Source organism: Choristoneura fumiferana, chromosome 16 (genome assembly GCF_025370935.1).
Source record: "Choristoneura fumiferana chromosome 16, NRCan_CFum_1, whole genome shotgun sequence".
In the NCBI taxonomy this organism is placed as follows: Eukaryota; Metazoa; Arthropoda; class Insecta; order Lepidoptera; family Tortricidae; genus Choristoneura; species Choristoneura fumiferana.
Genome location: NC_133487.1, coordinates 10957962 through 11079857, shown reverse-complemented (window position 1 = coordinate 11079857; position 121896 = coordinate 10957962). Strand labels below are relative to the sequence as shown.

General features: G+C 37.6%; 11 protein-coding genes across 16 annotated transcripts; 6 read left to right on the top strand and 5 right to left on the bottom strand.

Moving 5' to 3' along the window:
• Positions 1-274: 274 nt before the first annotated feature.
• Positions 275-4378, top strand: CCT8 (chaperonin containing TCP1 subunit 8). Its single transcript, XM_074099445.1, has 6 exons — positions 275-484; positions 1137-1694; positions 2052-2426; positions 2721-2947; positions 3063-3258; positions 3833-4378. The coding sequence occupies exons 1-6, from the start codon at positions 425-427 to the stop codon at positions 4052-4054; spliced, it is 1638 nt and encodes a 545-aa protein (XP_073955546.1). The 5' UTR covers positions 275-424; the 3' UTR covers positions 4055-4378.
• Positions 4379-6163: 1785 nt separating this feature from the next.
• LOC141436151 (c-Myc-binding protein-like) lies at positions 6164-7090 on the top strand. Its single transcript, XM_074099032.1, has 2 exons — positions 6164-6403; positions 6648-7090. The coding sequence occupies exons 1-2, from the start codon at positions 6389-6391 to the stop codon at positions 6894-6896; spliced, it is 264 nt and encodes an 87-aa protein (XP_073955133.1). The 5' UTR covers positions 6164-6388; the 3' UTR covers positions 6897-7090.
• Positions 7091-8533: 1443 nt separating this feature from the next.
• On the bottom strand, positions 8534-10264 carry LOC141436390 (ATP synthase subunit O, mitochondrial-like). The gene is made up of 4 exons (XM_074099342.1): positions 10115-10264; positions 9776-10030; positions 9342-9533; positions 8534-8761 (listed from the first exon to the last, which is right to left on the bottom strand). The coding sequence occupies exons 1-4, from the start codon at positions 10139-10141 to the stop codon at positions 8606-8608; spliced, it is 630 nt and encodes a 209-aa protein (XP_073955443.1). The 5' UTR covers positions 10142-10264; the 3' UTR covers positions 8534-8605.
• Positions 10265-10632: 368 nt separating this feature from the next.
• Positions 10633-14471, top strand: LOC141436388 (8-oxo-dGDP phosphatase NUDT18). The gene has a single exon (XM_074099340.1). It carries the CDS (start codon positions 10846-10848, stop codon positions 11845-11847), a length of 1002 nt encoding a protein of 333 aa, XP_073955441.1. The 5' UTR covers positions 10633-10845; the 3' UTR covers positions 11848-14471.
• Positions 14472-15079: 608 nt separating this feature from the next.
• On the bottom strand, positions 15080-18806 carry LOC141436386 (peroxisomal N(1)-acetyl-spermine/spermidine oxidase). 2 transcript variants are annotated; one of them, XM_074099338.1, is made up of 4 exons: positions 18579-18668; positions 17336-18390; positions 17129-17249; positions 15080-16864 (listed from the first exon to the last, which is right to left on the bottom strand). In XM_074099338.1, exons 1-4 carry the CDS (start codon positions 18594-18596, stop codon positions 16676-16678), a joined length of 1383 nt encoding a protein of 460 aa, XP_073955439.1. In that variant the 5' UTR covers positions 18597-18668; the 3' UTR covers positions 15080-16675. The 2 variants fall into 2 exon arrangements, with proteins under 2 accessions (XP_073955439.1, XP_073955437.1); XM_074099336.1 differs by having other exon boundaries at positions 17336-18806.
• Positions 18807-19163: 357 nt separating this feature from the next.
• On the top strand, positions 19164-28331 carry REPTOR (repressed by TOR). Its single transcript, XM_074099339.1, has 6 exons — positions 19164-20382; positions 21706-21892; positions 23117-23321; positions 23577-23827; positions 24193-24309; positions 24399-28331. The coding sequence occupies exons 1-6, from the start codon at positions 19654-19656 to the stop codon at positions 24491-24493; spliced, it is 1584 nt and encodes a 527-aa protein (XP_073955440.1). The 5' UTR covers positions 19164-19653; the 3' UTR covers positions 24494-28331.
• An 888-nt stretch (positions 28332-29219) lies between these two features.
• PSMG1 (Proteasome assembly chaperone 1) lies at positions 29220-30684 on the bottom strand. The gene is made up of 3 exons (XM_074099341.1): positions 30462-30684; positions 29940-30358; positions 29220-29399 (listed from the first exon to the last, which is right to left on the bottom strand). The coding sequence occupies exons 1-3, from the start codon at positions 30542-30544 to the stop codon at positions 29227-29229; spliced, it is 675 nt and encodes a 224-aa protein (XP_073955442.1). The 5' UTR covers positions 30545-30684; the 3' UTR covers positions 29220-29226.
• A 709-nt stretch (positions 30685-31393) lies between these two features.
• Positions 31394-35608, top strand: Cul5 (cullin 5). Its single transcript, XM_074099639.1, has 4 exons — positions 31394-31497; positions 31582-32143; positions 32870-34500; positions 35419-35608. The coding sequence occupies exons 1-4, from the start codon at positions 31489-31491 to the stop codon at positions 35554-35556; spliced, it is 2340 nt and encodes a 779-aa protein (XP_073955740.1). The 5' UTR covers positions 31394-31488; the 3' UTR covers positions 35557-35608.
• LOC141436640 (eukaryotic translation initiation factor 2 subunit 3-like) lies at positions 35597-46405 on the bottom strand. Of its 3 annotated transcripts, XM_074099643.1 has the most exons (9): positions 46136-46382; positions 45583-45757; positions 41945-42181; positions 41357-41574; positions 40523-40708; positions 39681-39863; positions 37184-37321; positions 36183-36331; positions 35597-35787 (listed from the first exon to the last, which is right to left on the bottom strand). In XM_074099643.1, exons 1-9 carry the CDS (start codon positions 46196-46198, stop codon positions 35727-35729), a joined length of 1410 nt encoding a protein of 469 aa, XP_073955744.1. In that variant the 5' UTR covers positions 46199-46382; the 3' UTR covers positions 35597-35726. The 3 variants fall into 3 exon arrangements, with proteins under 3 accessions (XP_073955744.1, XP_073955743.1, XP_073955741.1); XM_074099642.1 differs by lacking the exons at positions 35597-35787; positions 36183-36331; positions 37184-37321; ... (2 more) ...; positions 41357-41574; positions 41945-42181 and adding an exon at positions 43496-45245 and having other exon boundaries at positions 46136-46241; positions 46318-46405; XM_074099640.1 differs by lacking the exons at positions 35597-35787; positions 36183-36331; positions 37184-37321; ... (2 more) ...; positions 41357-41574; positions 41945-42181 and adding an exon at positions 43496-45245 and having other exon boundaries at positions 46136-46398.
• A 1014-nt stretch (positions 46406-47419) lies between these two features.
• On the top strand, positions 47420-56564 carry LOC141436472 (protein TAPT1 homolog). 2 transcript variants are annotated; one of them, XM_074099470.1, is made up of 10 exons: positions 47420-47711; positions 47795-48056; positions 48134-48447; positions 48842-48939; positions 50921-51159; positions 52493-52684; positions 53059-53208; positions 55116-55239; positions 55960-56103; positions 56243-56564. In XM_074099470.1, exons 1-10 carry the CDS (start codon positions 47600-47602, stop codon positions 56408-56410), a joined length of 1803 nt encoding a protein of 600 aa, XP_073955571.1. In that variant the 5' UTR covers positions 47420-47599; the 3' UTR covers positions 56411-56564. The 2 variants fall into 2 exon arrangements, with proteins under 2 accessions (XP_073955571.1, XP_073955572.1); XM_074099471.1 differs by having other exon boundaries at positions 47421-47711; positions 52496-52684.
• Positions 56565-64438: 7874 nt separating this feature from the next.
• Positions 64439-109937, bottom strand: LOC141436471 (uncharacterized). Of its 2 annotated transcripts, none has more exons than XM_074099466.1 (2): positions 109074-109937; positions 64439-67830 (listed from the first exon to the last, which is right to left on the bottom strand). In XM_074099466.1, exons 1-2 carry the CDS (start codon positions 109327-109329, stop codon positions 66935-66937), a joined length of 1152 nt encoding a protein of 383 aa, XP_073955567.1. In that variant the 5' UTR covers positions 109330-109937; the 3' UTR covers positions 64439-66934. The 2 variants fall into 2 exon arrangements, with proteins under 2 accessions (XP_073955567.1, XP_073955568.1); XM_074099467.1 differs by lacking the exon at positions 109074-109937 and adding an exon at positions 69864-70191.
• Between the last annotated feature and the right edge of the window lie 11959 nt (positions 109938-121896).

Below are 121896 nucleotides of genomic sequence, written 5' to 3'. Positions count from 1 at the left end.
CATATTTACTAAAAAAAAATCAGACACCTGCTATTTTAGCGCCACTCTGGCTGGAGGAATTTGGAACTGTTATTTGCTGCTAAAAATAAAAAAAAATAACAAAAAAATGGAACCGACTACAAAACCCTTAAAAAATATTTTTCTAGGTACGTACTAGCTATTAACTTCCACTTCACCAAATTTTATTTAACGACTTAGCTGTGTAGGTAAGTTCCTTTGCCTTTTCTAAGCAAAAAAATACTACCTCCTATTGTTTAGTCTGTGACTGTGGCTCGCACCGCACACATATTGAATACTATATTAGTAATCTGTGTTCATGTCGGCTGTCGTGTGATTCAGTTGATTAGTTTATTCTCTTTTTCTTCCAGAATTCAGATAAAATAACTAATTTTCAATTCAAAAATATCCCAATTAATCCATAAAGATGGCTTTACACGTACCAAGAGCACCAGGTATTCCCCAGATGATGAAAGATGGAGCACGGGTAAGATAACCCTACTTCTTGTCATGTGTACTGAAAATTATGGTTTAATTATTTGATATATTTCCTCAATTGTACATCTTATGTAGCATGTATTTGTGTATAATAATAAACATAGTTAAAAATTTGTAAGAACAAAATTCTATATAAAGGCTACGTTGCTAATTGATGAAATAATTTCATCTTTATACGGCTACTTAACAATTCTTTGTTAGTAACTCATTCCCTTTTCATTTATAATTAAAAATAGCAGCCTTTTGTATCATTTATAAAAAAAACTGTACTTATCAAAACCTGGCTTGAACTTTTTCAGTCACTTATTATACCTTAATTAAATGGTCTTGAGTCCTGAGGCGTATGTTCTAACGTTTGTCTAGCGATTGTATCCAACATCTTGTTATTTCCTGATCGAATATCATATGACAAAATTAATTAGTTAAAATTATTGATAATTGTGAATCCAAGTGAGTTAGACAATAACCCATCTGGTTGTAATGAAGACCTAGGTTGCTATAGTAAAAGCAACTATAAAAACCTAGTTCTTTTATATTTCTTATTAGAAATAATATTAATATTTATTTTTACATACTGATGTACATTCTTAGTCACACACTATAGTAGCACACAGCACACTACATTGCCATAATGTTTGCAGATGTTCTCTGGCTTAGAAGAGGCAGTATACCGCAACATCACTGCTTGCAAACAATTTGCACACAGCGTACGTTCAGCCTATGGACCCAATGGAATGAACAAGATGATCATAAATCATATTGACAAACAATTTGTTACAAGTGATGCTGGCACCATCATTAGAGAGTTGGATGTGGAGCACCCTGCAGCCAAATTGATGGTACTAGGAAGCCAAATGCAGGATGCTGAAGTAGGAGATGGAACCAACTTTGTTATTGTTCTATCAGGGGCATTGTTGGAGGCTGCAGAGGAACTACTCCGTTTAGGAGTAACAACCAGTGAGATTGCTGAAGGTTATGAAAATGCTCTTGAGAAATGCCTTGAAATTTTACCTGAACTTGTATGCCATGAAATAAAGGACATCAAGAATATTGATGAAGTTGTGAAAAGCATCAGACCGGCAATTATGTCTAAGCAATATGGAAGTGAAGATTTTATTGCTGGACTTGTTGCTAAGGCTTGTGTTGCTATCCTCCCTGAGAAAACCACATTCAATGTGGATAATGTCAGAATTTGCAAGGTAAATTAGTTATAAGTAGTATTAAATGCTTTTTGTAGACTAAAAATTATTCACTTCTGAATTTAGGCACTCAGTTGTTTTATGTGATAAATGCTGCGTTAAATGCAATGCAACAGATGATCTAATTACCAAACATTGTCTTACGCGGCTGATACGAAATTGATGTACATCAAATGCATTGCATTTAATGCAGCATTTATTGCATAAAGCAACCAATCTAAAGAGATTCAAAAGAGAGCCAACAAGATGCATCATTGGTTTGATGTCTTAAATTGTGTAATACTGCAGACATAAAAATATGTTTAATCATACAAAATTTACAAGTCGACTTTTAGTACATTTCTTATTTCTTATCAGATTCTAGGAGCTGGCCTCTTACAATCGGATGTACTCTCAGGGATGATATTCAAGCGTGAAGTTGAAGGAGACATAACTTCGGCACAAAAAGCCAAAATAGCAATATACTCCTGCCCCATAGATATCACTCAGACTGAGACCAAGGGAACTGTTCTCATCAAGTCAGCAGATGAGCTTCTTGACTTCAGCAGGGGGGAGGAATCGCTGTTGGAGAAACAGATCAAAGACATAGCATCCACTGGAGTCAAGGTGATTGTTGCTGGAGCTAAGTTTGGTGACATGGCACTGCATTTCCTGAACAAATATGAAATCATGGCTGTACGTCTGAACTCAAAATTCGACCTTCGGCGTGTTGCCAAGACTGTGAATGGTACAGTAAGTATATTTCACTGTCACTGTTTGTCATTATTAAGTTTCTTAACAAAAGTAGTCACAAGCCTATGTGTGTTATGTTTATTTTGGCAACTCAATTGAAATTAAGTTATAGGAGGTACAGAATTAGACTGGAATTAAATAATTTAAGCTTGAAGCCTCTCTTTCTTAAGATTAAAGAATAACACCACAAATCAGTACAATGAGTGCAGTGCACACCCACCTGGCTGCCATATGTGCACTTAAATTAAACTTCATTCCTGAGCTTAATACGTGCATCTGTGTCTTTTCCAACAGGTTTTGCCTAGATTGACTACTCCAACTGCTGAAGAACTTGGATACTGTGATCTTGTATCTGTGGACGAAGTAGGAGACACGCGTGTGATTAAATTCTACATGGAGAGCACCGAGTCGCGCATCTCCACAGTTGTGATAAGAGGCTCAACTGACAACTATATGGATGATATTGAGAGAGCCATTGACGATGGTGTCAATACTTTTAAGAACAGTGCTAGGGATGGCAGGTGCAAAATGAATTAAATATTAACTCTGGGCGATTTCATTAATTAGACTATCATTCCAATTTACAAGTTAATACAGCTAAAGCAGAAATCTAGCATTGTGAAATGATATTTTCAGATTTATTCCTGGTGCTGGTGCAACGGAAATTGAGTTGGCGCAGCGGCTACTTCAGTACGCTGACACACTACCAGGCTTAGAGCAGTATGCTGTGAGGAAGTTTGCAGTCGCCCTCGAGAGCATCCCTCGAGCTCTAGCTGAGAACACGGGCTCCAATGCCACTGAAGTTGTGAACAACATTTACAAAGCGCACAAAGTATGTTATTTAGCAAAATGAGTAAAGGTGGAAACATACTATTAAAACGCGACGCCACAACACGTCGTCCAACGCATGTTTCTATCTGCACCAGACCATAATAAATAAATATGAGGCTGATTACTACCGACACGCTTTGGAGGGCGTGTGCGTGGGCGTCGGGTTCTAAATAGCGTGTCGGCCTTAATTCCCAAAAAAAAAATACTACCAGGGCCCAATGCCATAATAAAGTACAAGCTAACTAATATTCATCAAGTATTAGTGAATATCAATACAAAATCGCTAATACTATTAGCTTGTACTGTTATGCAATTGGGCCCAGCTTAAAATAACTAAACTAAAACTGCAAGTAATCGCGCAACTTCTTGCTCTGTCACTTCAGTGGTCGTATTACAATTTTTAGGGTCCTTTCCATGACTCAATTTAGGATTGAGAATTTGAGTTGAGTATCCACCAGATGTACAATACCAATGTTTAGAGGATTCAATTTATTCAACTGCTATATGAAATTTGTCTTAGTCTAACCAATGACCAATGTTTCAAGATGTTAATAAAATTATTATCTCATTCACAGGAAGGAAACAAGAATGCTGGATATGACATTGAATCCGAAAATAATGGTGTATGTGACGCGAAAGAGAAAGGTATCTTTGACGCCTTCGTACTCAAGCAATGGGGTCTCAAATACGCCGTAGGAGCTGCGGCTACCATCCTTAAGGTTGACCAAATCATTATGGCGAAGCGAGCGGGTGGGCCCAAACCTCGACAAAACGCAGGCAGTGATGATGAATCTTAATTATACTCTTCTGTGTCACACTATTAAAAGTTTTTCCTTTAGCATTATAATAATGCATTTTACGTTTTAACAGAATGTATTCTATTTTTTGCGTATGTCACTAGCTTCTTGATGTAGCAATTATATTGGTAAATGGGATTGCCAATTTGTTAATACCAGCTCTCGAGATTAATTTCTATCAATGCTACTGCAATTGTTATTGATAAGTTATGATACCGAACTAATAATTTAACTTTTCACATAGCTTGAAAATAATATGTATTGATATTTTTGTCACAAAGTTTTTCTTGTGCTACCTACACGAATAAACTTTTACTGAAGTAAGCGATTAGTTTCCTTTTCATTATTTAGTCCTAAAGTAGGTATACCCTAAAACAGGAGGAGGCGTGTCTTGTTGTTGGAGGAGTCGATGAATGTGAATTCCCTATAATTTCCTAATCTGTAAAGACCTCTCGTGAATGTAAACAAGACGCGCAATACCTTTGCTAGGTAAAGTGATATGTAACGTTATTATCAGCTGCTTGCTCTCAACGTTAGTTGCATCCTCGTCACATCAGTCAATGAGTCTCTGTGAAGCCGTTAGCGGGCTGCATTAAAAAAATAATAAAATTCCCACAACCATTCGAGCCTTTGAACAATCGCGTTTGTATCGATACAAGGGCGCGTCGACGGCGCGTTTAAAAAACGTGGTGTGCATAGGCCCTAGCCGTCGACAGTCAATAGTAGATTGTACAACAAGAGCATAAAACGAGCCATTTTACTCGAGATGTTTATATAGCCACCCAAGCCGGTACGGATGATCCTCCGCTTGAGAGGCCACAGGTCAAACCATTAGGCCACCACGGCTATTTTAGGTCTTTTATTTATTATTATTTAGTTTTTTTTATTTGTGAACATAAATTAGAAATTATTAATAAAAAGTATAAACTTTTTGTTTGTAGGTGCTTTCCGCATCCAACGCGATCCCGCGATCCAGTATACCTACCTAATACCTACTTTACGAGGTACTGGCTCAAAGGTGCGGACTTAATAATATAAATAACTAGCTGTTGCCCGCGGCTTCGCCCCCGTTGTAATTTCTCCAAATTTTCTTTCATAAAAACCTTCTTCTGGCAATAACAAACACAACAAAAAAGAATTACTTAGCGAAATCGGTCCAGCCGTTGCCGAGTTCTGCGCTTAGCAACACATTTTACGATTAATTTTTATTTATTTAGATTTCAGATATGTACTAAGGTATGTAAAACCCAACGCCACGCCACGCTTACACATGCCATCCAAAGCGTGTCAGTATTAGATATACTAATTAATTACTGATTGCCAAAGGAAACTTTCCAAAATTGCGGATTTTTTCAAATTATAAAAATTTCGGAAACTTCTCACAATTTTGTATGGAATTCCAAAAATTTCCGAGAACTGAACTTTTCCAACTTTTTGGAAACTCCGCAAGTTGCACATCTATCTGTAGTACTAACTAATGGCCCTATTTTAATACGAGTGAAAAGGAACTGTATGATACGAACTTCGATTTTCGAATTTCGTAGTAGCCCTGCAGTAGGGCTACTACGAAATTCGAAGTTCATATCGTACCGTCCCGCTGACGCTAATATTATTAACTACGTCGGACGACGTGGCATGGCGTCGTGTTTTAATCAAGGATGTTTTAAAAGTATGTTTCTGCCCTTAGACTATCTATATTATCGGGCAGTCTTGTTTATGTCCTTTCAATGGTTCAAAGGTTAACCTGGAAGAGATCCCTTTAAGGGATAAGTTCGCCTATGTACATCTTTTTCTCTTCTAATAACTGTTATTTTCATATGTTTTATGTACAACAATAAAGAGTTATACAATACAAAGTAAAGCCTTTCAAATCATACGCACGCATCCACTTCAGTTTTTTTACGATAGTGCGGTAATCAAATCATTAATAATTTTGTGATATGGAGTTATATTTGTGTACCACGTGATAATTAATTCGTAATCTAGTCTAATCAGCAGAGAAAAAAATAAAAACATTTAAAAATAAGAAAATGTTGTTGTGTCGGTTCAAATTTTTCAGCTTCCGCCAGTCATTTGACCGGAAACTGTAGTTGTCATAGACAATATGTCACTCTAGTCTGCCTGCCGCGCGAGAGACATTTCTTTCTCTCCATCCATGGTATTGACTATTTGTTGATTTTATTGTTGTGTGTGTAGGTTCTGATCTCAGCCATCTGCATCGGTTCGCAGATTTTACTTAAGTTCGTATTTAAAAAGCTAACATACACAGATCAGCTCGAGTTACCTTATCATCTTTAGCGAGTCTCCAATATCACGCAGCTGTAAAATACAACAATGTCTTCGTATAAGGTGCGCTTCCTATTTAAATTGAACCAGTTAGTAGATAGTTGCGGTTAGAAGATTTGTTACCATGAATCTGTCAAATACTGACACGCTGATTAGATTCCACTGTTTGATTTGATATCACCGATTCAGTGTTATATTTTTGTAAAACAAATGAAATATGTTTGAAACTACCTTCTTTCTACTTCTTCAAAAAATGTTTTTCGCTTCATACATTTCACTTTCATTTAGCGTGTTTGTTTGATTGTAGCCGATTGATTCAAAACGAGAAGAATTCAGAAGATATTTGGAAAGAGCAGGTGTGATGGATGCTCTCACCAAAGTCCTTGTAAGTCTCTATGAAGAGCCAGACAAACCTGAAGATGCCTTGGAGTATATGCGTAAACACCTGGGCCAGGACGGAGGTGAAGACGAGCTGGAGGCTGCTAGAGCTCGCATAGCCGAACTTGAAGCTGAAAATGCCTTGCTTAAAGGAGAATCAGCCCCAGCGGAAGGTTAATTTAGTATTAGTTGAATAATTCAATAACAATGATCTCGCAAACCTGACTGTACAATGATCTCAGATAAAGATATCCTTGTTGATTCTGAAGAAATATAACTTGTGTTATGAGAGTATTATTTTTGTCACTTATGATTTAAGAACTTTTTGTTGTGAAGTGCAAGAAGCACAATAAAATTTTGGTTTCTTTTGTACTGGGTGATTTTATTTCAGTTTTACCTAAATGTCTGTAGAATTGGGTAGTTATAAAAGGTAACATGATCAAAAATAATAGGTATTGTCCCATATAAATTTTAGTCAATAATACTGAACTCCTTGTCTATTGTTGCTAGATGTTAAGTACTTTATGTAATCTACTAAAATCTGTCAACTCAAAGCTTCTTTGTTTGAAAACAGCTTTTCTACTTTAACTAAGATAGATAAGATTCTGACATCACTACAACTTTGATATAGTCACCTGCATTAATAACTGTCACAGCAGTGTGCAAAAATATGACATAATCCTACCGGCACTAGAAATACACTCCAATTAGACATTTATGTCAGATATGTGCTGCTGGTGACTTACTAGTGAAGAAGGGTAAGCTATACTTAGCTAATAATAATCCTTATTGGTTGAAATCTTTGGTGGTGGTGGACAAGCAACCAATAGGATGTTATCCATATTAATTTGTAAAGCCCAAAACTGCAAAGTAACTACTTATGTCTGCAACTAAATTGCTGAACTCTTCAACAAAATTTAGCAAGGGGGTATTTAAAGTTCTCTTCTCAAAAAAATTTTTTTGAACTGTATTACAATAGGTGAAGGTATACCATAGGCAACAGGCTAGCAACCTGTCACTATTGTACCTTTTTTTTTGTCAAACTTTAAACCTAAAATTGCTAAAAGTGGCTCCGAAGCGGTAGCATTTTCGTGTGCTCAGCCTACCCCATTTGGGAATACAGGTGTGATGTTTGTGTGTGTGTGTGTTTATTACAAAGAAAGTGCATTACAGTATTAACACCATAGATACGTAATAGTTAGTAATCTTTATTATTTAAGAAGACTATTGTAACTAAGGAGTGTAGAGGGGGCCCCTATAATCAGAATATGATACTACTTAATTATTTACTTTATTTTATGCACTGATGTGCATAAGATACAGCAAATATTATAGTTATGTTTAACTAAACTGGGTACTTTGCACAAAAATGCTCAAGGTTCTGCAATCTATGCAGGGTGCCCCAGTTTCTGCAAGATTTTTGAAACTGATGACATTGGACAATTTTAATATCACCCTCACTGCCCTTAAAAGTACTCAGGACAACCAACAGCTCAGACCAGTATGTGAGATTAGTTATAATGCGCAGCCTGAACCATGAGCGGCCAGAAAGTATGGTAGAGGAATATGCATGAGAGCTTACATCTATCAAGAGGTAAATATTTAATTTTTGTGCAGTCAAGGTTCGCACTCAAGAATATCTGGGCTGAGATAAAAACAGTACATAACATATCTCAAATAAAACAGCACATTTTCCCCCCAGGGGGTCGCGACCCACAGGTTGAAAAACACTGCTATATTGCAACGTTAAAAACCATTTTAGCTAAAGTAATTTAAGGAATTCATTTTCTTATCATTAAATCAATAAAAAAATAATGATTTCTGATCAATTTAATTTAGAGTAAACATCACTAGGTTATTATAACTTGACAGCTATTGTTTCAAAATTTAAACAGGAGTGCTAATGAGTTCTGTGTACTTCTTGACTTTGCTGGCAACACTCATGTCTACATATCTGTCGGCGATTGAGACTACCATGCCTCCAACCAGGGCAGGGTCAACCTTGGCCGTGAGGTGAAGTGTTTCGTTGCTCTTCAGGAATTTCTGTGGAGAATAAACACATTCTACAGCTGCCGCCTGCCATCAAATATTTTGCAGTAAAAAATTAAGTGTGTTATTTTTCTTTTATTCATGTCCAAAAACGATAAACGGATTTAACTTAAAATAGATATATTCAGAGATATCAATTATTTTTCAATTATTAATGTTGTTGATTTAAATATTAAAAAGATAAAACCAAGTTTACTATGTAAAAGGACCTAAGAGGTTAGGTTAAAGTTCTTAACTTTATTTTGATAAGGTAATTGATAAATTTAGCTAATTCTAGTCTAAATTAAACATATCCCTAATAGTATTAATAGTCACAATAGTTTGTTAATGCATTCTGTGTGCATATTTGTCATTTTTTTCATACAAAAAATAGTAATGGATTTTGATGAAATTTTGCACACAGTTCATTACTTGAATTTATAAAATTGCATAGTTCCTATTATTGGCCAGCAATTAACAAATTCTTTGCAGCATAAAGTCATGGGCTCGTAAGCTAATTAAATTTATAAAGCAATCTTAATCTCCAATTAGTAAGTCACATTATTAGTGATCTGTCAGAGCAAGTAGTCAATACCTTCAAAGCAGCTTCCAAAGCTTGTCTCTGAGCTTGATCCAAGGGCTTAGCAGTAACAACCTCGCAAGTCACCTCTCCACGGTGAGCAGCCATTATTGTTTTGAAGGCATTGATGACAGCATCCAACTTGCCAAGACGCCCATTTTCAGCCAGAAGGCACAACAAGTTGCCTGTGTTGGGGGACAGGTTTATCTATCAAGGAAAAATATATCAAATGAAAATCTATTTATTGAAACTGATGTATGGAAAAATACTGTTTCTTTAGCAATGACTGATTTTTATTTACAAACCTATACTTTGCTCAGAAAATGTCTATGGTTGTATTTACATGATCACATTATATGCTTGAATTCCCAATGAGAAAACTCAATACTGAAACTGTTTCTCATATATCTCAATAAATACTATCATAAGTATCTATCCATTGTACATACCTTGGCAGCAACATGTTTCAAACCATCGGATTTAAGGTTTCTCTTCATAGATGGGTTAATGATGAACTCCTTCAATTTAGCGTCAGTTTTCATCGATTGCTGGAACGAGGAAAGTTCCTTCTCAACGACGTCCAAGGACTTGCTCTTGGTGGCTGCCGAGTATAGTGCTGACGCATATCGACCCTCCAAACCAAAAACTTGTACAGGAGGCTTAACGAGCTGGGCAGCAGTGGATGAGGTGCTCAGGCTTCGCACCTAGAAACATTACGTAATTTTATCGGTGTCATAAAGGTTATAAACATATTTTACTTTTACTTTCAAGAATAACTAAAAACATACCAGCATATTTGTCTTCATCATGGCCATTGTTTTTAGGAAGAATTTGGTAGAATTTTATTGATAAATTCACCAAAAGCACGGTAAGCAAGTTGGTGGGCCGAATAAGTTCGATCCGTCCACTTCCACTGGCTGTCAGAATTTTTTGACAGTTTTCGATAAACTCGGTTTAAGACGTGAGTTATCCTCTATAATATAATTTAATATGAGTTTTCGATCGTTTTGCTTACACACGCACGCATGAAAAAAGCTCGATTTTTTATCAGTGACTGAAATAGTTCGACAATAAGTATTTTTTTTTATATAATACCTGCAGGGCTACTACGAAACTCGCAACTCGAAGTTCGTGTCGTGCCGTCCCTCTGACACTTACCTTATACTATTTAATACGAGAGCGAGAGGGACGGTACGACACGAACTCGAGTTTCGTAGTAGCCCTGCTGTGTCTGTGTGGGTCTCGATGGTAAATTTGCTTAGCTTAGCGACGAGTTTCTAGGAGTTGGCAACATTGCATACAATAAGTCATAAGTCATAAGTCATAACTAACTTGTCGTTTCTACTGACGTAAATCTAATAGTGTGCGAAATATTTCCATTTAAAAATTATTAGTGCACAGTATTCAAATAATACATATAAAACCTGCGCATCCCGTTTAACCAAATCACTTGTGTTGAGTTTTATAGACTTTGTGCAAATAAGTAGTGGTATCGTGGTTGAATCTAAAGTAGGTAAATATGTCGCGCCAAGTAGATTCAAATGTTGCTCGACTACTCGATGGTTTAGGCCTGGAAGGTGAACAAAACGACTTTTGTGACTTCACTATTGCTGATCAAAATTCTGTTGCGGAATCCCAAGGAATTACACCTACGACACCCTCTGACTTTAAACCGGTACTTGGAGAAAACGTTACATACGTCGTTGCTTGTGTTATGATTAACGACCGGAATGAAATATTAATGATGCAGGAAGCGAAAGAAAGCTGTGCTGGTAAGTGGTACTTGCCTGCCGGTCGCATGGAGAAAGGTGAAACCATTGTACAAGCCACTATCCGAGAAGTGCTTGAAGAAACTGGCTTACATTGCAACCCAACAACGCTATTGGTCGTCGAGACGGCCGGTGGTTTGTGGTACCGGTTCGTGTTGACTGGACAGGTGACAGGCGGAGAGCTCAAAACACCAGCCAAAGCAGATAAGGAATCTTTACAAGCAAAATGGATATCAAATCTACAAGAGATAACTTTGAGATCTAATGATATACTACATCTTATTGAAAAAGCTCAGCTATACAAAGAAAATTATACTAAAAATGCATGGCACAGAAATATCTTGCCTGCTGCCATTCCCCATGTCAAAGACTTGCTAAGATTGATAGTCGTTATTAAAAGGAGAAGTACAAATAGGCTGCATGTGTTGTTGAGTGAAAAATCTGCCATTCATTTTCCTGTGTGCGAGATAAATCCAGCAAAAAGTGTCCACTCAACTTTGAGGAGGTTTATGGTAGAGATGTTTGGGGCTGATGTGGGCCAGCATCGCCCACTGGGCTTGCTCAATGTGGAGGCAGATCCTTCCTGCGATGGATGCTGTCTCACCCTTCTGGTAGCTTTCAGGCCACCTTTAGAGGAAGTGCCACTCATTGGGAAGTGTGCCTGGCATGAGCTGCCACAGGAGTCAGAAAACCAATTGCTCTCTATGATAACTACAAAGAATTCAACCATTGAATTGCGTGTTGTCCGCTGATGTTAAAATGAATAAATGCTTTTAAGTTACATCTCAAGAATACTCAGTTTATTTTACTGTTTAGATCTTTTGTTTTCAACAGTATATTTAAAAAGACTAACATAACTATTAAGACATTTAAATAAAGTTAGAATGCGGGTGGCCTTTTGTGATTTGAATGCAACTATTGTCCAAAAATCGTGCTCAAATGTTATATGGAACAAGCTGCAAATATGTATGATGTACAGTCAGTCAACCAATTTGGCTCCTGAGTCCTGGGCCACCATAAACATTTATTGTAGTAAATAATTTAGTTTTTCTGTGAAAATACTTGTCGAATCATATAAATCTTATAATGATAATGTTTTATAGTAGCCTAGCTTAGGTATTAAATTGTTTGACTGCACTTATGCATTATTAATGGATCATTGACAAAGAATGTACTAATGTTAATAACTGTTACTGATACATTCCAGTTTAATTTGTAATATAGGTTATACATAATCTAAATTGGTATGAAGGGAAATGACTCAACTATCCCTTACACCATTTAGGCAATTATGGTTCACAATATATTGGCACTTTGTAAAAGATCTGAAGTGTTATATGAGTATTTCTCATAAAGTTGTCCCGTCAGGAAATTGACAAGAAATCTTTTTGTCAAGAAATTATTAACACTAAGGATGAGATCATAAAACATAAACACAACATTACTTATTTTTTGTGTTGAAATAGCATCAGGAACTATATATTTTTCTTAATTAGTGGACAACTGGAAATGGACATCTTTTCGAGAAATAGTCATATTATAATTGGTGCAGAATTATTATAGCAAGTTATTACATATTTAAGGCACTGTGGAAAAGATCTGACTATTTTTAATTGGCATTTATGAATAAATATTAAGGTCAGGCTTTTCAATTTTTTAACTATGATGAAAACATAAAATGTAGCTTCCAGCAGTAATGGGACTTGAACATAATTTTTATTATTTTACACAAGCAATGTTTTAATATTTTTACAGTTATTGAGGTACCTGACAAATATTATAGGTATATGTTGAAAATGATGTATTATTGTTTTAATTCATCTTGAGCTACTGTAATTTTATTGACATCCCATTTACCTACCAGCTGTAAGATTATAATATTTAATGAAATTTAAAAATCCTGACATCACAAACATCTGTTGCTTTAAACTGTAACCAATAGTATTTATTATTTTAGTATAGATGTAATCTTTTTTTTTAACCTGGGGTACTTGTTATTCTTATACACTTTTATATTTTACATGGTAATAAAATGTTGGAGATCTCTTGTTTTTTTTATTGCACTTTTATTGTAAGTTATCTACACATTTATCATTCAGAGGAAAGTAGGTATTACAAGCCAATGAACATGAAAAAATTAGAAGATTAAAAGTAATATATATATGGTTTATAAAATTAAACAAGTTTCATGTCTAACTGATTTATTAAAGCGATACAAAAACTTTTCACTGACTAGAAAATTGAATATACACCTATCTGATCAAAATGCATAACACAAAATTTGTTTACAAGACCTATGTTTACATTTAAAAACAAAAATCATCCTTTCATAGCATCTTGGAATTGATGTTTCAAAATGTATGACTACTTGATCTTACCTAGTTCATGAAAATAGATTTTGAATTAATAAATCGGACAAACTCATAAATATTTTAATAACCAATAATATAGATAATTTGATTCAAAACCTTGAATCAGTCAAAGCTTTTGGGTAATGTAATTGTAATCAACTCATAAAATTGAGTATTATTGTATGTAATACTATGTTTGAAGACAAAATGACCAAGTCAGCTAACAGTAATTTTATCACAAACAAAACATAGCAAATAAACTTGTGCTTATATTTTTTTAAAGCGGTAGCATAATTTGTGTGTATGTCCAATTCATATACAAAAATTATATTAATACATGCATACATTTTTTAAATGTACACAAAACCACAACTTCTCAAAACTTCTCATAACTTCTCAAAGCTGTATGGAAGGAATATATAAATATGGATTTTTAATTAAGTTTAGTGCCTATTTTATGTGAGGTTGTACTAAACGTTAAAGGCCACTCCACTTGCTGGGGAAAAAATCTAGAATCAGTGTTAAGCTCGGTTTAATAGTGTCAAAATGTATGAAACTGTCAAGCTAAAACCAAGTTAAATTACTAAATCTAGATATTTTTTCAAAGTGGGTAGATTTAGATTTATTTTTTTGCTGCACGACAACCTTAGACAATCAGCACAAAAAAAACATTCATAATTGTATTCACAAAGTAGGTATCATTTCTGGTGGATATTTTTTTACTGTACTTAACCAGCGGCGGCGGCGTCTACGGCAACCATCAAAATAGGCACTTAGCGGAAACCACGCGGCAGCGGTACGGTCCTCACATAGTTTTGTATGAAAAGTGTACTTACATCAGAGAACATGGATATTGTACATTATAGCTTTTTATTGTTTAATTTTCGTTACCTCTGTCCATCGTATAGTTAGCAGCGGAAGTTCAGGACTTGTGTGTGGTGCTCTGAGCACCATGCTCAAAATGATCTAAACACTGTTAGTACAGTCACCAGCATTAATATCTGCCACAGCGGAGCGTGCAAAAATATCTGACACGTCCTTCCGGCCCTAGAAATAGAGTCGTATCAGATATTTATGCACGCTTGTTGTGTCAGATATTGGTGCTGGTGACTGTACCAGCGTTCCTGTACTTTGGCAGTAGACTCGTGTGTAGATCATTTCGAGCATCGTAACAGGTCATTCACTTCTGCTGCTGGTTGTACATGCGGTAAGTATTATTATGATTACTTTATTGATATTCTTAATGAAGGAAAAAGGATTCTTGACTCATACTTCAACTCTAAGCAGTAGGTAATTACTTACTTTTATTGTAGATTTTTGTATCAGTTCGCGACAGTAGATAGAGATAAAGATTCAAGCGTTGTGATGATCGTTCCGCCTTAAGATAAAGTCGTCTCGTTCTACCACCGATTGTAGCTAGGTATGTGCGCCATTTTCTAACAGGGCCCAATTGCATAATAAAGTACAAGCTAATAGTATTAGTGAATTTCAATACAAAATCGCTAATAATATTAGCTTGTACTTTGTTATGCAATCGGGCCCAGATAAGTTTGAAAGAAACACCTTTCACGGCTTTAGTTAGACACGAACGGACTATTTAGAGAGTAAGAGAGAGCAAATTAATAAAGTCTAATTATTTTTTAAACAGACTATTTTATTCTACAGCAATACTATACTGAAATGATGGCAATACTAAAAAAAATGTGAGCCAGTATGGATCTTTGGATCAAGGAATAAATTATACATATCTATCTAATGATTGAAATATTACATTCAAATGTGCATCCATCCATATTAGGTACAAATGCGAAAGTAACTATTCACGCTTAAACCGCTGACCGGATTTAGATGAAGACCGGATTTGAGACACATGGAAAGAAACTAATAGGTTAATTTTTATCCAGGAAAAATGCATATTTGCCGCATGAGGAGGATAGCGACAAACGATACTTTGAATGAATTTATTAAGTAATAGTTCTTCCCGACGGAGCCACTGAAATTTCCTTTTAAAAGAAAGTTGTGCCTGTATGATAAAATACATGTTAAGGTGAAGTTATAAATTAGTTTAATTTCATTTATTTACCTTTCACAAGGTAAATAAAGATAATTTAAGCATTTTTTAAGCTAAGGTGCTCTCACTTTAACAATAGGAAAGTGTTAGGTGATATTGCAAATTACCTTTAAATTCAATGAGACAAGTAATTTTAAAACATTTGATAACCAAACATAATATACCTAGATTATATAGAGTAAAAATAGGACACATTGTTCTATAATCCATGGAGCCACACTAGTAAAAAGTAATATCCAATAATAGTTAAAAATATTTTTCAAAGTCAAAGTTAACTATTAAGAATTAAATGTACCTACTTTTTATTGCTATCTAAAAAGAGCTAAGTAATGTGTATTATTTTAACACTATCTATTAGGTGTTCAAATCAATGAAAAAAAAATAGTCTAGATTATTCAAAATATTTCCATATCCACTATATGCTCTTTACTTTTGCAATATTTTATGGATTCATAACATAGCAATAAAAATAATACTCAACTTTGATATTACTTTGAAAAAAAAAAAGGTAACAAATAAATAGCAACCATGGATTATACAACCATGCAATATGTTACCTAATAAATAGTCTAACACTAGTTACTGGTAAATAGTGTTGCAATTTCTTTGCTACTTATTTCTACAAAATCACAATTAAAATAAATACGCTATATAACTAACTTTCTTTCAATCACATTTTCATAATAATCAATTCATGTTATAATATATTTCCCTTTAATTTTGTAATTGCATTTAAATTTCATAAGCATAAGATATCATATTTTTGTATTAAATTTAAAGCATTATTGTAAGTAATAACCGGAAATATACTTTATTGCGTTTAAGGATGTTTTAAGTATCTCAAAAGTATCCTAAACAATTCATTAAATTTTTTGATTCGGTATATAATTCAATGTAGAGTAGAGCCAGATATGCCATGTAATTTTATAATTGGAAATAAGTTAAAGGAAGCTGTTAGCTATGTCTTAAAGAAGTAAAGGATAACTTTACAGTCTTCACCATTACTAGGCATAACAATATACACAAATTGTGTAAACAATTAGAACAAAATAAATCCTACTGGTACTAAATAAATAGGCACCTTAGCCTTTGTCATTTAAAAATCAGAAAACTTTACAATGTGGTATATATTACAATTAGTTTGTTGATTCACTTTTGTTACCCTTCTAACTGTATCCCTTGTATCCAGGAGGTGAGATCAGCTGAGCCAGGGCATTCGAGGAAGTTTTCTTCAGGTTCTGATGGTGTCAATAGGCGTTTGGCAGCCGTTTGACCGGACAAGTAAGCTCCGTGAACAGTGGAATAGTAGCTGCTGTGTGTATGCTCACCAGCAAAAAGCAATGCAGGCTGAAATTGAAAAAAAAAAGCATAATAAGTAAAGCTACTAAATACCATAAAACATAATCAGTAGGTTGTAAACATTGATTGATTAGTTAGCAGAGATAAAATCAAACAATATATTCAAGGCCACAATATCAATATTGCCTATATGAAAATCTTATTTTATTATCACATATGAAATAAAATATTATTGCATTTTGAGGCAGGTAGTTAAAAAATATGAGGTTTAAGTACCTATATTTATTGTTTTTAAATAAACAATATAATTACCTTTTTATCATGAACATTTCTAAATAAAGGTTGTGCTAAACTCTCAATATCACTCTGACTGGATCCTACAGCTAGAGCTGTATATGAACCTCTGGTGTAAGGCTGCTTATTCCAGCTGGTGCTGAAACAAAACATAAATTATAAATAATGAGCCACATAATTTATACATTTAGGTAAAATAATGTTTAAAAAATACTCCATACTAACCATACACATTTTTGTGGCTCTGGTACAAAAGGATCATTTAGAAACTTCCTTAAAATATTTGTGCAAGTAACACCAACAACATCCATGGATAATGTCTCCAAGTACTCGGCCTCTTTCCCTGACACCCATCCCAACAACAGGGTTTCTGTTACTTTGCTAAATGAATAAATCTTTTTGTACCAAGAATCCGCCATATCTTCTGGTGTAGTTGTGTTCTCCCAAAGTAACATTATTTCTGTAACATCGGGATTCAAGAAGGGCCGATCATATTCCAGAAAGATTTTATTTACAGTGCCAAATAACAGCCTCTCTATAGATTCCATTTTGTATTGAGGCAGCTCGGGCTGGAACAGGTCCTTGGCTTGCTCTTTGAGCACACCGAGGGGTATTGTACAAATCACATGATTAGCATAAAAAGTCTCTCCATTCTCACAAACAACTTCAACATAGTTTCCATTTTTTTTCTTTGGTTTGTGTGCACTTTCTGCCAGCAAGCTTCCTTCACTCGGGTTCACATTATCTGAGGTAGAGGTCTTAGATATATCTTCTATCACAGTTTGATCAGAGTCTTCAGATTCTTCTCCACCATCTTCAAGAGATTTACAGGAGCCATGCTGCCCCGAATCCCAAGTTATTTTTGTTACAGGATGAGCAGACAATATTTTTTCAGGTGGGATATCTTTTAACAATGGTTGTAATATTGAGCTGTAGCCCTTAGGAATCATGATATTACCTCCTTGAAGTTCTGTGTAGCTGCCTAATTCTAGGAGATCAATTTCGTCCATGCTGTTGCAGCCAGAGATGCATGTCTCTCGTTTGAGGAGGCAGTCAAAGATGAGTCGGCGGAGTTTCTTCTCCTCAGAGGAAGGCAAGCGCTCGAGGTAGATGGTGGCTTCGAGGTTGATGTGCTCGCCCACGCTGAGCACGTCCGGCGGCGGCAGGTACTGGCACAGGAAGTACTCCTCGCAGCGCCGCAGGAACACCACGTAGGCCTCGTGGATCTCCTGCAACACACCGAATGGCACCTGCTTCCCGTCCTCCGTCGCCGCTATCACCTTGTGAGGCTTAGGTATATTAATTATGTTTACTAGACCGTTCGCCATCGCTATCTCGAATATTGGATTGCTCAGAATACCATGAATCCAGTTGGCTCCCAATTCCACATCGTGATTTTTCAGAGGAATAGAGACAATCCTACCACCAAGACGTTTTCTCGCTTCTAATATTCTAAAGTTGTACATACCATTTTTGATAAGTTCATTGGCGGCGGCCAGACCGGCCATGCCACCGCCAATGATTAATACGTTACACTTATTTGTATCACATTGTTTACTGGAATTTAAATTGTCGTCACCCATAATAATATTAGAATAAAATATTATTTGTCAGTGCTTTTGACGTTCAGCTGGTTGGTTACGACATCTATGAACTATGAAAATATTTTTTAATTTTGATTGAACAATTTTAACCTAGTTCTACAATATGATTTGGACACAGTGAGTCTGTTGTTATTTTCAATGCGATAAAATTTTACTTCTTTCTAAAAATTTATTGATGTTATTTATTAACATAATTTTAAACTATTCATTAACTTTTCAGTTTGTGAAATCACTATTTTTTCAAAATGTTTACTTACACAGTGTAGAAATAGCTTTATAAATACCGGAAATAACGTCATCGCACTTATGCACATTTATATATCACATCATTCCCCCCCCCCACTATTCTTAGGCTATCTCTTTTTTACCAAACGGTTGTTACTATGTGCTGTCACTCTTTAATGACCTTTGGTTGGGTATGCTAAATATATACTTATAGATAGGTACTTTGTTTACTTACTACTCCTTGTCGACTGCATGGGACGGGCGAGTGTTTTTGTTATTGTGCGATAAAAATATTTTCATTCGAAGTGAATCCCAGTTCTAGTTAGAATTATCTTGTTCCTCCTCGGCTCTTGTATCAGATTTCGCACATTTAGGTGCGTTTATAGTTGCAAGTGATTGTGAAACTATTATTTTACCCCATTACAAATTCGATATCAAGTCATTGTGAATAATCACGTCTATGGAATAAAGTGCTACGAATTAATGTGCTCTGAAACCGTTATGTAACTGATGAATATAATGTTAAATTCCAAAAAATATCAAGAAACAGTGCTCATTGTAAATATAGCTTCCGGATAAACAGTTTGATGGAATAAATAAACACAAACAGGGACACGTGGGTCTCGCTGCGAACCGATCGATAAAGACGGAAGCGCGCGCCAGTCTATCAACGAGACGATTTTAAGTCAAGGTCGCTCAACACAAACACGTGCCATGTCGGATTCTATTTACACACATGACTTTCTAGTAGAGCCAGGGTTGGAAATCAAGCAGGAGTCGCTGTTTGAGTTGGGCAGCGTCTCGGCCTCAGTGCCGATCCCGCAACGCCGCATCGACCTCGCTGACTTTGGCACAGACCTCGATCTGTGTTTACAGGACAGCCTCTCTAACTCCTTTGCACCGACTATGCAGTACAGTAAAACGGCGTTTGATACAGACAACACTACTAAAACTGAGACTTTTAAAATGGATGATGACGATATCTTCCAGGTAGACAAAGCTGACTTAATATTAGGGCCAACTCTTGCCGAATTAAATGCCAACCCAGATTCATTACTAGATGACCTTAATTTTGATGATTTGCTTTTGCCAGAGGAGAATGGGTATTGTATACAGATTGGAGGCGCTATGAGCGGCTCGCGAAGAGGTGCCCAGGGCTTACAAACATCCAGTATGCTAGCTTCGGAGAGTCCTTGTAGTCCTTATAGTCGGACTCAACTTGCATTTTCTCCATCTAGTCAACATAGTTCAGCATCATCTAGTTTGGCCCAGCCTATGAATCAGTTGCCTGAATTGTTGTTACGTCTGGATGGCTACAGTGGGGAGATAGCTTTAGGGCAGTCAGTGCCGGCTTCTACGGTGCTGCCACCGTTTCCAGCCGGTCTTAAAACCCAGCAAACTCAACTCTCCTCATCAGCACCAACTCATCTTACTATGGAACAGGTCTGATATTTGAATTTTTTTTTAACAGTTCAGTACCTAGGTATTTTTATATTTGCATGAGTTCAAGGATGTAGGTATAAAGTAAACAAACAAGTTGTGTCTTATGCATCATAACTATTTTTCCATTGTTTGTAAACAGCCTCATAATGGACTATTATCTATTCTGTGATCATGATAAAAACATGTTTTGTTAATTTATCATTAATGGTTTTTTTCTTATTTTGATTCAAAAAATAGTATCAATTGTTAAAGTATATTATTTAATAACAATTCAATTTCATTATTAGATGACTAAGGTAAACCCGGATTTTTATTCCCACAGAAAAAATAAGAAACAAAGGTGTTGCTGTTATAGAAAAACATTTGCAGAATTCTTATTTATTCTTTCCACGTTCGTCAGAAATCGACTTCCCATTAAAAACTGTATTTCATAATCAAGATAATATATTTTAATCTTGATTTTAGCATCTACACTGATATATTAATTTACAAAGAGAAGACTTATTGCCCTGGTATTACACCTGGGTTTTTAAGCTTGTTTTTCATTGTTTTATGAAAGGATGGACTCTGTTCCTAGTAGGTACCTACTTCTCAGTCAAAAGGCGACTTATAAATTCTCCTGTAAAAAAGGGTCTTTTATCGGAAATAGAAAAAAACATGGTATGGTAACAAACAACAGAACTTTATAGTATAACATTCTAGCTGCCCCATACCTTGAGATCTTCTGAAATGTCACTGACAATGTCAAAACTTTGTTTACATTTTTTGCATTTTTTCCATGAGATTAAAAATCCGGGTTTAGGTGAGTGATGTTACACAATATTTTGCTGAAATTTGTTTTGTGACTCAATTACTTTTAATAGACTACACTAACTTTTTTTGAGATTAGGATTGTTCTCGAATTGTTATTACTTTATTTGTTTGGGATTCTCCTATTGGGTTGCCATTGTAATAATTTGTCAATTATTTAATTTCTAGCCTGTTACCAGTGACTCCGTCCGTGTAGAATTAGTTTATTGCTATCCTGTGGGAACTATTCCATTTCCTGGGATAAAAACTATTCTATATTCTTTCCTGGAACTGAATCATCCCGTAATTGAATCAATTACTATCACATAACAACCTTAAAATAAATAGTAGTGCCATTCCTATTTATATAATTTAGGTACACAAGTACATAATAAAATTAACCTTTGAGCAAGTATAACATGAAATTTCTCCTTGTTAACTTGAATGATGTTGAATTTTCAAATTAAAATAGTTATTTTTAGGGCTTCCCAGCTATTTAACAATTAAAAACTGACTTATGGTAACTTTTATTAGATTTGGCAAAGGCGAGAGCCTCGCAAGCACCTACTGTCAACTAGTTCACTTGCTGAAGCAGGATCAGTATCTTCGCTATCAGGTGGCCTCCTGAGTCCTGGGACAGCAGACTTCTCACAAGACGAGGATGACAGGGATAATGAAACCGATGAAGATAGTGATAGATATGAAGATTTATCCTCTGATGGTTTGTATTTAACATTCAATTTAATTCATTATAATACTTCAACTTTTTTGTTTTTGGCAACCAGTCACTAATTCATTTCATTATATATTTTTCTACATTACAAATATTTGTTATTTGCATCATTTTATTTGGACTTCATGCAAAATATTTTATTATTGCCTCAGTATTAAGTAAACGAAGGATAGATTTGTTGTATTATTGTTTTTGTGCTATACAGTTTGAATACTATAAACATATATTTCTCTACAAGTTTAAAGTATGGATGGATCTGTTATGTTTTTAACCGACTTCAAAAAAAGGAGGTTATCAATTTGGTTGTATTTTTTTTATATTTGTAACCTCAGAACTCCTTTATTTATGGACTGATTTGAAAAAGGTATGAGGGAACTCTTGAAATATTGTAGGGACACCTATAGTAACTTCGATATATTTAGTAGCAATTTGTGTATTTGCTCTTGAAAATCATCATTTGGTGATGTGGAATTGATGATGAAGATCACATTTGACCAACAGAGCTACTACTCAATAACAAGTACCTCACGGGTTGAATTTCAATTACTTTAACACAGTTGCTAAGCAGTTTATGCTCATCGTCATACATATAGTGAAATGGAACGGGTGGTGAAGCACCAGGACTCCTCAATAATGAACGTCTCTCCTCCAGAAAAAGCAATCTTTCGTAAAAGGTTATGAGCAGTTGACATTAAGCTATTGTACCTATCTTGGATATTTTACACTAAAAAGCGTAAAAAAAAAATATAACAAAAAATTGAACAGACTACAAAAAACCATGAAAATAATTTTCTACCAGTATGAAGTCGGTGCCTCAGCACGAGCCATACTGGTAGAAAAATATTTTCATGGTTTTTTGTAGTCAGTTAAATTTTTTGTTGTAATTATTTTTTCTGAGGCCAATTTTTCCCCAAGGTTTAAACTTCTATAGTATAGGTAGAGTCATTCATGATGACGCGTGCCCTGGTTCTTATTACAATGTCATTTATGTCTAATTTTGACAAAATCACGCGTCTTCGTGCATGGCACTAGGTATAGTTTGCTAAGCAATCCTCATTACATGAAGCAAAATGGTTACAATTATACTATACGTACATTAACCCATACTAACTAATTTTAAAAACATGTACAACAAAATAGTTCTGTAAATGAGATTAATTAGATTATTGTGTTGGACTGTTGATTGTAAATTTGCAATTTATTTTATTTTAGAATCCAATGACGAGTGCTCTGAGAGTAAACAAGCTCGACAGAATGCTAAGAAAGAGAGATATTTTTGGCAGTACAATGTCCAAGCCAAAGGACCTAAGGGTCAACGCCTTGTCTTGAAAAAGAAATCTGAGGATCCTCATGTTTTGAATAATGTCACTGACCCAGTATTTAGTCCTCAATGCAGTGTTCGAGGAATTAAACACAGGTAATTTATATTTCTTCCTCTTTTTCCTGATACATACTTAGTTCAGCTATTCTTAAAATGTGCTCTGCGCAGAGCCACAGGACACAACAAAAATACTGACCATACATAATTAAAATAAATAATTTTGATGTACTGGAAGGTTGCAGAGTATAACCCTTCCATTAAATTAGCTGTTTTTGATTATTTTTATTTAAGGTTTAGTCCGTCAGTGAGTTAAATGATATTGTACTAATTTTTTCTTTGATTCATTTTTAGTGGAAAAGCAAGAAAAGGTGATGGAAATGATTTGACACCAAATCCAAGGAAATTATTTTTAATAGGCAAAGAATTGGACAATTTGGGCAAAGTTATTAATGACATGATACCAGTTAGTGAGCTACCATTTAACATCAGACCTAAAACGAGAAAAGAGAAAAACAAACTGGCTTCTCGGGCTTGTCGCCTGAAGAAAAAGGCACAGCATGAGGCAAATAAACTGAAATTGTATGGTTTACAGCAAGAACACAGTAAGTAAAGCCATTAGTACATTCTAATTGATTGAGTTAGAAATCAACTTGACAACCGGACAGCTAAGTGGTTGATGACCTGACTATGAAGCTTGAGCTCCCGCCCGGTTTTGATTCCTGGTTAGGGCATATATTTGTATGAATAATAAAAGTGTTTGTTCTGGAGTCTTGGGTGTTTAACATGTATTTAAGTATGTATTTATTTATATTAGTATATTTACCCGTTGCCTAGTACCCATAGTACATGCTTTGCTTAGTTTGAGACTAGGACCATTAGTGTCAAGTGTCTCATGATATTTATTTTATTTTGACTGACATTGTTAATACAAAAATGGCAAGTAAAAAATTAATTTTGTTATTTCCAGGACGTTTGCTGAATGGTATTAGCCAAATAAAGCAAGTTTTAGTGAATAGGATGACAAATTCCCAGAGCAATGTGGATTGGAATTCCCATGTTAAGAATTTAGTTAACACTGCAACAGGTATTTTTTCCTCTCATCATGTGTGTGTATTGCTCTTTTCTTTGAGACATTTTTTATTTTTATTTCTAATTATCTTCTTTCTTTTACAGAGATTAAAATAGCTGGTAAAACATCAGAATATGTAAACAAAATATTGGACAATGTCAGGGCTGGGCAGAATAATGGTGGATTGAAAGACATTTAAGGTAAAAATCTTGTGTGAATTGTTAAACGAAAGGCTGTCTATCGTACCTCCAAAGTTAATTTAGCAAAGAGAAGTTATCTACATATGTCATGTAAAAGCTTAATTGTCCAAGACAATTTTATTTTTGTATAGTAACAGGATTATAGAAATATAGTCATTAGAAGCTTTTGAAGGCAACTAAGAAGTAAATGTTATTTTGAATAATTCATGTCTATTAGTAATGTTATGCCATAACGTAGGTGTCATGTTGGAATAATTGTAAGTCTGAATTGTAGCTTCGAATACTACATTTCCAAGAAAGAAAATTATTATTTTGTAAAGTTGTTGATGCAGCCGTAAAAACCTATAAGGCTAATACTTCATTTTATTTTTCTCAACTTGACAAAAGAAATTTATATCATAATAATATTTGGGCAAAAATTGTCTAGATATTGTATATTTTTGAAAATAATGAAATTTTTAAAACCTAATGAAAATGATTTAAATCTAGATGAGGTAGTGTAAAATATGTGCTGAAGTGCTGCTGAACCTACAAATGATCTGGCATCTTTTTTATTATTTGCCAGTAGTTTGGCCAAATATTTCATAGCAATCCCATTCTGTAAATAAATTGTGATTTTGGCGTGACATAATCGCGTTACAACGCTTGTATAATTATAATTATGGTGGCAGTTTAATAAAGTCTGGATAAAGAATATGATATAATGATATATGATAATAATTTGCGTAAAAATCTAGTATTCGAGTCCAACAATCTTATATTTACATAAATGGTTAGGTATTTTATTAAGGAGTCAAACAATTTATATATATTTAATTTGCATAAATCATCAAATCAAGTATGCATTTTAAATTTATGGCTATTTTTATATTAGATTTACAGTAAAACTGAAAGTGATATAATTTTAGAAATTGTTTCCGTTTATTTAGATTTTTAAACTAGTTATTTTAAATTTGTTTTAAGATAAAACAAATATTAAAGCAATGTTTTTTTATATATTTATTGGTGATACTCACATACACAATTGACTCGATTCAATTGCATTTCTAACTTGTAATAGCACTAGCAAAATTTAATTCAATTAAATTACTGTAACACTCAAATGATTGCAATGAATGTTGTTTATCTGTATATACATTTGTATAAATTCAGCACATGCTAAAATTATGAAAGTTATTGATAGCATCCAAAAGAATACAAACATTTATATTTTAATGAAGGTTGACACAACCCTGTAGAATAGATGTTAGTGATTTAAGCACGTAAAATATTTTAAAATCAATATAAGATCATAGAGTATTAAGATAGGGTGTAAGATATGCATAGGTATATTAATAAGTCACTTCCATACAACGACCGAATCGATTTGTATGTTTGTCTTCCTCCAGCAAAATTTGATCTTGTCATAGACATATTTAAGAGCGTTAACATGAAATTGACGTTTATTCCTTTGTTTTTATCAAAAACGTGTATAGAGCCATGTTATTTTGTTATGACGATTAAAGTTTCTATCTATCTAGCTATCTATCTAAATACCTAAAAGCTTGAAATTGTAATTGTAATAGCAATAAGCAAATTAATAGCGATTTTTAGCGAATTAGTTTTAATATCGATGGTGAGCATGTATGGAAGTGCTTTTGTTAGTTATTAAGTACTTTTAATACCTTATTATATTACAAAGATAATAATACACCTTAGAACTGATCTGCGATGTTATTTTTTATTATTAATAATATGTCTAAGGAACCAGTTTGCATGCGCCCGTAGTTATACCTATTTCATGTATAATTCAGTGACAGTTGGTATTGGTTTCAAAGCAAAGTCATCATAGTTCTTTTGTTAACAATGTCGCACCTAAACAAGAAGTCAATATTTGATTTTCCACAAGTTTCGATCGAGTATCTTTAACTCCATTATGACGAATATTTTTATCTTTGAACTACCTATAACAATTGCCCATAACTATCACGCTTTTATGTTGTGATATTTTGTTGTAACCTAATTAGATGTTCCTAATAATATTTTTGTTTCGGGTCATTCAGTATCAGTATATAAATGCTTTATTGCAAAATGATATTTTCCAAAATTTTAATCGTCATTTTGATACCTAAAGAAATTATTTATATTTTTTAAGCATCGCGATTTTTACTAGTAAGCAAATTACTTGTACACCCTAATCGGAAAGACGGCTGTTTGACGTAAAATTTTAAATTAATGTAGATATTATAAATACTTAGTCAACATACACACATTTGAATGAGAAAACAATTAGCGAGCTATCTTTACTCGATCGCGAAACCAAAGGAAGGGCAGTGTCTTTCAAATTAATACAAATAAATAATCCTATTTAGTTTTCCTTTTTTTTAGTAAATCGAAAATAATAATAATTGATTTGTAATGAATATTTATATTTACAAAGATGTTGCTTGTTAAATGTTTATTGGATTCAAAATATTCAGTAAGTTTACCATGACTAAAGGTGGCCAACTCTAAAATGAATTGTAATGCGTTGTTGTTTTAATTATTTACTGTGGCTTTAGATCAAAATTGGCAATGTTTTTTATTATTATTATCAATATTACAGAATTGTTGAGTATCGAAATTAAACTTCTCATCTCAGTTCAAGTGAGAGTTTGGCCGGGAATATACAAGCCTATGGCTCGTACGTTTTCGTGCAAGTAGCTTGCTCACTTGTGTCATATTTGTGTGAAGATTGAAGCACACGTTGCCAGCTACTCTTCCGAAAATATGCGAGCTACAGGCATGTGTATTTCCAGCCTTTGGCAACTAACTAGGCGTAATGTTGCTAAGTTGATTTTTTGCACTTTCTGTCATACCTACATGTTAAATGTGTTAAAAATGATCTAAAATTATGACTTAAAAATAAATTTCATTTATAATTTACACGCATAATATTCCATGCTAGCTTACTGTGACAAAGTTGTATTATCAGTAAAAAACATTGATCAAAATGAAATGAATTGTTTTGGAACTAAGATCAATTTAAATTGTATTGTCGTGAATGAAGATATTACATTTTTCTACCTTCTTACTGCAATAAGTAGTAAAGAAAAATCTAGTTTTAAAATTAATTTGATTTTCATCTATAAACTAAAGATTAAAGCAAAACTTGATAGTTTTTTTGTCTGCAAATTCAGGGATAAGCTAGAAAGATCTAGGCAACAACTTTACAGTTATCTGTAAGACTTGTATCTTTTAGTGATCATCATCATCATCATGTCAGCCGAATGACGTCCACTGCTGGACATAGGCCTCCCCAAGGCTCTCCACTCAGACTGGTCTTGTGCTTTCCGCATCCACCGCGATCTTAACCAAGTCGTCGTTCCATCTTGTTGGAGGTGTACCGACAGCTCGTCTCCCGGTCCGCGGACGCCATTCGAGAACCTTCTGATTCTGACCCCATCGGCCATCAGTCCTGGGAGCAATGTGCCCCGCCCACTGCCATTTTAGCATGAGAAAACTCAGTCACTCAGAGGGCTATGGAGAGGGCTATGCTCGGGGTTTCTCTGCGGAATAGAATTAGAAATGATAATATCAGCAGTAGAACTAAGGTTACCAACATAGCCCGAAGAATTGCGATCTTTTAGTGATGCCAACTACATTATGTACCTTTATCCATAGTCTTGAAATTTTTGTTTAATTTATGAATGGCCCTAAAACCAAACTCAAAACTGGTCTGCGATTCAATAGGCTGTGCTTATTCATATAGGATTCTGTTATTTTATTTTCTATAATAATTGTAATATTTTGTATCATTGTAATATAATTGTAATTGTTTTGTTTAATTGAATGTCTAATAAATCTATGAAAGGTCAATTTAAATGGTTTTATATATGATAATTCCCATTACTTGCACCTCCTGAGTTTTTCGGACTTTGTTTGTTTGTTGGAAATTACATTTGAAATATACATACCATGAGCTTTGTGGCGAAGTAAAACATCATGAGGAAACCTACACTTGTGAAGAAATTCAATGGTATTTGTGATGTTCCATATGCGGCAGTACATATCTAATCGCATAATTTTTAAAAGTCATAATGTAATGCTACCCAAAAAAATTTTTCCTGTTGAAACCAATAATTATTACAGTAAATTTTAATAAATGGTCACCTGTACAACTGTAGGTTAAGTTAGGTTTCTTTTATTGAATTCAGAGAAAAACCCTGACTTTGTCACTTCAAAGTTCAATATCTCAAAAACGGCTAAACCGATTTTGATGAAACATGTCTAAGACCCATCGCTAGAAAACCTGATTACAAATAAAAAAAACCGCATTCAAACCTGTCCACCCGTTTAAGAGCTACAGTGCCACAGACAGATGCACATCAGTCAAACTTATAACACCCCTTTTTCGTGCGTGGGGGTAAAAAAAAGTTATGGTAAACTAAACAATACATTATGATGACAGACATTATATTATGACTTTCAACAATTATGAGAGCCTATATGGACCCCCACATTGGGCCCAAGTGGTGTGGGAACTACGACTACAGTCCTGTTATTCTGCGAGGTATAGGTAGTGCCACAAGAGTTGAAGTGATTGAGTAAATGTCAAAATTGTGCTGTCATTACACAACATGTACTTGTGTGCGTGACCTCAACTCAGGTGGCACTACCTATTAGTCTGCCATGCAGTGGAATCTGCATTGGCCGACATGACACACAGAACAAGATTACAGTACAGTACATACAAAAAAAAAATAATTGTTTTCTAAATGTATAAATTGGAATTTAATGCGCCACTGGGTTGTGAATTAACATTTTGGGATAGGTTAAATTTCTCAAAAAGTTCTTGAATCTTGTTTATCTGGTAGTCTCCAGGATGCTCAATGTAACACACTATTGCAGTGCCACTCAGGTTGATATGTTCTCTCCAACAAATTACTGCAAAGAAAAAGGGATTAAAATAGCAAACATGAACTTGAAGGTAGTCATCAAGTATCAAGCACTAAGTAACCCATTTATTGCCGAGCGCCAGGTTACGTACTATGCTGCGATGCTGGCGCTACTGCGGAGCAGACGCCCATCAGCGTCAGCGGCGTTACATGAGGGTCCACTAAGGCGCCGATGGGCTTCAACGGCACTGAATGGGTTAAAGTGTGACAAAGGTCTTATGAATGTTGCTCTTTGTATCTTTTGTTGGTCAAGTGGTTTTTAGTTTGTATTTTAAGATTAAAGCACTAATAACATTATAATAACAGAATTAATTTAATAATGCAAATGTTCATTAAGATATTTGTCACATTGTATGTGAAGTTCCCTTTACAAAATGAGGATAATCAGAAACACATTTAATGATAAGTATAAGGGAAATTTTAGAGTACTTTCAGGTGTGTGGGTGTTGTTCTGGATTCTAATAAGCTTGAACTTTGAAGAACACTAACTGTCTTATTTGTTTCTAGCATCAAAACATAAAAATAATACCTCCTGCTGATACTCCAGATATGATGTTTGGCTGTTCTAACTTAGGATATATAAATTCTGGTTTTGATGACAGCTTAGTTGTAGCAACTGTTCTGATTATGCAGTCTTGAGCCGGCGTCATGGTATGGTATTCAGGTAACGGTTTAGTTTGTACAGCTATCACTTCCTTGCTAATAAGTAGGTAGTCTTTTAGCAACTCAATTATTTTGCTGCTCTGAACTACATTGTAGTCTCTTATAGTGCAAATGTATCTGTTAAAAGTGTTTACTTTATACAATTGCATAGCAATCTCAGAAACCGAGTTCAAAAGTTCAAGATTATGGCTTTGGCTTTTAATATAGTCCGACATATATTTCCCTTCAAATATTGTAATACATTCCACTTCCTGTGGGACTTCAATCTTCTTTATCCATTTTAATCTGCAATAAAACATAAAATACAAAATTACTTACTATCTTAAAATACCGTCAAGTATTCGTCAAGTCATAATGAACGAAAACAAGAAGTTTTAACTTTACTTACTTCACAAGATCATGTCTGGAATCATCCCAGTCTTCCCAAAGATTACGACTAACGGGTTCTACTATTTCTCCAAATGTGCTCATTATTATGATAAATCTTGATATTAAAATTAAAGCAGCTTTTACAAAAATAATTGGTGTTGAGTGAAACTTGAAAGAAATGAGTCGCTGAAATATCGTTTTTGATTTTGACGTTTACTTTTTTTTTAATTCAGTGTGTTGGACTTGGATAAGAGCGCGGCCACATGCAAGTCGCTCGACGCTCGTTTCCAGCAAAGAGTATATAATCACTGCGTTCCAGTGTCAAATTTGGTCACGTGAGAAATTGTGATAAAGCTGAAAATTTTAAGTTTTATCGCTGGAAAAAAAACTTCGATTTCAGCACACATTTTTTTTTCTTTCACTTCAATTTCTTTTATTTGTACTACTGCCACGACTGCTACTAAATGAGATAAAGGATCAGCTTAGACCAAGATCATTCCTGCAAGCAGCTATCTTGACGCTGCTGCTCAATGCGGCGACTTGACGCTACTTTGTTGAGTCGCGGGAAATAAAAATCACATTTAAAATGGGGCCACTTGACACAGATTTATCGCTGCAAACGAGCGATGAGCGCCAGCACGTGGCCGCACCTTAATTGAGTTGTAGTGGTGAAATTACTGGCACTTGAGAGTTGAGGTATCCCATCTTAGGCCTCTAGGTTGGCAACGCATCTGCAATACCCCTGGTGTTGCAGATGTTTATGGGCGGTGGTGATCTCTTACCATCAGGAGACCCACTTGCTCGTTTGCCATCCAGTCGAATAAAAAAATGATCATTTACTTATATGAAATTAAAATTTGACTTTTATTTGAATGGCTGTGTTTCTTTTGTCCTTCTGGAGGGTTACATTAAAAAAAAAAAAAAAAGTGTCTGTTTGTGTAGTAATACGAACCTTTGCCCATGAAATTCACGGTCATTTTTCTTCGATTAAAAAAAATGAACCATCTCTCGTTAGGAAAATAAAGAAGTTTTAATTAAAAATAATCATGTTAAAGGTGAGTTATGTACATCCAACTTGTTCTTATGAAATAGATTTATCAAGTGTATCAATAATCCATGTAAATTTCCACATTTTGTAGGATAAAGGGCAAGTCACCTTCGAGGATAAATGGATTACTATGCGTCCTACAGTTTTGAAGCTATTAAAACAGGAACCGGTGACCCAGTCTGAATGGCAAGACCTTTTCGGGGCTGTTCACGCGGTTTGCTTGTGGGATGATAGAGGGCCATACAAGTTAAGAGATGCATTACAACAAGACATAATGATGTACATCAAGCAAGCTCAAGCGCGGGTGCTAGCTCAGAGGGAAGATCAAGCGCTTTTGAAGGCTTACATAGCAGAATGGGGCAAGTTTTTTACGCAGTGCAACTATCTACCCACTCCATTTAGGCAACTGGAGAATACAATCAATAACATGAGTAAAATGTCAACTTCCAACACATCAAATTCACAGAAAAAAAATAACAACAATAACAATGAGGACAGCCTTGTGAGAAAGTTGATGCTTGATTCATGGAATCAGAGCATTTTTGTAGACATTAAACAGCGGTTGCAGGATTCTGCAATGAAGCTAGTCCAAGCTGAAAGGAATGGTGAATCTTTTGACTCGCAGCTAGTTATAGGAGTAAGAGAATCTTATGGTAAGTACAGTATACTCAATTTTCTATTGATATTGCAACTATTTATATACCATGTTATTTTTGATTTCTGATAACTTTAAGGGGTCAATCTACAGGTCAAATGAAGCTAAATTCTCTAAGACCGTGGCATAACCCTTACTGTTAATTATTAGCAGTGAAACAGGGTAATGGTCCAATTTATGATGTTTTTCAAAGTCCATAACTAATCCATTTTTAATTCACACATATTTAGCAAAAGAACATGTAGATTTTTTTGATGTGTCCCTTGTACCACTGAAGCTATTATATTTATGGAAAAATATTTTTATTCTGGAAAAAAAAATGTTTCTTTTTTCAATTTTACAAATGAATAAGCCGTCTGCCATTAACAGAAATATAAAAAAACATGGTTTATTGGTTTATGCATCAGTTATGTACTAGTCGCAAAGGTTAACCCCCTTATTCATAAACGACAATCAAACCTATTTTAGTTAAAATGCTGCTAAAATTCGTTTGTCCTTATCTGTCACTTCGACATTTGTATTTGTTAGAAAGGGACAAAGCATTTGTTAGTTAACATAGGCTTGTTAAGTTTTATGAATAAGGGGGTAATTATATGGGACAGATAAACTGTGAGCCTGCAAGGAACACATAATTTGCTATGGATTATTTATTTCATTTCTAAATATAATGAATACTTAATTGGATAACTTGCACCTAAAGAATGTAATTTGTTTTTACTTCCAGTTAACTTGTGCTCAAATTCTGTTGACAAACTACAAATATATAGAGACAACTTTGAAGCTGCCTACATGCAGGCAACTGAAGAGTTTTATAAGTTGAAAGCAAGTGAGCATTTATCAGCAAATGGGGTGCAATATTACATGAAATATGCTGACCAGAGACTGAAAGAGGAAGAATCTCGGGCTCACAGGTACTTAGAGCCAGGCAGCGGCAGTGTTGCTGCTCTCACACAATGCTGTGAGAGAGTACTGATAGGAGAACACCTGCCCACTCTGTTAGCAGAGAGTGCTCCTCTCATCAAAGCTGGGGAAATGGATAAACTACAGCTCATGTTCCGCCTCCTTGACAGAGTGCCAGAAGGTGTGACACCAATACTGAGAGATCTGGAAGCACACATTGTTTCTGCTGGTTTGGCTGATATGGTTGCCTCTGCTGATATTATAACCACCGATTCAGAGAAATATGTAGAGCGATTATTAGATTTATTTAAGAAATTCAGTTCCTTAGCAAAGGATGCTTTTATGGATGATCCAAGGTTCTTAACTGCCAGGGATAAGGCATATAAATGTGTTGTAAATGATACTACAGTTTTTAAATTGGAACTACCATCTTCTGCTCTTCTCCGTGGAACAAAGGGGACTGCTCCAGAGAGCAAGTGTCCTGAACTGCTTGCTAATTATTGTGACATGTTGTTAAGAAAAACTCCATTAAGTAAACGCTTAACTACTGAGCAAATAGAGTCTAGGCTCAAAGATGTTTTGTTAGTGTTGAAATACATTGAAAATAAGGATGTCTTCATGCGGTATCATAAAGCTCATTTAACTAGAAGATTAATATTAGATTCTAGTGCTGATTCTGAAAAGGAGGAGGATATGGTGGAGTGGCTGAGAGAGGTTGGCATGCCTGCCGACTATGTCAATAAACTGGCGCGCATGTTCCAAGACATCAAGGTTAGTGAAGACCTCAATACACAATTCAGAGCAGAAACTACGCGTCATGATGCTATCAACATTAAAATACTTAATGCAGGCGCTTGGGCTCGCGGGTCCGAGCGAGTCACGGTTAGCCTTCCCTTAGAACTGGAGGATTACATACCAGAAGTGGAAGACTTTTATAAGAAAAAACATTCCGGCCGCAAACTGCAGTGGTACCACCATATGAGCAATGGAACTATAACATTTGCAAATTCCGTCGGTAGATTCGACCTTGACGTAACTACTTTCCAAATGGCTGTCTTGTTCGCATGGAATCAAAGGCCGATGGAAAAAATCAGTTACGAAAATTTACGTCTTGCCACTGAGCTTCCTGATCCAGAGCTGAGGAGAACTCTATGGTCTTTAGTGGCTTTCCCGAAACTAAAACGGCAGTTGTTGTGTTATAGCCAAGCAGTACAAAATCCGAAAGATTTTACAGAGAATACAACATTTTGGGTTAATCAGGAATTTGCTCTCATTAAAACTGGGAAACCACAGAGGCGCGGTAAAATCAATTTGATCGGCCGTCTGCAACTAAGTACTGAACGATCTCAGTTGGAAGATAACCACTCTATTGTACAGCTACGTATCCTGAGAACGCAAGAAGCTATAATCAAGATTTTGAAAATGAGGAAACGTATCACTAACACTGCCCTCCAGGTATAATAATTTCTTATTTACAAATAATTCACGCTAAGTTCTTGGCATTCTCTTTATTATCGACCATTGTAAAATAATACTATCATTAGCTCTATTCTCTGCTGCACATTTTCTAATTGTACATTACTCGTCCCACAATAACTTTTTTGCCCTTTCTCAGAATAAAAATGTTAATCAGAAAACTATCCAATATCCTAAATTATGGAAATTCTTTAATCAAAGGTAATAATAGAGAGTTATAAAAGTCTAATAAAAATTTACAAAATTAGTTCAGTAGCTATCTCTCACCCACAAATACAAACAAATCACTGTTTTATTTTGTTATGATAATGGGTGCGTGTTCAAATTCCATTGTAATCCGAAAATCGTTTTCATCACACTTGCTCGTAAACAGTGTCGTAACATGCAGGCTACCTTGGTTGCAACCCCCCCCCCCCCCAAATAAAACCCTCGACCTTAATGTGCTTGTCAAGAAACCCGTGGTCGGTAAATGAGTCATTGCCCGTACTAATTTTCTTGTCATGAAGCCCAAGGTCGGTAAATGAGTGTGATACTGCATGGCGTGCTGCAGCGCCTGCAAGAGCGCGGCGCGCGCACGTCGCGCGCATGGTCTGGCTGGGGTAGGGCGGCGCGGAGGCTGGCGCTGCCAAGAGCGTAGTCAGCGGTATCGGCAATTTTTGAAAAATATTAGTTTTTCTTTTACAAATATACAATTTTACTCGCAAATGTGATGAAAAACATTGTATGTCGCACGGGCGATAATAGAATTACGAACATCGACTAATTGAAGCCCTCAGTCTTCGACTTCGGGCTTCTAATAGACACTCGTTCGTAATTCCTTGTTTACCGCCCTTAAGACACAATGTACTATTTCGTTTTAAATAAAAATCTCTTTTAACCCTGTTATTATTGTTGCAGAGTGAACTGGTCGAAATATTGAAAAACATGTTTTTGCCGTCAAAAAAAATGATAAAGGAGCAATTAGAATGGCTCATCGAACACAAATACATGCGACGAGACGACGAAGATATCAACACTTTTATATATATGGCCTAAAATCACCACAAAATGTAAACATAAAATGAAATAAACTTAATGAACTGTACAATATCTACCTTTTATTTGTATAGCTTGCTTCAATAATAATAGTGGTTTGTCATATATTTTTTATTAAATATAATGATAGTATAATATAAAAAGTTTAACTCGGCAATACAGTAAATTCATTATTTTGGCTTGACTGGTTCAATTGTCTCGCCTCCTTGAATTTGACCCCATCCAATTAACCTGTAAAACAAAAAAACATTTTCAGTTTATGTCAAAAAAAGAAACATGAAAGAAACAAAAGTCAATCAGGCGTCTCAGCTGTCTAACTTTACATCTAGTTTATACGTAGAGGTTATATCTCGATTATATCAAAGCTGGGCTATTAAGCCCAGATACCGGCTCTAAGACTGGGACTAGTAATAATGATTACTAGTCCCAGTCCAAGAGCCGGTATCTACTTGTACACATTAGGTGTTTAAAAATAAATGTTTCTTGTATGACGCGCGTTTTGATCCTTGAAAATAATGGTTATATTCTAATGTATTCTGTGTCAGCTTTAAGCCTTACGTGGACAGGCTACTTCAACAATTTTGATATTATTTTTATTAGATCGTCGTTCCAAATATTTGTCTTACCGCCAGTGGTTTTCGACTCTCCTGCTGAGAGCTACTTTCTCGCCGATTTCGGTGCAAACTGGGTTGGTAAGGGTGATTTTCGCCAAATCGGCCTTGGTTGCGATGACGCGACCGCCGGTACTCAGGGATCCGATGTTTACTAGCAGAACCTAAAACGTAACACATTTATATCGTCATCAAGTATGTGACTATACACCGTGTTTTTTCTTGATTTCCGTTAACTTCGACAGAAGGCTCAGTTCATTGACGTGACACAATCGCATAAGAGAGACAAAAAAGAACACACTTTTTATAAACCTTCTTTTGCTAAATATGTATAAATAAAAAATATTTTAAAGTAAGAATGTGTACACTGTTCAACTGCGCATAATTAATTATCTTCATTTTCGATTATGTATCTTTAAAACAGTAACAGTTAATGGGGTAGTGTCTAGGAGATATTAAATTCATCTGAAGTAATCTGAACTGTAGAGGTTCCCTTAAAATTTACGGAAATCAGAAATAACTCATTTTAACACAGAATTTAGTAGTTTAAGATAGACCCTGAATTTAGTGCACACATTAATTTATTGCTCCAACACCTAGAGGCATTAACGTTAATAGATATTTTATGATTTTCTAGTCTCAAATTGATCATATAAGTAATTAAATGGCTTTATCACCTACGTAGGGTGAATGACCATTAATTTAATAGATTGACAGCATTTTCCACCTCAGGGGGGCTACCACGAAATTTGAAAATCTAAGTCCGTATCTTACCGCCTCTCTCACTCGTAATAAATATTAGCGTCAGCGGAGATACGTAGTACGAGTTTTGCACTTTGTAGTATAGGACCAGACCACAATACATCTTCATTTAACATCAGGCGTAATTATAGTCAAGCGCAAGCCTGTTACAACCAATGCATGCTCCAAGACTAAGTTTCCGTAGATATTTATAAAAAAAATATGTTACACATGGACAGCAGTAGCATTATATTTGAAACAGGATGAAATTATACCTCATTTCTGGTCAGCTTCTGAACTTTAGCTGCCTTCTTGTCTCCTTCCGTGCGCACGCCGAGCAAGCGCTTGAGCAGATAGTAGGATACTTCGAGCTTCACGAATATACCGGGCAACGCGCCCACTGCTCCCAGCACCTAAGTAAAGGAGGCATTTGTAAGTATAGCTGAACTAAACACACGCTTCTCGGGTGCTAAAGTAGAGTAGTTTAGAACACTTAACACTTTAACTAACTGTTCTTGAAAAGTATGTTGCTGATATATTTTTGATAGTAACAGAAATAAACTAGAAACAATGCAGCCTTACCCGGCTCTAGAGTTACATTTTACGCTGTGGGACGGGAGCAAGCTGAAAATCAGCGCTGCAAGTTTCTTTTGCTCGCAGCTTATGCTGAGCCTGAGCCCATTGCCACCTACTTACATGGAATTTTTTTTTTACTGTGTAACTTAGTCTTTTTTTCTGTGGCAATAAATGATTTTATTATTATTTATTATACCATATAATAAACTGTTCAGAGCACATTAAGAAAATTTATTAAACAATAAGCAATGGACGGTCAACATGGTGGTATTGCTACAGAGAGCTTCCTGATCACGATTCATATTCAAATTCAATTCAAAATATTTATTGCATGGTCATGAGTTATAACATGGATGTTAAATAAGTATATATTTAGTTAAAAGTACACTATGTCCTGCCTTGGGTAGACGTGCAATAGTCTATTTAATACATTAACAGATTAATGCCTATTAATTCATTCAATAACATTCCCGAATTAGAAAATACCAAAATAATGTCAAACAAGAACATAATATAACATAACAAATAATAATCACCAATTAATATTCAATCTAATAAATTAATAACAATTCAATCAATAATAACAATTCTGAACCAATAAACAATATCAAGAGTAATGTCAAATGTACCAAAATAATAATAATTAATTTTAACATTATCACAACCTCAAATATAATTATTACCATTCATTATACAATTGTTGCCATTATACTAATATATATTACAGAGTTTTATGAACATATACTATCTTAAATCTATACTACTCAAAAGAAAATACGGGCCACATGAATAAAATATAATTCTTTATGACATACCTTGTCTAAAATTGGTTTTATTAATACAACATAACACAGTACAAATACTTTTCATTAAATTAAATGTATTCAATTAAAAACGAAAACATATTTTTGATTTCATTTTACCGGTAAAATTCTAGTGGCCCTTATATTCTTTTGAGTAGTATATTATCTATTGTTTCATATGAAACGACTGGAACTAAGTATAAAACTGGAACTAATAACAAATAAATCGATTTCAACTTTTTTTTTGGTTCCGTAACAAAAAAAGAAAACCGGCCAAGAGCGTGTCGGACACGCGTAAACCAGGGTTCCGTAGCCGTTACGAAAAAATCAAGTAATATTTCTCTAGGGAGGAAAAATTGTTTTTTTTTCTTAAATAAAAGGGGAAACGAGCATTGCGGGTTACCATGGACACCTGCCAACACCAGGAGTAACACTGGTGCGCCACCGGCCCTTTGAGACTGATAGGCTCGTTTTTAGGGTTCCAGAGCCAAAATGGCAAAAACGGAACCCTTATAGTTTCGCCATGTCTGTCTGTCTGTCCGTCCGTCCGCGGCTTTGCTCAGGGACAATCAATGCTACAAAGCTGTACTTTTGCACGGATATATATGTTAACTATGCTGACAAAATGGTACAATAAAAAATAAAAATAAAAAAAATATGGTACCTATGTACTATGGTAGTGGGGGCGATTGTTTTTTCTCATCCAACCCTATAGTGTGGGGTATCGTTGGATAGGTCTTTTAAAACCATTAGGGGTTTGGTCGAGACTGCTTTTCGCAAAGTACGTTTGGCAATTGTTTCATTAATCGCAAATTTTCATTGCGCAAACTCCCTAAAATCTAAATATTGGGTGGAAAAATTTAAAAAAAGTCAGGATGGTATATCAAACTTAAGGAAAACTATAGGCTAAGTTTGCTTGAAATTATTAAAAGTTTAAATATTTAGCAGTTTCAAGATAAAATATACCTAAACAGTTGGGTAATAAAAGTACGCATCTACAATAAATCTGTAAGGTACTTAACATCCAGCGTTACTATCGCGAAACATAGTAAATGGTCTAAACCGGCGGGCGGAAAAATTTGAAACGGATTCCTTTGCTATATCAAAATTTCAAAAAAACATACACACGGCTCAGTTTGTTTGAGAATCCGCCAGTAGTTTTTTAGTAAATAGTCATTTTAAGGGATATAAATTATTATTATTATTATTATTAATACGAAATCCTTAGAAAAATATTAAATATTATTTTCGTAATGGCTACGGAACCCTATTTTGGGCGTGTCCGACACGCTCTTGGCCGGTTTTTTAAAGATCCCTAAGTTGTACCGTTCCAGAAATGCTGTCCCAGGAATCTAGTTCCATATTTTTGGCCTGGTAATAAAAGTGTCGTAACCTGTCCGACGAGGCGGTCGGCGCGGCAGAGCGTGGGCTCGATCTTGGTGCCGACGCCGATGAGCCCGCCGGGCACGGCGTACTGCAGCTCGTTCTGCTCCGTGTACAGAGATACGATGCGCGAGAAGATCGGCTGGCACGTCAGCTTGCCGTCCGCATCTTTGCTCACGAGCCCCGGCCGCACCTGGGCACAAACGAGTATTATTAAGTATTAGTCCTGCTTGTGTGTGTGTGTGTTAGTTACTCCTTCACGCTAAAACGCATGAACGCATTTAGAAGAAATTTGGTACTTTTTATCTCGATATTCCCACGGGATAGGGATATAATCTTGAAAATTCTACCACTGGGTTTAGTCTTGAAATTTTGGACAGTTTTTCTCAAAACACAACCTCAATGAAGACCACGATATAAATTTTGGGAATTCCCAGGGGAATTTTGTAAAATCCCAGAATTTCAATTGTACCTACCAGATTGATCGAATAGTTTACGCGTGCGAAGCAGCGGGTAAACTCTAGTATAATATAATATTATAGTCTCGTGCGGCCTAAATGTGCAATATAATGTACACAATAAGCTTAGTGATAATTCTTCGCCCTGCCCTCTGGGCCAAAATAAGTTGATGTTTTACTAAGCCGTTCAATGGCGTGTGTGAAGTTTCCGAGAAGAGAAGATCTGAGAAGAGCAGGTGGACACGTGTGTATAGACTAGCACATTCGCGACCAGTCGCAATCAGTAGCAGCGTTTTCCGGCTTTGCAGCGAAAACGGCCTACGAACAGACAATCCGACTGTCGGATTCTTGTACCTACACTGAATGTGCTAAAGGTGATAATGACGATAGTTACCTCGATTTCCATACCAACGGTGAGCACGCCTTGGAGGATAGAGCCGCCGGCGACTCCGCCGCGAAGGTCGTCGACCTCGCAGCCGGGCTTGTTCACGTCGAACGACCGAATGACGATCATTCGCGGCGGCGAAGTGAAGTCGCGCAGCGGCACTGGGATTTTCTTTGTGACATATTCGCACAATACCTGTAGGTGACAGGGGTAATAAAGTGGAAGTGAAAATGATCTTGTTGGTGATGGTGTAAATCCACTTATCTGCCATAAGTAACATCACGTATCTGCACTGAGTGCAGTTTTATAGGGGATGGTTTTAACTTCATATCTGTTTTATTTTAACGAATTTGGAGTACGAATTTGAGATTGGTAAAATTTTTCAGACGCGCAGAATTATATCCAAAGCTATTTAGTGTAGGTAGGTACAGCTAAAGAAGAGTCTTAAATTCCGACGCCCAAGTAGGTAACGACCTGAGGCCTTATTGTCTAACACGCGGGCTCAGGTCATCGCTTTCAACATCTTACACCGTTAGACAGAAATAAATAATGAATGCGATAGGAGGCGTCCGCGCGATACACAATACGGCCTCTGGTCTTAGGGAACCGTACATTGATAATTTTTTAGCCTTGTGGTTAGAGAACCTTGGACAGCTGGAGGTCTTGGGTTCGACCTCCAGTCAGGGTAGATATTTTAACAACAATACAAATAGTTTTTCTCAAGTCCTTCGTTTATCCGTTGCCCAGTACCCATTATCCTCTGAAACTTCAAGCTTTGCTTAGTTTGGAACTAGTGCAATTGGTATTAAAGTAATTGTCGATGATGAATGATATTTGAGTTACCTCAATATTGTATTTCAACTGAGCGGAGATGGGTATGATAGGCGCGCCCTCGGCGACGGTTCCCTGGACGAACTTGACGATCTGTTCGTGTTGCTCCTTGGCCTGCCCTTCCTTCACCAAATCGATTTTGTTTTGCAGGATGAGGATGTGCTTCAGTTTCATAATTTCTATGGCAGCCAAGTGTTCACTAGTTTGGGGTTGAGGGCAGGATTCATTACCTGGGGAAATTGTGAATAAAATTATTACTTGTTATAGTAGCCCGAACCTCACTGCTAACTGTGTGTTTTCGTTTAAGAAGTGTTTTTAATAGAAACATAAGTCACTGAATTTTATAACTGTGTTCCTTTTTGATGGAATAAACCATTAATATTAAATAAAAAACAAGTAAGTCTTGTTTTTTATTTAAGCACATCATTCGTTTGTCGACGGAGACACCTGGCGCCATCTAAATAAATTCTTGGTTAATCCGTTGCTCTGGGACTCAACCGAACTAACGCTCTGAAGTCTCATTTATTCATAATGTTCATTCATTAACTTAAGCCGTGTACAATTTTTGGAAACTTTCTGAACTGCTAATAATACACTTACCAGCGATGAGCAGCAACGCGGCGTCCATAACCGCGGCACCGTTGAGCATGGTTGCCATGAGGATGTCGTGCCCAGGACAGTCGACGAAGCTGACATGGCGCACCAACTGGAACCGGCCGGTGCAGTTGGTGCGGAGGCACGGGAAGTTGTCATCCTTGGACGACCCGCCGGATATGAAGCTGGTGGGCCGCGGACACTTGGGGTTGTCGCATTTGTAGATTTTCGCGTTGGCGTAACCTATGAGTGAACGTGTGGATTTAGAGCAGGGAATGGTTTACTTCCGACTTGCCTATCAAGGTGGTTTTGCGTATGGGGTTTATCTAAGTATGTTTTGCTTATTTTGATACTTGAATAATAATTATTCGAGGCATGGTTGATTTGGGGGAGAATTAAGAACTTTGTAAAAATAATGCTATTGTTTAAGTAATTAAAACATTATGCGTAAATGGAGCATGGGAGGGAGATATGGGGGTATAAAAGTTTTGCTTACTTTTGCTGACAAGGGGAGGAAGTGCGACTTTTTGATTTACATGGGTGTATAATACTGAAACGGCTCATATATATGCTAGAATGTTTGAGCGAGAAAATAGCCCTAAGAATTTACCTAATGGTCTATTTATTTTGAACATGAAACAACCGTGAGACTCATTCATATTAAATAATATTGTAACGGATAACTCACGTCTTAAATCGAGTTTAGCTCGACATCTTTGATGTGTTGCGGCAGCTGCCGAGTCGCGTGCTCCTGTGAAGAAGGGCTACAAAATAGCCCGAAACATGTCGAGCTAATCTAAATTTAAGACGTGAGTTATCCGTTACAATATCATTTAATATGGTATATTTATCTTTGTCAGATTCAAGCTTCTTGACATTCTCTTACTCTCTTGGTGAATAATGAAAACCTTTGATCGGAGTACAACGAGGATGTCTTGGTGCACAATCCAGGCACACAGTCATTTCATTTAATCTTTTTTTGGCAAGGTTTATGTCACTTTGATACCAGCGATAAAAGCAAGCATGCATGGAATTATTGTTATTTAGATAGATGTCCACTACATACTATGACTGTATGTAATTTGTGACATACAAAGTTATTGCTAGGTAGGCTTGTGCGGACTAGAGTTCACTTTTAAGTCCAAGTTAACTGTTAACTCTGAGCTGTGTTTAATATTATTAATAGGCATACATATGTCTATTACTGTAGTAAATTAATGTGAGAAGAATTCAAAATGATGAGCAAAAAACAATATTATTTTATTTGTTATAGATTTATTATTGTATACTAATACTATCAACTGTTAAAATATATTTTAACATTTTGTTCTAAGTTTTACCTTACCTATCACTAAATATAGAACATAATAAACCTCAACATTGAACTCCCAAATAAAATTGCTTTCTAAAAATATACCTAAATATACTTTAAGTTTCTTAAAAGCAAGTATGAGCTACCCATACACTTTTTTTAAATATCAAATGTAACAGAAAAATGTCCAAGACTATAAAAGGTATCAACTATTTAAACAAGTTTATAGTTTCCAAAAGTCAAAATATTTTTCAGATATAGTTTTTTTTTAAATCAGAATTTTATTGTAAATCCATAACACATTGTAAAGGCATGTCAATAAAGGCACTTTATACATAAATTCAAGGAGATTCAGTACATTTCGTATTCAAAATAGCATGCAATTGAGTAAACATGATTGATGCCTGTGAGTTAACATAATCAATATTCTAGTAAAAATCTGATTATTTTAAAACAAGTATTTTCGGCATTTCATGCTGCCACACTTGCATTCTGTTCTGTTGCGTAATATATTCATATTTTGCTGTTGCATTTCAAATCTGGATTTAATAGGTGAAGCAGGAGACGCGGCTGTACTAGCTTCCGCCCCATTAGGGATATCCAAGTCATCTTCTTCTAATACTTCTTTCTTAATTGTTTCACTATTGTCCTCATCATTTGATTTTTGTAAATAATCAAAAGATATCTCCTCACCAGCCTCAATATCACGTGTAGCAAACAATGCTAGCATAGGCAGGTTTGGGTCGAGACAGTCCGCCCACACAGCCCAAACACCAAGGTTTGGGTCACAAGAATGATTAATGAAATGAGACACATTACCATGATGTGCTGCATCTACTACATATGGGTTTTCAACAGAATTGAAATCAAGATCAAACAAATATGTTAATCCATTTGCATCATACTCTCTTCCTCGTTTCTCAGCTTCTTCAAATGTAATAACTTCCCCTACATACTGGCAAAGGAACTGGCCTTGTCTCATTTTTTGCTCTGCTCTGACCCCCCACCCACAGCCATTGGATGTCCTATAAATGCACAACTTTACATTTCTGCCTCCCTGGACCACTCTGTTGCTACACTCTGAGGAGCATTTACAAGCTTTATTGCATTCATAAATGGGTGTCCCAGGTGCCACTCTTAACCTTTTGTTGGTAGTGTAAGCAAACAAGCCGGCCTGCATGCCACAGCATGATTTGGAACGACAGTTGCATGCAGCACACTCACACCCTATTGGAGGATCATCAGGAATTGTGACACAAGCTCCAGGTATAGACTGATTTATGTATGTGAAGTTTTCTGGTGGGCCAGCCAAGTCAACTTCATTTTCAACAATCAGTCTTTTGGATTTATCAACTTGATTCAAATGATCCTCCCAATTTCTTAAAGCCATCAGTTGCCTGCACCTCTTTCTGCTAAACACATAAAGTTGCAATATATTCCTAGCATCTTGAACTAGGTCTGTGGCAAATTTTTCTTCTTTTTCAGATAAATTAATCATTGACAATAGTTTGAGTATTAGTGCTTCTTTGAGCTTGTAAATTTTGGTCTCATCTACTTCATCCATTCGAGTAATTAAATTATCTTCACTGAGCAAGTCTCCAAATGAAATTTCTTCTTTTAATCGATCAATTGCTGTACAATGTTCCAGTTCCTTTTCAGTCAGAAATTTTTTTAAGAGTTCAGGACAGTTGTCTAAATTTTCAATTGGCTCCCAAGTATTTTCACTGTCATCCCAGCCTTTCCATTTTATATGGAAGAATTCTTTGCCTTTTTCGAATTTGAAGTCTAGGATATCTTCAATAATGTAGGTATCTTCATCTTCATCTCTCACCTTGCCTTTCTTCTGTTTCTTGGGTAGAGGCATGTTCTGTGTTTCCTCAGGATCCACTGACAGGTTTCTTTTCCTGGATCTCCTCAACTTTTCCACAAACACATTTTCATCTCTTTCATTGGCTCTTTCGCGAAACAATCTCAAAACTGAGTCCGACAGGCGCTCTGCAACATACCATGTGAATAAGTTAAACTTAGTAAATGGCTAAATAAACTTCAATGTATTAATTTCAAGAGTTATAAGATCACATTTACTTCTTTTTTAATCCTATTCACATGGTACATTACAAAAACTACTGCATTTATTTGTGAGACTAGAAATATTTACATTGGTATTATAATGAAATTAAAATCATTTAACATAAACAGCCAAGTATTTATCTGAAAATGAATGCTAGAAAAAAGAAGCAATGCTGTTTTGCAATTGTAAATTAAGAATGTAGATTGTGGTAAATAGTAGACAATTTAAAATGTGTTAAAATAAATGATTAATGTCACATACCTAATTTGATGGTAATATTTCTTTCCAATTCATTCTTAAATCTGACAGTCTGCACCCCAGAGATTGCCTTCACAACTGTTGACTTTCCATGGGCTACATGGCCGATAGTACCAATATTGATAGTGGCCTGCCTTGATATTACTTCAGGAGACAAAGCAGAGAGTTTTGTGATGTCCTAAAACGAAAATAATATTCTTCATTAAACGTCTGAAATCACTTCAATCAATGACACCTTTAGTAAAGAACAGACCAAAATGGTGAAATAGCTGCAGATTATAAAACAAGACTAGGTGTAACATTAAATATAAAAAACACATGATAAGTTGTGCTTAGGTCACTAATAGATATTTTAAGTCATAAGTTCTCTTTTGTACAGATTTAAATCGCATAGCAAAATTCTTTCATAGCCACTTAAAAATGTGCCAACTTGTGATGCAATTATTGGAGGCAATGGTTAAATCTAGCTCAATCTAGTTTTTGAATTGAAGTGATATGTGTAGCGTATTACTTTACAGTATAAATTTATAGTAATTAGTAATCATTTTAGACTTACCAGTTTGGTTAAGTCTTGCTGATGCAAGTTTGACTGGGCAGTCCGTCCTTCATTCGAAGCCATGTTTCAGCCGTAGCAAGGATGTTCTTCAGAGCTATATTGCCGTCTACAAACAATGTAAACAATCAGTACTTTTATTTGATTTCAAGCGATCCACTGACGGTAAATTAACTAATTTTCACCTCACAAAAACCGTAGATTTCGTGGCGGGATGGCGCGGGTGGCATGCATAGACCATTAGACATTTTTTTTCTTACTAAGTGACAAATACCATAAACACTTACTAATTCGTTTTTATTTCACATTTCAAGCGATTATTTAAGTGCCTCAAACGTTTGTAGGTTTGGACGTGGTTTTGTGACGGTGCTGCAAGTGTCAAAAATAATTCACTCAGAAGGCCTACTCCGAAACATGAACTCGATTTTTTTGGAGTTTACGCGCCTCGTATTGTTTCTTTAAAAAAAATGGCTCTGTCCATCGGAGAACATTTTGCCAGTGTCTAGTAGTTTTTGCCGTTGTACGGTAAAAAATTCTAGAAAACGAAATATGAGAGGTAATGGGGCTGAACGATGAGCGCGAAATCACAATAGACTGTATGGCGACCTTGTGTGTGTGGATGGTGAACTGAGATGGTGAAGGTGAATGTCAGGCGGGCTACTCCGAAACTCGAAACTCGAAGTTCGTGTCGTGCGATCCCTCTCGCTCTCGTATCAAACAGTGTAAATGTCAGGGACCGCACGACACGAACTTCGAGTTTCGAGTTTTCGAGTAGCCCAGCTTGTCATTGTCAGACTGCGGTCCGCATGTGTCATGCAGTCGCTCGTCAGTCGTTTGCAGCGATAAATCTGGTGACGTGACCCCATTTTAATGTGATTTTTGTATTTCCCGCGACTTAAAAAAGTAGCGGCAAGTCACAGCGTCAATAAGCAGCGACCAACAAGATGGCTGGTTGTAGGAATGATCTTGGTCTTGGAAGCTGATTTCTTAATCTCATTTAGTAGTAAAAATAATAACAGTGTTTTGCCAAAATTGAAGTGTTTTATTTTTCCAGCGATACGTTGACTATGTTTTAGCTAAGTTGAAGTTTAAGGCACGAGCACATATCCATATATGCGCTCATAAGTTTAAGGTTACTTTAATAATAACATTATTGCAGTGCCCTTACAGGGTTTGATTCAGTATTTTGTATTGTTTCAAAGCAAATTAATGAGTGAGTTTGAGTGACCAGACTTGACGCTGGAAACGAGCGTCGAGCAACTTGCTTGTATGTGGCCGCGCCTTCAACTCAACTGTCAAACTGCCGACGTTTTTGATCCTTACGTCAATTTGTATTTTATTTTAGGTGCACAAAACTATATTATACTATATTTTTTACTTTGGTCCTAAGTATTGCTGAAAAAATTATTTGTCGACAAATGTGTATACGACGTCGTCTTACTGCTGCAACTCAAATAGACAGTCAATATGATCGTGAAACATGAGGATTCACAAGGGCTCACTAAAAAGTTACGCTTTAAACCAGTGTCTGCGGACAATAACTTTGATTCTAAAGGTGCGAAAGATATGAAGAACAAAGGTAAGAGGACCACGTTCGTTGTAAATTGTTCTGTGGAGTTTAAAATCATATCATTAATTGTGTTTTAATGTATTGCTTTGCAGATGGTAAATCGGCTTCTTTATTTGCTTTTCTACATGTTGAGTTGACGAGAGGCTACATGCTAGAGCACGATGAGGAGCGGTTCTCAGCGCGGCGCGAGAAGGTGTACTCTTTCATCAAGATTCCTCAGGAACTGGAAAAGTTCATGGCCTATGGGTTCTTCCAATGCGCAGACTCCCTGTTGTTTGTGTATACTTTTTTGCCATTACGGTTTTTCATGGCATTTTGGTCTTTCTTAAGCAGACTGTTCAGAAGGTGCTTTGGGTAAGTTTAGTTAAATAGTAATTGAAGGTAAAACTACAAAGTTGCTAACACATTAATAACATATTACCTTGTTTTAGAATGAATTCACATCAGTGGAAGAGCATTTTAAAACCAGCAGAAACCTGTGATGTGTTGAAAGGATTTATTTTGTTAGTTTGCAGTGTTCTTATGTGTTACATAGACACTAATATGATGTATCATTTAGTAAAGAGTCAAAGTGTCATGAAGTTGTACATATTTTTTAATATGTTGGAGGTTGGAGACAGGTTGTTCTCAGCCTTTGGGCAAGACACAATAGATGCATTGTTCTGGACGGCCACTGAGCCAAGGGATAGAAGAAGGGAACACTTGGGAGTCATACCACATTTATTGTTTGCTATGATTTATGTCTGTATCCTTTTTAACTAATTTAAGTCTGTGTAAGTATCTGTCATGACTTCTATACAGGTAGGAGTCCCGATCAGGTCACTAAAATTTTTAGTGCTATATTCAACTGATGATAAACCATCATGTATAAATCCTACACCAGTTTTTGATGGCAGTACTAAATAATACTACCACATTAACCTGTAGGATGCCCTGTGCGCCACAGTGTAGCATACAACTAACTACTTGAGGTTTAACGATTTTCATTACTAATTTCACTGATCTAAACTTACCCAAAAAAGTTGTTGGTTGCACAACAGGTTAAGCAGGGGGTTTAAATCTGAGCTGATGCAAAAGCAACAAGTACTGTAAATGTTATCAAACTTATAATTAATATTCCTTAAGCATTTTTTTTTCAGTCCTTCACAGCTTATTAGTGTTGTTCCAAGCGACAACACTCAATGTAGCTTTCAATTCTAATAACAAGAGCCTCTTGATAATTATGATGACTAATAATGTAAGTAATGCAAACGTAATCAATATAATCATCAGAATGACATAACTAAACCCCGTTATCTTGTCCCACTGAAATTGTTTTTCAGTAGTGTGTTTGTTTATCAACCTTCTTGATATCTATGTTTATATAATGCAATTGAATTTTCGCCTTTTAGGTCTATGCTCAATCTCAATGAAAACTTTTTGTTTACATTTTTGAATTACCATTACCAGAGGCTTTTAAAAAGCATTTGTTTTTTGGAATTGTGTGGGGCTGGTCAGTGTGTCCTTCGCATGTGTATGCAGCAGGATTTACAGTTGTCGCCCAATGTGGAACTTGTCATCACAAAAATCCCTATATAATCCCTTAGTTACACTGACGATGTACAGTTGTGTAAAGTTTATTGTAATATTGTGGAAAAACTATGATAAATCCTAACTAACAAACACCCTAGACTTTTATTTCTTCGTTTATTATTATATATATTTTTCTACAAAAGTAATACCTAGTACAGTCAACGTCGTAAATAAGTTATCATTTCTGTACCTTGTTGCTTTCAGTCATTACACAATTTTGTATGGCTTTTCAAACATGATGTTAAAGTGACAAGGTACAAAAGTGATCACTTATTTATGACGTTGACTGTACCTAGTGACTCCTCTATGAAATCATCAGTGACATACAGTATCGACATTTAGATAGTTGATAAAAAAACATTCACACTATGATTTAGCATGATGTGTATTTATATATTTTTTTTTATTTAATGTCCTGGGATCAGAGCATGGTATTAGGTGAAATCTGATTGAACAAAGTCCTTGCAACCAATATTGTATCCAACCAACTAACATTGAAATGTGAAAGTAACATTGTCTGTTATGTCTTCACCCCAAAACTGAGAGATATCATAGTTCTAGAAGAAAATAGGATACCACAAAATTGCAATGTTCCTTTTTTTCCTGTTTTTGTGAGGCTTCGAACACTCCAGGTGATCATGTGGGTGCTCGCTCATTTTCCCTACGCAAGGGACATATTAAAAAAGTGGTATATGCTAATGGCTTTGTCAGGCTCTGAAAGCCAACAATTGACCTGGCCATTGTGCATGGGGCCCAAACCCCCCAAGAACTCTTCTACTCAAGTCATGAGTTCTGAGCACATTCCAACAACAACTGGTGCAATGTTCCTGCAGGATAGTTAGAGAATGCCGATTGCAATGCAAACAAAGATGTATTTTGATGAGATACTACGAACGGGACTTATCACGCTAAAGCACACAAATAATATTTACCTCGACGTTTCGACCACATTACAGTGGCCGTGGTCACGAGTAGACTGAAGTGTGGGGTGTCAAGTCTGCCTAGCAGCGCGCGTCTTTCGAACTACCCGCACTTGATCACAAAAAGTACCGGCACTCGTATCTCGAACTACCCGCACTTAATAATAGAGCCATTTATCCCAATAAATATTACATTAATCTGAAATGTTCCATGCATTAATATGTATTTGTTTTATTTATTAACATTTATTTTGTTTTGTTATAATAAAACTGATATTTATTGGGATGTCCATTTGTGGACATTAGGCCTCCTCCATCATTATTTCTATCCGCGGCAACTCTCGTCCAGGCGACGCCAGCCACGTGTCGTTCCGCCATCTTTATCGTTTTATTTGTCACCCCATCACACCGACACACACCACTAACATTACAACATTCATCCCGACGCCGACACTAATGTAATGTGGGCGAAACGTCGAGGTAAATATTATATCATCAAAATACATCTTTGTTTGCATTGCAATCGGCCGGCATTCTCTAACTATCCTGCAGGAACATTGCACCAGTTGTTGTTGGAATGTGTTCAGAACTCAGTCTTGAGAAGATCACGAAAGTATAAAACGTTTTATTTTGATGAGTTTGGCCAGTAACTAATATGACCTGTTCATGAAGCATTTTAAATGAGTATTCCAATTAAAAATAAAAATGATTGATCCATTCTTTCAGTTTGTAGAGCTAAAGGGCAGCGTTTTTAAGAAGTTTGACAAGAACAATCTATTCCAAGTATCATGCAGCGATGTGAGGGAACGCCTGCACTTGTCAGTTCTGCTGTTCATAGTGGTGCTGCAAACTATGAAGGAGTACATGTGGAAGGAGGAACGATTCTGGATACTGGCTCCCGACTGTGTCCTTGTACTGACCTTTGAGGTCATTATTGATTGGGTGAAGCATGCTTTTATAACCAGGTATTTATCAATTAACTTATATTTACTAAGCAAAATGCAATCCATCAATTGAATATTATACAGTTTCAATACTTACATTACTTTATAAACTAAAGAATCTAAAACTAAACTAAATAAAACAAAAATTCAATAACCATTAATTATTCATGTATCAATTATATTTATAATGTTAGAGTTTACTGGAGTTAAAATTGTACCTTATGTGTACTATAAATATGATTGAATTTCGGTTTTATCTCAAGGTTTGTTCATACAGTAGTCTGTTTTATCGTATCGGTAGGTATTTATTCAACCATGGCGTATCTAGTTGTATACGCGAGTTTACACATCTATCTATCTATCTAATACCTTCTTGTGTATAAATATCTATATATTAATATACAAGAATTGCTTGAATTGGAGCCGTTTCCGATATCCCCGAAATATATATATATATAATCGTCTTGGTATGTAGGGGTTTTCGGGGATGAAAAATCGATCTAGCTTGGTCTTATAGTCTTATATCTGGAAAAACGCTTGTTATCGAGTTTTAGCCCGAGCAAAGCTTGGTCGCCCAGGCACTTACAGTGTAGGTACTGGAATGCTGTGGAAGTCACCAAATTCCAGCAGTTAGCATGGAAAGTATCCACTACTTATGTTAGGGAATCAACTGTACCCCAGTGGCGGTCTAAGCCCATTCGGGCGGCAAAGCTTTCAGTCTTAGAAAACGATATAATATGTAATAAGCATATTTTTAGCCTTGTTCATACTTGATCAAGAGAACTTAGACATTTGCAGACCCCCCCGGACTGGAGGACCGGGAGCGCCACTCCCACCCCACTGTCAGTCCGTCATTGCTGTACCCTTATCCACGTCTAGCACGACATGGTAGAAAGAGTTTCATCATCCCAGCCTATATACGTCCCACTGCTGGGCACAGGCCTCCTCTCAGAACAAGAGGGCTTGGGCTATAGTTCCCACGCGGGCCCAGTGCGGATTGGGAACTTCACACGCACCATTGAATTGCTTCGCAGGTTTGTGCAGGTTTCCTCACGATGTTTTCCTTCACCGCAAAGCTCGTGGTAAATTTCAAATGTAATTCCGCACATGAATTTGGAAAAATTCAGAGGTGCGAGCCGGGGTTTGAACCCACGACCCTCTGTTTGAGAGGCGATAGGTCAAATCACTAGGCCACCACGGCTTTTTTTAAAAAAAGAGAAAAGAGTTTTACTATGTTTATATTTTGGTTTTTGAAACTACTCTATAAGATCTGCCACATTGTTGTGCTTTGACCATTAGTAAAAAACAGTGTGGTAAACGCTTATAGCGTAATTAATCGTTGCTTGTATTCGAGCAGGTTCAATGAGATTCCATTTGGAGTGTACAGAGAGTATACAGTGAGTTTGGCGTACGACGTCGCGCAAACTCGGCAAAAGCACGCATTCAGTGACCATTCGGATCTCGTTGCTCGCAGAATGGGCTTCATCCCTTTACCCTTAGGGGTCGTCATTACGAGAGTTTTAGTACATGCCGTTAAAATTGACGGGTAAGTTGTGTTATGGTTCAACATTATTTAGCTTCTATTAATTAAGTTGCATTTTTAAACGCTAGCACATAAGTTTTAACTCAAAATGGCAATACAAAGAAAAATTCGTCACGGAGCGGTTTTTTTTTATTCGACTGGATGGCAAACGACCAAGTGGGTCTCCTGATGGTAAGAGATCACCACCGCCCATATACACCTGCAACACCAGGGGGATTGCAGTTGCTGGTGTTGTTAAACAAGTGTCGCTATATAATAATTAAAAGGTATTTATTGTACGGCCAACTTGCCCGCAGTAAATTGTTTTATCTATTATTAATTATTGTGTTGTTTTGGCTATGAATAAGCTATTTATTCAACGCCGGTTTTTATTTCAGATTTGCGGCTATCCTCCTAATATTAATAGCGTATGTATCCCTGATTTCAATACGAGTGCTCGTATCCATCGTGATACTGGGCAAAGCTTGCGACTTGATCTCGCAACACCAGACCGATAAAAGCGACAGCCTCCATACTACGCCAAAAAAGTAAATACATTTTATTGTGAATTTATTAATAAGATATCTTGAAACAGGGATGGCGAAATGAAAATAACTAGCTGTTGCCTGCGACTCCGTCCGCGTAGAGTTATTTTATCATTTCGGGACTCCAAACCATCTGTATTGTATACCGAATTTCATCTAAATCCGTTCAGCGATTTAGACGTGATAAGGTAACAAACAAACAAACTTACAAACATTCGCATTTATAATATTAGTGGGATAATAATCTGGCTATGATGTGCAATCAGAGATTCTTGGCTTAGTATTTGCATGGACGAAAATAAAACTGTATATATGTAGGATGAGTGGAAAGGAGTGTAATCATGACGTATGAAGAGTGTAAGAGATAGCATGAGATGTGAGTGTATGTGAGTGACAGAGGAAGAATGAATAAGCAGCAGGTGTATTTTGAGTTTAAATGTGGAACGGGGGAATTGCTAAGCGACGAAAAGACGAAAGACGTGATTTGATTTGGTTATTTTGGAAATTTATAATTATAATTTATTTTACTATCAAAGTTGCTTTTCTTCAATTTTCACGATCCTACATATATAGTACACATACTCAATGATTAGTTAAGTATGATTCACACTAAGCGGACCGGGCGGAATCGGCTGTCGCCGCGTTCCACCGGCTCCTCGAGCTCGCTGAGAGAGCTGACCGGCGTCCTCCAATCGGACGGCGCGAGTCGGCTGCCGCGGCATGGCACCGGCTTCTCGATCACGCCGAAATGCCCAATGGAATGGATCCGACGGTACGCGACAGAGGCCGAACGGAGCCGATCGAACGCGGCGGCAGCGGAACGCAGCCGACGGAGTACGTGAGGAGCCGACCGGCCTCGACGGCAGCCGAACGCAGCTGTCCGAATGCGCGAGGAGCCGACCGGCCGCAAGCTGTGTAAATTCTATTCAAATATGTGATGTTAGTACTGCGCAGACGTTCTAAACTCCTTTGGCATCTTATAAAGTCCTAGCGCGCCGTCCGGCCCAGTCCGCTCAGTGTGAATCGTACTTTAGGTGCCTGAATTATTTTGTCGTGTGCCATTCGTTCGCCATCCCTGCCTTCGAACTTAAAATAAATCAGAAACCATATATATTCGATGCATACTCAATTATAATTCCTGTTGTAACTTTTTAGCAACCGATATCACGAGTCGACCGAAGACGAGGATATCACGCGTTTTCTTTATGATTCTGGACACACTTCTCACAGTATGCGGAGATTGCAGCGCGGTTCTGATTTATTCTACATAAACACACGCACAGTAAAACTAGCTAAACTTATGTAAAATGAATAGCATAATACGGTATTTGACTATTTTGTATATGTTTTATAAATTAAAACTACACAATGCCTGTTATCGAATAGAAAAACAATTTTTAAGCTACCTTTACAAATCACAAAGTTATAAAGGTTTGAAATTCAAGATTAGACAGAGAAAGACATACTGGCATGTGACGTCACACGCCAGTACCGCCATACTTGCTGCATAGAGAAAAGCGTTTGAGAAAGAGACAGGTATATAGATTTATGAGGTATATAGAAAATCACTATAAATCCAATTTTCAACCGATTTAAATTTTCTCTTCGCTAAACACTATCTGTTAATCTATATTTTCATAATAATATTAAGATATGGCAAAATCAAAGGTTGTCAAATACCGTATTTGCGAAATATTTTGCTTGGTATTGGGAACCAAGGATTCTATCAAAATGACTGAATCATAATCATAATTTTGCCCATGAATAAATCTTTATTAATAAGCAATCTAAATGCTAATATTTACATTTTGCAGTTGGTGACCCAGTTACATTACTTTTATAATGTATTTAATTTCTTCATAAGTTTATATAATAAGGTAATAAGTTTATAACATGACCTTTATTTTCAGAGAGCAAAAAGATTTGATTCCTAAGGAAGTTCCTTGCACCTACAACTTTAAGACCCCTGAAAAGGAAGTGCCACCAGTTAAGAAAACAGTTCAGCTGAAGTTTGAAGAACCTGAAGATGTTATTGTGAGTGTTAAATTGCAGCATGATCTATATTTGCTGCACTGAAATTAGTCCACCTTATTTTTGATCACTGGATCCCCTGCATCTGCATTGATTCTAATCAAGGGTAAAAATAAGTTAAAATCTGGGTGACAATGATAAAATTATGAAAATAATAAGCATAGAGAGTTATTAAGCATTTCAGAAATGACAAAAAACAGATTTAAACATTTATGTACAATAATTGGTAACAATCGAAAGATAAAATATTGCTCTCGGCCCGAGTTACGCTTGTGACGTCTAATTGCAAGAGCATTATGTCATTATAAGATCAGACTGATACTTAACATCATGATTAATTTTAGAGGTCATGACGTAATGAGCTTGTCTATTTTCGAAGCTACAATGATATCGTGTGTTCTATCATTACCTTGACTTCATGCTAACCAAAGAGATCGACTCCAAACAAAACTGCCCGATACGAAATTTTGTTATTTGTGTTAGATGCACATACCTAAAGAAAAAGGACACAACACAATTTTATTGACACCGTAAGGTCATGTAACCTTATTAAGGTCATGTTTGCCTTTATTTCGTTCCCGAATAATCGTTATAAGGTTTCTACAACTACCATATAAATTTTAACAAACGTGCGGGGAATCTATTACAGAACACTTTAATTCTTCAATATTTTGGATGGTACAAAGTTATTTAGTCATAATATTCATAATGTTTGTTGGTCAGAGCGAGCCCTTGCTGGACACATCGGTGGGTGCGGCGGCCATATTTTCGAACAGCGCGATCGACCTCAACGGCGTCTGTTACCTCAACGACAAAATGACTGCGCAGCCCAAACAGGAGCCCCAGGACTTCCTAGAATCTGATCTGGTGAGTATTAAGTCCATTATGTACCTACCCCTAAAAAAATAGTAGCGAGATTACAAGATAGATCCACGACTGGAGAGAGAAAACTAGCAGTCGCTCCCCAAAATTTCAAGCCAAATATACAAATCAGAACTTCTTCCAGGGTGACTTAAGTCAAAGCGCGCCAGATATCAAAGCGGCAGCGGCGGCGGCGGCGGCGCCGGCTCCGGCGGACCGGCCAAGCTCGCCAGACGCCGAAGGCCGCATCAAACGCCGCTCCGAGTCCGAACCCAACCTGGCTAAAGTTGACGACTACGAAGAAGCGTCGTAACACTTCGGTATTATTTAGTCAACTTATTCTTAATTCGGTCTAGTCTTTATACAGAGGGGCTGACCACAAAGCTGATCTGGAATCCGCAAGCAATATATTCTAACCGCACAAAATAATAATAATAATCAAGCGCGTAATAACAACACGTGTTCAAAATTCTTGAAAAAACATTAACTGTAAGGAAAACTTGCAGCGAAAACGTATCTAGTTTGAGTCGTAGCACCTGGTTTAAATGTAAAGGTTGCCCTAAAAGAATAAAAAACTGACAGTTCTGTTTTATAAATAAATAGAATTATCAAACAATTTTTCAGAGTAGTTTTGTGGGAGAGGGAGAGTGTAAAAGTGTTTGTTAGGGACTCTACGTTGTTAAAGAACGACTGGAAGTATATTTCGTGCATTATCTCCTCTTCAACAATTTATTACTTTGTGTGTTATACATACGTATGTAGGTAGGTATATCATTTTGTTTTGCAATTGATTTGTGGGTACGATTTTATTTAAAATATACATAGATCGTAAACTTTGTTTCATCGGTTCTTTTGCAGTTAGAACAATATTCTAGCCAAGTCTTTGCGAGACTGTACTTTTATAGTCACTAGAATTTGTCTGCGAATTTGTTTTCATCATTCCTCGGGCTTCACCATGCTGTTTCAATTAATTTAGTAGGTAGGGCCTAGTGTTTCAATAGTTTTTATTAGTTTCATCTGCCACTAATTAACTAATCTTACAAGTAAATTCTTTACCAATTTAAATGGTTGAATCCTAGATATAGTACATAACAACATAACTAATGTTAGAGTTGATTGGCCATAAAGTAAATGGGATCAGGCAAAAAAAAGTTATTTCCCTTTTGTCAGACACAGCTTTATAGGGTGAATAAATGTTCTTTTCGACAGTTTGCCGACGTTTATGCCCATTTTCGACAACTTTTAGCAGGTGTTTAATTTAGCAGAGTAACGTTTGGCATAATTTCATTACGCAACTTAGTTGTTTTGTCATTTAATCAGTTGACAGAAAATCGATAAGCATAACATAGATCAATCTCTGGTCGATTATTCAATTTGTAATTGTCACAGTAAGCATAAGAACTATTGGTGGATAAACGATACGGCGAATGATCTTTTTACATTATCTATGTCACAAAAATAAATGGTCTTTGATTCCAAAATACTAGATATCCACCCTAAATCTGTAGGTCTGATAGATTTAAAATTGTATACGTGTGCGACCACGGAAGAATAAAAACAAGTGGAAGTGCTATTGTCACTCGTCTATTACCGAAACCGCTGTCGCCAAACTCACACAAATACGCCGATTGTCTTATATTGCACTACTAATGAACATCTTATATTGCACTACTAATGAACAAATCGTCTGGTTTTTGGAATCTTTTTGTATTTTTTATTTCAATTCCAAATTTTCCATCAGCCATCCACCACACCATCAGTGGTGTAGCGGTATAGCACGCGTTACGGAATACCGAGGACCTGGGTTCGATTCCCAGTGATGGTCTTATTTTTCTGGTTTTTCTTAGATGTAAGTAAGTACATCTCATAATTATTAGTGATTGATTAACACTTAATACAATATTTATTACTGGCTGAATTGGTTTTATCGTAAACTAATAATAAACAAAATATATTTTAACATATTTTCTCCAGCACACTCAATTTAAATCTAATATCTGCTAAATCCTATATTCAATTAAACCTTTAACACGAAAACGAGCTAAATACTAATTTTTGTTAATTTCTTGTGATTTGTGTAAGATATGCTGTTAATTACGAACGGGATTTTCAAAATTTTCATTAGTTAACGATTGATGATTTTATGCAGTTTTTTCAATGTCCTATGTAAACGTTAAAATGGACTTAGAAGATTAACGAATTAGGCCGACGTGAAGTTTTCTATAACCAAATTACAGTCTAAAATGGTACTGAATCGTCGTAGTCGAAACGTGCATGTAAAAAAGTAAAAAGTAATGTAATGTAAAAAGTAATGGAATTTGCTACAAATTTTAAAGTGATTTATATATTTTTTATATTTCTGGCAGTCTTTTTTAAATTTGTGATAGAAGAACTTCGCGTACCACGGCATACCTATGTACATAGAAAAGATTTCAGCCTTTATACTATTACTATGATGAAGACTGACTATTAAGGGATCTCACTATATGAGTTTTTCATATTAATTTAAAAAAGAGGTTTGACAGATAGACAGGCAAACACGGACGGATGGACGAACAACAAAGTGATCCTATAAGGGTTTTTTTTTGAAGTACGGAATCCTAACAATTACAATCAAATACATAATTATTTTCTTTTAGCGACATCTATCGACAATTTAGTTAATCCGACAACCGACATCACTTGAGTAGCGAGTAGCGAAGAACCTTCCAGAACAAAACAGTCAAAAGTAGCGAGTAGCAAAGAACCTTCAAGAACGAAACAGTCAAATTAATCCAAAGTAAACCTTTAACGTAATGTGCTTAAGCTCTACAAAATATTAGTAAAATTACGGAATCAAAGATTTAAATAAATATTTTTTTTTCCTGCTATCATTTTTACATTTCAGAATTGAGCAATACGGTATAATTACTGAAAAACAAGAAATGTCGCGACACACTAAATGTGACCATTACTCTACGCAATGTTGAACACGACTGTCATCGAGTAAGCGTACCGCTGCTTACTTGTGGCACGCACGCTGCATCAACATAGCACTTCCACTTGTTTTTTTTTCTTCCGTGTGTGTGACACTGCAATAATAAAGGGTCATTGGCAAAAAGTATGCTATTTTTTTTCCATAACTTCAATCTTTCCAATAAGTGATGGAACGTGTCTTACTTGTGTAATTAATTAGGTGGGCATAGTTACAGTGAATGACCTGGTTAGAATTTGTTTCCCTCTTGAAAAATCATATCATAGATAAAAATGCCTTAGGGTATTCTATTTCGGTTGCATGGATTTTGGAGAATAGTTCCAATGTTTTGCGGAGCTAAGTCTCAACGTTATAGTTTACTGTTTCTTAGTATCTACGTATAAAAATTGTAAGGTTTTGTATACGAAGTAAGAGCTTGTTTTTTTTATTCATACGGGCCATAGTATATTTGACCTCGTTGTAACTCAGAAGTATGATTTACTAAGGACTTGTTACGTGACACAGTGACACAGAACTTTGTATGTTTCAAGTGTATTTACTTAATTGAAGTGCTAAATTGACAAGTGACACGTACATTGATAAAGCAAATATTTGTTACAAAAATAAGAATATAGTTTATTAAAGTGAGTAGATACTCGTACAAACATTAAAAAAAGAAGGAAATATGTAATAGACGCATAATTCATTTAAGTATTTACGGAAATAATTGTTTTAAGTATATTTTATTTACATTAGCTTAAAATGTAAGACTGATGACACTTGGGTGCTTAGAAAAAACCATAGGCGTGATGAAGAGTTGTTTTATTGGTTTTGTTATGACAATTCATGTTCCTTTTTGTGATCATTTAGTTATACTATCATTCCATGACAGCTAGCACGATATACCGCGACTCTCGTTTATTTTGGCTGAATAGCATAATAAGCATGTTACAGTTCAATCATTATTATGTAGGTTGCTAATAATTTAACCATGTTTTTTTGACATTAGAATGAAGTTGTCTTCAGTACCTCTATTTAGCTCAGCCAGCAGGTAAAGCTTAGTCCTATACTTCGCTAAGGAATAAAACGCGCTGCTGATCTAACTCTGTATTTAGACTGAACAAATCGGCCAAGTGCGAGTTGAATTCGCACACTGAGTGTTCCTTACAATATTGTAGGTACCTATCTATGCTATGAAATCTAGTGGTGGCAGAGCCTCTCTCCTACTCAAAATGTATGCAGTATGAGTTCATTTTAAGTAGTTACTATTTTCTTATTATTCTTAGTTATAATAATATGAGAGCTACCTTCAAACCAAATTTCAAATTTGTAACAAAACCGGAAGTGCCCAATAGGTTTTACGGTTTTAGAATAGGCAGTTAAAACTTAAATTACGTATCTTATACGTATATTTTTCACAATCTTCCTTGGATTATAATGATTTTGCTGAGTTCAAGTTATAGATAAATGAAAGTCACGATATATTTGTTATTCTTGCCGTGCACTGTCAGGCGACCAGACAACATATTGGTCATCCCGTGGCCGAGGGCTGGGCAGTGGAACCCTATAATTATAAGTTAAATATAAAACTATTTTGTTTCGCTATTCTGTACATACGTTTTTGTTATGTTAATCTAATTTGAATTTTATCCGTCGTCATCAGTTTCACACAATTTTTTCGTTACAGTGGTTGTCTATTATAATTCTAGTTTTACTGTGTAGGTAGACATTGATAACATAGTTTTATATTTGATTTGTTCCAGTGGTTTTCTATGAATTAAATTATTACTTGTTTTTTATCTGTTTTTAAGTTTTGGTCAATACGCTTTTCCTAGTTCGTTGAACATGTATTTAATACATGTCAGTTCAAAAAATAATTGTTACTTTAGGTTCGCATAAGAAGAGTTTAATTTTTGTGGTAAGGCCATATAATTTATAGTTGCCTTTTTCAAGGGTTTTTGAGGGCATTGGCTGTGATTGAAAGATTAAAAAAAAAAACCTAAATAAACTGCGAGTAGGGTTTACATTACAAAAAAAAACCCGTTTAGATATACTAAAAACCGGCCAAGAGCGTGTCGGACACGCCCAAAATAGGGTTCCGTAGCCATTACGAAAAAATTAAGTAATATTTTTCTAAGGATTTCGTATTTTATACGGAATCTTCCAAGTTTAGGTATATTTTATACCTTAGGCTACTATTTACTCATAAACTACTAATAATTCTCAAGCAAACTTAGCCATTATAGTTTTCCTTGAAAGTTTGATATACTTACTACCATCCTGAATTTTTTCAAATTTTTCCACCCACCGGTTTAGATTTTAGAGGGGGGGGGACGCTCGATTTTTTTGAATGTTTGCACTTTAAAGTTGAATATTTCGCAAACACATCACTGAATCGAAAAATCGGCATAGCAAACCCCTAATGGCTTTAAAAAAACCTATCCAACAATACCCCACACTATAGGGTTGGATGAGAAAAAAAAATCACCCCCCCTTTACGTCGATGGAAGGTGGTACCCTAAAAAATATTTTTTTTTAATTTTGATTGTACCGTTTTGTCGGCATAGTTTACATATATATTCGTGCAAAATTACAGCTTTCTAGCATTGATAGTCCCTGAGCAAAGCCGCGGACGGACAGACAGACAGACATGGTGAAACTATAAGGGTTCCGTTTTTGCCGTTTTGGCTCCGGAACCCTAAAAACGGTATCCAATCATTTGACAACAAACGTTTCAACAAATATTCATTTAACAAACAAAGTTTCACAAACTTTTGTTTCATAAATTAATCGTTTTATAACTACTAACTAACACGTATAATTATGGACTCTGTCTGCAATAAACTGATTTTATTTTTTATTTATTTATTTATAACACTGCATTTCACAAATTGATCATTTCACAAACTCTTTATTTGACAAACTATCATATAACAAATAATTATTTGGCAAACTATTAATTTATTATTTTCGTCATTTGGCAAAACCACGTCTGTCAAATTAACGTTTGGCAAAAAAAAAACGATTAATAAAATGCATCATTTGGTAAACACTTTATTAAAAATAATTAGAAGTGCCTGTAGCACAAGTTGGTTAAGAAATAGGTTAGATCAGGTTAGAACTGAGACCCTATGAAAATCTAACTTCTGCCAGTAAAGTTGGTTCGGTTAGGTTAGAATTGTGACCCTAAAAAAACGAACTGCTGCCAGTACAGTAGGTTAGGTTAGGTTAGAACTGCGACCATAGAAAAACGAACTACTGTCAGTACAGCTATAGTTGGTTAGGTTAGGTTAGAACTGCGACCATAGAAAAACGAACTACTGTCAGTACAGCTAATAGTTGGTTAGGTTAGGTTAGAACTGCGACCTAAAAAGGAGCCACGAGAACCAAATTCTACCAATTTAAATATGTTATGTTATAATAATAATATGCAGTTTGTTAATATTATAAATTCGAAAGTGTGTTTGTATGTTTGTCCGTCTTTCACGTCGAAACGTGATTTTTGGCATGGAGGTAGTTTACGGGCCAGAGAGTGACATGGACCACTTTCTATGCCGGAAAAATGCACAGTTTCCGAGGGGACAGCGCGCGATAACCGAATTCAACGCGGACGAAGCCGCGTGCAAAAGCTAGTAATTTTTAGGGTTCAAAATGGCAAAACGGAACCCTTATAATTCGCCATGTCTGTCTGTCTATCTGTCTGTCTGTATGTCTGTCTGTCTGTCCGTCCGCGGGGGGCGGAGGGGGTGTTTTTTTTTCCTCATCCAACCCTATAGTGTGGGGTATCCTTGGATAGGTTTATTTTTAAACCATTAGCGGTTTGCTAAGACGATTTTTCGATTCAGTGATTTGTTTGCGAAATATTCAACTTTTAAAGTGCAAATTTTCTTTAAAATAGGCCCCCCCCTCTAAAATCTAAACCGGTTGGAAACAAAATCACAATGTAAGTATATCAAACTTACAAGGAAAACTATAACCGCTAAGTTTGTTTGAGAATTATTAGTAGTTTAAGAGTAAATTTGGAAGATTTCGTATTTTATACCTTAGAAAAATATTACTTAATTTTTTCGTAATGTCTACGGAACCCTATTTTGGGCGTGTCCGACACGCTCTTTGCCGGTTTTTTAACTTGATGTTTTGTTAAATAATAACTAGTTTGAAAAATGAGTTGTTTGGGTAAATGACATTTTTTAAATGATGATTTATCACAATGATGTGTTTGTAAAGTGACAGGTTTGTTAAGAGTATATTATTTATCAAATGATCATTTGTGATGAGCAGTTTGTGATATGAAGTGGTTGTGAAATAAGTTTGCGAAATGATCATTATTTTGCTAAACGTTGTTTGCCAAATGATAGTAAACCACTAAAAACGCGTTCAATTAATTGATATACCGCGCCATCTATTGCCAGGGTGCTGTATCTTTTCTAATCGTAGCTAGCAAGCGGCTTAGCCGTTCAAGACGCGAAACGTAGTGAGCCGTTCGAGAAACTTTGGCAGTCAACGAGCTACTAGATGTCGCTGGTGAGGTCTTCAATATGATCAGATTGAAAAATACGCAAGAGGTCGCCTTAGGTAGTTACCACTCGAACAAATCTGCCTCTATCTGGTGATGTTGCCGTGGATCTGTTTACGGCAAAGCCAAAAGAAAGTGTTATGATTTTAGCAGTCTATATAGTATAGCTAGTATGTATGTATGTTTACGTATGTTATACTGTAGTGCCGTAACTTGCGGTGACAATCGATTTGCCATCACGGTCTTGGTAACAGACAAAAAAAATATTCTATAAAAAAATCATTAACATGGAACATTAACATTCTAAGAGTTGTAGGAATATATAATTAGATTAGCAACTTACTTTCAGAACGCAATTTTTTCACGGTGGTGTTTATATAAAACTTATCTAATATCTAGTTGTATAACATTTGTACCGTCGTCAACATACTCATACATCATACGAATGGTGTGTTGGGGCTGTACGAAGAAATTGAACTCGCTGGTTCGTTTGATTTCGAGACCGAGTTTCGACTGTGGTTTTAAGTGTATTTTACCCTTAATTATTAATATGATGATGCGATATTTACTCATTCCCTATTTGTTGCTATACATCGCTCGAGTGCACGCCACTCTAAGTAAATCTTTATTTTGCAAGACTGTTAAACGTTTTGTTACAAATGTTAAAAATACAGACGCTCATTGAAGTGTGCCAATATTCTGTTGTCTCGCTAAAATTAACCAACTTCTGCCCACTTGCCTGCCAAGTGCGTGATTTTAACAAGGAATTTACTTCAAAATAGTTTCTGTATTTCAACTTCTTAATATTTTACTTTTTTTTTGCGTTTTCTATTGATTAGGTTGTTGGGAATGATAATAAATACAAAAGTCAATTTCAAGTTTTCAACAATTTGTATTTTCGCACCTTAGGTGGTCTCATATTAAATAAAAAATTTCTTTTTCTCTTATATACACATTAAATCCAAATTTAGTCAGAGTGTATTTACAAATATATTAAATAGAATTTAGTAAAAATTAGTGAGATTTAACAATACCTAGTTACATACTTAAAACTATATCTTAGAACATCAACAACATCTTTCACGCCGGTGAAATATATATATATTTACGATAGCTTAAATTATAAAACATAGGTACACAAAATTCGTAAAGAATTCGTTCTCATTCACTATCGAGTGAACACCACAATGTAGTCCGTCGTAATCCTCTGGGTCGGGTCGGCAGCAATAGCAACGCGGACGCGAACGCATCCAAACACCGTATATCAATAACTTTAACGCGATGCAACATTACGTAAATGTGTAAGAATTTAGTCTTCTCCGTTTCAATTGTCACTCATTTGACTAACATGATTACTCTTTATTAATACCTATCTACTCTAGCCTTGTCTATCGGAGACACGGTCTCGCCTATAACAGTAAAAACGTTAGGTATAACTCGAACACCTCTCGTCGTGTAAATGGCCGCGCGCGAGGGCCCGCGGCCGTCGCGACGCGTCGGGAACGGTGCCTTGTATCGCGTCTCACATTTCACTATACGACAATGTCTATGACAATTCGAAAAAATTCAATCAATTTTAGTCCAATGAAAAGTTTGATGTCCCGTATTTGCAAATAGAAAAAAAAAACAGTGTAAGCGCAAGAATTAGTAATATTATTGTCAGTTATACTAAATTCATAACGATCGACATTACTTAAGGGCCACCCTGTTGTGCGGTGAAATGCTATCTAAATCTTTGTCGGTTTGTTTCGTTTCTTTATAATTGCACTATTGTGTTCATCGATTACTCCTATACTCGTAGACGCGCGATGACTAACATATTATTTAATGACTCTATGATACTAGTGTTTTTAACAGTAGGTATAGGGTATCATAAGTCGAAGGCAATTTCATAAACTCTCGTTCTCACTTTATATGATATCTAAAGGCTATTTGTGCTTAATTTTGTACTTTAAAGAAAATCTAATAATTCAGTTACAACTATGACTCGAGAACTGAAACGTGGATTGCGCGGCCGGCGTGGCCAACCGAGACTGCGGAACAATCAACATAATCACAGTACTGAAGCCTACACTGTAGAATAACTTATCTACGCGTTATATTAACTATACAAAAACCTATGAGTATTATAAATAAGGGGCGCTGTATTTGAATTAATTAATATTGATTAAGAGATCATAATTTAACGCTATACACTATTCTCGTCCCTAGATAAGTCTATAATACGAACATTAAAAGAAATATATGCCACTGGGAAAAAACGGAGGATAGAACAGAATGAGTCTAGCCAAATGCGTGGAAAGTAGTACGTCCAGACGGCGGACAAGCATTAGCGGGGACTGTTACCTCGAGAACAAGCGGAATTGAGCAAACATTGTTAAATTAAATTGTTTGAGCAAGAAGACTCGGCAGCAGCTCTCGAAATTGTACCACGAGCTTACGACAGATAAAAGCTCTGAAATATATATCTATAAAACAGCGTTAGATATGGCAGATGGAATTCTCATGCCCATATCTTCGACTAGAAAATATAAAACAAAAAATTATATTTATCACGTAATCAGCAGTCGTGTTACACTTAGTATTAAACAATAAGTGCAGTGGCACGTTGTAAAGTTAAATTAATGGCACAGTTTCACGTTAGTTTCGTCAAGTACAAGAATATTAAACATACAACACTTAAGTTAGGTAGTCGCGGTCAGAGAAGGTTCACCACCTGATTCCTTCGACAAAACTATTCATTTAGCACCTACCTTAATGGTAGGTCGATTGCTACACCTGTATTTTAATTTTGGCAATTTTTATATCTGTCGTGTGAGGTAAGTAAACTTTTTCTAACCTTGGTCGTACCTGTGGATAGGCGCATTACGTATCACTTCTCAACGCTCACTATATAATACTTAAAACGAGCACGGCGTCGTCCACGCAGCAGACAACACTAGCTTAGCTACAGAATCGTCTGACAGAAGATATGTTAAATTAGGTCGCATGACTGAAGCTCCGGACGCTGTTTGCAGAGAAGCGCGCACTACTCGGACACTTTAGGCCACATCGCTTCGTATCTTTGTTCCCAGTCGATTTCATTCAATTAGCCTATCTAAATAAAAATAAATACATCGAGCTGATCGTCTCCTATCGTATCAATTACAAACATGTATAAAAAGATATATAAATTTCAATGAATTTACATATGTAGAGTTAATAAAGCTTCGTTAAAGACAATTCTTACACCTAAGCGATGAAGTTATTTGATAACTTCAACGTGAAAGTAAGAGTTCAATCTTGGGCGGGGTCCTTGTCACTGCCGTCAGCGGCGTCACTGGCGTCACTGGCGTCACTGGCGTCGCCGGCGGCAGCGGGGGCGGCGGCTAGAGCGACGCGTGCGGCTCGGGCGCGCCGCCGCGCTCGCGCTTCAGCCGCTGCTTGAGGTGCACCTTGGCGTGCCGTTTCTTTTCGTCGGAGCGCGCGAACTTGCGGCCGCAGACGTCGCAGGCGAAGGGCTTCTCGCCCGTGTGCGTGCGCACGTGCGTCGTGAGGTGGTCCGAGCGGCTGAAGGAGCGCATGCAGATGCGGCATTGGAACGGCTTCTGGCCCGTGTGGATGCGGATGTGCCGCGTCAGCTCGTCCGAGCGCGAGAAGCGCCGGTCGCAGCCGTCCACGGGGCACGCGTACGGCCGCTCGTGCACGGGCGTCTTGCTGGGCCGGTTGGGGTACTTGCGCGGCTTGACGGCCACCAGCCGCAGCGGCTGCGCGCTCTGCTGGTACACCTGCGACAGGATCTCGTGGCCCTTGCTGGTGGAGGGGTTGTACTCGGCGAGCTGCACGGGCCGGTCGCTGGGCGGCGCGGGGTACGGCTCGCGCTTGGGCAGGCCGGAGGGGCCGGGCGCGGGCTGCGGCGCCGGCTGGTACTCTTGCTCCCAGTGCTGCTGCGCGCGGTACTCGCAGGGCGCGGGGCAGGAGAGCTGCGGCTGCGCGCAGTAGGCGGGCTGGCAGTCGGGCGGCGGTAGCAGGTCGACGCGCTCCTCGTACTCGGGGAAGTAGCTCTTGTCGCCGGGGCCGGGGCCGGGCGGCAGCAGCCACTGCAGCGGCGGGCTGGGCGCGCGCTTGCCCGCGCCGCCCGCGCCCGGCGCCGGCCCGTATAGCGACGCGCTCGCGCTGGACGCGTTGCTGGCCTCTTCGGCGCGCGCGCCCGGCGACAGCGACGCCTCGTGCTTGTGCCGCCGCGGCGAGCAGCCCAGCGATAACTCATCGCCTGGCAGAGTACCTGCAACAACAGACGTCTTGTTTATTTGATGCTCTTACATTACGTAATTGCGTACAGGTACTTAACGTCGAGCTTGCGATGTGACGAATTCGAACGTTTGTTTTGTAAATTAGGTAACGCCTGGGGACTGGTAACGTGTGTAAAGTTTGGATGTGTTTGTGATGTTTCGACAGCAGTTTCGCTATATTTAGCAAATAACCTGTAGAAAATTTTACAGTGTCGTGCTCCAATTAAAGCGTTAAATAAAGTCGATGGATTACGACGTTAAATAAATTGCACAAACGGTTTAACTTTAAGCTGTTACTTATTGCCGTAACATTACCTACTTTTCTATTACCTTTATAGGTAGGTCCTATATAGTTTCTATATTATCTTAAACACGCTTAGTTAACTAGGTAGATACCTAATTATTAAACGCTTCCTAAACAAGCTATAGCTTGAGCTTGAACCATTTAATCCGTAAAATTTCGTGCTTATATTCGCGCTTTAGTAATTGTTTTTAACGACTGTTAGGTAATTGAGTGAGAATTTGCTGTCTGCTGACCTTAAATTTTTCGTACACTTAATTTTTATGTAACTTTTTTGTTTACCATTCCTTCTTCATTGTACTGTATTATTTATATTAGGTTTCGGTAATTTAAACGATAATAAAGAAAATAATCATAAAATAAGGATATCTAAAAACTAATTATATTTATACATTTGACGCACTTTACGAAATAAAGTTTAAACGGATTCCGTCGGCAAAGCTGATTTCACCTAGGGATGAAATTTTTATAACGTTCAAGTTTGAAAAGAATCCACTGAATTTAATTTAAGATATGCTCTACATAGAAACGAAATTAATAAATGTTCGAATTGTTTTATAATTTGTACTAATCAAAATCGTGATTTACAGGTGTTCATAATATTAATTTTCCGTACCTATAACTCGAATATCTTAAGCGCAATCAAAATCACAAGTTAACTATTTAAAAAATATACACCTATATAAAATTTTGCTATCACTACGCTAACATTGCTTGTTTTGTTATTTGTTTGTATCGTACCCGTTAGGATTGCGAGCGGAAGGCTGATAAAGCAGGATGCTGCCGATAGTCCGGGCCGTATCGGCCTATCTCGGACACAGCTCTACCGTCGCGCCGTTAACACGTCTGACCGTCAAATTTCACATCCTAATCGTAAATTCTTGTCGCGGCAAATACAGCCACCGGTCAACTTCTAAAAGTTACTGTTAGATTGCTATAAGATTCTTATTAGTACCTACATAATCGGTGAATAATAAGATTTGGCTCTATCATTAAATAAAATAAAACAGAAATTAAATAAAAAGGTGGGAAACATTAGTTAAAATGCAAATTTTTTTTTGATTTTTTCTAAGTAAAGTAAAACTCTTTATTTGTAAACAAAAGAAAGTCAATAGCTAATTATTTATTTTATATTTATCCGTTGCTTAGCTCCTACCCATAACACAAGCTTTGCTAAGCTTACTTTGAGACTAGGGCAATTGGTGTGAATTGTCCCGTGATATTTATTTATTTACATTTATTATATTTTATTGACTTGAATGAAATATTTATTGTATTAGGTAAACTAGCAAATATAAAGTCAAGCTTTTTTATTTAAAAAAGAAGTCCGTGGCTGCAAATCAAAATCTCCAAATAATCTAATATTCACCCGATCCCAAAGGGACTGAAGCCGTCAAACCAAACGTTTAACTTCACATCTACACTGTCACAGAGTTCACGATCACAGATTGTTACGAAGGAAGGCAGACAGGGCAGAGAGCCGATTCACAACTAGAGCTTCATTCAACGACGCGTATCGATCTGGCACAGAATACTAACTTTCAGTTTCACATAAGTTAGAACACTCGAAACTTCGACCCGACACGAATTTAATTGATAAAACTATAGCGAAAAATAGTGATTGAAGGGCGGCGAAGGACGATGAAGGAAATCGCATTGTTTATTTACAACGTTATCGGTCGCGCCGGCGGAGGCGATCCGCCTACGGTACGGTTGCGGTCGCACCTGAGATAGGCGGGGGTTCCAGCAGGCTCGGGAAGAACGCGGGCAGGTCGGAGGTGGTGACCGGCGTGTTGAGGTCTGCGGGCATGTGCCCGTGCGGCGGGGCGGGCGCCAGCTTGAGCGCGCAGTCGAAGCCCAGCGCGCCCACGTCCGACAGCGACAGCAGGTGCGCGCCGGCCAGCGGCTCGGCGTCGGCGCCCATGCCGTCCGGCACCACCTGCTCCTCGGCCCACTGGCCGAGTGGGATCACAAACAGCGCCAGCGTGGAGCGACCGTCGCGCGGCCGGTACGAAGGGGACTGGCTCCGCGCGACCCCGCGCCGCAGTTTTATCAATGGAGTCGCGGTCCCATATTCGGTAGCGGCGCGCGCCGCTCCGCCAATCGCGCGCCGGCGCCCCCTCTGCTGACGTCACCGCCCGCTCCGCCCACCGCCCGCGCCTCCCCTCGCCCGCCGACCGCCGACCGCCGACCGCAGAAGCCTGATTCCGTCTTCCTAGGGCGCTTCATTCAACTTCACCGGATGGGGCTCTGATTTCGGTTGTCCCATTTTTGGGATACGTATGGCTTTTGCGTATTTGTTTAATATATAGGACATTTCTTTTTTCTTCCTGTTTTTTTTTAAAAAAAAAGTTCTCTAATGGAGACCGCGGATTGGCAAGCGCAGCGTAGGACGTCCACCAACATGATGGACGGATGACCTGGTTAAAGCCGCGGGTTCGCAGTGGATGCAGGCCGCTGCCAACCGAAGCAACTGGAGGTCTATGGGGGAGGCCTATGTCCAACAGTGGACGTCCTACGGCTGAGATGATGATGATGATGCAGTATTAAAATTAAGTATTCTATTGTAAGTTTGAGTTTGAGATTTGTAGGTATGTTCTAACGTTTTTATTTAAAATAGGTACAATGAAAACTAAAATAATACTTCTTTTTTCATGGGCATCATCCCATTTAATTTTTAAGTTATTTTATTTAATTTAACACACATTATATTTACGAGTATGTATAAATTTAATTACGTAAAAAAAGACCTAAAGTCCAAAAGAACTAAAGATTGCGTATATAGTAGGTAGGTGCCTACACGAGTACCTATATAAATATGAACTTATCCAATCCAACGCTACAAAAATATACATGTAAGTACCACAAACTCTTACACACAAGATGTACCGAAACCTACAAATAAATGTCGACCTCGACTAGGAATAATATTTTTTGTGTGACAACATATGTAACTACTAGGTAGCCGTTACCCGCGACTCCGTCCGCGTAGTTTTTGTTTTTCGCTATCCCGCGGGAACTATGCAATTTTCCGGGAAAGATAGATTGATAGAAAACTTTATTCAAATTAAGTTAATAAAACCTGCTTTAACATTTAAAAAAACCGCATTCAAATCGGTCCACCTGTTTCAGGGCTACGGTGCCACAGACATCGACACACATAGCGGTTAAACTTACAACACCCCTCTTTTTGCGTCGTGGGTTAATAAAATAGGATATGACATAGGATATAAACTATCCTATTCTTTCCGGGACTCAAACGTTTCGTTTCGTTTTCGTCTAATTCGGTTCAGCGGTTTACACGTGATTGAGTAACAAACATCCAAACATCTTCACAAACTGTCACATTTATAATATTAGTAGGATCATTAAATTTAGATAAAAATAATTGATTGTTTAATTTTAACAAATAAACATTTATTTATTTATTTATTTCTTTGTTACTCGACATAATGTCAGTGATAATTATAATTGTCACATTCAATTGGTGAAATAGGGGCCAGTGCTAGTCGTACTCTATCGTACAACTGTAACAAAGAAAAAAAAACTTGATGGCTTTTTTCTCGATATTAATTTTTGAAAATAAAAAAATACTGTAAATGGTAAGTACTCTAGTTAATGAGCCTTAAAAAATCACTTGCATCACCATTGGGTAGAATATTTTTTTTACCCACTGATGGACTCTCCGGGTTGTCCAGAAATTAATTTATCTCATAAATATACTTACCTACCTAGGTACATCGAGATTCCGAGATTCTACACTGAACACGACTTTTCGATTTAACTCGAAAATTCGTTTTAAAGTGTATTTATAATAATTTTATACAGGTGATTCAGGAGACGTGAGCAGGAGCATCCCCCGGACTCAGTTAGTTAAGGCACAGAATAAGTACTAGTGCAGGTGGTTAAGGCTACAATATCGTACCAGTATTAGTGAGATTAACTTTTTTTTTAATTTTGCGAACAAAAAGTATTAAATTATTTACAAAGTGCATGGTCACTCGTGTTATTAAAAGTGTAGGGTTTTACAAAAATATAATTGTGTACGATCCATTATCAATAGAATAAGATGGTGTAGGGTTGGTCCCTCACGTCTCCCGAATCACCCCATACCTAGTTATTCAACAGTTGGAATAAAGAAGTTGTGCTAGTCTAATGATTTGACCTATGTCCTCTCAAGCTCATAGGGCCATGGGTTCGAGCCTGGGTTCATTCCTCAGTTCTTTTTGAGTTACGTGATTTACGGCGAAGGAATACATCACGAGGAAACATGCACACACGTGCGAAAAAAATCAATGATGTGCGTAAAGTTCCCAATCCACACAGGACCCGCGTGGGAAATAGGTACGGCCCGACCACGATTTTGAGATAAGGCCTGTGCCCTGCAAGTGTGACGTGAGATGAAATGAGATTGAACTGTTGGTATTTCTCCTATAAAGTTAGAGCACTTAATTTTAGTGCCACGCCCCGTTAGATGTTAAGGCCCGGTTCACATTATTCCAATAATACCGTTCCAGTAGTGATACATTGCGGGGTCACAATCCAAACGAGTTGCACAAGATCGATCTACTGGAATACTGTGAACCGGGCATTATATCCGCAATAAACTGTAAGTAAATGATTCGAGATGCAAAGTTAGGAACGTACGTACCTACCTATCCTACCCATAGAGATACCACGCTCTATAAATTTATAATAAATCAGAATGGGACAACATGAAAGATTCCATATCGTGCAAATAAAATTGGTGCCCCAAAACAGGGTCTTCTACGAATGAAGCTAAAGTTAAAAAGGTAATTTTACAGTAGTTGTAATTATTTTCCATTCAAATTTTTCCTGCACTAAACATATAATAATTGGTTTCCGAAATCATTTAACTCATGACATGACAAAATTCCGCTAAAGAAGGAACAAACTATTTTTTAAACAGTTACCCATCTCTGTCAAGTCCTGCTTAACGGGAGGTCTTTGTATCGGGGAACAAGGTCAGCCACAGCCAGGTCAAGTAGGTCAGCCTACTGTTTATCCACTCTTTCATACAAAATGTTAGGTTGCCTTGATCTTGTTCGCGCGAGTGGCAGGTCACGGCGCCCACTCGCGAGCCCACACAGTGACCACAACTCGTGTTGACACAATAAGGCTGCACGCAGGTAAACATTGTAAAAATTAACGGCTCCCGTTGATTGCAGGCTATCGGGAACGGTACTGGCCCACCCAAGGGACAAGAGTATACTAATCATCAACGACCACTTGTTATGCATAATTATAATTGAGAGCGGACATTGGTAATTAGTTTAGCTTAGTTCTAAAGTTGGGGCTTTTGGAACCGTTTCGTTCGACGTACCGGGGTCCTGATGGCTCGTCACGGCTTAATGAAATTTCATTTTTGGTCCTCAAAATAAGAGTTAGGTACCTACACGTAGATACCTATACTTTTTCTTAAATGATTTGTAGGTATTTTTTGTTATAGTAGCTGCCTACTTGTTGAAGAGTTTCCATATTTAGATAACGCACACATTTCACATGAACGGTCTAACCTTAATTTAAAGGTGTGATCACTTACACGTGATCAAACAAGCAGCGAGCTGCATAATGCAAGGCTCTGCGGGCGTTTTCGCGCGCGACTGCGGCGCGTGCGGTGCTTGCGGTCTGGGCACCCCCCGGCGGCACTCGAGACACGCCGACGCCTGATCGGGCCCACATGCAGCCACTAACCCAATTATCGCGTAACGGAGACGATAAAGAAAAATAACAAACCCACGATTTCACTGCGGTCTAATTATAGCGCGCTATTTGTGGGTGCGCGGGCGCAGGCGGCATAGCGTGGCCGCGATGTCAGGGCTATTCCTGGCCGTCAGCTGACGCTCCCGCGCCGCGCGCCCGCTCGTAAACACCACGCAACCGATTGACGTAAAATGCGAACAATTGCGCTTTCAGCAGGTGAATCACTAGATGAAAACGTCCCTGTGTAAAACGCTCTATATTTAACTTGACTGCTTTTGGTTCGGAGGCGGGGTGCTATTTCCACTCGTTACTTCAATGACCGCCGTCTATTTCGATCACGCGGTTATTCATATCTAGTTGGCTCGTTATTAATGTTTAATGCGTAAACAAGTCAAGGGGTATTGTTGTGATTTGTGAAGTGTATATATGTCTTAGTTTAAATAATGTTTCTGATTTTCGGTTGATGTGGTGAATGTTCATTCATTTCATTCAATTAGACACTTTATTTGTCAGCAACGACAAAATAAGACCCTAACCAGCTTTTTTTCGTAAAAAAATATTGTCTGAGATTAACTCAGGACAGGAGTAGAAGTATAGTTAATACTGTTCCAGAAAAAAGTTGTTTTTATGTTATGTTATGCTACAAAATATTTTCGAATGCACTCCAACCGTCGATATTTTTCTTTCTCCGTGACGTAGATAATATTTGACGGCACGCAACGTGTAGTTCATCACAACTCGGTAGCTTGACCGATGGGTCAATTAACATTCGGTTCGTGAGTCACACGGTGACACGGGTTGCCGAGTTCTTGAATGAGTTTTGTACAAACAGTGTTGTTGTGTTGTGGCGGCTCCCACGGCCGGCGCCGGCGCCGATGACTCCAGTGGGTGGACGCGGCCAACGGTTCTTGCGAGTACGCAACGTTGCTAGCGATCCTGTGCGCGGGCGATTGACGAAACGGTAACGGATTGGCACAGTTATTATGAAAAATATAATAGGTATAGTTAGCTTGGCGATTTTTTTTATAACTGTGCGGTGTTAGTGGAACAAATTGACAAGGATGGGTTACGAATAGGATTTTATTTGTGGAAATTCAAAAATTTTGGTGAAAAGAAATAAAACGTAAATAAAGTAGAGGTACTTAATATTATTTGTCTGTTTATTTTTCATATATTTCTTAGTTCGACCTTTCAACCGCCGATTCTTCTTACGTATTATTGGCGAAAGGGAAAATATATTATTTTTTGTTCGCAAACATTAGCTTTATTAGAATTATTAAGCGCTTATTTGCTTTTTTCAGAAAATTCCAGCTCTATTTTCCGACTTAGTAAAGCTAAGACAATGTGAGTTTAGGGCAGATCTCGTATTTATGCATCTTGCTTTTTGCTTCCTATGCCTACTGACCTAGGCTTTGAATTAAGTTGTTTATAATATTTTCACTGTGGTTTCCAAATTCGCCACCCCTATTTGTAGGTAGTAAAGCGGCAATTACACTGCGTCGTTCACCTAATGCGGTCACCGAATTTGTTTCAAACTACTTCGGCGAACGAACGTCGTCTTTACATTAGTATGTCCGTCTACTACGGCGGCCTTATTAAGGCGGTGGCAGCTGTCGCTCGCCGAATGCGGCCGACTCGACTACCGTGTTCTTTACACTTTTGCGGTCGCCGCATGCAGCATGCGGCGAACGACTCAGTGCAATTGCCGCTTAAGTATGAATCATTCCGTAAGAATACAAGTCGTATAGAGTCGTTTTTATTTTTAGCACCAGGTACTCATGGCACTCGGCAGCGTAAGCGCAAGTGCTGCTAATGCTAACAATACCCGTGTTGCAAACGGTCACGATGCCAATAGCGGTTTAGAATAGAATACTGCTTTAAATAATATTTCATTTACGACTAGCAATTTGGATTATAAATGCACAATAACAGTTAGTAGAGCAAAAAACTTATATAATACGTTATTCGCAACTGGGCTGCGTGTTGGCCTAAAATTATATTAAATGAGAAACAAGCGATTTAATTTCTCGGATATCTAAATTGGTACCTACTTAGTTCCAAATTTGTTAGCCGACGAAAAAAAACGGAGGAGGTTCTCAAGGCGGCGATCACGCATAACTTTTAACAGAGTAGTCCGATTTTGATACCTAATTATTTTTTTATTGGATAGGGTATACCTTGAAGTTGGTATTATATAAATTTGGAAAAAAGAATAAACCCAAGGGTGGGAAAAATGTATAAAATAAAAGAAAGCAAAATAATAGATTGTTCAACAAGGGACTAAAATAAACCATGACACGATATGTTTATCTATCTATGTTTAGTTCGAGTGGCATTATGGTTGTTTAGTCTCGCGTTAAACACTACTTTTCACTTTGAATGCGAGGAAAAAAAACTAATTTCTGTTCAAAATTAAAATATTACTTTTTAAAAACGTACGCTCGACTAATAGACAGGCAATCTGTTCAAAATTCAAATAGCAAAAAAAATTGTTGCGCGGTTTTTTATTTTCTTTTATTATTTACTAGCGTTTACCCGCGGCTTCGCACGCGCAAATCTTTAGATACAGCAGTTGATTTGAAATTCTGGGAATGTATTAAATTCTCGTGGGAATTCCCTAAAATTACACCGTGGATTTCATTGACGTTACAAAAAACACCCATGCCAAATTTCATGACTCTAAACCCAGCCGTTGTTATTTTGAAATTTTATCCCTATCCCGTGGGAATATCGGGATAAAAAGTAGCCTTTGTGTTATTCCAGATATCTAGATACCAAATTTCATGGCTCTAAACCCAGTGGTTATTAGTTCGAGATTTTATCCCTATCCCGTGGGAACATCGGGATAAAAAGTAGCCTTTGTGTTATTCCAGATGTCCAGCTACCTATATACTAAATTTCATGACTCTAAGCCTAGCGGTGGTTATTTAGAGATTTCATCCCTATCCCGTGGGAATATCGGGATAAAAAGTATCCTATGTTTTAATCCAGGTTATAAACTAACTTTTCTGCCAAATTTAATCCAAATCTGTCCAGCCGTTTCAGCGTGAAGAAGTAACAAACATACTCACTCACTCACAAACTTTCACATTTATAATATTAGTAAGGAAGTTGGATGAAGTGACGCTTTAAAAGCTTGCATATCTAGCCAACAGTTTGAAAATTGAAAACTATTTTAAAACTGATTGGGCTATGCATAATAAAATGAATGAATCCTTAATACAATTGAATAGATTCATATTTGTAATCATTAATTGTTTCACGAAATTAAATCGTGGACTTTTTTAAATATTTATGCACAGTTGTCATTTTGAGGTTATTTCCACGCCCTAAAAATCCGCCATTCACAAACACCGTGTTGGCTGTTTAGGGGTTTCCAACGTAAATGAAATAAACTTTAATCCCTAGAGAATAAAAAGGAGATTTAGTCCCGATATGCACAGACTAAAGTAACATTTTAAGAGCATGAGAAGTGAAAAATAATAAACCTTTTTCTCCTTTCTCTCCTATTTAACCTTAACCTAGGTACTCGTGCTAACCTAACCTGTCTCTGTACTGCTTTTGGTGATCAATAAAGAATATTTGTATTGTATTGTATTGTACTAGTTTGATGTCGGTGCCACAGCACTAGCCATCAGGACTGGACCTATAGTCGTATACCTGATGAGCTTCTATCACTCCTGATGGCTCGTGCTGAGGCACCAACTTCAAACTTCTACCTACAAATAGGAGAGAAAGGAGAAAAAGGTTCTATTATTTTTTGCTTTTAGTTTTTTCGGCGGTATAATTTTTTTGTTAAAAAGTTTTTTTATTTTGATAGTTCAATTTTACTTTTTTTATGCTCATGGATCAGACAATTTTCTAGTCAGCACAAGTTGCCTAGGCAGCTTAGGGCAGTCAGAAACTTTTTGTTTCACTTCACTCGCTCAGCCGCTAGCAGAATTTTCTGCTTCTCCAAAGTAAAATCACGCTGGTTCAGTCTTTTTTTTATGGTTAGCGAATGAATGTGTGTATCCAATAAATCCTATAATAATCTATTTGTTTATTTATTATCACTGTAGGTAATTATGCCTACTAACGCTTACTGGAGTTGCTAAAACAAATAGGAGCAATTTTCTACAAAATTGCAATCTTTTTTATGACGTATGTAGTGTGTATGCTGACGTATATGCTTTTATAACGTGTTTTAAACATGGTGCTTAGTCATTACGCGTCAAAAATGTTCACTGGTTTGATCAATCCGCCGCCCGCCCGCGTTGACCGATAACGCGCTCCAAAATAGCGGGAGTGATGCAAACGCTCGCAAATAGCGAACGCTCATCGGACAATAATGCTCAAGAGTTGGCAACTTGACACGACGCGGCGCACGTCACACCGGACACCCGCAGCTATAATTACGACAGCACTCGAAAGCTAATCTCTAGCAGATTCATCGCACGCAACTCTGACGTACGCGACACCTGAAAATGTTTATCGCATTTCATTTAAAGACTGAGTAATCGGTGCTTGAGCGTAATCCTACGCCTACACTCTTACGTAGTTAGAATGCAGTATCCCACTATCTGGATTTTGTTCGTCTCGTTACCGTGTATAAGTCTGCCGGATGTTTAAAAAAATGCATATACATTGCTTCCGTAAGCATGCGGGCATTTCGATAATTAGCGAGCTCCATTGAGTGGAGCTATGAAAGTTCGATTATTTTCAGCAATTTGTAATGGTACATTGATTTATGAGCGCATGCCTGGACCCGACTATGAAATCAGTCCCAATACACATGCACATATTGAATGCAAGGAAGGGACGATAGTTGACTTCTAGATGAATCGGTATCTGTATGTATGTACACTACCTAAACACGATTTGAACGATGTTGGGTTGGATAAGTGTAACACAAACTAAGGAAGTTCAAGGTCGCTGTGACTTAGGTACATTATAACACGTGATTCGTTTAAACTATTTGTAGGAATACGGTCAATACAATATTAATGTAATGTTTTTAACTTTTCGGGGTACCGGTTGGAACCCTCAACCCCTCCTGACTACGCCCATATTATGCGCATTTCATTAATTTGCTCAATAGATTACCTACTCTATTTAGGATACGACGGATAACTATTCGTACACTCCATTGGTCCATAAACATCTCGTCAAAATCACAAAATAAGGAAAAGTACCTTATTTATTATTTATTTATTTAATTACTGAGTCGTGAGCCGGGGGAGGGCGCTGACGTCACGCGGGGTGCCGGAGCCCGCCCCGAAGCGTGACGCACGCTCACTCCTCACTTTTCACCATGAGATCACTATCAGCTAATCAAATGTTTGCTAATGTAAATAGTGTGAACACGATTGTATCTACACTAGTTTGTTTTTCTTCACAGGAAATTGAAAAATAGGAATAGAACGTTCGGTTTCTGGATTCTAGCGCTTATTGTTGTTTCGCGTTTGAAATGAAAGCTTGGGGTTTGTTTAATAACTACTGCAAGTGAGTCATCCACTTTAATTGTTGGCATGAGTTTTCTGCTCTACGCTTTAAAACTTCATCGTTTTATTGCTACGAAACCTTTTAATAAAAATCGTTGGTTGAAGATGAGATACTTAACTAGGTGTTTCCAATGAAATACTTCGCTACTCTTAATTTGATTCGCATGTCTTATTTATGGAGGTTACCATAATTAACGACATATACCTGTATGAAACTAGCTGTTGCCCGCGACTCCGTCCGCGTACAAGTATGAAAAATAGTTTACGTCCTATTCTCAGACCTATCGAATATACACAAAAAAAATCATAAAAATCGGTCAAGCCGTTTTGGAGTCACAAACATTGTGACCCGAGAATGTGCGTGTGAGATATTTCGTAAAAATGAAAATTGTTACGTTCATCCCAGGGCTCTCCTACATGGTGTGCTTCAGTATTATTATGAATAGGTTGTGTTTATCAATGCCTATGACGTCATAGACTGTGACAAAACTGAATGTATAAAGCGTGGAAACCTCCACCGGGCCGCGTGCGTCAGTAGCCACCTGTTGATCGGTCCTAACACTGCCCTTGCGTGGTTTAAGTAACCTTAGCCGCAGCGGGGGCCGCGGCAGATCGATACCAATGACGTACGGCCCCATTCATGAACAGGGGGCCCCCACCCCCCCATCCTTACTCTAACCACCCCCTCCTCGTCCACCCACACCCCGGTTCCTGTAATGGGTGGGAAATTCATGAATGGCGCGCACACTTATACAGTTTACATTCCACATGTTACTTTGGAATACGTCATAAATGATAGCTAATGAAATGGCATAGACAATTTTAACGCAAGGGGTGTTTTTACTTTATACTTAGCTAGAAATGATCGTTGGCTCGTTTTAGTACATTGTGCATTAAGGGGCGTAAGAAGGGGATTACTAACGAGAGTCTATTAGAAGCCCGAAGCCGGAGGGGAGGGCTTTTAATGACTCGAGTTTGTAATCCCTACGGCCCGTGATACACACAATGATTTGCGATGAAAAAAATGCAAAAATGAAATTATTTCGTGTCTATATAAACACTTCACAGCTCGCTAAGAAAGACACTAAGAAAACAACTGAATAAAACCCGCCAATACAGGGGGCTACAACAAAACTCATAAATCAAAGTTCGTATTGTACCGTCCCTCTCACTCTCGTATTAAATAATATTTGCGTCAGCAAAACGATACGAATATCTATTTTCGAATTGCGTAGTAGCCCCCCTGATTGTCGTTTTTTTCGAGTCGTCTACCATAGATAATGCTAAACTAATTATTCCAACATGCAGAAAAAATATTTGCTAAAATTATTGGAAAACAATTTGATATCAATTTAAACTATAAAAATAACGAAGTTTCATGATGCGTGCAAAATATTTATGGTGTAAATTTGGGTTATAGCTAAGTTTTAAAGATGTAAATAAAAGGTTGGCTGACATGTAACCTCTTTAGTCTGAAATGACGTACCTACTTACTTTTTAAAACTAAAGTCATAACTCCCTTGAGAAGAAAAACTATACGTAAATCCTTAATTGCCGCGGGAACAATTGAAGCCATTGTCCTTTAGTATACAGGCATGGAATAACATCATTGACGAGCAAGTGTGATGAAAATAAAATCGTAACATCGCCCTCCAAGTAATAGGTATGTCATATATATTGCGATTTGCGGCGTAATTACGCTTGGGAGTTGGGGAGTTTCGGGGCCCATGTGTGTAATTTTGCGGGCACAGAGACATTTCATACAATTTCATCATTACAGGGAAAAGATTAAACCTTGTGAGGCTTTACTCATTTCTATTATCAATAATGTGTCTTTGTAGGTACTTAAGCAATTAATTATTACAATTTTATTTATTTTGCATGTGTAGGTATACCTATTTAGTAACTGACATATTTAATTTATAGGTACTTTGACTAAAACTACCCGTGTGTTTGAGACTGTCAAATCTAATAAATTATATAAAAAGTAACGTAACCGACTGACAGAATACACACGGCTAAAGGTGCAACCAAACCGCTGCTTAAAAAACGGTGACGGCACGGAATCGCAGTGACGCACCGTATGCTCACCATTTTTATCGCATGCTCTCCACACTGCTGCTTAAAATACGGAATCGCAGTGACGTGCCGTAAATGTCAGGACTTTACCGAACAAACGTCTTGTCGTTTACGGCCCGTCACTGCGATTCCGCACCGTTTGCGTATTTTAAGCAGCGGTTTGGTCGCACCTTTATATCACTGGGTCTAGAGACCTGAAATTCAGGATATTATGAGCTTGTGTAGGTATTATAGAGGCATTAAAATAACACTTTCCAATTTCTTAAGATATTACAAACTATTGTTTAGAAATCTTATAAAAAAAAACCTAACCTAACCTTAAGCTTTCTATAGGATGACCATTTAAAATTTTCAGAAAAATTTAAGGTTTCAGTGCAAAAAAACGATCGATCTGACAAACGATGATTCGGACATAAATTACGGTATGACTAGCGAAGAGTATGCGAATAATATAATATGCGTTGAGGCTAATTAATCAGTTACACTAACATGCATTTTGTGTTTGTATAAATTTTTTGTACTGATTTGTGGTGTGAAATAAATAATATTTGTATTCTATTATATTTCCATAGGCAGGTATACCTAGTGCCGTGTTAATTGAACAGCTTCCCTAGTCAACCAACACGCGACCACGCGAAATCGCCGTCACGACGCGAGCGAAATTCGAGTTTACTTTTACGCGCAAAGCTTTGCGTAAATCGTGCTTTTTTAAATAGTTTACCCCTGAAATAACGCAGGTATGGTTTAGAAATTGCTTTCACTACCTATAATTTAACGCAGATATAGTGTAGTAATACCTTTTTACCCCTCCAAGCTTGAAACCACCGGTCTAGACGATTAGCATCACTTCCATCTTCTATACTACCACATAATCAATTCAGAAAGGATCACATTCAGTGACAAAGCGCGAACTCGTGCTAGTTGTACTGGTATTCCACTCGCAGTATATGTGTCGGCGGCCGATCGTAAAATCCGGCAGATCACGAAATTCCTAGGCATATCGTGAAATGCCGCCAATTCATGAATTGGCTAAGGGACATCCGCCATATCGTTCAAAACTCACCGTTTAGCGATTTGCCTAGTGACGTTTAGGCAGATCATGAAATTCCTAGGCATATCATGAAGCGCCGCCATTTCATGATTTGGCCAGTTTAGGCAGATCATGAAATTCCTAGGCATATCATGAAACGCCGCCATATCGGTTCTGGCACTTCGCCGGCCGCTGCCGCGGCACGCTCGCTTCGCTCGCTCGGCTCGTGCGTCGTGATCACAATTAATACTAACCACTCCTCGCTTCGCTCGTCGTACCTAAATTTTTCTATATAAATTAATAACAACTAGTGAATACTTTATTTACCAACAAAATTCTAACCTCTAAAATACGGGTAGACGTCCATGGTTTTTTCACATTGTGCACAGAATCCGTTTGATTCACATAAAAAGAACGAAGCTGATGTTCAAAAGCTTCTTTTGCACTTCTATTTTGAATTCAATCACTATTTTCGGTTTAAAGATCATTTTGTTGCGACGCCGACATTTTTCACGCGCTAAACAAACACGGGCGGTCAGCTGGTCACGGCCGCCATTGCATACGCAGCGCCACCAGTGGCCAAATAAGAAACTATTTTACGATGTGCCCGGTATAGAGCTAGGAATATCGACGAATGCGTTGCTCTAATCGATCTGCCGTATTATTTCTCAGGCACATCGTGATATGCCTGGCCAACGTTTAGGCATATCATGAAATGGCGGCGTTTCACGATATGCCTAGGAATTTCGTGATCTGGCGGATTTTACGATCGGCCGCCGACATATCGAATCAGCGGCGTCGGCCGGGATGCGCGGGCGTGGGCGGGAGCGATTTGACACGCGCGCGACACTTGCATTTGCAATCACTGCGCGTGGACCGGGAGATGCCATTTGTTTATAATTATTATGATGATTTTACTCTTAGATTATGCTATTTAGATATAGGTACAGTCACAACAAAGCGTGCCTCTAAGTATATGGACACCATCTTTTTTTTTTGAACAATATGCAAACTCATGCGACTCTATTTCTATGACTACGATTTCTTTAGACTCTATGTCAGATATTTTTGCACGCTCTGCTGTGGCTGCTGCCCAACTCATCTACGTGCGTCTTTCCTGGTGCACAAATGCAAGTTTAAAATGCCTAACTATAAAGAGTCAATATTTGCTTGAATTAAGTCTACTTTATTATTACTACTTTTTGAACCAATAAAAAAAGGATATGGCATCTGCCTATATAATAAGTTGTGCCTTTAAAAAAAATATTTAATAAACCTAAAGCTTCTGCCCACAGGATAGTCATATTTTTAGCCCCAGATGCAAAAAGAGGGTATTATATTATAAGTTTGACGCTAATGTAGGTACCTATACGTGGCATCGTAGTCTTCAAACGGAAGAACCGATTTCGATGCGGTTCTTGTCTTTTCTAGCTTCGGGTTGTCAAATGAAAATGATAATGTCATTACCACTAAAAAGTAAATCAGCCAAAGTCGTACTCGCGCATCGAGCGGTTCCATACAAATTTTTAGGTATCTATGAGTATTCAGTGACAGCAGAGCCCCTCTCCTAAGCCAAACGTTCGCAGTGTGGGGACTTAAATGGTAACTGACACATCTATATCTATCTAGTCTAGTCATAAAAAATGAAGATTTTCAGATTTTTCTTCTTGGTTGTGCTATAAGAGCTAACTTTATATCAAACTTCAAGTTTCTAGGATAACTATGAAAGTACGCTATATGTTTTAATTAGTTACAATTTGTTTAGAAATAACCTATCTTTTGATAACGTTGACAGAAGTTTGATTTTTTCACCGCTCCGAGGGGTAGCAGACCTCAGTATTTGATATTAATTTCAGCTTGATACTTTCTAATGTCCCTGAGCAAAATAATCTTGAAAGACGGATGGACAGATACAGACACAGACAGACAGACTAAACTGGTAATCGGACAACAGAAAATGTTCCGTTTTTGCCAACTGAGGTACGGAACCCTAAAAAGTCCCAAACACGACTTTATATTAAAAAATAATATTCATTCGGCTCAATGCATCCCAGTGCATGTCCCGCAGTAATGTAATCAGCGTTGCGCTCACGCCTCTTATTTACGGCGGATTATGCGCGCAATCAACTCGGCTCCCAGAAAAATATCACAATCACATGTCGCAGCGGGACAATGTGTCGTTACTCTTTTGATCATTATATTCATGTATGTTCGGATTGTATTATTCGGTCATATATTTTGCGCTTTCGAAGTTTTTGGTGATTAAGGTGAGATGTCTCACTTTTTATATTAAATCGGTATCTTTTTAGGGTTCCGGAGCCAAAATGGCAAAAACGGAACTCTTACAGTTTCGCCATGTCTGTCTGTCTGTCTGTCCGTACGTCCGCGGCTTTGCTCAGGGACTATCAATGCTAGAAAGCTGTAATTTTGCACGGATATATATGTAAACTATGCCGACATAATGGCGACAAAATGCAGACGATAAAAAAAATTAAAACAATTTTTTTAGGGTACCTCCCATAGACGTAAAGTCGTAAGGTCTTTTAAAATCCAAATCCCATCAGGGGTTTCCTAAGACGATTTTTCGATTCATTGATTTTTTTGCGAAATATTCAACTTTAAAGTGCAAATTTTCATTAAAATCTAAACCGGTTGGTGGAAAAATTTGAAAAAATTCAGGATGGTAGTAAGTATATCAAACTTACAAGGAAAACTATAACGGCTAAGTTTGCTGGAGAATTATTAGTAGTTTTACTCTTAAATAGCAGCCGAAGGTATAAAATATACCTAAACTTGGAAGATTCCGTATAAAATACGAAATCCTTAGAAAAATATTACTTAATTTTTTCGTAATGGCTAACCCTATTTTGGGCGTGTCCGACACGCTCTTGGCCGGTTTTTTTCATTTATTTACTTTGTTATACTTTGTTCCAACGGCAGGCGATGTAGTTATCTCTCAACGTCATTCTAAAACATGATACAACAAGTTTTACTGTCTTGAGTGACCATACTTTGAAAGTTTGTACTATGAGCAAATAATAAACAAGTGCATCGGACAAAACATATATTTCTTCAATGTTCGTTTTTTCGCCTGCCGTTGGAACAGAGTATACCTAGGCCATCTTATCTTTACTAATTATGCAGAAAGAACGAGTAGGTATGACTAACGTTTTCATTAAAAAATATGAACATATTCTGCTTGAGCTATCCTACTGTGTTGCTATGCGAAAGCTACGTTAATTAATTCTGTAGACGTGAAAATCTCCCAATTGTCCTACGTTAGCCATTATTATTGCTTACTTAGTTGCTAATACTAAACCAATCATCGTTAATGGCTATACAATGCGCCATATATCTTTTTTTATCCCTAGCTAGACAGTTTTGCACATTTCAATATAGGCATATTACGTGCATATTACTACTGACTGAGTCAAAACTTCCCAAGACTTTTTTGATGTGTGCAGGTATGTATGTATTTGCTCAAGATTTGCTCATATGGGTGTGGCGTATTTCATTAAAATATGTAGGTACGTCATTTAATAAGTTGAATAAAATTGACGTGAAAAAGAGGTATTAATAGTAAATCTAATCATACCTACACAAACCAAATAAGTACAAGCATAGCTTTGTTACTTTTGGGCTGCAATTACAAATCCGTTTAGGTAACGATGCATTTTTCCGGGATAAAAAGTAGCCTATCTAACTTTCTGGCCCATAAACAATCCCTATGCCAAAAATCACGTCGATACGTTGCTCCGTTTCGACGTGAAAGACGGACAAACACATCCAAACACACTTTCGCATTTATAATATTAGTAGTTATGGATGGAGTTTTCGAAATTCCTAAAGGATGGAACCTTCGCAATAGGGTCGAGGACATAGGAGCAAGCTATTTTGAAATAATCTAAGTCTCGAATATTTTGAATTTCTGTACAAACCCTAAATGCAATTTAAACGGGTACAGTGTTTAAAGAAACCCAATAATGTGTTTTCCTTGTTAGTACCGGCATAGGTCTCGCCTCATGTTCTGGTCGCGGAATCGATTCCGCCGGCGTCCGGCCGTGGCCCCGAGCAATCATCCACTAAGTGCGATCGATGCGCCGTCCTTGAACCTTGTGTCTCGCGCGCAAGCGCCGCTGAATGTCAGACGTCATCCCGAGGCCATGACCACCAAGCGCGTGCCGGTTCCCCATCCCCCATACGCTTCCACCACTACCCTCCCTTATCCTCCTCTACTCTCATTCATCGGACCCACCCCCAAACGATCCAACACCGTATATAAACAAGTTCATCTCCACTTTTTCCGCAACATTTACAATTTCTGGGAACCTCCCGTTCGGAACCCACCCTTGCTAGCCATCGGCGGTGGTTGGTACTGGCAAATGTTTCACTTAATTCACCCTGACCTTTGCTCTTTATGTTGTATTGATTATGATATTATGACCTTTGCAACCTGTTGAATGTGTTGTCAAAATTAAGTAAAAGCTTTGGGGAATCATTTACCATTCAAGAAGCTTCCGTGCCCTTTAACTTTGACATTTAAAGTTTACGCAAATATTTGCTACCGGTAATGGGGAGGAAGGTATCTAGTTGGGCGGCGGGTGCTGGTCGTGTTAGTCGCGCCGGGAACGTCTACGTGTGTGGTCCTTTATTTTCTTAGCACCGTTTAGCGTTGAGGATAGGAGAGATTTTGTGAATTATGAAATGTTTGTTAGACATGCAGTGGCACACGCCTCGCGGTGCGGTGCAGGCGGCGGCGGCGAGCGGCCACGCAGGGCCGCGTATGAATGAACTAGCCCGTGGGCGGCAAGCGTGGCCCATTCATTAGCTTCGAGGCCACTCCTTATGAATAACAGCATAACAAAACTTGACAATAAATACTTAAATTATAGCGCAGTTGATCGACTTTATAGCTATTTTATCAGTGCTTTAAGCAGAACAAAACGAAATACTACCTGTGCTGACTATAAACGGCTTCATGAAATCGCTTACCAGCCGTTCATCAAGTTCTATTTTATTTCTTCATGTTCGGTAGTCTTAAGAATTTCCAGTAAGAAAGGCAAGCAGATGTTTTATAATGTTTCAAAACGAATTCTACTTTTAGATTACCTTTAGTTAATTTCTGTAAAAAGCAAACGTATAAAATAGAGTTAGCCTTGGACTAAGGTACAAACAAGTGCGTAATCTAAGCGTTTGTAGACAAGGTTTAGTCGGCCAGTAAAAGGAATTGGTCGGCGTAGGAGTCAAGGTAAGGCCTGCAGGTTCCAACGCACAGATTAGAGGCATTGTTTCCGCCAACCCACCTACTCGTAGTGTAGCTGCCATCTGCCTGGAAAACACTGTCGCATGCTTTCACGCTCGTAACTTAGGGTTTAAGGGACGTATTAAGTTTCACACCAGCCTCGACAGATGTCCTTGTTTTCAGCATTTTATTCAGCAGTGTGAGGTTAATTGCTTTTCACTTCTCATGCTCATAAAATGTTACTTTAAGCTTTAGCTTGTTCTGCATTTCGGGACTAAAGCTCCTTTTTATTCTCAGGGATTAAAGTATTTTTTTTTAATTTACGTTGGAAGCCCCTAAACAGCCAACACGGTGTTTGTGAATGGAGGATTTTTAGGGCGTGGAAATAACCGCAAAATGACAACTGTGCAAAAATATTTAGCAAAAACACGATTTAATTTCGTGAAACACAATTAATAATTACGAATATGAATCTATTCAATTATATCATCTACTCAAAGGTTGACTGGTAGAGATCCCTAAAAGGGATAAGTCCGCCTTTGTACAAGTATCTCAAAGTTTGTCAATTGTGTTTTGTTTCTTTTCTTTTGTACATTAAAGATTTTACATACATACATACGTATTAAGGATTAATTCATTTTATTATGCATAGTCTAATTATTTTTAAAATAGTTTTAAATTATGAAACTATTGGCTAAATATGCAAGCATTAAACAATAAAAGAAAAAAAAACCGCGCAACCAATTTTTTCCTTTTTAGGGTTCCAAAGCCAAAATGGCAAAAACGGAACCCTTATAGTTTCGCCATGTCTGCCCGTCCGCGGCTTTGCTCAGGGACAATCAATGCTAGAAAGCTGTAACTTTGCACGGATATAAATGTAAACTACGCCGACAAAATGGTACAATAAAAAATACAAACATTTTTTTTATAACTTACCTCCCATAGACGTAAAGTGGGGTTGATTTTTATTTTCTCACCCAACCCTCCAGTGTGGGGTATCGTTGGATAGGTCTTTTAAAACCATTAGGGGTTTGCTAAGACGATTTTTCGATTGAGTGATGTGTTTGCGAAATATTCAACTTTAAAGTGCAAATTTTCATTAAAATCGAGCGTCCCCCCTCTAAAATCTAAACAGGTGGGTGGAAATTTAAAAAAAAATTCAAGATGATAGTAAGTATATCAAAGAAAAACTATAACGGCTATGTTTTCTTGAGAATTATTAGTAGTTTAAGAGTAAATAGCAGCCTAAGGTATAAAATATACCTAAACTTGGAAGATTCCGTATAAAATACGAAATCCAATAGAAAAATGTTAGTTAATTTTTTGTAATGGCTACGGAACCCTATTTTGGGCGTGTCCGACACGCTCTTGGCAGGTTTTTTTTTTGGATTTTGAACAGATGGCCTGTCCGTCCATTAGCCGAGCGTACGTTTTTAAAAAGTAATATTGTAATTTTGAACAGAACCATGTTTTTTCCCTCGCATTCAAAGTAAAAAGTAGTGTTTAACTCGAGACTAAACAACCATAATGCCACTCGAACTATATATCTCGTATAAACATCTCTTGTCATTATGGCTTGTTTTAGTCCCTTGTTGAACAATGTACTATTTTACCCGACTATGACAAATACACAGATTAAGATTTTAGCAGTATGTTTCAAGTATACTTCGGGAGGTGCCCATTGCAGAAATTGTAAATGTAGCGGAATAAGAAGGCTTTGTGATTTACTACTGCTACAGCTTTTCTTCTATACTAACAGCATGTCTCACTTCCATAGTATCGTTTTTGAAAAACAGTTTTTTTAAACGCAGTTCCAGATTGATTTTCTGCTGTTACATATCCCAAATTGCTTTCGTAGCTTATAAATTCAGCATAAACATCGATCGTGAAACTTGGAGGGTTTCTTAGCCCGAATTCTACATCGTGTTTTTTGATACTACCTCAAACTTTAAGGGTAGTTAGTGAATGTGCTAATAATCACATTTTATTATGTTTTAGTATAAAAAATGTACTTATTATTTTCCTTACAAAATTAATTAGCACGCAACGTATCACTACTTGATACCTACTGCTTTGTTTTTATTCAAAACGTCGCACTTGTTGACGTGACAGCTGTCACAGAACGTTTATTTTCGTATCAAATCATTGTACTCATCACATTGCTGCTCGAAAATATTTCAAAAATAATTGCGCTGTAGTTAATTTTTAATTAACAATTTGTTTTGATATCGGTTCACAGCACTTAAATCTTCGTCTGGTTACAGTTTGAGGTAATATCAAAAATACACGCTGTATAAAGCAAGCAGACGTGTCGGCAGACTCGCCCAAGCCACTAATTAGATAAACGAGCCGTAAGTTGCGAGGTCCCGACCGCAATTACGACGGTCCTGCACTCCGTAAATCAACGATATAGGACGCACTGACTCACATTCATATCACATGCTGTGGCGAAATACTGGGGCAAATGTTGACACGCTCTGTAGATAGAGTATTTTAATCCTAAAACCTCTTGACAATTTGACGGACCGAGCGCGTTCTTAAAGTTGTTTATAGCTAGCGATTAATCCTTACGATCTTGATAAATACAACAAGAACTGTTCAAAGACTTAATCCCACTATCCCACTAATATTATAAATGTGAAAGTCTGTAAGTTTGTTTGTTTGTTACTTTGTCTGTTTGTTTGCTTCATCACGTCCGAACCGTTGAACCAATTTAAATTAAATTCGGTATACCTACCTACAGATAGTTTGAGTCCCGGGGAAGGACATAGAATAGTTTTCTCCCAGAATATTGCATAGTTCCCGCGGGATAGCGATAACCGAATTCTACGCGGACGGAGTCGCGGGTAACGGCTAGTGTTAACTATGAGTAAGTTGATACATACATAACTATATTGATACATTATAATATACATATATTGATAGAACGGCTGGATTGTATAGTGGTTAGTGACCCTGATTAGCTGGAGTTCTAGCTCTACCTCTAGCTTTGTCTAGACCTGAATATAGGTCTTGATTCAGGAACCTGGTAGGGGCATAGGTACAAAATTGTAGAATGAATAATAAATTTTAGATTTAACATCCATCCATATGTGTTTATCGAAGTATATAGGTAAGCTAGGTAACCTTTGTTTAATGTAGGGTTAGCTTAATTGGTGTGTATTGTTCCAAAATATTCATTTACTAGCCTTTACCCGCGGCTTCGCCGGCATTAGAAATAGCTTGATGACGTCTGAACTCTTGTAAATTACGCCCGTGTTATTTTTAGGGTTCCGTAGTCAAAATGGCAAAAACGGAACCCTTATAGTTTCGCCATGTCTGTCTGTCTGTCCGTCCGCGGCTTTGCTCAGGGAGTATCAATGCTAGAAAGCTGTAATTTTGCACAAATATATATGTAAACTATGCCGACAAAATGGTACAAAAAAATATTCAAAAAATATTTTTATTAGTGTACCTCCCATACACGATAAGTGGGGGTGATTTTTTTTTTCTCATCCAATCTTGTAGTGTGAGGTATCGTTGGATAGGTATTTTAAAACCATTAGGGGGTTTATAAAACGATGTTTCGATTCAGTGATTTGTTTGCAAAATATTGCACTTGCACATTGAGTTCCTGGCACAATACAATAAGTATTATGGGAGAAGGTCTAATGATGGAGTCAAGAGGTGGCCGATGGAATTTTTTAACCGTTAATAGTACCAAACCCAGCCGTGTTTGGGGTCATTTGCTTGTTTTAAATCGCGCAGAATCAAGTTGTTCGTGCGTAAAAGGGTTGGAAAGTATTAGGTGTTAGGTAGGAAGGCAAACGACAAAAAACTTGAAAAGGACGTAAGTAAATATGTAGGAAATATGTAATATTTTCAATAAAAAGATTGTATTTCATTTCATTTTTTAACACCCTTTTTAATGTTTATTGTATGTGAAACACTGTAACTTTTATCTAAGTAAACGTTCTTCCTTCGTCCTGCAGCTGATTGTCAATTCTATAAACATCAAATCTCGATCTCTAGCGAATAAGACGGTATTTGCTGTATTGCAACATTGAAGCTTATTTACATTCATGCTAATCAATGTTTATTGTCAGGTGACATTAGCTAGCAATACTTACGAAATACCGGGAAGTCTGCAAGCCGCGGTCAGCGTAATGAGCGTGACTGATGATATGTCATCTCAAGGAAGTAAACAAGTCATCTCTCTTCGACCATTATCGGCCTATGACAAGGTTGCGACAGTTTAAATGGGACAGAGGCATTTCAATTTTGTCTTTGCCCAAGGTTAAGCTGGTACAGCCATTTGTCTGCGGTCAGGGCCTTGCTCTTGTCCATCAATTAGAGTATCCGCTTTTTTTCTATTACGCCGTTTATTACATTAGTGTTCCTCGAGTGGTGAGTCAAATGCGAGGGCACGCGACCGACGTTAATTAATTTTAACGCAATAACCGGACTGTAATCTCGGGAGCTCTATCTTGTTTGCTTCGTCCATATCTAAGTCATGAGATATTGAAATAAAATTATTACGAACGGATAAGATTTCGTTTAATTAGGCAGCACAAAAGTGCGGGCGTTTCGAGCCCTTTAAGTTGAAAATTTATACCTGAGCGTCTTCACTGTAGAGTCTTAGCTAGTCTTTTATATACGTTGTTATATTTGAAGGTAATTTTTAGCGTAGTCGAAATGTAAGCTAAGACGGAATCCTTCGCTTATAGTCGATCAAAATTAAATATGAAATATTTCTACGTATAAGCAGATACGCGGGGCCCAACAGGCACTTGTTAATTTTTTTATTTGAAGTATTAGCCGGACAGCTCCGGAAATAGGTTTGTTCTTTATAGAGCAACGAAACCTCTCTATTTACTGTGCCATATTATTAATAGATCCGGGCGCCTGGCAGCTGTTCAGCGGTGGGTGTGAACAGTCACACAGGGTTGGGGTTAGGCATCAAAGGGGTTGTAAAATTAATTGAAAGCGTGCAATTTATAGAGCTCCGACATATTTAATTCCAATATAACATTGCCAGAAGTGGTCCCAGTGTCACCAAGTTAGGATCCTAGAGAAAATTTTATTTCAGCCTGGAAGGGGAAAACCAACAAAAGATCTGGCTGGAGAGAGAGACTGGACTTGGCAGCGTATGTCCAACGGTGGAAAAATATGCGTCAATGAATAAGAGAAGCCTATAATATACGTGATGTAACTACTATTTACAAAATACATGAGATTGAGTCAAAGAACCAACGATATTTTTATTTCTTAATGCTCCTCTCATCTACGCAGCATTTTCGAATTCTTCCATCGTTAATTTAAATTGAAAACACCCCGCCTTAACACACTACTATTATTTGGAAGTATATAGAGCTGTTGGTATAGTGTATCTATTTCTCTTGGGTATGTCAAATGAATTTTTTGGTCTGCTTTCGTTTAATATTTTTTAATGTACTTTTCGAAATCCCCGTTTCTTCTTTAACTCGGTCTTGAACCTTATTAAAATATTTACGGTCAACAATTTTCTTAAAACTTTCAGCTTCTTTACAAAATATTAATATACATTATAAACAATTTCGCGTGTTTAGTCGATTAGTTGTCTCACCATGGAAAACAATTTCCAAAAAATAACAACCTAAATAAATAATGTAAGTGGTGGTTTTAACTCCTCTATATAAATCAATGAAAACACAACGAGCCTTTGCACTTTGCCTGATGGATTGCTACTAACTCAAAAAGACAATTGTCATTTTCTACCAACGATTTCTTCCGATTTTCCCCGAAACCCGAAGGTTTTTCTAAGAGCTCACGGATTGTATAGCATTCGATTTTAAAATTAACCGCTGCTGCGATTGCTAAATCCAAGCCTATTCAACATTATTATGATATGACGAGGGCAGTGAAAATGTTTTGAAAATACTGCTTATATTAAAGTGGGCCCCGATTCGTAAACGTGTCGCGTGCAACTGTTTTAGTTTAGAAAAATAGGGCGATTGCATAAAACCGTTTGGCGCATATCCAGCTCAGACACCGATACTATTAAATTGTCATCATCATGCTTATCGTACGACACGAACCAACTTAAAAACTAGGGCGGCACAATTCATTTATTTAACTACCCGTATTAATAAATTGTACTCGTACCTACTCTAGGAGGTACAGCAGCATTATTTATATTACGTCATTTTATTAACACACGGAGCTTCGAATTTGGTCTAAAGTCTTGAAAGTTTATAACTACGGTCCAAATGTTGGTAATTTTTGTCAAATATCTAAACAGGGTTGTAAATCTCTATCGGTTGTTGATGGTAGAGACGCTTATACATCTCCACTGAACATAGATAAACGGCCGTAGCGCCCGCGGGGCATAGTGCCCGGTCGCTATAAGAAGTCAATCCTGACACATTGCACAATTGCACTTCATAGTTATGAAGTTCCTGATTATTGTTATAGTCAACCATTGAAAAAAAAATGCCAAACTTACTACTCTGTCGCACGCAATAAGTAAGCATTGCATTTTTGTCTATCTCACTTTCCTATTCCTACTTTCCTACTAATATTATAAATGTGAAAGTTTGTGAAGATGTTTGGAGGTTTGGATGTTTGTTACAGAATCACGCAATAACGGCTGAACGGATTTACATAAAACTTGGCGTACAGATAAATAAAGATCTGCATTGAGACATGGAATACTTGATATCCCGGTAATGATTCCCGTAGGATAATATTTCAAGTTTAAACAAGAAGAGAGGGCGCTGTCCTAGAACGGTGACGTACCGTACTTCGGCTCTCAAGATGACGTGTTAACTTCGCTTGCATCAATAGTTGTGCAAGCGAACGTTGTCCTTTCAAATTGTTACCATAACCCGTAACCTTTTTCAGGCCACTTAGACATTTATTAATTACGTTGCCATGGTAACAAAAATCGTGTAAGTAGACTGTTGTCGTTGTATATTTAAAAAAATTCATGGGCATAATATTATACAACAGTGCAGTTAAGACGGCATTAAGCTATTTGTAATGCGGGCGAAGCCGCGGGTTAAGGCTAGTGATTCATAATGTTAATATTCAGAAACTTCATAGTTTTGCAATGTGTCAGGATTTACTTTATAATCATAACAGCCGCAGACTATAGTTAGTTTTTTTAATATGTCATTTGATTAGCACTCATTTCTAAAGCAAAGTGGCAAAGCCAATTGCAATGATATGAGCATCGACATCTATGTATAGTATAGATTGCATGTTTCTTACATCAAAACGGCACACAAAATTAGTTCACAGCGCGGTTTTGTGAACGTCGTCAGCTAACAAGCAAAAGTCACTAACTGCAAAAAAAGATTAGTGGAATATTAACCTTACGATGCCATGCATAAGTTTGATTATCCCTCTTAACTTTAAGTGATAATTAGTGACTTTTGCTTGTCACCCGACGGTTTCACTATATTTTGTTGACGTCCGTGACAGGGATTCTGTCAAAGTAATATTGATGATTAATACGCCGCGCATTTTGATCTAAAAAGCTAGTCTAGTGCCGTAAAGTACACAGATGAAAATGGAGATGAGATATGTTTTATCTTTGTCTGATACGTCAATATTAGTATCTGGCTCGTATTCTCTCTTAAATATCACTTTTTGTAGATATTACGTTATTAACACCGTTCAGTATTAGGTGCTTAATTTAGGGACTCTACCTATACATCCCTGTAAAAACAAGATATACAATTTAAATGTTTCCACGGCCATCTCATCAATATTGCTATATTTCATATTTTTTATCCGACAACGGCAAACCCAAAAGGAAATTTTAGCAGTTTCCACCGTATCGTCCCTACTCATCCGTAGTATACAGTAGTAGCTGGGTCAGCATACTCGTATAGTCACGTCGCCACGTAGACTTCTCGCACTTGGAGGAATTTTGGTCCTGATAACATCTCATCTTCCTGGTTGGAGCGAGGTGTCCTTGTTCTTTAGTGTTTATCGCGTAATGAAGGGAATTACTAAGTAAAACGTGTGTCAGAAGTGCTTTGTTTTGATTATGGTTTTAAGGAATTCAATGACTTGTAGTGTAGATAGATTATAAATATATTCAGATGTTATTTGCCATACTATTTAAGTAGGTACATAATAACCTGTACATATAGGTTCTTGTAAATCTCGCACCAAATTTTGTATGTACCTAATATAATAAATTGACGGGTTTACGTGACAAAGTTTTTTTTTTACCGCGATTTCGCACACAAAATTCATTCATTAGATTCAGCAGTTGAATTCAGGAATATCACTTACTATACTATATTCCCACTATATATGTAAACTATGCCGACAAAAGGGTACAATAAAAAAAATAAAAAAATGTTTTTTTGGGTACTTCCCATAGACGTAAAGTGGTGGTGATTTTTTTTCTCATCCAAACCTATAGTGTGGGGTATTGTTGGATAGGTCATAAACCATTTTATTTTTACTTTAACCATTAGGGGTTTGCTAAGACGATTTTACGATTCAGTGATATGTTTGCGAAATATTCAACTTTAAAGTGCAAATTTTCATGAAAATCGAGCGTACCCCCCTCTAAAATCTAAACCTGTGGGTGGGAAAATTTAAAAAAAATCAGGATGGTAGTAAGTATATCAAACTTTCAAGGAAAACTATAACGGCTAAGTTTGCTTGAGAATTATTAGAAGTTTAAGAGTAAATAGCAGCCTAAGGTATAAAATATACCTAAACTTGGAAGATTCCGTATCAAATACGAAATCCTTCGAAAAATATTACTTAATTTTTTCGTAATGGCTACGGAACCCTATTTCTGAGGTGTCCGACACGCTCTTGGCCGGTTTTTTGTTATCTCCCTACCGCGACGGAGGTACAAGACCCCGAATTGATCGCGAGGCTGTCCTGTCGACGACAACCGTGATTTGGGTGGACAAAGGGTTGTGAATGAATTTTTGGTCATTAAAATTAAATAAGGTGTTTTGAATAAAGTTTACTTAGGTAGGTACCTTAGTAAACTTTATTCAAAAAGTGTTTTATTTTGTTTATGTTAAGTGGGAATCTCTGACATAACAGGACTTTCCTTAAATTCCCTAGGTAAACATATTATATGTCATCTGGCGGCAAGACAGTGCTCCTGCCACGTCAAGCGTAAGACAAACTGCAGTACCATCCTTTTTTCGAAGCATTTCGGCATATTTTCACGCCACTATGTAGCAGCACTAGGATGCCTACATGAAAGGCTCATGATGATGATGAATGATGAAAGTCTAAAGTTCGCTCATTAGATATATAAGCTTGAAGGTTAAAGTTACGAGAACAGTTAACGAAAATTTGATACTGACTGACTGATTACGAGTATATAGATCATGAAAAGTGAACCTAGTACTTCCCCAACATCTACATAGAAATCGGAAATTTGGGATAAGACAATGCTTAATACCAACATATAAAACGATCTATTAAAATCTGGCTTTTAGAAGATCTGGAGTACCCGGTGGCCTTAACGTAAAACCCAAGAGCCCAACTAAACTATTAGAAATATTCAAGTGCCAAGTAACGAGCATTATCTGATGGTTTGAAATGCAACTTGATCACGGGTGGATTCAACCCTCATGCAACTGCCTCGAAAAGTTATCACGGTCTATATATCCCGTAACAAACGTTGCTACTGATGAGCTTAATGTACATCCAAGAGCTCGGGTAACTGTTACAAACATCGAAATGTCGCCTTAGTTTAGCTAATTTAATCTGATGATGATTTTTGACGGCACTTAAAAGTCGAAGGTCTGGAGTAGGTACCTCATGACATTGATGATGTCCTAAGAGCTCGGTGAAATTATTAGAGTTACCCTAATGCTGCCTGAGTAAATATTATATATGTCGGTACTCAACAAATGTTATCATCCTTCCTGTTAACAGCTAACAGTAAAATGAATGCTTAGTAAAAAAACTGTTTATTATACTCTCCTGTATCAAGGTATAACAAAAGTTAAGGGTCCAGGTACACCCATTATATTTTTATTTCATAAACATATGTTTGGTTGATTAAAACTTGACTAGGTATTGGTACCTGGTCAAGTTTTAATCAATATAAGACAACATAATTTGACGCCACTAATTCGTTCACTTTGGTTACATGGCATGTAATACATGCACGATAGCTTTTGTTGCAACTATAAAATTACTGCTTTTAATTTACTCTATATTTCTTACAAGAATAACATAGGTACATACTTAAAAGGCTAAAAAACGATAGCTGTCCACTACTCGTAAGTTCAGACGCAGGCACGTGCTGTTATGTAAGTTTGATATCCGTACCATATGTACATAATACATAAGTTGTGTTGTGTTGTACCATGTGTACATCCGGTGATTTCAAGCACAGCAAATGCCTTGAGTGATCTTGTAGATTTTCATTTCACATGCCTACAGTAACGGTTAGTGCTAAAAGTACGCTGCTTGAATAATATAGCGTGTGACTCATCCAAGAAATAGGTAGCAACAAAAGGCAATCTTGTTTAAGATTCAAAAGGGGGATTGTCGACGTAGAAGGCTAATCTCGTTGCCTACACCGGAACACTAATTATAGCTACTAAAAAGTTTGTTTTATAGCGCAGTCAATCGGTCGAATCGGTCCGAGTCAGCTGTAATCGATACTGTAATTGCGGGGCATGTATCGAGAGACAATGACGTCGGACGCAGAGCAAGATCGTATCGTCGCACTTACACGCGTTTAAGTAATTGCGGGAACTGCTATTGTTAACCGATCGACGCAAATTGAGCATTAGCGATAATTTATTGGGTTTTGAATAAACTCCTTGGTATTATTTAAATAAGAAACTAGTGTGTAGGCTCGGAGGACGATGGTCCCCGACGATAGCGATTGTTCTCCATCATTGGTCGCAGCCGCAGGTGCGCAATGTGCAGTCTTGCGGGAAACATTGAAAACGGACAATGGGCCGCAATCTGTTTCTACATGTAATGTATAAGGCTTGGGTTTGACTTAATCGATAAAACTCATCGCCCATCTAAGTTTAACTAAACTTAAACTGTTTTTGTGTAATTTCTTATTTAGGCACATTATTATTTATTTAGGCACATTTCATAAGTATTTTTAATTCTGACAAGAAGTCTAACACATCACATCAACTAGTGATTAAGGCACCTACCGAAAATATTTGCTATGAATGTAAATTTACCAAAAGGGACATCCTATTAGGTATCTATGCACGAAAGTATTTATGAACAATGTTATATTTAATTTCGATTTGAAATATAAAATATTCACATTTGGCAAAGTAGGAAGCAGGCGTAAAAACATTGTCTAGTCACACAGGGCGTGTATCTAGAATATACGAATATCGACTCATTAAAGGTATCAGTATTAGACTTTGGCTTCTATATAGAATATTGATTTTCGCAATTATTATTTACCGCCCTTAAGACTTATATTATAATTTTTAATATTCGGAGTTTTGTCTTTAAATTCAAATTCAAATTTTATTTATTTGTTTAAGGATATCTTAGGTACTTAGGAATTTTGACTTTTGTAATTATGCTGCGGACCCGTTATAAATGTCTACTAATATTTTTTATAAAACTGTTATTGTTACTCTTTTGTTTCCTTTAAATATCGTCAACTTGGCTTAACGCCATTAAAACAATAAATACATCAACTACTACGAGTACGGATTCGATTTGTAGCATTCGAACGTGGCTGTAGACAGTATCTAATTTTGGTATTTCTGGTTTCTTTGGCTTGTTGAAGTATAATTTTGATATTGTTTTATGCGGTGATTAACCTTAATAGTGAACAGTGATCATAATATAAGTATATTGCTCTCGTGTCTGTCATTTTTTAATGCGCAAGTTGTCTCCACGTGGTTTCTGGAATTTTAATATCAAGTTGCAAAAACTACAATCACCGTACAACGTTGCTCTCAAAGAGAGCTTACTTCGACACTGGCGAAATTGTCCTAAAATAGAACAGAAACCATTTTTTAAATAAAAAAAATACACTACTAATTTAATACAACAACTGACTGACGGAGTGTTAATGTGAACTGTGGAAGTAAGTTGAAGTATATTTTTTAGGACAAGACGTTCTTTAAGTTGCATTATAATGAGCCGGAAGCCTTAAAAATGCGTATGAGATAATTTTGTGAGATTCCATCTATTCGGTAGCGCGGGAACTATAATATACTTAATACCTGTAGTACCTACTGCTATTCATCTGGCAAAGGCTAGATTGTCAATTTATGTGTGTTGACGCGAGGCGGTATAGCCGTCACAAAGGCACGTGCGTGCCCCCGGTGGCAGCGGGCCGCTCAAAGCAACTTCCTATCGCACATCTGGGAACGTCCAGAGAGGTGTAATGGCCACATGTGGGCACCTCTTATAAGCCGACGGTGGCACCGCGTGGGATACCACCTTTTTGACAGTATCAGCGCGGTTAACCAAATACTGTTATGACAAATCGACATCACTGGAGGCGCCTTTTTAAGATTGACGGCTATGATGTTTGTTTTAGATCTTAACACGGCGATGACTAAAGAACAAACATGCAAAGCCGCCTCTACTTTAACTTTTGTCAGATTATGATTGTCTTGTCTTCTAAAGTACTTTTATCTTATGTTTAGTGTCAAAATAAGGATGTATTTTTAATATTCAATAAGAAATAATAAGAAAGCAACAACTAATTACCATCTTTAGATAGCTTTGACATTAACCTTTTGTAAGTATGTGATACTTAACTTACCTACATCATTTATTCACTACATCTTATTGTTTTTATTCACATTAAATGTTGTGAAATATGTTATTGAGTAAGTAAATTTTTGTTGAGTGAGACCCAGCTATTTTGAAAAGTATGCTTTTGAGCATGTGTGTATTTATCTATACATAGAAGTGGGTAATTAAAAAGTTGATTTGAAGTATATGTAGTACTACAAATTTTATATTTGTTTAGAAAATATATAAGATTTAAAATGATGGTAAATATTTTAACTAAGTAAGTATTTAATTAGGATACAAGATGGTTTGATGTGATGGTAGTATTTAGTAATAAACCGAGCTCGCCGCTCCATAAAAATCATTCAACATTTTCACCATTCGATCTGATTTATTTCCCGAGTGGGTAGGTATTAGCATATTTATAGATTTTGAAAAGAAATGACGCCTCTCTATCAGCACTATAGCAAATAAGAATCGAGATAGATTTACTGGCTCCTCCTCTAACAAATATAAAATGTTGCGGTTAATTTAGTTATTTTTAAATTGTGCAGTATTTTGTGAAGAGCCAAAAATACACACAATGTCTAATAAGACATTAAGTATTTTAGTTATTCATGGATGTAATTTTGCAAAATGTATCTGTCAGGTCCTAACAAATGGCACACAGGGCCAGTGAAGCGGTTCAACGGCTAGGCATTGTGTGGAGTAAAGAGCCAAGTTACTGTCCGAAGGCCTTCGCTAACAATTGTTTCATTTTTCTTGCTAGAACTACATACAACCATTATTTTCTTTTTGGAAATACGATCATTATTTTCTTTTAAGGTTGCAATTAAAAGATTTTCGCGTCAAATCGTAGATTAACTGTAGCTGTAAGTAAGCTAAACTACTAAACTGGAAAGGAAAACTTAAAGATAGGCGAACAGTAATTTGTGCACAGTGAGAAAGGAATATTTTACTTATCATACACTAATCTAGTTGTTTATTTATCTTGCCGACGGAACGAAGCCTTATCTCCCAGTTTGTGAGTTTTACTCTAGAATGATAGACAAAATCCATAACTTTAACTAACTTTAATTTGAGGACTAAGAAGCGACAGCCAGTGGCGTAACTATAGGGTGGCAGGGCTGGCAAAATGCCACAGACCCCCAACCCAAGAGGGCCCCAGCCCAAGAGAGCCCGACCCAAGAGGGCCCCGGCCCAAGAGGGCCCTGACCCAAGAGGGCCCCGGCCCAAGAGGCTAGATATTTAGTTATTTTTATAGAGATATTTTAAGACCCTTTTAGGGTTCTGTAGTCCTTCAAGGATCCTTAATAGTGTCACAATGTCCACCCGTCCGTCAGTCCGTCGGCCCGCGGCTTAGTGTAGAGACTGTTAGTGCTAGAAAGCTATAATTTTGCATCAGTAGGTATTATGCACACATGCCGGAAAAGTGACAAAATTAAATTTTGAAAAAAAAAACACTACCTCGCCTATACGTGAAGTCATTATGTTGTTTTTTCTCGTCTCAATCTATTGCGTGGGGTAGGTACCTATCGTTGGATAGGTCGATAGGTCTTTCAAAAACATTGTAAGGACACGCAAAGTGAGGATGTTATTTTCTTTTGTAAACCCACGTTTAACGAAATCTCAATGAGAAAATAAAGCTGCTTTATATGATTTAACTAAATGGCTAGAGGTTTTAAATTTGATAAGCAACCAAAATCAGCTGTTAAATAATTTGGACGGCATACAAAGATTTTGTTTTCAATAAATAAAATGCCTGCAACCCTTGTTCTGCAAACAAGTAAAATAAAATGGTCGACAAAATTCTACCAATATGCAGTCAGCGTGCAATATTATATCTGTCTACTTATTATATAGTGGGGCTGCAAAATATATATGTACTTCGTCAGCAAGATATCCACAATCGGTCAGCAGCGAAAATGTCTACTATAAGAAGAACCTATTGTATAGTACATATATGTAGAGTCATTCACGATGACGCGTGCCGTGGTTCTTATTACAATGTCATTAATGGCTAATTTTGACAAAGTCACGCGTCTTCGTGGATGGCACTAGGTATAGGTACTGTATAATTATTTATTGTACCTACATAGAAAGCATGTGTAGGTAAGTAACAGTTAACAAGAGTAAGAGATATACAAATGCGAATCCTTAAAGGGATATCTTCCTGTTAACCTTTGAGCAATTCATCAAAAGCAAGAGTAGACATTTACCTAGTTTAATTTTTTAAATCACCTTAATTTTAGTACCGAGTACTTGTAACAGTTAATTTGAGAAGTTATGATAAGGAAAAATGTTTCCTGGCTTTGAGCTGCCAACCAACTAGCCATTTTGGCTTTTACTCTACGCCCTACGGGGCTCAAATTGTCAGACAAAATAATATGCCTATAATTAAGTAAATAAACTTTATACCAATATTAGCCGTCCCGGCGAACTTCGTATCGCCTACTTAACAGACAAAGAATGTCGTATTAACTTTTAGCTAAACTTTTAATGTAGGATATTTTTAACATAATTAAATTTTAAATTGACCGATTGATCTGAAATGATTGAAACCAATCCATTAGACAGTTGTAATTGAGATGATATTACGTCGCGTACTAGTTACTGGCAACTTATAAAATATACTAAAAAATATTACCCTCCTTTTTTGGGTAGCCGGGTACAAAGTACCCTATATGAACCCAGGGATGTCAGCTACCTCCATACCAAATTTCATCAAAGTCATTATTGAGATGGTATTTTTAGCATTAAAAGTACCTGCATACTTTCTGCCAACGTAGTGTTTTTTTTTTTAAATCGTTACAAGTTTATATCGGTAAATTATAGTAAAATCTATTAATTATATATATTTATTTTTTTTTTTTTTATTCGACTGGATGGCAAACGAGCAAGTGAGTCTCCTGATGGTAAGAGATCACCACCGCCCATAAACATCTGCAACACCAGGGGTATTGCAGGTGCGTTGCCAACCTAGAGGCCTAAGATGGGATACCTCAAGTGCCAGTAATTTCACCGGCTGCCTTACTCTCCACGCCGAAACACAACAGTGCAAGCACTGCTGCTTCACGGCTGGATTAGCGAGCAATCCGGGCGGACCTTGCACAAGGTCCTACCACCTGCAAAACTATATATATATCAACTAGCATCGATTTAAAATAATTACCGCGTTTTTCGACTCCATCTCAAACCTTGATTTTGTCACTTAGCTGCCTTTTAGCTTGAGCACGGCAGCTTTTGTACTTTGCTGTTTTACAGTAACGTACTTTTAACACCGTACAAATTTGACAAATGTTAAAACAACAAAGTAAAAAAGTGATCCGCTACTTTTGATGCTGACAGAATTACGCCGCGGACTACCCGCAGTTTATTAGATGCAATAAAACATTACCCTCCTTTTTTGGGTAGTTAGTAAAAAGTACCCTATAATTTTGTCTTCAAATACGCGCATTACAGTTGGTAATAAATAACTGATATTTAATTAGGGAAAAGTCTGGAAAAGTTTAGGGAGTGAGAAAAAGCTTATTGTGTGAGAAAGATAGGAGAACGGCTTCTTTCTCATCCCTACTCCATGCTGTTTACTGGGTGAGAAGTAACACCAGTAGACGCCTGGCGAGGATAACTGATCGAGTGATAATTTACCGACCACCAAGAGTTGAAAATTATTAAAGCACTAATATCGCTATAAAAAATGGGTGTTGGTGGTAGAAGGGTGAAAATTTAGGGTTGTATGTATTTTTTAATGCCAAACCATAAAAATTGAAAAAACATTTTTGTCCAGCATATAAAAAAAAATTTTTGGGGTGGGCCACCCTTAACACTTAGGGGTATGAAAAATAGCTTACGTCTTTTTCCCAGACCTACCCAATATACACAAAAAAATCATAAAAATCGGTCAAGCCGTTTCGGAGGAGTTTTTAGGGTTCCGGAGTCAAAATTGCAAAAACGGAACCCTTATAGTTTCGCCATGTCTGTCTGTCTGTCTGTCTGTCTGTCCGTCCGCGGCTTTGCTCAGGGACTTTCAATGCTAGAAAGCTGTAATTTTGCACGGATATATAAGTAAACTATGCCGACAAAATAGTACAATTAAAAATTCAAAAAAATTTTTTTAGGGTACCTCCCATAGACGTAAAGTGGGGGTGTTTTTTTTTTCTCATCCAACCCTATAGTGGGGGGTATCGTTGGATAGGTTTTTTTTTGCTGAGACGATTTTCGATTCTGTGATTTGTTTGCAAACAACTATAGTGCAAATTTCCATAAAAATCGAGCGTAAAATCTAAACCCATAGAAACCTGCAAAACCAGGCTTGAGAATTATTAGTAGATGAGTAAATAGCCAAAGGTATAAATATACCTAAACTGGGAAGATTCCGTATCAAATACGAAATCCTTAGAAAATATTACTTGATTTTTCGTAATGGCTACGGAACCCTATTTTGAGCTTGTCCGACACGCTCTTGAAACATTCTACTGGATGGCAAACGAGTAAGTGCTTCCTGATGGTAAGAGATCACCACCGCCCATAGACACCTGCAACACCAGGGGATTGCAGATGCGTTGCCAACCTTGAGGCCTAATGGGATGGGATGGGATGGAATACCTCAAGTGCCAGTAAGTTCACCGGCTGTCTTACTCTCCACGCCGAAACACAACAGTGCAAGCAGGATTAGCGAGCAAGATGGTGGTAGCAATCCGGGCGGACCTTGCACAATGTAATTTTACACTTAATCGAAAATTAACCTTGCTTTTAGGGTTACAAAAAAATGTTTTTACCTACTACAATTCTATCTTGGATTTGTTAGTTAATAGTGTCCCTACCTAACTACCCAATTCCTAAAGTATAAAGCTGTGGGCACAACATTGCGCCTAACTTGATAACATTGGTTGCGCAGACGCGGCCGATTAGCGCCGTCCGGTTCAGATAACAGTATGCGGAACGCTGATCTGAATTATTTCAAGCCGAGACTTGACGCTTGCATTTGTCGGGATGCTTAATGAGTACAATGACGTCATTGGACAAATCGTGGAACAGCTGAAATATTTCAAATTTATAAATTAGAGCAAAGGCTAGCAAATTTTTGTTCCTTTGTTTTTTTATACATTTGCGTTTTTTTTTACTCCGTAGGACTCCGTATGAGTCTACCAACTGGTAGCATGGTGTACGGTTGTGTCACTCTGAAGATGAGCTCTGGTTGAGTTCGAAACGCGTCAGTGTAGTGTGGTGGTGGTGATAGATGGGTTTGTGTGATTTGTGTGTGTTCTTATAGTGTGGAGGTGGAGGAACTGCATGAACACGCATATTTTGCATAAGCTTAGCTATCTTAAGGTCGCGGGTGAGCAAGGAAATTATTTTAGTTCCGTAGGTAGAGTCCGTGTAATAAAAGTAGACAGGCGTCAATTGAATACTTAGTTAGATACATTCAACTCTGTAAGTACGCAGTTATCACGGTTATAATGAGTATCCACTGCGAGCATGCTTGGATCTGAATCATCGAAACTGGATCACGTTGTCATTTCACACGTCTGCTAAAGAAATCATCGTCAAATGAGAAGTGAAGAACGTCAAATGAACTGTGAAGAGATACCACCATGGTTTGGGATTCAGTTTTCTTGATTGTAGGTAAACTCTTACGTAAGAAGCTGAATGTATTTGTCTGAAGTGTCTTGATGTGATGCGCCTGTATCGGTTTCGTGCATTCACCAGCACCAAAATCTGACACAAAAGCGTGCATAAATATCTGACACGACTCTATTTCTAGGGCCGGTAGGACGTGTCAGATATTTTTACACGCTTCGCCGTGGCAAATTGGCAAATATTAATGCAGGTAACTGTATATTTATTAAGGTGAGATTTATAGTTATCTAACGCAATGTATTGTGATTTTTTTTACGTAACAGGAGAATGAAACTTTTATTAAGAAAATACAAAATATCCATAGGACTAAAACTACTATTAAATTAAAATAACTAAAACTAAAACTTTAATTAAAAAAGAGAGGTGGGCCTCTTGGCATGGTGCCCATCCCACAGGCAGCATTCCCGCGTTGAACTGCGATTGAGATTCTTTGCGCGAGAAAGCTGCCGGCGCGAGGGTTGCCTGTTGCCTCCCTTAACCTATTGCTGAGCTCCCTGTGTAGCTCCAGCGCACCCTTACCCCAAGGACCTAGAGTCTCGACGCCGAAAGCAAAGAAATGATATTGGGCGCCGAGACAGCTATATTTTGTGACCTTGAGGCGTTCCCGGGCGTCTGCCGCCGCCCCCGCACATTTGGTAGTTGCTGGTAGGTAGGACGCCGCCAGGGTATCTGTACAGGTAGCGTCCCACACCAGCGCACGGCCAGTCTTCCAGGGTATCAACGACATTCCGTCAGGGCGCTTGCTATCGCTCCGTACAATCTGGGGCTCCAGAGCAGCGGGAACGTTGGCACTAACGAGCGCCCTTCTGAGAATGTCGTTGAGAGCGGCGTGGCGGGACAGGCGCCCGGCGCCCGAGGAGCAGGAGAGGCCATGGTGGCCGAGACCGTCCACTGGAGCCCCACAAGAAACACAATTGTGACTTGCGCAGATCCCAACTCCCAGCTTGTGATGGTTTGTGTTGTGCCTCTATCTCCTGTGTATTAAATAAAGCACGTCAGAAAAATGTATGTTTTACTCCAAGTTACATTTCCGTACCTACTAGCATGCATCATCGTCAGCGTAGAATCACCTAACCTATTGAGAGTGGCCAAACTGAACATTTGTGACCCTATTACAAAGTAACACGCGATTGTACAGTCAACCGCAAAAAGAACGACACGGCCAAAGTTCCAAATTTCGTATATGTTATGGACCAAGTGATTAATAAGGGCATTATTTACAAAGCACGGCCATTATGAATAATGATAAGCTATACCAGGCCAAGTGATAATTATTATCCAAACTGCATTATTTATCACATTGCCCGGTCATTATGAATATTGCTACATGACCGTTGGGCGATTTGATTACAACTGATTTTTGGACAACTGAAGTCTGGTTTATTCAATCAGAAAATTAGGTGCGACGACGAGCGCAGCGAGGAGGTGCGTATTAGGTTAGGTTCAACTATGACCAAAACAAGTAGGAGTCGAGCGAGCGAAGCGAGCGTTCCGCGTCAGCGGCCGCCGTGTGCCAGAATTGAATTCAAACATTACGAGTATGAGTATTATTATGTAGATAGCTTACTTTACAGATTTTAATAGATATTTAAATAAATAAATGATGACAATTCACACCAATTGACATAGTCCCAAAGTAAGTAGCAAAGCTTATGTTATGGGTACTAAGCAACGGTTAAATATAATTTTATAGATAGATACATACTTAAATACATACTAAACACCCGAGAATAAACTTTAATTAAATAGATAGGTCAATGCTTCTATATAACGGAGGAATTTTATGTCAACAACAACATTAATAGTAATGAAGCATATATTTTTATATTACTCTGCCCAATACGTGATAGACTTATACGTAATGCCCGGGCAATTCAATTATTTGAACAGTAACTATCAAATTGCTATCTGAACCCTTTTAGTTTTGCCATGTCTGTCTGTGTCTGTCTGCTTGTCTGTCTGTCTGTCTGTCGGTCCGCGGCTTTACTCAGGGACTATCATTGTAAGAAAGCTGTAATTTTTCACGAATATATATGTAAACTATGCCGACAAAATGGTACAATTAAAAATTAAAAAAAAATTTTTAGAGTACCTCCCATAGACGTAAAGTGGGGGTGATTTTTTGACCTTGTAGTGTGGGGAATCGTTAGATAGGTCTTTTAAAACCATTAGGGGGTTGCTCAAACGATTTTTCGATTCAGTGATATGTTTGCCAAATATTCAACTTAAAAGTGCAAATTTTCATTAAAACCGAGCGTCCCCCCCCCTCTAAAATCTAAACCGGTGGGTGGAAATTTAAAAAAAAAGTCAGGATGGTTAAGTTTATGTAAAATATGCGTGTTCATGCAGTTCCTCCACCTCCACACTGTAAGAACTCACACATTTTTTCATTTACGGTTGTGTTGCTCTGAAGATGAGCTCTGGTTGAGTTTGAAACGCGTCAGTGTATATAGTGTGGTGGTGGTGATAGGTGGGTTTGTGTGATTTGTGTGTGTTCTTACAGTGTGGAGGTGAGGAACTGCATGAACACGCATATTTTGCATAAACTTAAGTATCATAAGGTCGCGGGTGAGCAAAGAAATTATTTTAGTTTATTGACTTAGTAATATTGCTCAATATGTAGGTTGTACCACTAAGTTGATTATTTCGTGTTTTAATATTTTGTTAATTATTGCTATAGATACATTAAATGTTATCTTTTTATTTATTTAATAAATATCTGAATAAAAACATCTATTTCTGTCCTGCAGTTCAGATCAGTGAGAAACGAGCTAAAAGATATTAAGTTGAAATTGTACAATAACAATAAAAATAGATCCTCATATTATTGTGTTTATTCTTCTTGTTATTTGAACATACATTTTACATATTTGCTAGCAAGAATACTTAGTGATAAATGGTCTCGGTTGCCAAACAAGATCCATTCGCATACGTGTTGTTCGAGAGCCATAGTCTAACCTCAAAATGAAAACCGGTTTCACAGAAAGGCGGCGTGGCGGCAAGATTCGAACAAGCGTTCCTGCGGGCAGCAAGCTTACCGTGCGGCGCGGGGGTGAAGTAGAGCGCGAACAGGTCGTCGACGGAGTTGGAGGCGGCGGCGTGCGCGGGGTGCGCGGGCGCCTGCGCGTAGGGCTGCGGCTGCGCCAGCGGCGGCGCCGGCCCGCCGTAGTGCAGCCCGCTCGGGCCCGCCTCCACCAGCAGCTGCATATGCGAGATGTCCACGAACTCGTCGCCGTCGCCGCGCGCGCCCAGCTCCTCGTCCTCCGGCCGACGCATCGCGATCACCGAGAGCATCGCACGAGCGCATCCCCGCTCGCCGCTCGCACCGACATACACCACACCGCATGCGCCAACGTACACGACACCACACAGCACACACTAATATACCAATATATATATTTACTACTTATGTCCTAACCGAATTGACACGATCACAGAACATTTAGAAAACAACTGATATGCGGCACAATAATTACACGGAACGGTCACGGGTATCTACTGGTAAATGAACACTGATTTCGCACGCGGTGAGTCGCCGTCCGGAGAACGCCACATCCTCGACTGAGGCGTGATCGCTGTGGCGAGGGCGTGCTGCCGCCCCCGTCCGCGAGCGCCGGCGGTCGTCGCCCGCCGCGCGCCCTAGCTATGGACGCCAGCCACCCGCTCGAGGTCGGCATTCATTCACGACGGCTGCGTTAATGGCGATCGGGCCAGGCGCCCTCGCTCAGCCGTCGTCGCCCACGTGCGCGAGAAAATGGCGCGGCGTCGCGACGACTTAGGGAGGCGCGCGAAAAGCGCGCGGCGCACAAGTGTAGTGATGGCTGAACGGCAGCGGCGGCGCGATGCGTGGGGGCCGCCGCGTGGGCGCGGAGGCTCGTCGCGCGGCGAGCGTGACGTCGCGCCGGCACCTTACCCAACAAATGCACAAAACAATAACACTTACATATATAAAAATTAAGATACTTAATGAGGTGATAAGAAGTGGTAATCTTACTCTTTTCAAAATAGCCATAGCTCTTCCAGTCTGCGAGTGGTCTGAGTCACGGGCCGCATGGCCGCGCGAGCCGGTGGCCGGCGGTTGTTTTTGGTCACGCCGCAATTAGCTGCGTGGCACGCGTGCTCCCGTGACGTCGTCCTCTGTTCTAAATATTTGCAACGTTACGTAGTCAAACGGATAAATCATCTAAAAATACACAACTGGTCATAGCTACGTAACGATTTTCTATTACCCCATAAGATAATTTTGGTATATACTAATTGACGGACATACACATCCCACGTCTTTATTCTTCGAGAACTTTATGTTACGTTTGATGTTATTTGTGCCCCCATGTTGCCATGACGTCGTGTTAAAAAGCCGCTTTTCCTAAATAAGATATAAAAAGTGTTGGCGTCTTTGCTAACAGTGGAATCGCGAAAGAAGTGAAAATAAGACTATCCAATTAATTAAATAGTCTAATTAAAGGCAAACTGTGTCTTTTCCTTTATTAGAATCAATTTCCGTAATGAAATGGTTAGGTAAGGTCATCCCTTCATTGTACGTAGGCAGGCAGACAGTAGGAGAGTTCGCCGGGGAAAATGGTTCCCGGCGGCGAGGTGACTGATATGCGATATTCTATGAATACTTGGAATAAGGAAAGGTCACGAAGCACCCCGTCGCGTGGCAACCACCTGTTGATCCGAGTTCGGTACTTCTAAATGTCAAAGTTCACAGAGTAGGCGGCACTTTATTTAAATTGTATTCCCGTTTGTAGGGATAATTCATTGTTAAACTCGTTTTTATGATAAAGGTCATGGTGCTGACTGTCTTTTTCCAGTAAAAATGATAAGGCAATGTCCATTATTGATTTCGCATATAATTACTATTTTGAAATAGTACATTGTGTCTTAAGGGCGGTAAATAAGGAATTACGAACGAGAGTCTATTAGAAGCCCGAAGTCGAAGACTGAGGGCTTTAATGAGTCGATGTTCGTAATTCTAGTACCGCCCGTGCGACATACAATGTTTTTCATCACATTTGCAAGTAAAATTTTATATTTGTAAAAGAAAAAATATAATTCTTCCAAATATTGGCGATACCTTAGGCTGTGCTCTTGGCAACGTCGCCCTCCCCCTCCCTCGGCATGTGCCGCAACGTGCGTGTGCATGTGGTGGTCCATGTAGTCCTGCAGCAGCAGCGCGCGCAGCACCATCAGTACGGGCACTCACTCATTTACCGACCTTGGGCTTCATGGCAAGAAAATGTGTACGTGCAATGACTCATTTACCGACCACGGGTTTCATGACAAGCACATTAAGGTCGAGGGTTTTATTTAGGGGGTTGCAACCAACGTAGCCTGCATGTTACGACACTGTTTACGAGCAAGTGTGATGCAAACTATATTTCGAAGTGGCGGTGCGGACTTTTGAGTTACAGATTGGCTAGCGTCATAGAGATATCGGAGTCGGCTTCATTGAGGTACTAGGTATGTTACTTATTAATTGTTCTCTAGGCTTAATGCTACACAGAAGAACAAATTAATCACGGCCTTGGTGACAGTCACTATATTTGAAGGTTTCATTTAACACATGTAGGTCGGTCAATGAGTCAGTGCCCGTACTGATACTGCTGCACGCGCTGCTGCAGGACCACATGCACACGCACGTCAGGCGCATGCTGAGGGAAGGGGGGGGGGAGGGCGGCGCTACCAAGAACGCAGCCTAAGGTATCGCCAATGTTTGGAACAATTATATTTTTTCTTTTAGAAATATAAAATTTTAATCGCAAATGTAATGAAAAAAATTGTATGTCGCATGGGCGGAACTAGAATTACGAACATCGACTCATTAAACCCTCAGTCTTCGACTTCAGGCTTCTAATGGACTCTCGGTCGTAATTCCTTATTTACCGCCCTTAAGACACAATGCACTATTTCATAACACTTGCTCGTTAACTTTGTGGTAACATGCAGGCTACCTTGGTTGCAACCCCCCAAATAAAACCCTCGACCTTAATGTGCTTCTCATGAAACTCGTGGTCGGTAAATGAGTCATTGCCCGCACCAATGCTGCTGCGCGTGCTGCAGCTCTGCGCACAGCAGAATGACCACATGCTCACGCACGTCAGGCGCATGCTGCGGGAGGGGGAGGGCGGCGCTGCCAAGAGCGCAGCTGGCGGTATGGGCAATATTTGGAAGAATTATATTTTTTTCATCACACTTGATCGTCAATGACGTTATTCCATGCCTGTATACTAAAAGAAAATGGCCTCAATTGTTCCCGCGGGAATTATGGATTTACGTATAGTTTTCCTCCCCAAGGGAGTTATACTTTAGGTTTAGAAAGTTAGTAGACCTTTTTCTCGGGAACGCGTGGAGGATCAAGTTAAAATTAACACCTAATACTTATGCCTGCGGCCCCTTGAAGGTGTAAAAAATAAAGCGTCTAAGTACATTAATGCAATCAAAAGATACGGCCATTTGAGCCTTATTTTTCATACATTTCGCAGTGGAATCAAAACATATGGGGTACCTACTCCCCGTAGACCTAGAATCATGAATCGGCAATAAGAAAGGTCTTACAGCACAAGTAAAGGAGAAAATCCGAAAATCACTAATTTGTTGCTCTATCAAAAAAAAAAATGTTTTTTTTTCTACAAACGTAACGTACGTACGTTTGAATATAAAAATATTTTAGAGGTATAAAAAAATCAACGATCTATTTACACACAAATTTGGTTACCTAATGATTTGCCGACAATTTTTATACAGATTATTGATAGGCCTCGCACAGCAAAACTCTGGAATGAACTATCGCCTGCGGTATTCCCGGACCGATATGACCTTCAAGTTTTCAAGAAAAGAGCGTACTCCTACCTTAAAGGCCGGCAACGCACTTGTGACTCTTCTGGTGTTGCAGGTGTCCATGGGCGATGGTAATCGCTTACCATCAGGCGATCCGCCTGATCGTTTGCCCCCTATACCATAAAAAAAAGGCAGACCACGTTTCGCCGAGTAGGTAACGGTGCGACGATGAATTTGTACGCAGATGTATTGTTTCGCAGACTAACGTTTTGTAACTCAAGCTTTAGTAGACTATTTAGTTGGCCTATGAGTCAGTAAGCCGAACAATAGAACAAACGAACAATAGAAATTCGGTTAGCCGATTAATCACTACACATTTTAAACGTTTGCTCGAATAACTTTTCGCTTTCGAATTTATGTTTATTTTATATTAAAGTTAAAACGAACTAAGTCGCGACGCCAGCAGTTCGGTTCTGGCACTCGCCAGCCGCTGCCGCAGCACGCTCGCTTCACTCGCTCGGCTCGTACGTTGTTGGTCGCAATTCTACCTAACAATCCTCCTCGCTGATGCTCGTCGTCGCACCTAACTACATCTTGATACCATGTGATAACTCTGCTTATCGTGTTTCGGCGAACAGTTGTTCGGTTAACTGAAACAATTATGAAACAAACAATAGACTAAATGTAAATCCGCATATCGCTATTCTCCCGACCGACTACTCGGCGAAATGAATATAAGGCGAAACGAAATTATACCAAACGTTGCTCGGCCAAAAGAAAAATCTGCCAATAGTTGTCTGCGAAACGAAAATCTGCGTAATTAAACTCGACGAAATGACAGGTCACCTATTAAATGATATTGTAACGGATAACATGTCTTAAATCGAGTTTAGCTCGACATGTTACAATATAATTTAATATGAGTGAGTCTCACGGTAGTTTTATGAACTTAATGATTATTATGTCAAGTGTAAATTTTGTTGACGTTTTAATTTGAGATACAAGATATAAGGCTAGCTACATATTAGTAATCTGTGGTTCTCTCTGTAGCCTAAATGCCTGGACCGTTTATAACATATACCTAGGTTAAGGTGTATCATCATTATTCATTAGATTCGGCAAAACTGACGGAGTGACATAAGTATTATTATATTTCAAAATATTGTCGGCGTAAAATATGAATGATTTTGTGAATTGAACACTAAATTGACGGCACATTAAAATGTTTATCTTAAAGAAATATCATTTACAACTGTCCAATTATTTAAAGGCTCCGCCACGACTGATAGACTGATTTCACGACTAAACTTTGACGATCAATAAATTATCTAAATTCAAGTTATTTGCTCAATTGTGCGAGTAGAACCTTGTATTTAGAGCTCCGTGGTCAGAGACACTGTATATGACTCTAAATAAAAAAATATGTGTGTCAATTTTCTTACTTTGATATCCAGAAACATCAGGATCAAGAAAGTAATTGTAATAATTAGAACGACAATATTAATTAACCAAACTCCACGTGCGTTGATAAGTCGCATTGCTAAATAAAATAAATGCGAAGTGGAAATAGTGAAAATATGTCGAGTGATAGGCCTACGCACATCCGGCGCCCACGATGCCGAATTGCGGCAGTTAACGTGGTAGGTTAAGTACCTACAATGCTATATGAGCACACGTATTTATTACCATTATGTATTATGGGCAAGTGCCAAATGGATTCAGCTAGACCTATTTTTTAAGATCCGTACTAAGTATATAAAAAAACTGGGTACATTTTTATGTGACAGTAATATGGTTGAAGCCATGATATAGTTATATCCTTAAGGATATAGCACAACAATCTCACTATTAATATACGATAGCTATTTATAATAAAAGTAAATTCTAGTAACATACAGATTAAATAATATTAATGGACTAATTTGGTCCAATAGATAAATACCTACACATAGTTTAATAATTATAGTTTATAAAAAAAAAGTTTAATGGTAACTGTCTAATTGCTCCATCATCACACCATGGAATACCCTTTGGTTAAAATACACCCTAAGACCATTCTACGAGTATCAAAGCCAAACACGGCAAGATTGATTACATCATATATTGTTCTGGAGTTCCAGTGCTTGCCTCCATTATCAGACCCTGCATACTATTCTTAGTCTAAATACACCCTAAGACTAGTGTAACAACCCTAAACATGGTCACTTATAATTTGTCTGTCTTGAAGTTCCAGGATTCCGCTCTCCACTCCATAATCAAATCAGCTCGACGGTACCACATTATTGTACCTAGGTATTAAAAATAAGAAGTGGCTGAAAATGAACATGAAAGTTACATACCTACATAGTCACATAGTTATATGTAAGTGAAGCTAATATAAACCTAACGATGGTCCACGCATAATCAAGCACCCTCACTGCCGGTTCACTTGTCGCCTTAGCCCATAACTTTACCCGAGAGCCCGAGACCGAAGGAACCGCTCCACCCCTCATCGATCTCGCTCGCTTCGCTCTATTGCTCCCGCCCTATAACTATTTCACTATATTAATCTAGATGGTAGTTACATACTCGTAATTCGTGCTCGCATATGTACCTATTGATGTTTTTTCATTATATAAGGGGGCAAAACGAGTCTCTAAGTATGAGTCATCAGAATAATGTAAATCTGTATCTTAAATTATAGTTTGATCATCGAAATTCAATCACCAAAATAATAGATCTGCCACGTAATAAATAGATCTGTACCTTAATTAAATACCTTCGGCCGCGTACGCAACCGGAGTTTCGTAATCAGTTGCGAAAGAAAACTTTTTCGGTCTTGTTCGAAACCGGTTGCGAACGAAATCTATTTTGTTCTTACACGAGACCAGTTACGAACGAACGCTTTTTGTTCTTGCACGAAACTAGGATTAGGTAGTGATCGACTTCTGGTTTTTTACTGAAGCTTTTTTTCACAGTAGCGTTTTTTTCCAATCAGAATCGACACAGACACAGTGTTGACGGAGTTTCCTACTGTTGTGTAGTTTTGGCCCTTCGGTCCGATGTAAACTTAACATAACCTAAACCTATCTCTGTTTCTGTGTCGATTAAAATTGGGAAAAAACGCGATTGTGAAAATAAGATTGTACACTTATGCACATATTGAAATTTGCGAGTGAGTTTCAAAAGAAGATTCTATATTCTGTAAGGGAAACCAGTTTACAAAACATAATTATTTTTCTTCATTCAAAACCAGGTTTCCGAAAAGAAAAATAACTCTGTTTTCTAAACTGGTTTCGAACCTTTGGTTTCCAAAGTGGCCGAAGGAGGCGTTTTATGGGAGATGTTTATTTTGACAGTTTATATATTGACTACCTACGATAAATCACTTAAAACTTTCAGTCTAAACGACATTTGTTTTTTGTGGATCCATATCTAAACATTAGGCGGACCGGATCTCGCATGACATCCAATATGCTCATAATATCTATCTATTACATACATATAAGAAACACTATTGCCAGTAAAGTTGCGTTGTATCTATCAACATACCTTGTTTTATCTTAGTGAAAACTTTAGCCTTTACAGAAGTTGGTTATAAAGTTCAAGCAATTTTAGTGATGCGTAGTGACAAGAAAAGGGGTTTCCTGAGTAAGGTTATTCTAAAAATAATAAAGGGTGTTTTACAGTGTTTCATAATGTGGTGTCCTAATCACGTTGCACTCAGTGGTGTGACGCACCTGTGCCGTTGAACCACGGATGACGTCCACCGTTAAACAACTTCCGCAGATAAGGGCGGATAAATAAATAATGTGGACCAAAATAAACGTGACATTTTCGTCGTTAATGTCAATCGATCAGTGTTTGTGACGGCCGATGACGACTTTGCTATAATTGTAAGGTTAATTTTTTTTTGCGTTATTTTGTTACAGTTTACTTTGGAATTTACTCGATAATATAAGACTTTTTTATGTTTTATTGAAAAAAAAAACAAGAGTAGGTAGTCAATTTTTGTTATCATTAATTTAGTTTTTTTTTAACTACTAGGTGTTGAATAAAGTCAGTCAAAATATTTTTCATCTCTCCTGTTCGGAAAGTTTAATTTTCATGGGTAGATGCCGGGTGGAAAATTGAACTTTCATCTCTAGGGTGGTTTTTTTTTATGTTTCGATTAGCCACGGAGTCGGAGATAATTGTGTTACGTCAATGACACTTTTTTTTCACGTTTCGGCATGGCCATCTAGATGCACATCGTGACCAAGGAGCTTATATACAACACTGGAGGTTGAACGCCGAACATCCGTTTGAAACAAGAAATTTGATCTTTATTACGTCACGAACATATTCCATATCTTTCTTTAGTTAGGTTATGAAAGAGATGGAATATATAAATAATTAATAAAGTTCAAACTTCTTCGTTCGGCGTTCAACCTCCAGTTTTGTATATAAGCTTCTTGGTCGTGACCGACTCGATTTTTTTTTATAGTCGGCCGTGGCAAGAGGCCAGTCGAAAAGGTACCGTTGAAGGTTGGAAATAAGTAAATTTAATTTATTATTTTTCTTATTTTTTGTAGTATTTTACTTTCCTCACAATCGAAATAAAAGTAGTGTCTAACTCGGGTGAAATTACCCATTTCCCCTCGAACTATTTCGCTCTCACTTGTTATCAATCTACTATTTATTCACTTTAGGGTAGATATAACAAGCACTCGATTCGATTCATGCATAATCTGACAAACAAAGTTAATTAGAAATTCATATTTAAGGGCACCTTTTTCATGTCAAAGGAAGTTTATTCCTCAAAGACACCAGTATCCTAGTAGGATATCTAACTCGCACTGTTAAAAATATGATCAGTGATTAAATTTAATTAATTATGCACGGTCAATCAGTAGCTTCCTAATTTGCGATGTGAATTTGCTATTGAAATACCGCCAACAAGAAAGCCAAAGAAGTAAGTTTGTTAGATACTGTTGTCTTTGGTTCGATGTTTTTTTTTCTTTTACGTGTAATGACAATGAAAATGTCATGTGATTTACTTTGGAGCATTAAACCAACTGGAGAGGTCAATGACGAGCTAACAAGTAGTGATGAGCTATGAATGACCGGCGGCTATATCCATTTCACGCGTACCTAATTGTTTGCACGAGTGGTGACGTGACCGAGAAAAGCATTATAGAGGCGGTCTCGGACCAAAATTTATTGATGAGCTAATTGTGTTTGGTAGGTATTGGCATTTCGAAAGCGCACGGTAATTCTCCCCTTGCCCCAGCGAAAAAAGGTTTTTTTTTTTAGACTTAATGCTTTTGGAATCAGAACTGGATTTTTCGTAATTGACTTTACTGTTTGCTATATTTTAGGCTCCTTTACACTAACCATAATTTAAGTCAAATTTATTATTTAACCATTTTGACTTTAAAGGTTACTCTTTACTAACGCATACACATAATATTAGCGAAAACATTGTAAGTTGTGATACTTAACTATGATTATGTTGTTATTATAGAAGCTAATGTTATTATGATTAGCATATCGCTAAGGTTATTGGCGAGAAATCGTTCGGCGCCGGCGCAGGTTCCGCGAGCCCGAAGCTGCGGGGGCGAATAGGAAGATCAGCTTATAAGGCAGCACGAGCCGGCCGCGCTAGCGTCACCGCCGCAACTACCGATGTCTTACATTTGGACAAAAAATCCAACTCGATTACATATACTTTTAAGGACATATTATCGGACAAAACCCACGCACCCTAACAAGGCCAAGCCAAGAAACAAACGCCCAATTAATCCTAACTTTTTAATGATAATAATTTAATTATGCAACGTTTTATGTGAGACCCGCGGCTTCGCTCATGGTAATAGCTCTGCCAGTCGAATAGAAATTTCGGGCTTTACTAAATTCCATGGGGATACTTAAAACTTACTTAAAGATCTTTATCTCTACGTTGTATAAAGAACGCAAAATTTCAAACATCTCAGCTAAGATTTGGATTTTACATGGACCCTGTGAAAATATTGGGATAAAAAATAAGCCTAGCCCAACACACCAAATTTCAACGCGAAAGAGTAAGAAGCACAAACATAAAAACACGTGCACACACGCATGCACACACAGCACACACTTTCGCATTTATAAGAATAATAGGATTAATATGAATCCCTGTCTGAGCGGTAGACGGAATGGCATAGCAGTATAATGCGGTCACTTAATAATACCTAGAGGTGGAGTAATTAACCACAAGTGCGGTTATGATTATTCACGCGGGTTCCCGCAAATCCGACTATCAATAACCGTGACGGTTACACGGACCGAGGATTGTATACATGGACACTGCAGCACTGGTTATGTGCCCATACTGCGTACCTTACCTACACGTACTTACGTCCGCCGGCAGATAATATAGTGCGTGATAATATATGCGGGTATTTCTTGACACAACGAACTGACTTATAATTCCTTAACTTTACTTATTTACGTAGTTTTTTTTAGTCTTTTATGTTCTCTCATTTTGGATGAAGTTCTCATTGACCTCCACAATTCATGGTATGGCCAGTCTTTTGCGTATCGTATACATACGTCCAACTCATTAAGCCATCACCCTAGATTGCCTCTTCCTCGCTACGCGCCCACTGTCTCCCAATCCGCACTGGGCCCGCGTGGGAACTACGGCCCAAGCCCTCTCATTCTGAGAGGAGGCACAGGCAGTGGGACCGTATATAGGCTGGGATGATGATGTTGATGATTGTAGGTAATGATGCACCTGCTCTATCACGAAATTAAACGAATACTTGTAGTTGAGTCAATACACAAGGCACTAAGCAAGCATACTTAAACTGAGCGTGTGCTTAATTGAGTTCTTTTACACTAACAATTCTAATTGGAAACAGAAGCTCATCGCTAGTTACATTTTTTAAGAAAATAGTTAATAGGTAGGTACTTGGAATTATAAAGAAATACTCAAAGTAAACACAACCCATAAGTTATTATGAGTATGATATTGAAGTGATAAACAAATAGCAAAATATGCTAGTTTGCTTAAAAATATGCAATAGACCTAGCGGACCGGGAGTCGAGCATTTGATAGGCCTCCAACGAGATGGAGCGACGATCGTGGGATCGCGGTGGATGCGGAAAGCACAAGACCGGTCTGAGTGGAGAGCCTTGGGGGAGGCCTGTGTCCAGCAGTGGACTTCTTTTGGTAGACATGATGATATGATGATGCTATAGACATATATGCTATAGATATGCTACAGTCTTTAGCATTTAGTTGCCTGGTGGTTACCTCAGTTACAGCTGCAGCGATTCTTTTAGGATATATGTATGTACCTACCTACGTATTCCAGTTACGTCTTTTTTACTAGGCTGGCCTTATGGGCGTGTCTAGACAAATGAGGTGTAGCTCATATTTTTCTGATCGCTCTGACTCCGCCCTCTGCAGTAGTTACTGCCCATTTTACAAAAATGGGTCTAGTCCTTAAACACTAAAAATAAGAATTGCTAACAGTAACAAAAACAATTGTTGCTTGTAACATAACTTAAGTGACTACAAATTAAGGCCTTCTAATAGTAGGTAAAAGTAAGGTGATGTCTTACAAAAACAGTTTTGCAATATTAACATTATTTTGGTTCCTAATTAGTAAATTTTGGCTTAACGACAAGTAGCCTGACTAGTTCAGTTATCCTTTTTTTCAGTGAATTTACCAAATATAATCCATCAAAATCATAATATTTCAAAAATCTGGAACGTGTGTTTACCCGTTATTAGTCTCTTGTAGCTTAATCCGATGTATTCACCTAGAGCTACAGAGTAAACGTATGCAATGAATGGCTAGCACAAAACAATAATAGGACAATCTACATTCCGCACCGTTTGCCGAAGCAATTTGGTGTCGTGCAAGGCAGCAGGAAATACATGCGGCAATTGCAAGGTTGGGGTTCGATTCCTGGCCAAGATAAATTGTCCGGCTGTCTGTATAGCGCTCCGTATTAGAGCATGCGTATTGAATACAAATGCGACGACGCGTGTGTGCAAGGGACAGACCCTACACCGTTGAAAACTTAGTTTTAAGGAAAAAAACTTTTTTCCTTTTAATTTCTATTGATATTACTTCAACTGAAATATTAACAATTGACGTAAGGTAATTGATGAAATCGGCGATAAAAATAATAGGCCATGAAATAGGTAGCATTTGATTATAATTTTCTATCTAAAACGACTGCAATGCGTTTTATATCCTTAGGACTAACTTGATTCTAAGTGCCTTATGACCTGATTGCTAACTATAGTCAAGAGACAGAGTATTTTAAAGAAAATTACCTACGAGTTTGTAAAACGACGTATTCCGTATTCCGGCGATGCGATGATAATGAAATGAGCGTAAATAGATCGGATACCGTACTACGGAATTCGACACATTGAGAGCAATTTTTACCTTTTATACAGTTTGTGTAGCCTCTAGCCTGTAACATTTATCTAATAGTGTAGCGCAAAGCATATAATACCTTTGAGTTTCAGATGAACAAACTAACTTAAATAAATTGTTCTAACATTCTAAATCTAACTCACCCAACATGGCAAACGTAATAGCAGAACAATCAATTTGTTATTCATAGGATCTCCACCTATTATTTCTCAATTGGCGTTTGTGTACACGGAATGGCTTATGCCATGGGTTAGAGCGAAGCATCGCTCCGTAATTAAGTGCTTCCTTTTAAAAATTACCTTTTAAGTAATAAATAATAAAGTAAAGCATCGCGGAGCTACCGGCGGGCGGCGCTGTCGACATTGATTTATTACCACAAATTGTGTATTTTTCATCGTCAATAACCGCTCGCCGTTTCGGCGTCGATAAGTGCCGTTTAACACTTGATATAGTGTCGGTAATTTGTGACTGGGTTCCGCTTTTCCTTTTTCAATTAGTCCGAAATTGGAGTTTATGGTGCAATAACGGTGGCCGGCCCATCAACGGATGCCTCATTTCTAAGGGTAAATTTGATGGCGAGCTTAAATGTTAACATTAGTAGTGCCGCCGTTTAGAAAACGAGAAAAGACTCAATTTATTTTAATCATATATAATTTGTTTTGTGAAAAAAAAACTTAAA

Excerpts from the sequence above, each read along its gene's own strand:
- LOC141436472 (XM_074099470.1), top strand. The coding sequence starts at position 47,600 with ATGATCGTGAAACATGAGGATTCACAAGGGCTCACTAAAAAGTTACGC. Across the intron at positions 48,940-50,920 it reads TAATTATGATGACTAATAAT|TTTGTAGAGCTAAAGGGCAG; the intron begins GTAAGTAATGCA and ends CCATTCTTTCAG. Across the intron at positions 55,240-55,959 it reads AAGAACCTGAAGATGTTATT|AGCGAGCCCTTGCTGGACAC; the intron begins GTGAGTGTTAAA and ends TTTGTTGGTCAG.
- PSMG1 (XM_074099341.1), bottom strand. The coding sequence starts at position 30,544 with ATGAGCACATTTGGAGAAATAGTAGAACCCGTTAGTCGTAATCTTTGG. Across the intron at positions 30,359-30,461 it reads TCCAGACATGATCTTGTGAA|ATTAAAATGGATAAAGAAGA; the intron begins GTAAGTAAAGTT and ends GTTTTATTGCAG. Across the intron at positions 29,400-29,939 it reads ATCTGGAGTATCAGCAGGAG|TAATTTGTTGGAGAGAACAT; the intron begins GTATTATTTTTA and ends TTTTCTTTGCAG.
- LOC141436386 (XM_074099336.1), bottom strand. The coding sequence starts at position 18,693 with ATGGGTGACGACAATTTAAATTCCAGTAAACAATGTGATACAAATAAG. Across the intron at positions 17,250-17,335 it reads GAGCCACAAAAATGTGTATG|CACCAGCTGGAATAAGCAGC; the intron begins GTTAGTATGGAG and ends GTTTTGTTTCAG. Across the intron at positions 16,865-17,128 it reads GAAATGTTCATGATAAAAAG|CCTGCATTGCTTTTTGCTGG; the intron begins GTAATTATATTG and ends TTTCAATTTCAG.
- LOC141436640 (XM_074099642.1), bottom strand. The coding sequence starts at position 46,198 with ATGGCTTCGAATGAAGGACGGACTGCCCAGTCAAACTTGCATCAGCAA. Across the intron at positions 45,758-46,135 it reads AGCAAGACTTAACCAAACTG|GACATCACAAAACTCTCTGC; the intron begins GTAAGTCTAAAA and ends TTTTCGTTTTAG. Across the intron at positions 45,246-45,582 it reads AAATATTACCATCAAATTAG|AGCGCCTGTCGGACTCAGTT; the intron begins GTATGTGACATT and ends GGTATGTTGCAG.
- Cul5 (XM_074099639.1), top strand. Across the intron at positions 32,144-32,869 it reads AGGAGTAAGAGAATCTTATG|TTAACTTGTGCTCAAATTCT; the intron begins GTAAGTACAGTA and ends TTTTACTTCCAG. Across the intron at positions 34,501-35,418 it reads TCACTAACACTGCCCTCCAG|AGTGAACTGGTCGAAATATT; the intron begins GTATAATAATTT and ends TTATTGTTGCAG.
- LOC141436388 (XM_074099340.1), top strand. The coding sequence starts at position 10,846 with ATGTCGCGCCAAGTAGATTCAAATGTTGCTCGACTACTCGATGGTTTA.
- REPTOR (XM_074099339.1), top strand. The coding sequence starts at position 19,654 with ATGTCGGATTCTATTTACACACATGACTTTCTAGTAGAGCCAGGGTTG. Across the intron at positions 20,383-21,705 it reads CTCATCTTACTATGGAACAG|ATTTGGCAAAGGCGAGAGCC; the intron begins GTCTGATATTTG and ends AACTTTTATTAG. Across the intron at positions 21,893-23,116 it reads TGAAGATTTATCCTCTGATG|AATCCAATGACGAGTGCTCT; the intron begins GTTTGTATTTAA and ends ATTTTATTTTAG.
- LOC141436390 (XM_074099342.1), bottom strand. The coding sequence starts at position 10,141 with ATGGCCATGATGAAGACAAATATGCTG. Across the intron at positions 10,031-10,114 it reads TGATGAAGACAAATATGCTG|GTGCGAAGCCTGAGCACCTC; the intron begins GTATGTTTTTAG and ends TAATGTTTCTAG. Across the intron at positions 8,762-9,341 it reads CTTTGGAAGCTGCTTTGAAG|AAATTCCTGAAGAGCAACGA; the intron begins GTATTGACTACT and ends TATTCTCCACAG.
- LOC141436471 (XM_074099466.1), bottom strand. The coding sequence starts at position 109,329 with ATGCTCTCGGTGATCGCGATGCGTCGGCCGGAGGACGAGGAGCTGGGC. Across the intron at positions 67,831-109,073 it reads CTTCACCCCCGCGCCGCACG|GTACTCTGCCAGGCGATGAG; the intron begins GTAAGCTTGCTG and ends CTGTTGTTGCAG.
- CCT8 (XM_074099445.1), top strand. The coding sequence starts at position 425 with ATGGCTTTACACGTACCAAGAGCACCAGGTATTCCCCAGATGATGAAA. Across the intron at positions 485-1,136 it reads TGATGAAAGATGGAGCACGG|ATGTTCTCTGGCTTAGAAGA; the intron begins GTAAGATAACCC and ends TAATGTTTGCAG. Across the intron at positions 2,427-2,720 it reads CCAAGACTGTGAATGGTACA|GTTTTGCCTAGATTGACTAC; the intron begins GTAAGTATATTT and ends CTTTTCCAACAG.